General features: G+C 39.6%; 2 protein-coding genes across 3 annotated transcripts; one reads left to right on the top strand and one right to left on the bottom strand.

Annotated features, from left to right (window-relative positions):
• Positions 1-5,994: 5,994 nt before the first annotated feature.
• On the bottom strand, positions 5,995-14,705 carry LOC142384340 (vitellogenin-1-like). Its single transcript, XM_075470517.1, has 34 exons — positions 14,666-14,705; positions 14,217-14,237; positions 13,857-14,008; positions 13,514-13,765; positions 13,262-13,423; positions 13,027-13,175; positions 12,786-12,936; positions 12,535-12,692; positions 12,220-12,385; positions 12,012-12,137; positions 11,697-11,915; positions 11,392-11,609; positions 11,202-11,308; positions 10,986-11,110; positions 10,800-10,901; positions 10,594-10,713; positions 10,315-10,507; positions 10,092-10,185; positions 9,815-10,000; positions 9,565-9,709; positions 9,279-9,471; positions 8,774-9,186; positions 8,633-8,677; positions 8,455-8,523; positions 8,140-8,343; positions 7,907-8,049; positions 7,666-7,801; positions 7,455-7,581; positions 7,169-7,349; positions 6,990-7,084; positions 6,765-6,859; positions 6,437-6,602; positions 6,198-6,359; positions 5,995-6,098 (listed from the first exon to the last, which is right to left on the bottom strand). The coding sequence occupies exons 1-34, from the start codon at positions 14,703-14,705 to the stop codon at positions 5,995-5,997; spliced, it is 5,019 nt and encodes a 1,672-aa protein (XP_075326632.1).
• Positions 14,706-48,219: 33,514 nt separating this feature from the next.
• On the top strand, positions 48,220-102,078 carry LOC142384784 (solute carrier family 23 member 2). 2 transcript variants are annotated; one of them, XM_075471090.1, is made up of 12 exons: positions 48,220-48,351; positions 54,034-54,183; positions 61,836-61,993; positions 63,443-63,626; positions 71,121-71,302; positions 76,194-76,311; positions 79,367-79,523; positions 84,645-84,898; positions 90,731-90,895; positions 92,765-92,873; positions 100,608-100,703; positions 100,794-102,078. In XM_075471090.1, exons 1-12 carry the CDS (start codon positions 48,298-48,300, stop codon positions 100,976-100,978), a joined length of 1,812 nt encoding a protein of 603 aa, XP_075327205.1. In that variant the 5' UTR covers positions 48,220-48,297; the 3' UTR covers positions 100,979-102,078. The 2 variants fall into 2 exon arrangements, with proteins under 2 accessions (XP_075327205.1, XP_075327206.1); XM_075471091.1 differs by lacking the exon at positions 54,034-54,183.
• The last annotated feature ends 42,101 nt before the right edge of the window (positions 102,079-144,179 follow it).

The raw sequence follows: 144,179 nt of genomic DNA, 5'->3' as shown, positions 1-144,179 counted from the left end.
AATGAGTGCAGCTGGGGACAATGAATACAGTTGACGAGAGTGAAACTAATGAACTGAACATGGGAAGTGAGGGAAAACAATGGCAAAACTAAAACTCAACATGAACTCAAAAACCAAGACATGAAACAACCTAACACATGATAAAACATAAAACTAAAAACATGGGGAAAACCCCATGGACGTGACAGGTTTAGTGAAAACTCTGAGTTTATTAACACTGAAATGGGGGAAACTCTGAGTTTTCCGTTTCACAAAGGGAGGTAACTCAAACCAGGGAAAGAGGGGTAACTCTAGCCTGTTTCACAAAGAGAGGTAACTTAGGCTCTCGGTCAGTTACCGTAGTAACAGACTCTATGAACCTAACCGGGTCGGGACCAGGTTTTATTCAAGAAACCTCGAGTTTCTCTCTGTCTCCGCCCTCTTTCAGCCACACTCGCCATTTGATTTCCTCATTCATTCAGTCAGCAGAGCGAGTTCTTCTACTTATAGAAGTCCAGCAGAAGGCGACTTTTTTCACGAGCATGGCATGTCCTTTTGACAACGATCCCATGGATGATGGTGTAGCATTATTGCGCAGAGAATTAAATAGTTGTTGGGAGATGGTTATCAGACCGCGCATAGATGTTTTAGCATTTACAGACAATTATCTTTTTGAGCGGCACCATCAGAATTTTATTGGGACAAAAGAAAAAAAGACATAAAAGACAAATACATTTTTGAATGAATTGGCTCAAAAAGAGATATATATATATATGGGCCTATTATATTTTATTAAGGCACTTGTGTCTTGGGTGTGGACTTCCTCCAGGGATTCCCTCAGCCACTGGCCTCCCGTTAGAGGTGGCGGTGCTGGGCACCACCCGTTTTACGGGCATCTGCCTTCTTTCTGTTGGCTGAGTAGAAGTCTGTGTTAGTTTAAATAGGCTTAATTATTTAACAGAACATGATATAGATGAGAAGACATTTATGTGTGTGAAAACAGCATTATGTTGGGAATAAAATAACTGCACAGTCAAATAGCCACTTGATATTTACTTTAAAGTGTAAAACATAATCAAAATGAGGTACCTCCATGCCGAGGTCTCACCTACCATTCAAGCAGTTTCCCCTGTAATATTATTGTGATTGCAAAGGACTACATTTAAACTTACACTTTTGTAGCTCCAGCGCTGCACTTATTTCTAAAAACGTATTGAAACTCGCCGTATGAGCGCATTAAGATTTCCAATTCGAGGTTGGTGAAAAACATAGCCCTCCTCTTCCCCGTTGCCATGGTGACTCGTCAAATCGGGGCTCCATTGATGCTGGCTTTTTAAAGTTGTGGTGCACAGGCAAAACTTAAGGTGAAACTACTCAGAGTTGACTAAACTCACTCAAATCAGCGTTTCTGGAACCAAAAACTCAGAGTTTTCTATCTCAGAGTAGATCAACTGAGAGTTCAGGAAAAGACTCAGAGTTGATTGAACCTGCTTTGTGAAACGGACCCCTGGTCATTGCAACGCATAGTTGGGACAGAGCAGGCCAGAGTCATCTGCTGGTGGACAGAGAATTGGGTGGAGGTAAATCAGTACATTCATACTGAAATGGGAAAACACTGGCCAAAAGTTTTTTTGTTTGTTTGATTGTTTTGTTTTTGTATGTTGTTTGTCGGAAAAATGTTGTATGTATAGTTTTTGAAGAACACAGATGAGTTTTTAGATTTCTTACTTTACTTCAAATGGAAAATACTTTAAATTCTTACTTTAGTAACGTACTGCTTGCCATATCCACAGCTCCTGGCTTTTGTTGATTCCTCTCAGCACTTGCAAATTAGCCATAAAGCCCCACCAGATAAGCAGTCGGGATTGGTTCCTCCAATCTTCCACATATGGGCTGTCAAACCTCACCTTTCTGAGACTGAAAGTAATTGTCTGCCATAGAAACCTTGAGCTGTAGTGTTGATGGTTGAATTTGCACATGGTATGTCTTGTGAGACATAAAAAACAAAAAGATTAAAAAAAAGAATCATCTCGCCATGTTATGGACAATTCAATTCAATTCAAAATTCAAAAATACTTTATTTATCCCAGAGGGAAATTAAATGCTGATGTAACTCAATTAAATCAAGGAGTTATTATAGATGCTGATGGCTGTGGGCAGGAAAGATTTCCTGTAGCGGTCCGTTTTGCATCCAAACTGAAGAAGCCTTTGACTGAAGAGACTCTGTTTTCCGATAACAGTCTCATGGAGAGGATGTTCAGGGTTGTCCATAATTCTCTTGATTTTATGCAAAATCCTTCTTTGCATTATTGTCTCCAGAGGTTCCACAGTCGTCCCAGAACAGAACCAGCCTTCTTTATCAGGTTGTTGAGTCTTTTTAGGTCCCTGGTTCTGATGCTGCTGCCCCAACAGATGACGCAAGAGGAAATGACGCTCTCAACAACAGACTTGTAGAAGATCTGCAACATCTTGTTGCAAACCTTGAAGGACCTTAGCTTCCTCAAGAAGTACAGTCTGCTCTGTCCTTTCTTGTAGATTGCTTCACTGTTGTGTCTCCAGTTCAGTCTGTTGTCCACATGAACACCAAGGTATTTATATTCCTCAACCACCTCCACTTCTTCTCCCATGATGGAAACAGGGTTTGATCTGACCCTGTTTCTCCTGAAATCTACAATCATCTCCTTTGTTTTGTTAACATTCAAGATGAGATGATTGTTCCCACACCATGCCACAAAGCGGTCCACCAGCTCTCTGTACTCAGCTTCTTGTCCATCTCTGATACACCCGACCACTGCAGAGTCATCTGAAGTTCCAAGTATACAAGTTTACAAGTACCAGTAAACAGGTTGAAAATTAAATTTTTACACGAGGATGGCTTAAAGTTTTCCTACATCTGGAGGAAGAAGACAAAGGCTTAGAAAACAAGACAGTTAAGGAGAGCTCATGTGCTGTGATGAAATGGACAGGATGCATGTGTTGACATGTATTTTGCCACTTCAGTTTGTTACTCAGACTATAGATTGGGCTGCTGAGGCAACATTTTATTTGAATTTATTTATGTTTTGCACTCAATTTTTACAACTGTAATTCTATCAATTTTTTTTTCACCCTGCTTTACAAATTTATTTGTTGATGTTAGAGGAACCAGTAACATCTAATTTGCTCCATTCGTGAAGTCAGTGGGCCTCATGCAAGAACCGTTCGTACGCACAGATTTGTTCTTAAGTCGTGCGTACGAGTGATTTAAGAGAATTTACGCATTCACCAATCTTTTGGTATTTTACGTTTTCTTTCAGGTACGAACAGAATTTACGAGTGATCCAGACCTGTTGTAGGAGTCACGTAAAATAGTCCGCTTATTCCAATCAAGTTTGCTTGACTAATGGATTGTATATTCAATTACTTTGAAGCAAATATAATAATAACATAAAATAAACATAATAATTAATGTTTGCTAAATGCCTAAAATTGGGTCGGTCGAACACACAAAAGCCAGAGGCTATTTTAGTTGACCAATGGCTCAGTTATTCGCTGACTGAGAGTTAAGAGGTCAGAGCAGGAGTCAGGAGGTGGATGCTTTCGTCTGTAGGAGTTAAATTGATTGTTCTCATTAGTCCATGCGCTTATTTGCAACAGTATTGAGTTTTATGCATTTATAAAATGATGCAGACTGAAATTTTGTATATGCTGTTACGTACAAGAACAACAAAAGAAGAAAGCAATAACAGGAAGCAGACTGAGCTGATTTACTTAACGTGGTGCCAATGTGTTATGTGCAATTCTTTGGCGTGCGCGCGCATGTGTGCAATGTCAGAGTGGCTTATCGGGAGATTCAGATTTAAATGAGCGCCATTATCTTTTTTTTAAGCACTTTGTTCCCAAAAAGTAAAGAGCATAAGCCCACCAAAAAGAAAGGAAAAAAAGGGAGAAAAAAACTGCACCAGCTTCTTCCTTTTGAAAATTCTCAATTTCTTCTCAAGGTCCTCATGTCACCACTGTCACAATTTTTTAGATAATTTATCATTTGTCTTGACAAGTGGCTCTAAAAATCTATCCTGAGATAAACTTGTTTGATTTGTCAGACATAAATAATCACAACCAGGACAGAAAAGCCAGTTTTTAGGATCTGTAGATTGCCCAGACACTAGTGTCACTCCTGATGGTTCTTCCTTTATCAGAGTTGTGTTCATGAGAGTTTCAAACTTTTGTTGTGCTCCTCAGCCCTCTGCTGGTGCAAAACAAAAAAAGTTTGATGCGTACAGACGCATCAAACTTACATGGGGTAATTTGCAAACTGGTTTCCTGGGTGTCGTCCTCTGGCTCTAACAACAGCTCTGGGTGTGACTCCTGAAGTAATGATTTCCGGATCATTATGTGGCGAGGAAGGGAAGGAACTAAATAAAACTAGTCTTAACTAAAGAGAAAACAAGGAAAACCAACAACGCCACCCTGGAAATTTCACCCAGAGAATTAGTTACGATATTAAAAGCACACAGGTTCGTCACTCAGGCAGCATGAGACGAGGTTCAAGGTTTAAAATACAATTTTTATTAATTTATAAAAACTTGGTTAAAAAGGGATTCACAAAAAAAGTAAAACGGAATAATGCTGGGGCCAAGTGAGTGGACAAGAGCTAGTGTAAATAAGGGGGCACTCCAAAAGAAAGCAAAACCAACCAAAATCACCCATATGCCAGACACAGCAAAACAAAACGGAAAAGGGGGGGGGGGGGGGCACCACCAAGACACCAGCACCACCACCACTGGCCACCAGCAACTGCAAAAGAAAAACAAATTAGAAAATGCAAAAATAAATAAAACAAAATGAAAAAGTAATAAACCGAGTCAATAACAAAACACAAGCAACAAAAGTAAAAAAAAGAAAAGAAACTACAAACTCAGGACAAACAGTCGTCGTCGTCGTCTGATGTCCGGCCACCCGCTGGAAAGTCTCCGGCTTCTCCTCCTGCCACGCCGCCGGACGTCTGGCTGCCCGCCAGACCATCCGGCTCTTCCTGTCACGCCGCCAGACCGCCTCCGTTTCCTCCTGCCACTCGAAGCCGGAACTCTGGCCACATGCCAGATCGGCTCCTGCAGCCCCGTCGCCGGAAGTCTGGCCGCCCGCCAGACCGCCTCCGGCTTCGAGCCCCTCCTTCCCACCCACGTTTTGGGTTGTCTGGGATCCATCCCTTGAAGGGGGGCTCTGTCACTGCCCATGTTTTAGTTTTATGTTTTATCATGTTTTAGGTTATGTTTTGGTTTTCAGTTCATTTCTTATTTTTAGTCTTGTCATTGTTTTTCCCTTCACTCTGGTCATTAGTTCATTCCCATCACCTGTTCATTCCCCACCAGCTGCACCCAGTCTCCAATCACTCCCAGCCCTCTATTTAGTTTCCAGTCTCCCCTGTTCTTTTGTTCAAATCAAATCAAATCAAATCAAACTTTATTTATATAGCACCTTTCATACTAAAAAAGCAGCACAAAGTGCTTTACATAATAAAATCAGTAATCAAATCAATTCATGCATAAACTCACACACAACATCGCACCGACAACCACACTGCACACATACTACCCCCCACCAACCCCCAACATGAGCAACATCAATATCAACAACAATCAACATTAAAATCAACATTAAAATATTAGATCCTTACCCATGTTACCTTCCTACCTTGCGCCTGCTTTTCACCCCCTCATGCCATGCCACGACGTCACATTTAAGCTAAGTATTTATCCATGCTATGTCAAGTGTTTTGTTTTGTTAAGTAATTATTCCACAGTTTAGGTTTTTGAATCCGGCTCAGCCGTGCTTTTTGTTTGAACTTTGTTTTTTGTGCTTAATAAATACCAGTTTGCTTTTTTACACCTGAGTCCGCATCCGTGTCCTACCTCACCACCCACCCCATCCTGACAGAGGGAATAACTTCAAACCAACACATTTCATATTCCAATTTTTTACATTTGCAGACTTGTATACAACATAAACCAAAACTTAAGATGAATGACAACGAGATTAAGCACACTGAGCAGTGCAGCTGCAGGCAAGATGAGCCTCTGCATTTTCCCTCAGGTCCACACTGCTTTCGAAGATGCTGCTCATACTCTGAGGAGTGGAATCTGTATGAAAAAGAAGGGTAAAGAAGTTAGGAACTGAGTGGGGTTTTTTCTGCATTACTCTATCTCATGATTTATTTTTATTTTTTTCCACACACTTACCTGCAGGCAGACAGTTGAAGCCAACAGTGACAGAGGTGGTCTTCACCGGGAAGCAGCCGGGCAGACAGCGCAGCACAGGTTCAACAGAGTAGCATGTGGACTCCTCCCCGTGGATATTTATCTTCTTCTCCAGCTTCACAGATTCATGCTTCAGACGGCATTCTGTAAGAAAACAGAGTTGATAGATCAGGACGTTGTACTGTTTGCCTATAAATGGTTGCTTAATATTTGTTTCTCACCAGTGGTGTCCCTGCAGCTCTCTGCTGGCAGAATCCAGGAATGAGTGAAGCTGACTGGGTTCTTGGTCAGGCGTCCGTTGGGTGTGCGGTATTCCTGTCTGACCTCCCCATCGGCTTTTCCGCAGAGTCCAGAGGTCTTGCCTTTCATCCAGTCCACAACTTTAATCTACATTGCAAGATCAGATGAGACAATAAGGAGAAGAAACATCAAATATACCTGCCATTAATGAAAACATGCTGCGCTGCTGCCCTTTTGGTTTTACCAGTCCCAATTGAATGCTTTACATTTTTGAAGGGACAGTTAATAATGCATAGTGTTGCAATTTACCCTCCATGTGTTCTTGTCAAAGTAGACTTCATGAAGACCATGGCTGGCTGCATAAACCGAAACACCATTTCCACTTTGTCTGATATCGATTTTAGCTGTAAAACAGGTTTAATGATCAGTTCTTATTAGTAGTTTAACAGTATTTCATAAAAACAGAATTGATAGTAGCTGTAATACAAAAACAGGTACAACGTACAATTTGCATTATTAGTTTTAATGTTTCACCTTTTGGATGCTGGTAGGGCAGGCTGGTGAGGGGTATTTCCATGCTATTGACCTTCACATTCACTTCACTGTTCATGCGGTAGAGGTCAATATCTCTACAAGAAGCAAAAAACCTTTTTAGTTTAGTCAACTTTTAGATTAAAGTCAGCTATTTTTTCTAGTTTTATTTGGCTACTCACATGTCAGCAATTTTGGCATTGATGTGGTTTTGCTCCTTGGAATCCCTGTTGTGCAGAACAATGAATTTCAGCTCCTCGGTGCTGTCTTGTGCCAAAACCTGGTAGCAAGAGGGTACCATCTTGTTCTCGTATGTCCGGTTGTTGAATGTGGTCAGTGAATAATTAATGGAGAAGCATTCAGCTGGCAAGAAAAAAAAAAATAAAATAAAAAAAAAAGATTTTATTTGTGACTTGCAGGAAAAAGTCAAAACAAGTGTGTTTAATTTTAGACAACAGCAGCTATTACCTGCAAGAGCCTTGGCAAACACATAGTGGACTTTATCAGGGACATCTTCAAAGGGGGTGAGGTATGATGTGATCTCATCAAGGGGCAGAGAGATGGGAAGACTCACAGTTTTGTTGAAGACAGTATTCTGTAGGCAGAAAGAAATTGAGTTTTGTTATTCAAAAGCAGTGATTACAACTTTATTTTGAGGAAACGGCATGACTTTTCATACCACTGGTGTTATTGCAATGAAGCCAATGGTCCTTTCAGATGATGCAACAATAGTGAATGAAATCCTCTTGGTGTTGTTTGGATGCTTAGCTCGGATCAAGTCGGACAGAAATTTAGCAGGAATGTATTCATACATCCTATAAAAAACAAACAAAAAAAAAAAAGTCCAAATGTCAGATATATTTGGGACAGTCAACATTGCATGTGAGCGGGCTTTAGACAGTACACAGAAAGATTCTTACATCTTTCCAAAGCGTTTAAGATCAGATGGGAGTGTTTGCCAGGACATTCTAAGACGAGTTGCAGGGCTTGGACCAACAAGACCAGTTTCGGATGTAGCCATGATGTCGTACTGCTTGCATTCTACTCCCCAAGTCATTTTAGCCTATGAAATAAACAACAGACACAAGTATAAGACAGCTTGTTTTTATAGGATATCTTGCTATTTCTAGTAAAAGGCAGGACAGTTTCTTACTGTCACTTTGTGCTTGCTCAACAGAACTCCATCGGCACAGAGCTTCCAGTTGTTTCCACGAACCAGGGAAGCAATGACCATGTGAACTCTGGCAGTTGGTTTGTCTAAGTAGGCAGTAACTATATATCCCTGCTTCTTCTCATCAGCTCTAACAGCACGGAAGATGACGGCTAAGGCGGCGGTCCCACTGTCAGGCAATTCATTCTGTGGGGACAAGCATAAGTCATTGGTCCAAGAGCGTGCATTTAACCCATTAGGGAAAAGATTTGGAACTTTCTTCTTTTTTTAATTTTATTTCTAATAACCCAATTTCACCTGTCTGTAGATGGCTTCAAAGCTTGAGGCACTGCTATTGCTAATGGAAGCCGCTGATGAGGTGACACCCTGAAACAACAACATGTTAAGATAATGAACCACCTGGCAAAAACTGTGACGGAGGTTGGCATATTTTCATAAAGTACAATATCTATTTTGAGGGGTCATAAAACCATACCTGCTTCCTGTGATTCTTGTGGAACTTCAGGAGTGAAATCACTTGCTGTTAAGAACAAATATTATTGTCAGCTCCCACGCAGGCCATATTGATGTATAAGAATTCTTTCCTGCAAAGTTAAAAATATTTTTAGAAGTTTACCTTTGAGGCCCAAGAACTGGAGAGAGAAGAACTTAAACTGGCAATGAAGAGCGATGCAAGGCTTGATGCAGAGCTGGTCTTGGATGAACCACTGGAAGATCTTGAGGAACTGTGTTTTTTGCTGCTGCTTCTCTTACTGGTGCTGCTATTGCTGCTATTGCTGCTGCTGCTGCTGATACTGGAACTGGAACTGTAAGAGGAGGTCTTGGAAGAACGATTTGAGGCAGAGCTGCTGGAGCTAGAGGAGGATAAGGAGCGGTTTCTGTTCGAAGCCAGGATTTTGTTTAGCCTCATCAGGACTGGTGCACTATCGAGGATTTCTTCGCTCCGGTTGATCTGTGCAATGAACCTTTTGACAGCCTTTAACCCCACTTTAACCTCCATGTCCAGTCTCTCAATGCCTTGACTTTCAACTGAAACATCAGTAAATAATGTTATTAGTATCTGACTTCTATGAACAGCGCTTCTATGAAATGCTCAAAAGTGTTGTTTTCTTAGTGCTTACTTGGTGTGAGAGAGAGAGAGAGGTTGTGCCGTCCAGCCATTCTGTACAGGGCAATGTCCCGGATTGAAGCAGCATTTTCGGTGGCAACCTTGAAACAGGCTTTGATTCCAACCCCAACATTCTTAACACAGTACCTCTTGGAAAATGCACGAGCTTTAGTTTTGTTGGACTTGCAAACGTCATCCTCCAGGGTCTCTAAGGATGCTGACTATAAGGAGAAATACATGTTAATGATAAATACAGATACTATTGTAAATATCTAAAATTCTGTAGTCACCACACATACCTCAGCAGAGACGGCAGCAGAAGAAACGATCATAGATGAGATAACCTTGCTTGAGATGGACGGCAAGTCTTTCTTAGGAATGAGTGGAGTGATTCTGTCAGCAGCAGTATCCTCAATGTTTCTTGCCACAGCAAAGGTCTCGATACTGTTGAAGAGAGACATGAATGTCATCAATCAGGTTCAACGGATAAAGCTCGAGTTGACACTAAATTTTTTCAAAAGTAAACAAAGAGGCAAATGTGAGACTTACTTCACAGATGTAAGGTTTTCTGGCAGAGGAACAGGAAGGACTTCGATCTTAAAGTCGCCCTCTTTTATGTTAAGTCTTGCAGTGATTTTAGCAGGTCCAGTGTAGTTGATTCTGGCTCTTGACACCAGGGCAGCCTGAAGAATGGCAGTGTTAACTCCCATCACAGCATATGTGTTCATGGCAAAACTGGAGAACAAGGAAAATTTTATGTTCAGTTTTGTTACTTGAGACATTTCGGGTGTCAGTTCATGTCAGTCTGTTTATGTATTGAACCCACCTTGTTCTGACTTCAGTCTCAAGCTGTATGTCTGTCTCCAGCAGGCGTCCGAATTTGAAGTCTTCTGGCAAAGGTGGTGAAGTTTTGGGCTTGACTAAGAAAACAAATGAGCTCATTATTTACCCCAATGCATAATACTGCCCACATGGTATCCTTTTTTTTTTTTTCCTCCTCCAAGAGATTTGTATTTCAAATTTAATTTTTGTTTATTTTTTTGACTCACTTTTAACCACAGCTGCAGCCACAGCGGCAGTGTGCAGACTGAGCTCCATTGGAAGACCAGCAGCAGTAGGCATGATACGTCGCACCTCAGTGGCCAACACAGGCTTAGCATACTGGACGTTGACACCAGTCAGCAACAGAGCCTTGAGAGCATGTTTTCCATGTTCCAGAATAGTTCTATTACTACTGGCCAACTGTAGGTGAAGAATATTACATGCATGTTTTGTCTTGCAAAATTGTGATTTATCTTGAGGTTGATAGGTTGCTGTTTATATCATACCGCAACAGCCTGTTCAATCATGGCTTTGTCAATGTTTGCGAAGGCAATTTCTTGTCCTAAGACCTTGACACTGATAGAAGCCAGAGGCTTGCTGATGCTCATGGACCTCCACTGAGAGAGCTGTGGACAGAGAACATGTGGTGTGATCACCATGTGGGAGTGTGAAAGAGTGTATTCTTGTCTTTATGACTTTCTTGGTTGCTTACAGCTTTAATGACACGCTTCATCTTGGTGATCCTGTCAGCATTGTCAATAAATTCAGGGTTTTTCAGAAGTGCCTCTTGTAGTCCATCAGTTCTCACTCCAATCTAAGAGGAAATCAGCAATGTTAAAACAGCAACTTTCAAATGAGCTATTGAACAGCTGACCAGCTTTTCATGTCCACCATATACCTCCAGAACATCAGCAGCAGCTCCAGCAAGGAAGGCTCTGGTCTTGGCTAAAACAGACCTTGGCAGAATGGTGGCGGCGTCATTGATGTAGAAACCAGTGACAGCAGCGCCAATCATCAAGGAACCTGATGAAGTGTTTAATGAGATGCAGTTAGCTGATGCATTAGCAAAAATAAAACTCAGATAGAATTAATTTACATGTGACATGAGTCTTACTGTTGTAGGCATCCACATGGGCAGCTCTGCTGTAACGTAAACTCAGTCTGTCCAGCACACATATCTTAGGACCCATGATTTTCATGGCAACCCTGCAAGCAGCAACACTGCAATGGAAGCGTAAAAGAGATGATGCATTGTTTTGTGCAGATAGAATTGTAAATGAATTGGCATGAGACAGGGCTCTTACACTGAGGACTGGATTGTGGAGGGGCTCCTGCTCAGGGACTTCATGTGAGAATAAGTAAAGCTGGCAACCTGCAAATTTTTCTCTGTCTTCACATTGTTGGCAAGAGTTGTCACCAATCCCATTGAAGGCCTTGTTTCAAACAGGACGATGCAGGAAAGCATACGAAGCTCTGGATGAATATCTTTGTCCATGTAGAGCTGAAGAGCCAATTGCTGGACCTATTTGAGAGGAGAAATCAAACTCAGTATGGAGTTCAGGCTAAAGACCAGCCCAATTTGTAAAACTCCTTAGTGTTCAGAACTCACCATTCTTGACTCCTTCTTTGCAAAGTTCCTCAGGGCCATGATGGCTTCAGCATGGACTCTCATTGGCAGAGATGCAGCAGCAGTGCCATGAATGGGCATGATCTTTGTGATTGACTTGAGAGTAGCAGGGTGTCGCGCATTTCCCAAAACCTTTATAAGCAGGATGATCTTCTCGGTCTCACGCTTAGCAACAGCGTCATCAAGACGTTCCTGGATGGGCTGTTTTAAGGAAATGGGAAAATAGGATGTCCATTTCTTACTCATTCATTTTCCTCTATATTTGAAGCCCAATAAAAAATAACAGGGTTATTTCACCTTTATGTACTCGGTAGGACAGACGGCTAACTCAGAGCAGTTTCTGAAAATCATGGTACCATAACCAAGGAGGACAATCTCACGCAGAACAGGGCTTTCCAATACTTTTTTGTCGACTGTCAGGGTCTAGAAGAGAGCAAATATCAGAAATGTTTCATGTGTTCATTCTCCTTATTTTACAATGTAACTTACTTTGGGGTTCACCTACCTCCATGATCTTGATAGTCTCAGTGTTTGCTGACACCATGTGAACAGCTGCAATCAAAACCTGAGATTCCTCATCAAAATTCAATTCATTAGCCAGGAATTTCTCCTTGATGAATCTAAGAGCAGCAGGGGTTCCAGTGACAACGATGGCATCCAAGAGCCAGCGTCTGTAAAACAATTGTAAATGTACATATATATGCATTATTTATATATTTACATATATATATATATATATATATATATATATATATATATATATATATATAGATAGCATTTTCTCCTAATCTTATTCAAATTTCAAATCACTGTAAGCCACCTGTGGGAGGACATCTGTCTGTATTCGTCCCAGGACATTGCTAGGTCTTCATAGCGAGCTGCACGGAGAATCTGAATCAATTCCAAAAACTTCAGAGGGGCATGTGCATTGACACTCTCCACATTGTGGGTAACCAGATGGTCCAGAAGCTCTTTAATCTAAGACCACAGGATTGAAAGGGGTGTCACTAGAAATGTCCAAATTTTCATCCATGACTTCACCTACATTTCGAAGCATAGTGAAAAAAATACCTGGACCCGTAGGTCGGTGATCTTGATGAGCTGAAGAGGTGACTGAAGAAGTTCGGTGGAGAACTCAAACTTGAGAGATCCCCGATGGTGATACTCAGCGTTGGTAGATGACAACGGTTCTTTCTGAATCTCAAGGAACACCAAGGACTGCCTTTAAAGTAATGTGAAAAAAAAGGCTAAATCACAACTCCATTTAACCCAGATACGACCATTTTTACATTCTCTTCATCTTTTGACATACTTGGTCTCCATTTGAGCAGTTCCGCTGTGCTCAGAGAAAGGTGAAAACTGGATCAGCTCAATGACGTTTGCCTTCAGGATCATGACACCACTTGCAACTTCTTTCAAGGTGTAAGTGAATGATGAGGTACCTCTCAGGTTTTTGTTGTCCTGTAAATACAAACCACACAGTTGCCTGCTCATGCAATGGTATTTTTTTTCAGATGGATGCGTTGTACAAATGGACTTAAGCCTACCTGCTGGCACTTGTCACATTTCTCAGTGTATGCTAACCCAATGTCTTTCATTATCTTTTCCTGACAGTTGTTCATGTCCCTGGTCTTGGTCAGATGGATGCGTTCAGCCTTGATGTCTTCAGTGATGGAGTAGAGGGTCTTGCACACGCCCTGAGTTCCGATCTATGGAGCAAAGCACCTTTTTAGTGAGCAGATTAAATCTCTTGCATTGTGATTTATTATAAATAGGCTACTTTGGGATCTTTGACAAACCTCCTGTAAATCATACACATTGTGTGTCTTCTTGATGTTGAGCTGAAGGATATTCAGGATGCCTCTGTGGATGTTCAGCACCAAAGTTGAAATTCCTTCAGGTGCATGGATTCTTCCCACAACACCATTGGTATACTCAAACTTGATGGGGTTCTTGAGCTCAGATGCCAGCTTTTCAGTCAGCTTGGTTGCTGGGATTGGAGCATCATTTGGCCAAATGCCACTATACTCAAAGAGCTCAGGTTCCGCAAGCTAAAATATAGGAATCAGATGTAGAGCATTAGAGATTTAGTGCATTTCCAAGCTAAAATAATTGTTGCTTACTCATGACATTAAACTTTACCTTCAGCATATATGTGTTTTGGACGTCATTTCTGATCATAACTTTAGACGTGATTTTGAGTCCGGCTCTTGCCAAACCTTCCTCTGGGAGACCTCCCAGGAGGAATGCCTCATACTTGTACACATAAGTCTTACCGGCAGCAAAGTCAGGAGCTGTAGGCACAAATTTACTTAGCTACAAGGGCTCCAACTTATCTAAAAAAAAAAAAAAAACAATGCCAAAAACTTATTACTATTTCATTCATAAATTATCAGTGTTTACCATTTTACCAGAATAATTTGATTTAACTTAACATTAGCTGCAGCAAATGTTGGATAATGGTAACAGCCTTTTAAGGTTACAATAAAGTACTGGGCTTACCAAAGACAGGACTTTGTCCGGCTAAAATGGAAAAAAAGAAAACCCATTTCAACTCAGTTCAACATGTGACTGGAATCGGTTCTTATGCATTTCAACATTTTTAAATTGTAAAAAATGCGACACAAGTTGTTGGAGATTTCTTGTCTGTCAATAAGCACATGCAAGAGCATAAAAGCATACAAAGAAAGCTCTCCAACTCAGCAATTTCAGTAAATACCAATTCATGAATGTCATAAATGTCGACAAAAGTATCAAATATAGTAACAGATATTGTGTGCTATTATTGCATGAAACAATGAGCAACATTCTCTGATTATTTCTCAATAACATTGCATAAAATAAAGTAGTTTTCTTTGCTTAGATTAAGGTACTTAAAATCAGTACACTGCTCAAGATTGAAAAGAAAATCCTTATGGCAATGTCTTTCAGAAATGCAGAATCCAACTTACACACAAAGGCCAGAGCCAGGGCAAACACAACCGCTCTCATGGCTGATGAGGCTGTAACTGTGGTGACACACAGCCTTTTATATGGAAATATTTTACAGACAAAACCCACCTGTGATGCAATGCAAGTATTATATGAGCCATGGCACTTTTGACTGCTGTTCTTCATTTGATAGATAACGTATTAAACTTTTAGACCACCACAGGGAGAAAAGTTAGGGTCACCTGACATTGTCAAAAAGGCCAAATCACACTCAGATATCGTGTTTCAAAATATTTACCGTGTTTCACAATTTAGCAATTCTCACATTAATTGAAAATCCCTTTATTCTAATACATTTTAATGACAGTTGCTGTTAGTATTAGTTTTATATAGAGACTGGCTGACAGCTGGGAAAGCTGTTGCTCTTAAGCTAAAGTGGTAAAGTACTGATCCTCTTTCATTTGGAAATTTGGAGTTGGTTTGATCCCCCACTTCCCCAGTCTTCATGTGTCCTTGGGCAGAATACTGAATCCCACATTGTCTCCCAAAGTGTTCCTCACTTGTAAGTTGATTTGAATGAAAGTATTTGCTAAAATAATATGACCTAAAAAAAGGTAAACCAAGGAAAACAAAGATATAAATACAATTTGTCCAAGACAGCAGCCAAAACTCATTTGAAAGAGGATCTTTTTTGACACATAGGTTACACTTTATGACTATATGTTTTACTGTGCGATTGATGGCTTTGATTAAATGAAACAGGTATAATTTACAGAGTAGAATTTTTTCCAATTTTTTTTGGTGTATTTATATTTAACTTACTCGTGGAATCTACTGTAGGTGTATGCTTGATTAGATTTTTGTTTTTCACTAGTCATAACAGTGTCTTTAATTAATCTTGTGAAACGCTGTGAAATATCTCATCAAATAAGCTTCAAAGTTCAAACAGACAGTGTCACCTTGAGTCTGCTGTTTGCTTGCTTTGTTTGTTTTGGTAAGGGTGACCATTGAGGTTGTGACATCTTGGCAGAACTGTCGTGTGATTGATGTTAGATCTGTGGTATGGAAGTGACCATTATTATCATTCATTGACATAGCATGTTTATTCTACTCATGTCAGCTTGGCTCCAATTATTCTGTGGAAATGCACGCTTATGCTTTCCAGTTGTGATTGCTGCTTCAACTCGCTTCAAAAGAACCACTGTAGCACACTGAACATGACACGCACATTAAGCATGATATTTAGGGAAGATCAGTTTGTAAAAGTAATTTATAGCAAATTAGAAACAGAATAGCCATTCCTGTTTTTATTCTATATAACGGCTCAAACACTAATATTGAATGGCACGAACGGTATGAAGTTAAACTTACAAACAATCTGTTATGCACATCCTGATTCCATGTATTTAAAACAAATCTCATAATGATGTTAAAAAAAATGTTGTGTTCAATGTTTAAATATAACATGTTTTTACATTAACCCTTTCATGCATGAATTATGATAAACTCAGTCAGGGTTTTTTTGCGAAGTGTTTTTATACATCCTTAGGGATGTAAAACAAGGTTTGAAAAAAAATCTTTATTCTTTAAAATATATAATTCTGTATTCATCTGTCCACTCAATTGTTGTTCATGTTTCGTACTGTAAAAAATATCAATGTAATAAAGTAGTTAATGTATATGTAGTATCGATGTAGTTATGTAGGTATAGTTGGAATTTTGTTATACAGTTTTATTATGGTATTATGTTGGAATGGTGGTTCCTCCACTACCCTGTAGGCCTCTCTATTTGAGCTTTATTTATAAACTGAGTCAAGATTTTTTTTCACCAAGCTTTTTTATTTATATTTACGAATGTAAAACAAGGTTACAAAATAAAGATATATTCTCTCTGAACTGAGGATAGTGTGACACAAGTAACAGTCTCTGAACTGAATGTAGATCCTCATAGTATCTTGACTGTAACTGGTGCTTATCATATTCCTGTCTCTGAAAGTTTAAGTCTCTTAACCGAGCATCTTCTGTCCTCGTAGTATTTTATAGCATTTATCATATATTTCCTGTCAAAGCATGCTTGTTACTCCTTTTTGAGACTATTTTCTATGATATTTGCCAAAGCATCCGGGGCAAAAAGCATCGAGACACTGCATGCAGATGTACTTGGTTCTTCATGTGCATGCAGCATCTTGGCATCTGCTGGCATTTTTTGCTTTCTTGTGCTGGGACCTGTGGTTTCCGGGAGTACACTGGATCTCAGGGGGGGCCTTAGATTGGCCATTGCTCTCTGCTTTGCCAGTGGCAGAGTAGCACTAGGTCTGCCTCTGGAGTGCACCTTCACGGATCCTGCATTGATGAGAGCATGACCTGTCAATGCCTTGAAGTGCAGAAGATCCTTTGCTTCATTTGTAGACATTCTATAGAGGTGCCAGGCATTCACAGTTGTGACGTCAAGAAAGTGAAAGAACACTCTGATGTACCACATTTTGTTTCTGCATCTGTGGGGATATCATGCGACACACTGATCCATGAGATCTACTCCTCCCATATGCTGATTGTACAGCTTCATGGAAAATGGTCTTTGGACATTGAGCATCTTCTTCTCTTTCTTGCTCCATCTCTGTGCCACATCTGTTGGGGACAGGCCAGTGCAGGAAGAGGCCATGTGAATCACTAAACTATCCAACCAGCGTATGCCAGTGTTATTTTGCGCATTGGTCAGCCAAAACATTCTAGGATTATGAATTAAGAATCACATTATTGACATTGCATTGAAGTTCATGCAACAACCCTTGATATCTACAGTCAATGAAACAGCAACAAACAAAGCTGCAGAAACCAACACAATATTGATTGAAATGTAACTGTGATCAAGTTTTATTAAAGAACACTAAAGGACAGTGGGAACTGTTAAATAATGTTTTTTTTATGTCATTAAAAAGAAGTAGACTTGACTTGGATGTGAAACTCCTGGGCTGAAAATTGGTCCCCCTTGACTGTTTGTGTGCGTATATGTTCTTGGTTTGTTGACAGGGTTGACTTAGCAAAAGTATTTTCAGGCAGCTGTTTCCTCATGTGGTAGTTGATGGTAGTAAACTAATTTTCCAACTCCAAGAAAGGTAAGACAGACTGAAAACTGGACAATAACCTTAAACACAGCTAAAAAAAAAAGGTATATGGAGAAGATTTTGCCATGGTACTGTCCATCCATCCATCCATTTTCTATACCAGCTTAATCCACTTTGAGGTGGAGCCTCTTGCTATTTCTAAACTGTTTTGAAGATGTATTTAAATAAAAAACAGTGTTATTTTGTTTTTGATGTACATTGAGAACAAAAGAGAACAAAGAATTGACTGAACAAACTGCCGACATTTTAATGGGAAATCAGAATAATGCAGTAATAATTCTACAGAGCAGTGATACAACAATTTACACAGATGACTATATATACTTGGTTCTTAATTACTTAGAAAGTGAGATATATTAACTGAAACCTGAAACATGGATTATTGAAATTAGTCAGAGACTGTTACTGTAATGTTACCAATCATTCACCATACCTTCCGAAGCCCTGCTTGATGCCTCCACACCTTCTGATGCCTCCACACCTTCACCACATTCTAGCTGTCCAGCACCACCGTTTCCATCTCCTTTTCATCAAGCTCCAGCCTTTCCACGTCACCGCTGTCCATTGCATCATGTGACACTGACATACTATCTTCTCCCGAGTCCAGCTCCTCAAGGTCCTCTGCATGGCCTCTCATCTTTAAAGTGCCACGCTTCCCTTACGATGCAGAGCTACAACTTGAGAGAGCAAATGCTGCTTTCAAAGATGGTGGCACGTTGTTGGACCCTGGCACCAAACTGAAATCTTCCATTCTTAATGGTTTAATTGAGGAAATTCTGAAGTACAAAGTCTATCTTTCTGATACAGAGGTCTGTGAAGTTGCTGAAGCACTTGTGACCACACATCCTTGCCTCAAAGAGCCGGGGTCAAAGACAGGGTATGAAGGATGGAAGACAAGCTTAAAGTACAAAATGGGAAATTGCAGAACAAGGCTACGTCGGCTGGGACATCCAGAAGTTGCTGTGAATGCCCAGACCAACAAACGTGTAGAATGGAGTCCTGCCTCTGGAGTTAAGAAGGCCCGTAAAGCGGAGGTAAACTTCTGCCCGGCTCTTCCTTCTGGAGAGACGATGGACTCACAAGAATTCAAAAGAGTGGCACTTCTGTCTGAATTGGACCAGAGAAACAATGAAAGTCACGTGACTCAGTTGATGGATCAGACCTTTTCCCTGAGAAGGCAAGAAGTCATCCAGGAACCGCTGATTGCGGAGTTCAAGACAAGATGGCCGGCACTCTTCACTGTTCGTGAGGTAAGTATTAATAATTATGTTTTATTTGTACATGTCTTTCTAAACACCCAGACACCCAATTAATATTACAAAACAGCAATAAAAGGAAGGCAAATGCATAAAAGAATGGCTCTGAAAAGGGGAAGTGCGTCAATGTTTGTCAGGCTGTCGCCACCTGCATCCCATTTCATTTCAGATGGTTGCTACTACTTAAGGGGTTTAAGAGATAATCATTCTTGTTTGTTTCTTGTGGATAATGGTATTTGTGTCGTGAAAACAAAGACAAGTAGGCTACATGAATTTTGTGTTTGTGTTTTATGTTTATAGGTGTGTGCAGAGTTCAGAACAATTACAAAAGTCAACTTGGAGTCCAAGTTCTTCTCCAACCTGGATGCATACTCTCCAAAGCTGATGAAGGCTTTCAGCAGGAAAGGGGGAACTGTTGGACGAAGCCTGCAGAGAATGATGATTCCCATGACCCAGGTAATGTACAAAGAATGATATTTGAATCTTGATGCATAGTTGTAGTTCTGTTAAAATGTTTTACTTCATTCAATACACAATTCATTACAAGACACAAGATGTTTTGTTGTACTCATGAATTTCATTTAATTTTTTTTGTACTGATATAAAGTGTCCAAAAGGCTGAACAGGTTGTTGAGAGAGAAGAGATGGAGTGTTGGAAAGAGAGAGAAGAGATGGAGTGTTGGAAAGAGAGAGAAGAGATGGAGTGTTGGAAAGAGAGAAGAGATGGAGTGTTGGAAAGAGAGAAGAGATGGAGTGTTGGAAAGAGAGAAGAGATGGAGTGTTGGAAAGAGAGAAGAGATGGAGTGTTGGAAAGAGAGAAGAGATGGAGTGTTGGAAAGAGAGAGAATAGATGGAGTGTTGGAAAGAGAGAGAAGAGATGGAGTGTTGGAAAGAGAGAGAAGAGATGGAGTGTTGGAAAGAGAGAGAAGAGATGGAGTGTTGGAAAGAGAGAAGAGATGGAGTGTTGGAAAGAGAGAAGAGATGGAGTGTTGGAAAGAGAGAGAAGAGATGGAGTGTTGGAAAGAGAGAAGAGATGGAGTGTTGGAAAGAGAGAGAAGAGATGGAGTGTTGGAAAGAGAGAAGAGATGGAGTGTTGGAAAGAGAGAATAGATGGAGTGTTGGAAAGAGAGAGAAGAGATGGAGTGTTGGAAAGAGAGAGAAGAGATGGAGTGTTGGAAAGAGAGAGAAGAGATGGAGTGTTGGAAAGAGAGAAGAGATGGAGTGTTGGAAAGAGAGAGAAGAGATGGAGTGTTGGAAAGAGAGAAGAGATGGAGTGTTGGAAAGAGAGAGAAGAGATGGAGTGTTGGAAAGAGAGAGAAGAGATGGAGTGTTGGAAAGAGAGAAGAGATGGAGTGTTGGAAAGAGAGAAGAGATGGAGTGTTGGAAAGAGAGAGAAGAGATGGAGTGTTGGAAAGAGAGAAGAGATGGAGTGTTGGAAAGAGAGAGAAGAGATGGAGTGTTGGAAAGAGAGAAGAGATGGAGTGTTGGAAAGAGAGAAGAGATGGAGTGTTGGAAAGAGAGAGAAGAGATGGAGTGTTGGAAAGAGAGAGAAGAGATGGAGTGTTGGAAAGAGAGAAGAGATGGAGTGTTGGAAAGAGAGAGAAGAGATGGAGTGTTGGAAAGAGAGAGAAGAGATGGAGTGTTGGAAAGAGAGAGAAGAGATGGAGTGTTGGAAAGAGAGAAGAGATGGAGTGTTGGAAAGAGAGAAGAGATGGAGTGTTGGAAAGAGAGAGAAGAGATGGAGTGTTGGAAAGAGAGAGAAGAGATGGAGTGTTGGAAAGAGAGAAGAGATGGAGTGTTGGAGTGGGGGAAAGCGAGAGAAAAGAGTGTGGGGGGGGTGGAGTGTTGGAGATGCATACATGTGTTAAGCATTCTGTTAATGTTTTACCAAAGGTTCTGTCTTGAGTAATAATGCAGGAATGTATATTTTTGTTTATTTATTTTTTTCTCCCCATCACTCAAAGTCAGTGCACTGAGCCGATCATTGAGAGGCTGTAAAGCCCACTCCACCACTCTTAGCTTGTTTGTGTGCGCCCATATTTGTGTGCGCGAGTGTGGGAGAGAGAGAGAAAGAGATGAGCTGGAGTGTTGGAGTTGGGGAGTGAGAGAAGAGATGGAGTGTATGTGGCACTACCATCTCCCTGGTCACACTAAGTAGGGGGTTTTTGGCCTTAAAACGCACTTTTATACTCTTAATACTTTATAGTTTTACACTGTGTTTTTAATTTAAGTTATTACTTTTTATTTTATTTTATATTTTTATTTTATATATTGCTCTTAAGAGAATTTTGTCTAATTTAATTTTGTTGGGAATGTGTTAAAAAGAAAATAAAGTTATATTTCAAAAGCTAATAAAAAAAGATCTTGGTTAATATTAATGTAACAGGTTAAACGATGTTGGGATACCCAAAGCAAATAAATACCTTACTTGATAATGAGATAAGTATATTTACAGTAAAAACTCTCATGGGTGTTTATTGTCCTGATCTTACAGGTCCCGTTTCCCTTCAAACGTTTACTGACCTTCTACATGTCCACGAAGGCCTGCTATAAATATCACTGATTGGTTTGTTCATTAGTGCACATCCTTTGATTTACTGCGTCATGTTGTTGAGAAGGTGAAGAGACTAAGATGAACTTTTTTGTAAGCCAACATGTAAAATGAATTAAATAAAAAAACGTTTTCTGACACTCAGCGAGAGGACTGTCAAATCTTTGATTTGGCCGTGCCGCCATCTTCTGGCAATATAGGAGATTGCAGCCGTAATAACTAATTACTTCTTGTGACTGTATACCTGAATTAAACAATACATTTATTTTCATACTTTAGTGTACAAAATTTCAAATAAGAGTTATGGCTGTTTTGTTCAAAACTCACAAATATCATCACAATAAAGCATATAGACTTTTTAAAGGTAGAATCAATCACGATATATATGCTTTGTTTACCCTAGTTTTAGAGCACTATACATATGATCGTTAATGTGATCCAACTGATTAAAGCTTTGTTTTATTTAAAACAATCTGTAGTATTTATATCAGAAGTTGGAATATTTATCCCCATTAAAAAGAATATTAGTAAGAGCACCATACAGTATTTCCTACATTCACCTGAAGTATGTTGCAGTTGAGAGAAACTTTATGTGTTTGCCATTAAAGGCCTCGGTATGCTACTCCGTCGCTATCCGTCAATCCGACTCCGTGGTCACGCAGAGGCTATTAAACCTTTCGAAGTTCTCCGTCGGGATGTCGGATACACAAGGCAATTCACCTCCCGATCAATAGGCGTCGCTATGCTAGACGAACTAATCTCGCAACGTCCATCGTGAAAGTCGTTGATTGATTGTTTACCTTCTGGCTCCATTTCACTCCTCACAGTGAACGATGGCGATCGAGAGAGTAAGACTTTTGTTTGAGTTGGACCTTATTGATATTAAAATGTGAATAATTTTGACCAAATGTTGACCGGCACACAGTAAACTCTTTCAAAAATGGCGGTGTTGTTGTTTTGAGAGGAAGGAGCTAAACAAGAAAAGTGATTCTGGAAATTATGTTGTTAGCCGACCAATCACAACCCTTGCGGTCTCCGCGAGTCTCCGCCGCCTCGACGGATAGATAGGCATTTTGGCCAACGCACGCAAGCGACGGAGAGCGTCTCCGTCGACGGAGACGGCTCTCAGTGGCTCTCCGTAGCCTTTCCCGGACGACCATGAATCAGGCTTTAAGGAATTATCACCTTTCCCTTAGTTTACAACTAACTCATTACAGTGGTGTTGCCTTTTGCATATATTTTTTTCCACAAAACCAGCCATTTTTCCTGCCCATGAGGTGATGTTTTCATTATATTTGTGTTTGTCTGTCGGGAGGATTTTACACAACTTGCCTGGGTGACTTTTATCGTAGTTAATGGAGATGGTGAAATCTGGGAAAAGACTATTCAATGAAAATTTGCTGGCTTAAAGAGCCGGCTCTTTTCCGAGAGCCGGCTCTTTCGACTCGGCTCCCAAAGAAGAGCCGGCTCTTTCGACTCCCGAATGGCTCTTTTTTTAGGATCTTTTGTAGCCTATAATTTACCTTGACTAAAAAATCATGGTGTATGTGTTGAAAACCCTTTTGCTTTCATGAAACCTTATGATGGCCTAAGTCTAAGGACAATTTTAGAAACACCAATTAACCTTCTTGGACAGTGGGAGAAAGCCAGAGGAACTGCAGAGAATATGCAAACATCACACAGAAAGGCCCCAGCTGGGAGTTGAACTTGGAACCTTCTTGCTGTGAGGTAACAGTGCTAACCACCACGCCACCATGCAGCCCTTTTGTTCAGACAGTTTTTTTGTAAAAAGGATCAAAGATTTAAAAAGCTCCACCTGTTCATTTGAAATCTTCTGAACTTTACCTCTTTACAAAAGCTGTGAAATCTTAATTCAGCAACACACTTGTACTTGAGTCTAGTTTTAAATATTGCGTTCTTAACTGGATTTATTTTGTACATTTTATTACTTCTCATCTCTTCACTGTGATTCTTGCATTAAACAGCTTGTTTTCAGAGTATCCATGTATGTTTGTATCTCTCCCAATAAAATACATTTTAAAATAAATAAATGAGGTCATAAGAATTGCTCTCATAACATCAGGAGACTTTGTGACATCTGGTACATCATCAAGGTGTACTACAGATTGGGATGCCCCAGTGTCACACAGGAAGGTTATCTTTCCAGTTTCAACAATTAAATAGATTTCTGGTTTTACTTCTTGATTTAACATTAGGTCTACACGTAGTAAACTCAACACCTCATTTTCTTTCTCTGTGTCTTCTGTCTCTGTAGGCCTATGTGTTGTTATCTTTGTCTGACCTTTTTCTAGTCATGCAGTCCGGTCGTCGCTGCCACACTTTCTGCCATGCTCTGCTTGAAAATACAGTCTCTCCCTCCTTATCATTGAACACTAAAGCCTTGCTTTTTCTCCTCCTTTTTCTTGTTATTAAAATGACTCTCAGCATGGTTATAATGCTCTAAAACTCAAGTCAAACAACCAGTGGTCTTCCTGACCATAAATTTTTGTCCTTAATTTATTCTCTGCATTTTTAACTGAGTTACTGTGGGAGTAGCTGTCGGTTCTGGAGGAGCTGTTGGACCTGTCTGTGCTAATTGTCTTAAGTCAGGGTAGACTGGTGCTGTTTGACTTGGGTCTGGGTAAGGTGGAGGGTTCGGCATAGGTCCAAGTGGAGGGTCAGGTCTCAGCCCATATCCATGTCTCCTACCCGTTACATTGTCATCTTCTTGTCAGTCATAGTCATCATCTTTGCCTCTGTCAACCAGTTTTTTGCTTGTAAAAGACCATTGTTTTGTTTTTTCTTGAGTTTATTTTTTTTACTCTTCTTCTATTTTAAAGTAATTTATATTACCTAAATTCCACAAAACATTCCTTTTGCATCTCTGGAAAGTTAATAATTGTCTCCTTTACAAAGGCAACAACTGCAGTTGCCCATTCTTATTTTTGTTATCTTTAACTTGCGGACGGAGGTATTTATTTCTGTAGTCTTTTTGAGATTTAAGATTACTTTATTGTCATTTTACAAATGTTACGAGTCACATGAAATTACTCTCCGCATTTGACCCATCCATCCATTAGTCTTCTCACACAGACTATGAACTGATAAGGAAATATTTTTTTATTCTTTTTTAAAGTCCTTGACTTTGAATTTTTTTATAGTTGGAGAAAACTAGTAGAAATCTTTGTCCTACCTTATGAGCCAGACATCCTGGTATAGGAAAATTAATCAAAATTATTCAACGTTCGTGGATGTCGTTACCCCTCCGCAGTCCAGCAGGTCCTGGCCTCTTTTTTTCAGCAAACATCGTGCTGGAGGTCTTTCATTCAGGAGTCCCAGACTCCCCCGTCCAAAGTTGTCAGGCGCTATTAGTCTGGACAACGGAGCGGCTGTTGGAATCCGGCTCGAAGGACCAAGTTGTTAGGAAAATTGATAAAAGTACTCAGGAATACTATATGAAATTCACAAGCATCGGACATTTAATATTGTTGTAACAAGGGAGGTTGTGATACAAAGATACAAAGTTCTCAGGAAACTTGTGTGGGGTGGTGTAGACGGAGACTTGCATTTTTGCTGATACGATTCATGGGGTATCCTTTCTGCCCTTCTGGAGTAGACAGTGGTGACCTCTCCGAGTGTAGCTATTATTCTCATGCATAGGTACAATATTTGAAACATAAGGTGTTACACAGCAGTAGAAATGAAGTATATGGGCATAAAGGATAAGTATTTTCCTATCACCATCGAATCCGTGTTTAAAGCTACAGAGAAGGCCACAAAGTGGCTGTGGATAAAGAGGGCTCCATGGGCAATTGCTTTTGGTACGCAAGCTGCGGTATGATCAACCTCAGATGGGTTGCCTGGACGAGGGCGTCCGATGTCGTAAGACCCGAAACACCAAGTCACCCCAGGTTACATCACTGATGATGCGTCCCAGTGCATCCAGAGATGTATGAGTCAAGTGACTTAAACCATGTAGATGGTTTGATGGGTATCATAGAGAACAGGTAATTGATTTTTGGTAGGGCTATCATTTTAATGGTGGCAACTCTCCCCATGAGTGATATGGACAGGGAGTTCCAGCAGTTGAGATTGTCTTTAAAAGCTGAACTTAGTTGAGTTTTGTTAGCTATGAACCCCTGGGGGAAATGTTTATGCTTACTTATCGTATATTTCCAGACTGTAATGTGGTAGTGGATATATTCTGGAAATTAGAGTTAATGTACAGAACTGTGGACCAGGGATGTCCAAATCCGGTTCTCAAGGGTCACTGCCTGGAGGTTTTAGATGTTTCCCTGCTTCAACACACCTGATTCAGATGAAATAGATTTCTTCAAAAGATTGTTCAATTCTGCACAAGCCTGCTAACGATGCATTGGTTAGTAATGAAGCTTAAAAAAAAGGAAGATGGTGGAAGGATGTACGGTACAATAAAAAGCATCACTGCCTGTACTGTCCTGCGAGTTGCCATATAATGGCAACAAACTTGATGTGTAAGCACAGTACAGAACCTTCTGTGGTGAAAGCAACAGGTTTTCCTTTGAAATCCATGGAAAGGAAATTGCACTTTGACATCATCAGAAATAAAGGAAATCATGCTCGTAATAATAAGGTCCCAAAATCAGGTAGTGGAAATCTTGTCGCTCGTCAGCAAGCTTCCAAGCCAGTGGAAGCGAGTGACTACATGCACTGCATTAACTATGAGGCTTTGCTTAAAAGAAAGGCATTTTGGAGGCACATGTCCAGATGCAGGCTTTCACAAAAATACAACACACAAAAACCAGGCAAAAGTCAGATTCAATCCATCTGTTTCTTTGTAAAACCTGTCCCAGATGATGTCGGCAGAAAGGTTTGGGAACTGGTAAATGTGAAGCACCAAGATAGTATCTCAAAAATTATCAGAGAGGAGAAAACCATTCTAAGGCTTGGAGAACATTTGTATGCCAAAACATGGGCATGACAAATCAAAATATGCGTGAAATGAGAAGACTCATTGAGCATTCAAGGAAAGTTGGAAAACTGAAACATATTGAGGATTTCTTCACACCTTCCAATTTCAACTTGGTGATTGAAGCAGTGAAGGATATTGCTGGCTTTGATGAAGACAAAACTTACATCACTCCCCTTGTTTCCCTTGGATGGAGAAGTAAATTTGGACAGCTGTCTGAAACACTAATAGCACTTTGTAAACTGCTTTGTAAAAGATTTTGACTTGATTTTACAGTTTAATCTTTGATGTACGTAAAATATTTTTAATTCTTTCTCGCTTAGAAACCACAAAGCGGAGGACCTCGGGCCTCATGTAAAAAGACGGGAAAAAAGAAGAAATTCATGAAAAGCGAGATGGAGGTGCTACTTTCTGAAGTGGAGGCACGCAAAAATGTGCTCTTGGGCACGCTGTCACCGGCATAAGCAGCAAATGTAAGAGGAGTGGGTGGGAGAGCGTGTGCGAGGCTGTCAATGCTGTGGCGTCTGAGAAGCGCACACAAGCAGAGGTGAAGAAGAAGTGGTCCCACATTAAGGTGGATGTGAAGCGAAGACTGACTGACCGAAGTGTGACCAAAACAGGCGGGGGGACAGGAGAAGAGGGGCCCACCCTGTTTGAACAGAGAGTCGGCGCAACTATGGGTGGCACTGCTCTATCAGGGGTGGTGGGTTACTCTGATTACCTCCAAGGTAAATACCTATGTATTTGTGTAACTCACAACAAACATGTTCATACAGTAACCTAGCGCAAAAGTGCGCCGGGGAAAAGGTGAGGCTGATTAAGACATTTCACACTTTACGCACAGGGTTATCAACATTTGCCCACAGAGACAATCAGGGGCTTGTTAGAAAGATCTTAAGCTGTAGTTTAAACAGCAAAAAACAGCAAGAAACTAACTTTAACCACCGACTAATAATGCTGTGAAGACAGGATAGAAATTAGGGGCGCGCATGCTCAATGCACGTCACGGTGAATAATATTAGGACAATTACACAAAAAAAGTTACTCACGAAGAAGTCACTCATCCCGCACAGTGCCACCCTGTATGTCTGTTCCCAACGATGCTGTTACTCAGAATGTATGAATCGTGCATTGAACCAGGCCACCTCGCCACAATGTTAGTTAATTGCATTTGGGCATCACATATGATCTGTACATCGATCGAATGAAAATGTTTCCTGTTGACATATACAAATTTAGCATGTGAATTCACGCTTTTATAGCAATGTGTGTGCAGTCAATAGCTCCGATTACATTAGGAAAACCGTCTCTCGCTTCAAATTGCACTTTAATGTTGGCCTGTTCAACTGCATTGTATGGGAATTTGATATACCTGGCTGAGATGCGGATAATTCTGTCCCACTCAGCTGGCATGGCTCGGCTCAGGGTCAACTGACACAGTCCCAATTGGTTGGCTTCTGTGTTTTGCTCCAACGCCGGCCGCAACTCTGCGCGCAGTTCCAGGAGGATTGCCCTCCTAAAGCGGCTGATGAGCCACCATCATGTGCCAGCAAATACTCTGTCTCTGAACACACACTGTTTTCGAATTGCACCATTTGCAACGTCTTAGATTTTAGATTTATTTATTTGCACAAATATAACAAACAAACAGCTAAAATACAGCAAACCTGGGGCCCGTTGCACAAAAGTAGGATAAGGGATTAAGGCGGGATATGTTGGCTATCCTGGATCAACTTATCCGTGATCCAGTTGCACAAAAGTGGGATAGAGGGAAGTGGGATATGTTCAGACGTAAGTTACCATGGAGATTCATTCTGTGAAGCTAGCCTGCTCCAGACCAGGCTAAGTTCCAGGATCTGTTTAATCTCATTCCTTATCTCAGTCAGCGGTCGCCACAAATGGAAACCAATATTTATTCCACTGCCTAGAACATATTGTTAAAACATTTAACTATACCCACTATCATTATTGAAACATTTGTGATCATTAATTACAATCATTTTAGATAACTGATGATTTTAGATGAACCACTAGATAATTTAGTTTCCCACAGACTACACATGAAGTACATCACCATATAAATATAAATACACATTAGAGAGTACCACGATGTTCCTTTATTGAACAAGGATGAATCAAAGCAAGTAAACCATCAGCTTTCAAAACTGAAGTCACACAGTGCTCTACAAGACAAAAAGCACAGAATCAAAGCATGCAGTTTGAGACAAACTGTTTGTAAAAATGGGCTATACAAATAAAATTGCCTTGCCTATACAGCACAAAAACCTAACAAAAAATCCTCTGCCATTGCAGGCCCAACTTAAATAAACATGCAATATTAATTAAAATAATTTAACACATATTGGTCTCTGACCAGCCGACCACAGTCGTCATCCGGGAAGATGGCAGGATTGTCCCAGTCTATGAGAGCTAGGCACTCTGGGGGCCCTCTCCTTTCTCAGGCAGGCCACATTGTGGAGGACAGCACAGGCCACAAGGATATCACATGCCCTGTCTGGGCTGACTCTCAGGTGGTTCAGACACTGAAAACGTGCCTTCAGTAGGCCAAATGTCATTTCGACCCAGGCCCTTGTTCTGGCATGGGCATGGTTGTATGCCAGTTGTGCCTCCAGAGGGTCTGCAAATGGAGTGAGCAGAAAAGGCTGGCAGGCATACCCTCTGTCACCCAGCAATACACCCAGGAATTCACCTGTGAGTACAAAATGTTACCATCACAACCTCATAAGTAGTGACATTCTTAACACAGCCATTATGTTAAAAGTGGTTATCAATAGAGGTTCGGTGGCTCACCTTGTGATAGGCGCCGATAGATCTCCGAGTTCCGAAACACTCGTGAGTCGTGGACCGAACCGGGCCACTTTGCCACAACAATACTGATCAAATAGTAGGCATTGCAGACCATCTGAAATGATAAGATGTTAAACCAATGAATGCACAGTACAGGCAATGTGTGGACAGGCACATTCTTAATAAAAAGTACACTTGTTAAGTATTTGTCAGGGGACTTACCATTCTGCAGGATGTTCTTATATTTCACTTTGACTTGCTGCCATGTCTGTTTTGGCCCAGTCATGTTAAATCTACACACACACACAATGAAACAGTGGAGGAGCATGAAATTACATTTAGATAGTTTCACTCACATGCAGTCAATTTCAACTTATTCATAATCAAAGTAGGCTACAAATATCTTTTCAAATATCGTCACCTTCCTAAAATAATCGCATCAGTCATTTTTTCAGGTTTTTCAGGAAACACAAAAAACTCCCCCCAAAAGTTAAATTATAGCATAAAATAATAATTTCAGTCATTAAGTATGTATCAAAGGATGCTTGACATCATGCTTGAAAACTAAGATTAAATAAATGACTTAGGCATTTTTTGGACCACACCTTTGATGCCAAAAAATGACTTGGGCGATTATTTTAGGAAGGTGACGATATGTTAATTAACATTTTATTTGGATTGTAGCCTAATTGTGATAGTTTCAGTGGAGTGGTGAGTGTGTATTTGTGCACTACTTACGCATTCAGGCGGTCAGCAATGGTTTGCCACGCTTGCTCCCTTTGTTTTTTGACTGTGGCAGTATTTCCTTTTTGTTTTATTTTCTCCTTCACCTCTTCATAGGTTTCCATTAATAATTCTTGCTCCGCTGGGGAGAAATACGCCGCCCTTGTTGCCATGGTGAATCAGTGAATCTATGATCGATCGTGGGGTCTATTTAAGCAAGCCGTGTGCAGCACTTATCCAGGATCGGTTTCACCTGGCTTAATGAATCCGTGTCTGCTCATCCTGGCTTGGCCTTTGTGCAACCAACTAAGCCTGGGCGCCCATGTTTTGGATTCCTTGAACCTGGCTAAGTAATTCATCCTGGATGTCTAAATCCTACTTTTGTCCAACGGGCCCCAGATGTGCAGGTGAGATTAAGAAACCCAGAGAGGTTTATAAGTATATCTCACCTCATAGAAACAAAAAATTACAAGCCACAACAATAAACAAGACAAAACAAGCTATCTTAAAAGGCATAAAATCGAGAAAAAAAACAAAAAACAATATAGAACAGAGCTAAATTTAAAAGTGAGTATAAGTTAGTGTGATGCATGCTTATGTGTACGTGTGTGTGCATGTGTGTGCGTGTAAATATATGCGTGTGCATACGTGCTTGTGCATGAAGGTGTCTAGCGAACATGAAAATATGCAACTGTAGGCTACAGCTAAAGCAGCCATTGTTTTTAATGGTATGCATTGCACCACTTTGCACATGCTTTTATATCCACTCCTGTAATTGCAGACACATGGGTGTGTTAAATGTTTATCAGTATTAATTGTTCTTGTGTCCCCAATATGCACATCACAGTCTGAGGACTAATTGTTTTCACATTTATTTATTATAACAGTTTGCCAACATCACCTCTAAGTGTCACCAAAGAATCAACAGCTGTAGAAATGTGCGTATTCCACTTTTTTCTGCGTACGCACCCTTTACATGTACATGAGGCCCCTGGTCACTTGAGGAAATCCATGATGTGGAAGAGACTCTGACTCCCTACATAGAGTCCGGAAAAAATCGGACTGTCTTGCCTGCATCACAGCTTCACCTGAAGCACTTTAAAACAGACGTTGGAGGGCGGTAAAGTTCTATGTTAAAAATCGTTTTACTGCTATTCAGCTTGAAAGTGCAAAAAGAGCTTACTGAAATAGTTTCTGAAAGCTATGATACATGTGTAATTTATTTCTACATTTTTACATAAAGTCTTGTTTGCACTTTTCTTCACTGTTCATGGTTTGATTTATACATGGCTGGACCAGCATAAACAACTCCAGTGAATCTAGCAGGGATTCTGAGTCGGTATTCAAGGGCTAATGTGAGAATAATGCTTTACTTGGAAACTTGACGCTGATTCTGATCTGCCAGTTGTTCATCCTTCATAATTGATGATATACATATATCCACTTGTCTTTTAAAAAATGTGGGGAAAAAATGTTTTTTGAAAATGTAAAAGCTTCCATTATCTCACTTCTATAAAGCAAGATTGAGATCTTTGTTTCTCAACAAAAGAAGAATGTAAACTAATGACATATGTCTAATAGATAAAAAATAATCTTGCTCAGCTTTAGGCCATAATGAAAGATGTAAAAGGATGTGAAAACTGCATGAGGTTAAAGGCAGTTCTAAGAACGCAGTTTTAAGAACGCAGGTTCTATGAACGCAGGTTCTATGAACTGCCCATCCCCAGGGGAACTGTTTCATTTTGTATTTGCACATGAGTCAGGACCTTGATAGGGACTGACCTTGAGCTCAGGGTCGGCTCGACTTCCGGCTTCCAGCGACAGGAGCCAGAGGCGGTGTGGCGGGCGGCCAGACATCCGGCGACGGCAGAGCCCACCCTTCAACGGATGTATCCCAGACATCCCAAAACCTGGGTGGGAGGGAGGGGCTCGGAGCTGTGGGTCTTTGGGCTGTGGTTCTAGGGACTCTGGTCTATGGGCTCTGTGGGCTCTGGCTCTCTTTTGAGTTTTTGGTATAGCGAAATATATTGTTTGAAAAATTAATGATTTGCTTTTAAATAGTTTTAGATAAGTTGGCAGAGTTTTACAGACAATGAAAAAAATTGTTTGTTTAGTAGCGCGCCATGTTGGATTATGCCGAAAACCTCATGAGTTCTTGCGGTACTACACCATCACTTAAATACTATATTGCCAAAAGTATTCACTCATCTGCCTTTACACGCATATGAACTTAAGTGACATCCCATACTTAATCCATAAGGTTTAATATGACGGGCCCATCCTTTACAGCTATAACAGCTTCTACTCTTCTGGGTAAGCTTTCCACAAGGTTTAGGAGTGTGTTTATGGGATTTTTTGACCATTCTTCCAGAAGCGCATTTGTGAGGTCAGACACTGATGTTGGACGAGAAGGCCTGGCTCGCAGTCTCCGCTCTAGTTCATTCCAAAGGTGTTCTATCGGGTTGAGATCAGGCCAGTCAAGTTCTTCCACACCAAACTCACACACCCATGTCTTTATGGACCTTGCTTTGTGCACTGGTGTGCAGTCATGTTGGAACAGGAAGGGGCCATCCCCAAACTGTTTCCACAAAGTTTAGAAATTGTCCAAAATAATTTGGTATGCAGAAGCATTCAGAGTTCCTTTCACTGGAACTAAGGGGCCAAGCCCAGCTCCTGAAAAACAAGCCCACACCATAATCCCCCCTCCACCAAACTTTACACTTGGCACAATGCAGTCAGACAAGTACCGTTCTCCTGGCAACCGCCAAACCCAGACTCGTCCATCAGATTGCCAGATGTAGAAGCGTGATTCGTTCCTCCAGAGAACACATCTCCAGTCCTCCAGAGTCCAGTGCTTTACACCACTGCATCCGACGCCTTGCGTTGGTGTACGGCTTGGATGCAGCTGCTCGGCCATGGAAACCTATTCAATGAAGCTCTCTACGCACTGTTCTTGAACTAATCTGAAGGCAACATGAAGTTTGGAGGTTTGTAGCGATTGGCTCTGCAGAAAGTTGGCGACCTCTGCACACTATGCGCCTCAGCATCTGCTGACCCCGTCATTTTACGTCACCTACCACTTTGTGGGTGACTTGCTGTCGTTCCCAATCCGCAAATATTTGTAGAAGCAGTCTGCATGCCTAGGTGCTTGAATTTATACACCTGTGGCCATGAATTTAATTATTTTGATGGGGTAGTAAATATTTTTGGCAATATAGAGCACCTGTCTCTGTCGCTTACCTGTTACCTCCTTGCTTCCCTCGCTAATATTTTCAAGTGTTTTTCTTAGTGTTTGAGAAAAAATTCAGGGGTACAGCAAAGAATTTAAAATTTAACGTACAGTTTAATAAACCTGTTTGGTGATGGTCAGTAAAGCTCAGTTTACTTTTATTCATGTAATGAAAATTCACAACAAAATTATCTTGGGATACTTTCTATAGTTATGCATAGTAGACTCAGAAATTCTCTTTAAGAAGCTGTCTGTACTGAGAAAAACTTGACAGAATTAGACTGAGGGGGAGCAGCCATTTGAAGTATTTTTAAAAAAATGTTATAAGAAAATCTGAAATGTAGAGAAACAACAAACATCATAGCATTAAACACTGGGCAGATGGATAAACTAGCAAAAACAGGTCCACAGGCCAGTAGCACACAACTCAGGAAGCAGAGGTACCTTCAGGAGAGCACAGAGAGAAAAATCAAATGAAATGCAGGAGAAAGCACCCAAACTAACCCGAGAGGTGCTCAGTGTCTCCCATCAGCAGAGGTCTATAACAGCATGACAAAAGGATAGTTCAGGGTCACCTGATCCAGCACTAAATTCCCATGTGAACTTTTGGGAGGAGAAAGACAAGACGCTAACTCCTGTCGTAGAAAAAACCCTGACGTTCTTCCTGTGACTTTCCAAGAAGCTACCACAGCACCAAGGTACTTCCAGCTATATTGAAGTAGATTGATCAAATGCTTTTACAGAAGCACATGCTGGTCACTTGTTTGCATGAAGGTCATGGGTTGTTGTGTGAACGCCTTTTGTTTGGAGCGTCACAAGAGTTCATGGTTCATCAAAGCCTGGAACTGAAGCCATGATCCATTCTTTTCACATGTTTCATTCGTCACTGTCTACCAGGACTGTGATTGTTAGAAATGTTTCACAGTAACACATCGAAAGTACACTTTTCATTAGGTCCTACAATAAAGGTAAGTTTTATTTTACATGTGTACAATATCTTAAAGACCTGATGTCTCATGGGCTGTTGAGTAGATTTTAACCTGACAGCAACACAGTGCCACTGAGGGTAACTTCACTCAGAATGGAAACGGTCCTGCTGCTTTGGATTTCTCATGTGAAAAAGTAACTATGAGACCTTTATGTAATGTGAGTTTAGAGGCCAAATGTACAAAGAATCCTTTCAGAACGTTTAGTACCATTTCAAATCCCCTCAGACACCTGTTGTATGGACTCTTAGCAGCAACATTGTAAGAAAAATCTGCAAGTTGAGTTGCACCTACAAGTTAAGTAGGAGCCAAACATCAAAGGAAGGCTCGAGTTGAATGGTGTGTCAATGGTTATAACTCATTAGACATTTAGAATAAAACAGTTCCAGTCTATCCTGGTGACTGCAACGGTATTTATTTCTGTGGTCTTTGGACATGAACACAGAGGCGTAATGTAAAACACTATTTATAGTGACAAACACTTGGCAAACATGGACCATGACCAAGAGAGCTCTTTGTGTTGATGGTGTAGTTGAAGACTGAAATAAAAAGGAAAATCAATGCACAGCTATAAACATGAGAACATCGTTATTGCCCACAAAGATGGCTCAGAGATTCCTTTTCATGTCAAACACCATTTACAAAGACAGAAGGAACCACATGTGTCTCCAGTTCTCAGCGGTGAAGGATGCCAAACAGAATTGTACAGTTTCATCACTCAGACTTTGTCATGCCAGGTCTATGTATCCGTTCTTTGTTTCCTGCTTTATTTTGGTAGTCACTTCCTGTCACAGTCTTAGCGTTGTCATCCTAATTACTCTCATCTGTGTATCATTGTCTCCCTCTCTGTTTAGTGTATTTATACCCAAGCTTTTGTCTTGTTCGTTGCATGTTCGTCTTGTAATTTTTGTCATTCGTTCAGGCATTTATTTCAAGTCTAGCTTTCACGTTAATTGACCCCTTTGCATGTTTTTTGACCAGAGATTTTGCCAGCCAAATTTGTAACTTTTCCTTTCTACTCTTGACTACCCGTGTACCAGACCTTGGAATCTTAAACCGACACTGATTTTGGAATACTGTCTGTCTGAGTAGTGCATTTGAGTCCACCAGTTCGGAGCGTGATAGACTTGCTTTTATCAAAACAGTTTAACTCCTCTTGCCAAGCAGCCTCAGACTTATTATGGCTCTGCCTGAGAGGGATAGAAATCATCTTATGACTTATATATTTTGAATACTGTATACAAAACCAGTACAGATATGTGTTAGTTTTATGTAAAATTTTATTGTGACAAAGTATGGCATAAATTCCTTTGATTTTTCAAACTATCACAACAAACATAGTGCCTAAAACTACATTCACATCGGTTAATTTAAGCAGCTAGCACATGCAGGTCACTTGTTTGCTCATGGATCATGAGTTTCTATGTGAATGCCTGTTGTTTGGAACATCACAAGGGTTCATGGTTCATCCAAGCTTGGAAATCAGAATCAGAATCAGCTTTATTGGCCAGGTTTGACTAAACAAACATGAAATGAACCAAAGATCCATTCTTTGCACATGTTTCATTAGTTACTGCCAACCAAAACTGTCAGATTGTTGAACATATTATATTATATATTATGCTACAATGATTTAGTTACATTTTCTTTATTTTCACCTTATTAGTTATGCACAGTGAATTTTGATTTTACACCAACATAGTGACAGCAAGGCTAAATGTAAGGAAAACACTCACACCACTGTTGTGCACTCAAAAGACAAAGGTACAAAGAGTGACCAAAGGTTGCCACATCATCTTTTCTTTAGGATAAGTTAATGATTCTTCCTTACAATGTAGGCTACTAGGAGCCTATCCCAGCGGTCATCGGGTGAGAGGCGAGGTAGGCTACACCCTGGACAGGTTGCCAGTCCATCACAGGGCCACACAGAGACAAATGAAACAAACAACCACACACATGCTCACACTCACTCCTAAGGACAATTTTAGAGACACCAATTAACCTAACATGCATGTTATTTGACAGTGGGAGGAAGCCGGAGTACCCGGTGGTTATACACTGAGACTAAAAGTAAAAGAGTAGACAAAAAGAACCAAAAAAAATAAATCACAATTGTTTTTTTGTGGGGCTTGAGTGTTTGAGCTTTCCAGGAAGTGATGATGATAACTTGACAGTATTTTTTTGGGAAAGCCTGGTACATAAATTAATATACATTCAAGAAAAAGTTAACAAGATATGAGGTACTTATGAACGGGAAACCAAAAAAAACAAAACGAATAAACAAACAGAAAAATAATTTAAAGATTTTTCAGTTAAACTAAAGGCTTTTCTAAAAAGGTGAGTTTTCAGGCCTTTTTTAAAAGAATTTGAGGATGGGTGTGATTTGGTGGTACTTGCGCACCCCCATCATGATCTTGGCGGAACAGTTCTAGATATACTGCAGCTGCTGGATATTCTTGCTGGGGATCCCGATGAGGAGTCCGTTGCAGTAGTCCAGCCTGGAGGAGACCAACAAGGAGTGCCAACAAGAATGGCTTCTGTTTTTGAGCTTTTTAGTTGCAGGAAGTTTGCCGTCATCCACGCCATGATCTCCTCCAGGCAGGTGGAAACTGTGGATAGGGCTGCAGAGGTGGTTGGGTTTGTTTTAATGTAGAGTTGGGTGTCATCAGCGTAGCAGTGGAAAGATATTCCATGCCGGCTGATGACACGACCAAGGGGGAGCATGTACAGTGTGAAGAGGGTGGGGCCAAGGACGGAACCTTGAGGGACACCACAGGTAACAGAGTGCGTGTCTGATTTTGCACCTCCCAGGGATACATATTCTGTTTTGTCAGTGAGATATGATGTGAACCAAGCCAGGGTAGTGTCAGAAAGTCCGATGGAGGAGTGGAGGCGGTGTAGAAGGATGTGGTGGTCGATGGTGTCGAAAGCTCAGTGAGGTCAAGAAGGATGAGAAGTGATGGAGAGCCAGCGTCAGCTGTCAGTAGCAGGTCATTGGTAACCCTGACCAGAGCGGTTTCCGTATATCAACAATGGAGATAGAGTTTGGTTTATTCTTTGTACTCCTAAAATCCACAATCATCGTCTTTGTTTTGTTTGTGTTAAAGATGAGGGGATCGCTCCTACACCATGTCACAAAGTAAATGACAGTAAATGTAAATGAATAAATAAATATCATGGTTTGAACCAAACTTCTTGAAACTTGACTTGTCTGTCTATAGGACTCTGTTCACCTCATCCTCAGTCAAATGCAGATAGCCTTAGATGAGCCATGGCCCACTTCTGGCTTTTTCTCTTTTTTTGTTGGTGTAACAGCTTTTAGCAAATCTGATACCTGGAGCCGTTTCAAAAGAGCTGATATAGACACTATATTTGGACAAATTTTAGTCATTTTAGTCAACACTGTACATAATAGAACTTCTCCACACACTGCTTCTCTTTTTAACATGTATCACACTGTACAGAGTAAAACTTCTCCACACACTGCTTCTCTTTTTCTCTATTTTATTTATATAACACTGTGCAGAATAGAACTTCTCATCTTGGCCACCACCGGCATCGGCGGCATGATCAATCATTATCATGCAGGTTGTTTTGTTGTCCTTCGCGTTGTAAACGAAATGGCTCCATACATCCAGGCGTTGTTTTCGCCCAGCTCCAACAAACCGTATACCGGTATCCGAGCCCGACGCCATGACAGGACTGCAAAGTTGAACTAGCTATGGTTAAGTTATAGCTTGCTATGGGCTACGTTACTTGACTGATTGAGCCGCGCGAGGCACCGTGGGACAGGCGCCGTGCAGGGACAAACAGGGCAACAGCGCGTAATCTTCTGAAGTTCAAGAAACATTTATATTAACAATTACAAATTAATTATAAACAATTACATTTTTTAATGTCCATTCGTCCATTGCTTGTAAATTTTGTCTTGTCTTAGTCTCGTTAACGAAAATAATTTTTTATTCTTGTCATTTTTATTTTCTGGAAGCAATTTTGTGCGTCATCGTCTCGTCATCGTCACGGGAAAAAGGGGCGTTAACGAAATATTTTCGTCATCGTCCTAGTTGACAAAATTAACACTGCCTGAGAGCCAACACTTCTCTCTGCGTACAAGGGGCCCCTCCATGTCACATACTCTCACAGAGACAGTAGCTTTTCTGTGTTTACCTTTTTTCAGTTACATTATCACTTTTTTTTTGACTGACTGCTTTAAAGGAGTGTGGTTCATTTAGTAAAATTCTACAAAAGTTTTAAATTAATTAACTACTTAAATCCATCCATCCATCCATTTTCTATACCTGCTTAATCCAACTGTCGGCCCACGGGGGGGCTGGAGCTTATCCCAGCGGTTATTGGGCAAGAGCCCTGGACAGGTTGCCAGTCCATCACAGGGACACACGGACACAAACACACACACACACTCACTCCTAGACACAATTTTAGAGACACCAATTAACCTGACATGCATGTTTTTGGACAGTGGGAAGAAGCCGGAGTACCAGGAGAGAACCCACGCATACGTGGGGAGAACATGCAAACACCACACAGAAAGGCCCCAGCTGGGAGTTGAACCTGGAACCCTCTAGCTGTGAGGCGACAGTGCTAACCACCACCACCATACTGCTTTCCTGCATAAACTGTTAATAATTGCTGTGTTGTGTAAAAGTGCTTTAAACAATACCATACCTGTCAAGTTTTAATCATCGTCAACACTGTCGTCAGACTAAGGTCGGATATTTCTCTTTTAAAACAAGGAAAGAGCAAAAGAAAAACACTAATGTCTTGGCCAGACTTTCATCTCTGACACTTTCATCACTTATTTAAGAAAGACCAACACTCGTTGAGAGGTTTACCTCATTCCTCTGGTCCACTATATATACACACCTCACACAGTGAAAAAGAAACAGGAGCGTTTTCCCCCCACCATACTCTAATGCTGAATCTGTGATCGGCATCACTTTATGGTTTAAGTCTTGTGCTGAAATGATAAGATGATGCATGCTTTGACCTGGATATGAAGTGTCCACAGCAAACAGTAATATGAAATACTAAGACAAAGCAGATTTCCTTTCCCCTCCTTGTGGCCGATTGAACAAAGCACCAGTACTGTGAAGAGAAAATATGACAAAGACAAGCTAAATAAATCCGATATGCATTTTGAGCATCTGTCTTACAACTCTCCATTGTGATCATACCCGCCAAATGTTTCATAACTGATAAAAATGCATGAAACTTTTAATTTAATCTATCATTTGTGCAATTTAGTTCAAGCAAAGTACACCAACATTCTTCCACCTGAGCATTTGCTAGCCGAGCAAAAACTTTTCTCAATGAATCCGCCTGTCATGGTGAGTATCCCAAATATGCCATGATACCAGGGGAATTGATTGTGTCCAGTCCAGTTTTTGAGCATGCTTGATGTCAGGAAAAGGAAGTCTATGCACTTACGAGTCAAGCAACATCTCAAACATAGACAAATTTCAAAGATTGTAGACATTGACCTTCTGTTTTAGGTTTCAAAATGTTTAAAATACAGAAGGTGTTGGTTAAATCTACTTTTGTATGTCATAATTGAAATTGTGGAGTGGAGGCTTTAAGATAGCTCAATTGCCAGTCTACATGCAGAATTCTATTTGAACATTATACTGGACTCAGTGTGCTGTTTGAAGTGTGAGTGTGCGCATTATGGCAGACTGGTTTCATTGAAATAACTGAAATAGTTATAAAAAAAGAACATTTGTTTTGGTGTTTATGAACACAAATTTTATATATTTTTTGTGCACCCCAGTAGGTGACAGAAGATTTCATACTTTTTAAAGGTCAGGTCAAACTAGTTAAGTTTAATTCAACTTAAAGCAATACTATGTAATAGTGCTGGGCGGTATGACCAAAAATACATATCACGGTATTTTTTTTTCATGCATAATTAGGTGTTCACAGCATTTTCTACAGATTGAGAACAGAATTAAAAATTAAAATAAAAATTCTTCAAAATAATTCCTTCGTCAATAATTGGTCACACAGAACTTTATTGTATTAATTTTCACATCTTAATTGTAAACAAATTAAAGCATAGCTAATTACACTGGTCGGACTGTTCAGCTGTTTCAGACTGATACCTCTGGTTCAGGCTGGTCCTCATCCTCAACACGCACGTCTCTTTTTCAATCGCGGAAAACATTTTTCAATACTCATTCAGTGTAAGAGTTTAAAAAACCTACTTTATTTGATTCACAGCTGCTAGTGTTTTGACCTCGACAACCCAACTACATTTTTTTTTTTACCGCAAACTTGCGACTAGTTAACTTTATAAAGAAGGCGTAATCGCTTGTTTGCTATGGGTCGGGTCGGGACGGGACAACATTGTATTAAAAATATAAAATATTTTTCTAGGACTTTTTAATGTGTGATTTTTATAAAGTTGCATGTGATACCAACCTTTTGTGAATTTCGCCAGCCGTCTTCTTTCGGTTGAGCTAATCTAACGCGACGCTGAAGCTAGCAAGCTTCAAGGCATGATCTTGCTGATGGAGACACACGCGGTGTGCACGGAGGGGAGAGGCTGTGTGTGTGTGTGTGTGTGTGTGAGTGAGTAGGCTATGTGAGAGAGACGCATGACTGACAGAGACGGAGGGAGAGCAGGGAAATGAAATGCACCTTAACGAATACGAGTATTTTTTAAATAGCGTTAAAAATAGACAGTAAACATGCGTGTCTAGAAGCGCAACACTGAAAAGGGTCCCGTCTCAAACAATGTCGCGCGACGCAGCGTTCCCCCCGTTGTGTAATCAAATACACCGGTATGGCGGTATATTAAAAATTCATATCATAATGAAATTATAAACCGGTATTCGGTGTGAACCGGTATACCGCCCAGCACTACTATGTAACTTCTCAAAAAGCCCATTATGGAGCTCCCCCTACAGGCTTGGAGGTAATTCTTTGCAGCATGTCAGATGTCCAGAGACATCGTCGGCCTCTCTCTTTCTCTTCCTTGCTTCATCAGTCAACGTCTTCTTCTGTTTCTTCGGTGCCTCTACCATGATGATCGTACTGACAATGTTGCGCTAGCTTAGCCTTATACCTGGGAGCGTGAGAGGGGTCTATTTGTTTTTGCGGTAGGTGTGCCAGAAAGCAAGTCGAAGTACTTCCGCTCAGCTCCCGGGCCGCTACCGGGCCGGTCCAGCAAAGTTACATAGCGCAGTTTTTCCAACTCAGACCCCCGAAGGGCATAGGAGGCAGGCCAATCGTAATATTAAAACTCATTCTAGCCGCACAATTTTTTTAAAGCTGTTATTTTAAGGTAGAGATGTTACATAGTATTGCTTTAATGATTAATTAATTTAAGGAACAACATTAAAGTCCTTCTGAGGGTACTGTGTGTACTAGAGTTGCTGTCCAAAACAGACAACAGAATTATTTATTTATATAAATCAATCAATAAGTCAGTCAGATTGTATTTTAACTTTTCATAGAAATGAAATATAAGAACATGTGAAGCATAAAAGGTAAAAATAAAAAAGACAATAAAAATAATACTCCGAACCCGTCTTGCTACCTATGGCCAACTTGCTACCTCCAAGCCCAAAACACTAGAGGATTTTTTTCTGAATTAATAAACACATCAACTGAAAATCCTCAATACACAAAAACCTCAAGAATTGTTGCGCTGATGAAAGGCTATTATAATCACTTCTCATAAATCTTGTAGATTTGCAGTGAAGAAACACTAGAGGCAGATATATCCCCAATTCTGAAAAAAAGAAACATTTTACTATTTCGTGGAAAATATTAGCTCATTTTGAATTTGATACCAGCAACACATCTCTAAAAATTTGGAACACGATCATGTTTATCACTGTGTAGCATCCCCTCTTCTTTTAACAACAATCAATACATGTCTAGGAACTGAGGAGACCAGATGAGAAAACCTCTGGCAGAGGAATATTGCCCCATTCTTGTCTAATGAGAATCAGCACCTCCAAATCTGAGACTATGGTCCTCGGCCGGAAAAGGGTGGAATGCCCTCTCCGGGTCGGGAATGAGATCCTTCCCCAAGTGGAGGAGTTCAAGTATCTCGGGGTCTTGTTCACGAGTGAGGGACGAAGGGAGCAGGAGATTGACAGACGGATCGGTGCGGCGTCTGCAGTGATGCGGGCTCTGCACCGGCCCGTCGTGGTGAAGAAGGAGCTGAGCCAGAAGGCGAAGCTCTCGATTTACCGGTCAATCTATGTTCCTACCCTCACCTATGGTCACGAGCTGTGGGTAGTGACCGAAAGAACGAGATCGCGAATACAAGCGGCCGAAATGAGTTTCCTCCACAGGGTGTCTGGGCTCTCCCTTAGAGATAGGGTGAAAAGCTCGGTCATCCGGGAGGGGCGCCTTCAGGAGGCGTCCAGGCGCCTCCTGGACGCCTCCCTAGTGAGGTGTTCCAGGCCCGTCCCACTGGGAAGAGGCCCCGGGGAAGACCCAGGACACGTTGGAGAGACTATGTTTCTCGGCTGGCCTGGGAACGCCTCGGGGTCCCCCCAGAAGAGCTGGAGGAAGTGGCCGGGGACAGGGACGTCTGGGTTTCTCTGCTCAAGCTGCTGCCCCCGCAACGCGATCCCCGGACAAGCGGCAGATAATGGATGGATGGATGGATGTATCTTGTCTAATATAAAATTGTAGCTGCTCAACAGTCCTGGTTCTTCTTTTTTTTTGTATGTTGTATTTCATTATATTCATTTGTGAAAGAAATATTGGTTTATGTTTTTACTTAGTTTATACACAGAGGCTCAACTTTTTGGAACCTGGGTTTTATGAGTAGAGCAAATAAATAACTTCAACTTGTTAATGCCTTACAACTGATCTAAAAGCATTCACCAGTATTAACCATGAATAGAGCCTGTAAATTCTGTAAAGTTCTGGAACGCATCCGCTAAACCAGAAACTGAAACATGTAGGTCAAGGGTCAGTGTCAGTGTACATGACAATGTTCCTGTGACTAAAGGTATGTTTCATGTAACTGTGGAGCCAACCTTTGTTTTCTTTTGTTTAAGTATATTTTGGGGGATTTTTATGCCTTTAATGGACAGGACAATTGAAGAGAGACAGGAAGCAAGGGGCCATCCGATGCAGGACTCAAACTGGGGCCAACTGGAGCAAGGACTGTAGCCTCTATACCAGAGGTCTTCAACAGGGGTCCGCGACCCCCAGGGGGTCCGCGGAGGTACTGCAGACTGCAGGGGGGTCGCGAAATCTTTGGTTAATTAGAAGATTTTTTTTTTAAAAATAAACATTTAAATTTTTTTTTTTTTTTTTTTTTTTTTTTTTTTTCAAACAGTTTTTTCTCACAAATTGTGTGCAAACATGTGCCATCCACAGATGGTTTGAGGATTCATTGTCCCATCTACATGCAAACACTCTGGAGTCTAAAACCCGCCGGCGGGATTTTTTTACACATCTCCAAAAACACATCTGTAACTCTGTGAGTTTTTGTCATTGAAACATATAAGTGACACCATTAAAAACCTTGAAACTTCTAGTTTTCAAATATATATATATTAAAATAAATTATATAGGTGGCCCTTTTTAAAGAGAGTGAACAGAAATCTTTGGATTTTCTGTAGTCTCAGACTGCAGCAGCCTCCTAGGCCACACCTATCGCTATTCACATGTAAAGTACCAGGTGATTGAGTGGCTATTCACAGGTGAGAACACGCCCCATTCAGCCCATAGACATATTATAGGTAGACGCCCCTTTCGCCTCTGGGTCGCGTTAAATGTCGCCGCCATCTTGCTAGGGAGTAAGTTGCGTCAAGATCGCCGGTCTGTATCGAGGCAAGCTGTCAGTGTGTCGGTAAAAGAGCAGTTTGTCCGGGTTGAAATTGGCTCAGATGATGTGTTTCTGCTCAAGGAGCACATTCAGGACACACAGTTTGGTATAGACAACCACCACTTTTCACTGTTGTCATTGTGTCCACATTTCACAAACTCAGGCTGCACCACATAGCCAAACTCAGTACACTGGAATTACAGAGTGGCAACAGCCGAAAAAGGCTTAGCAAAACTATACTTTTTAAAGGGTTCTAGCTCCAAGATACAAGCCTAGACACAAGCTTATATATACAAATATATACATACATATTATTATGTATGTATGTATTATTATTATATTATATTTTATATTACTATATGTGTATTAGAATTAAACTATTGAAATATTATGGTATTTATTTATAAAAGCAGCAGGTGTTTTGATGTTTGTTTACATTTGTCTTCTGTATCAGAAGTTTTTGTTTGGGAAATTAATTTTTATTGTCAATTGCACTGTTGCTTAGATGTGAAAATCTTATGAGCATGATTGTATGTATATATATATATATATATATATATATATATACATATGTTATTCCATCACACATAATACTGAGTCATTATATTATAATATATATTATGGTATTTATATTAGACTATTTAAATATTTTGAGATATGCATACTTTACTGCTATAGAAATATAGAAAGCTGCAGCTGTTTTGATGTTTGTTCACCATTATCTTTTTTTGTAATGTTGGTTTGTCAAATTACTGTTTATTGTCAATTGCACTGTTCAAGGTGGTTTCTCAATGCACATATTTGAAACGCAACTATAAAAAACAGACTGACTGCCAGTGTCTCACTATTTGATTTGTAGGCTATTTCTCTTAATGATGGTCAATACGTAGTAGCTAAAGAAGCACCATTTTGATAGTCTAGATTTGTGCACGAGCTGTGGGAGTACACGAAAAGTGAGCGTCTATCAGCGATTATTATAGACATATGCACATGTGTCTACTATGGAGGTTAGAGCCTAATTGGCGAGATTCAAAGATTCAAACATTGAGACAAATCTTTTGGGGGATACTCCGCGTAGATCATACACCCTTGAATGTAAAAACGACTCAGTAAAATCGGTTGCAAAATGTAAGACAATCGTGATTTTTATCCAGAAAAAACGATGCTCCCGGTAACTTGCGCTTGTTTGACAGACCTCTGGTCCAAATGAGCCCCCAAGCAATATGGCGGCGACGTTTTACGTCACGGCAACGGGCTGAAGCAGTCAATGGGGCGTCTACCTATATTATGTCTATGATTCAGCCAGCATGTGGGGGAAGGCAGCAATGTCCTGCCAGTGACAGACAATTATCACATGGAGAGTGACAGGGGGGTGGGGGGGAATCAGGGGTGTTACACACCCATCTAATTTGTATTCAACTCTCAGAGACAATGCCTGGAGTCAGAATTACTTTTTTACAGTTTGTGTGAAAACAAAAAAACATTTCTGACTGCACTTTTTACTTTTATGCAGCCAACACTTTTGTTTACAAGGTTCAACCTTCAAAAGTCTTGGCTAGATATATTTATAGTGTGTTTTCTTGCACTGTTTGAAGACCTCTAAAACTTGTTTTTTTGTACAGTTGTGTTTCCCCTCAATTTAAATAAAACTTGTTTGTATTACATTCACTTCACTCTCATATTGTTTTTTGTTAGGCTTTTCCGAATACAACCATATGTGTCACTTTTGCATAGATGTTTACAGTTAGTTGAAATACTTGAAAATGTCAAGGTGGTGACAACTGCCTCAAAGTCTCTGAAAAGGCCTTAGACTCCAGGGGGTTAACCCCCTGGAGTATTTGAATAGCTCAGTGTTGTATGCAAGATGTTTGTTTATAAAAGGCAGTGGCACGGCCACCCTGTACCTTGCACATGTTTAAAATAAAAACATGAATATATCAACCTGTGTATTATTTGAATAGCTTAGTATTGAATGTACAATAACAGAGGACCTATGTTTATACACGGCACTAGGCCCCGTTAAATATAAAACACAATTGTATGCCATATAAATAGTAGGGGGGTCCCTGCTCCAACACTCCATCAGTTTGGGGGTCCCTGGCCTGTAAAACGTTGAAGACCCCTGCTCTATACAATGGGGTGCCTGCACAACCACTACACCACCGACCACCCACAACCTACATTTTATCCTCTCTTGAAACCTGAAACCCTAAAATGACGGACATGATCTGACTTTCCCTCATCTGGCAAAACAAAAGCTCTCTCGTATGAATTGCTTAGAAAGTGCCAAACAAACATTTGCTTTAGCACAGCACAGCTGTTTTTTTTGTCAAGTGTAACATACTCAGATAAGAAAACCCATTTTGCCTCCTGCCACGTCATCGGATGTCCGGCCGCCCGCCGGACAGTCTCCGGCCGCCACGTCACAGGAAGTCGGGCCGCCCACCAGACCACCGCCTCCTGCTGCCGCTTCTGAGGCCGGGGCTCTGGCCGCATGCCGGATTGGCTCCTGCAGCCGCGTCTCCGGAGGTCTGGCCGCCCGCTGGACCGCCTTCTGCTTCGAGCCCCTCCATCCCACCCACAGATTTTTGGGATGTCTGTGATCCATCCCTTGAGGGGGGATCCCAGACATCTCATCGCTCATCTCATACTCATCGCTTTGTGAGTACAGACCATATTTGTACTACTGTAGAAGTTTGGTGTCATGGCATGTGATTTTAGTGTGGTAAATTTGGAGATACGGACCAGGTTCCATTAACCCTTGTACGAAGCTATTCGGGATAACTCAGTAACTCAGCTGATGTTCAGCCAATATCGAAAAAACTTCGGGTGGGCTACTTGGCTGGATGTCACGGTTCAAATGACCCCAGGTCGAATCTACTCCGGACTATCACTTTAAATAGCTGCACTGAGGTCTGTTAAGGTAAGGTCAGCATCTAGTGCTTTGAAGATACGAAAGACTTTGGTTTCCAGCCCCAGAGAGTTTTGTACGCTTTTGATGGCGTCTTTTGTGGCCTCTTCAACATCACAACAAATTCTTATGGATGCATATTTGCAGGGCTCACACAGAGATCAGTTTTGAAGACAGCGGTGTTACACCTCACAACTGTATGGGTAGCAAAAGAGAAAATACTATCCTGAATCATCTAGTGTTAACTTCACAAACTGGACAAATTGCTGTTTGAGGGCTTTTTCCACTTTCTACCTTGCACTGTAATCATCAATCTGCAGTTTGTGCAGTAACACATTTCGAGCACCCTTCATTGGAAAAAAGTAAACATTAATAGTGTAGCAGTTATGGTTCTCATCAAAACAAACTTGGAACATCAAGTGAATTCCATGCAACCACAGTTTTTGTTGCGTATAACAAGCAGACTTGGATTCACATCCTGAAGGCTGGTCAAGTAAATTCATTCTTATCAAACAGAACGAAACCAGAAAAAAACATATGTTCACATTTAACAAATAAACAGATAACAAATGAAGAAATAAATATATAAGCCACAAGGAATGATAATGAAAAATCCAAGGTGATAGAAAGTTGAAAAAGTTATTGACGTTAAGAAACTGAGTTTTATGAAAGGTGACGAGGTTGGGAGCTGAATTCAGCATGACGGAAGTCTTTAGTCCTGAAGGAAGAGATGGTTAATTTGAGTTAATGTGAGTCAGTGAAACACAATTATCTGTTCGTAATAGTAAGAAGTGCAACAGATATTAATCCCGGTCTCATTTTACACAAATATTAAGTATCATAATTTGACAAGCGGTAACTTGATGTCTGCTGTTCAAAAGAGTGCAGGAGAATAAACAACCTGTGTCTTAAAATATCACTTACTGTAGAATGTTCTTAACTCCAAATTTATGATAAGAATGATTGAGTATGACAAATTCATGTGACAAACGTGCTTCTATCCTTGTTAGATCCATCGTCACACATCAGTAGACACATGACTGCAAGTCAGAGTAACTAAAGCTTGCATTTTCTTACGAGCACGGCAGAGACGTTTCAGAGTGGGAGAGGAGATTAGAAAATAACTGAGCCACTCTCTTTTCAGCTGGGCTACTACGTTTCCCTGGTGATGTGAGGCGGTTTGTTCACGGGTCCCTCTTACATCTGCGGTCAGTCAGTCTTACTCCCACTGTGTGCATCTCTGTATTTGTGAGCGGGCCACTGGAGCAACTATACACCACCTTGCCTCATTTACCAGAATGCATCTCACTACAGAGGAGAAGATAGAGCTTGGATTCAATCCTGCATTTTCAGTAAGTGAAGTCCTTCTAAGTCTAAGTTTTAAGTGAATTTTTCAGTCAGGTTCAGGGTAAATAAATGTAAGTGGCACATAGATAAAAATGAGTAATCTGGATTTTTTTAAATGGTTTACAAGTGGAAAGTGGGATAAGTGAGTACAGTGCAGTTTGAGCTCTTTAGAGTACAGCAGTAGGAACTAAATGTAAGCCACTATGGAATGTGAAGTGACCAAAGTGTGCATGTGTTCTACAAACCACGAGTTATTTCGGTGTAATCGATTGCGTGGCTTCAGAATGCATGGCGAAGATTTCTGTTGATTGTAACTTAGAGACTTACAAAAGCTCTCGACTACAAAACCTCAACTTCTAAACCGAATCTGAATAAATACGTCAGAGCAGGCCGGTGGAGTGTATGTGTGTGTGTGGACTTGCAGCTGTTTTACACAGTCACATTACAGGAAACTTGTCTCCATCATGGTAACAAAAGGCAGTCCTAATAACATCAATCAACACATTCAGGGGGGGGAAGTCATGTGTCAGGGTCAGGTTGAAATTATGATAATGGTTAGAGGTTTAGCAAGTAGAAGTTATGGTTAAAAGTAAGAGCTAGTCTTCAGGAAATCAATTTAAGTCAGTGTGATGTCATTTGAAGTGTCCTGTGTGTGTGTGTGTGTGTGTGTGTGTGTGTGTGTGTGTGTGTGTGTTTGTGTGTGTGTGTGCGCGCGTGTGGTAAAAATACTGGACTGCATGGGGTTTGCAAGTGTTCACAGCTGCCTCCATGGTTGTGTTTTTCTCCCTGCGTTAACTAACTTTGAAAATTTTTAAAAAACTGGGAACATAAAACAAACTGCAGATGGGTGAGCAGGTCAGTCTTTCATCATATGTACATGTGAAGGCATGAGGGCTCATTTATCATTCTTAGTCCTGTATTGTATCGCACTTCACACTTGGATAGAGAGGCCCAGAAAACTTTCTGTAGTAAATACAGAGATGTTGAATTAGTGATTACAGATTTCATTCATTTCTTTTGCATTTAGATTAAGTTTTCATAATTCCTTAGTCAACATATTTCGCAAAAACGTTTTTTTTTTAATAACAAGCCCTTTCTTTTTTTTTTTTCCCAGCATGTTGTGAATGACCTACATCTGAAAATAAGTAAACTTTTTCTCAACTGTCGGCATCTGTTTAAACTAAGTTGGGACAGAAGCATCCAGATTAAAATCCAGAGTTGTACTGCATATTCAGGCATTAACTAGTGTGTTTTAAAACTACAGTGTTTTCCTTGAATATATATTTTTTTTCTGTCGAAGAAATTCACAATAAAATGTCATTTCAAGCAGGTATTATTTTCTTAAGTAAGATTGGAGCTAAAAAAAAAACCAAAACACAATCTGTAAATCCCAGATTATAACCAATTCAAACTGTGAGAAAAATAGAAGTTTAACTCTGTAACAATTGGACTAAACAATTCTGGAGAAAAAAAAATCTCTTTTATTAACTTAAGATATAAGGTTGATGAATATAAATCAGTTTAGCAATGACACGCAAAGCCTCTTCTCTTGTTCAGTATGCTGTAAATTGACCCTGAGCTTTTTTTTTTTGGCAATTTAAACAAGAAAGCTTTTGTTTGCCAGTCTAGGGAAGTCAGGTCGTGCCAGTCCATTTATGGTTTCAGATATCAAGAAATGATAGGGTCTAAACTCCCAAAACAATGGCTGGCTTCACATTTAAATGAAATTGCTTACCTTCAGTCTCAGGAACATTGTCATGGTATGTAAACTCTGACCCTTGAACCTGATGATGCTGTTAATGTAAGGTACAACCTTAAAAAAGATGTAAGGTTTGTTTTTGGAGTTTAGCCTGTGTGTTGCTGAACTGAAGTGATGCAAGAAGATATCTTGAAGTTGATAATAGCTAATGTTAGGGAAATATGGCACGTACTTGTTTGTGTGCAAATTAGAAAGCTCAGTCAGCCACCTGCTGATCTCCAGCACAATTCCATTTGCTCCTAAAAACAGGTGTCAGGCTGGTTTAAATTTTATTCAAAAATAAAAACATATGGCACAAGCACCTCTGTTGTTATACACTGGATACGTACGTCATACCAACCACTCCAGCGATCATGTTCAGGCTAGAAGAGAAGCTTGAGCAACATCAGTGGCACAGCTGAGTGTTCAGGTTCAGTGAACTTGTTAAGTATACAGCACACTTTCTTCACGTAACTTCTACTGCAAATATGCAGAGTGTTTTCTTTTCAAACGCTTCATCATTCATTGATATCCTGGAAGCTCTGCAAACTAGGGAGGTGAAGTGGTTCATCGATCATCTGCGAACAATAACCCAGTACTTGCTAGTAACTGGCTCTACGTTTCTCTTCTGTGGGCTGACGAGAGACGCCTCTTAAACAACATTGAATGGAACTAGATTGTCTTCTCACGCCAAACTTACCCATTCATATGGTGATGCTGTAAAGCAGAAAGCAAACAGCTCAGCACATGATGCCGTGCACAGAACAATCATGCAGGCCAGATTTAGTGATGATTAGCCTCACATTATCTGTTTTCCGTCCATCCATCTTTAACTTACAGTACAAGTATTTTAAATAGGGTGACAAAACCCATATTCAGTGGATTTTTTATTTAAAAATGTTTTGCTATCAAACGATGTGTTGGCCAGGTCGGTCAGAAGCTGGCACACAGTAAAGATGTGACAGAACATAAGTGTTCATGGTTTGTCTCTGAGATTTTTGGAAATAATTATCTTTGTGATCCAATGTTGGGAGCACACTATCCATAATTAAGAAAAGAAAAGAAAACAAATTGAGTCCAAATAAAAGGCAAGATCTTAAAACTCCCACAGTTCACAGAGATGATAGACTTTTTGCTTTCTCTCTTGGCTGCAGTGAAGGCAGATAGCCACTAGATAGAGGCAAACACTCATGCAATCTCCAAAGCCAGTGCCTGCTGGGATCTTGTAATATGATGTCGAGCATATGTGTCCACAGTTCTGCGGTCTGTCTCAGTCATTTGGCAACGATAAGATTCACAAAATAAAGTGCCGTCTTTTATGTAGAGTGCAAAGTGGTTTCCATTCTCACCCTGGAGATGTTGCCTGAAATATGCATTATGCAATACTTTCAGAGAAAGTTGTTGCAATCGCCTGGAGCCTGTAATTTATTACTGAAACTGTTGACTTAGAAAACAAAAGATAAGTGGTCTAAAATTTAGTTTCTTGACTTCAAAAGCAGCATTGAAAGTAACCTTGTGTTTAAACAAGATTAAGGCCTTCAAAAATAAAACATTGTTATTGTCATCATCTGCTTTCCCTTTCACTGTTTCCACGTCCGTGTACATGCCCGTGAAACAGATTAACTTGTTTCACAATCTCTGGTGGAGAACATTGCAAACAGGTTCACGGAAGATTTCATTGACTTTCACGATGTTATTCACTACAAAAAATAACTTGACTGTTTTACGTCAATAGGGTAAATTAAAAAAAATACTTTAAATTTTTCTGTTCCATCAGGTCATCCACTTACTCTGTTCAATGAATATTACTGAAGTCTGTCCACTAGTTACCAACTTAGTTACCAACTTAGCAAATGGTATGTGTAAGAGTTAACCACAAAAAGGGGGACACATGTTACATGAACTACCTGTACACAAGCAGCAAGATAGACAAGATAAAAGAAAAGGTTGCGTGACTGTCACTAGATGAGAAGTGGATCTTAAAAATTATAGAATTACTACTTATCATTAACATATATAGATATATATGTATGTGTATATATAAGCACATCAAGCCATTGCAAGTTCCTGTAGAACAGTAATAATCATAGTTCTCATTAGTATAGTGATATAGTGCATTTACTGTTAAGATGTAAACAGAGACTTGAAAACCAAAAATGGCATTTGCAGTGCACAGAGCAAAAAACAACCAATCATTCTTCTTCTTTAATAATTTCTTCATTGGTTATGAGCAGGTGTTGTGGATTCCTGACACTAATTAAACAGAGGAGGTGTGTTAAGCTCAACTTCACTGATATGGACACATTTCTGTCCTCAGATCTTCAGGCCTTTTATTCTCTATGGCTTCCTCTCCCAAAGAAATGTAATGTATCTGATGTCCCTTTCTGGCAGCTCATCTTCTGTGCAGTACATATCAGGCACAGTACATTCATTTTTTAACCTCGTGTTTTGATTTTCCGATGCAGCTCTCTTAAAAGTTCAAAGAGTTAGAGTTACTGCACAATACAATGCTTTTAGGACTTTTTTTTTACATTCTTTTTACCCTTCCTGTAATGCATTTCTAAAGTATCTTAAAAATATATTCTAAAAGGAAGCATTCTTCTTAAACATGTTGCTCTAGCTGGTATTCCCAGGAGATCAGCCAATGTTATGAGCTCCCTCACACTAAAGAAAACGAGACAAACCCTGACAACAGAAATGTAAAAAAATAACAGTTTTTAATCTTACTCATTTATTCAACTTAACAGCCTTGGTCACTTTGTCTTTGTGTTGACTTCTCATATGTCAGTACTGTCCAATCTGTGAAAGATTTTAAAAACTCCCACCAACACCTCTGTCACATTTCAAACACTGCTGTCATCCTTTTATTTGTTCACTTCAAAGAGACACATCCTCAAGAGAGTTTGTCCAAACCCTTTGGAAAGAGATGTGTCCCCATGGACTGTGATAAGAGGGAGTTGACCTCTTTGCATTTGAAGGCAGCTTGTGAGTCAAACGGGCCATTCCCTAACATGTTGTTAATGTAATTTTATAAAGTCATGTGAAAAGAAACTAGGCGCTCTTTGATTTCTAAGGTTTCACTTTTGAGGACTTTAAAAAAAAAAAATCATACAAAAAAGCATCTGGTCTTCAGATGAACGACAATATATAGCATATAAAACAATTGATTTATTGATTAATAATTCAGCAAAAACTAAAAAAAAACATTCACAAGCATGTGAAAGTACATCCCATGATGTGCTTGTAGAACCAGTTTTTGCAGCAATAACTTCGAGTAATAATTTTCTGTATGATGTCATCAGTCTCACATCATTGAGGAATTTTGGCCCAATCTTCTCTATAAAGTTGTTCCAGCTCTCCTAAGTTCCCACCACAGCATTTAATCAGGTTGAGGTCTGGACTTTGACTGGACCATGAAACACCTTGATTCTTCTTTTTTTTTAGCAGTTCTGTTGTAGATTTGCTGTTGTGTTTGGAATCATCATCCTCTTGAATGATTTAATTTAAGCCAAGCTTTTCTGTCAGACAGATGGCTTCACATTTGACTTTAGAATACTTTGGTATACAGAGGAGTTCCTGTTTGACTCATCGACTGCGAGGTGCCCAGATCCTGTGGCTGCAAAACAACACAATAAGCTCTTTATAACTTTTTTTTACTGTGGAAGAAGCAAAATGCAACACCTGCAAATCAACAGAAATGTGTAAAATTGGTGGGATGGAAAGCTTTCCTATCCACAATTTTGAATTCAAAGAAAAATAAACACTCCCTACACTGGGAGACTGGTTTAACATAAGCATCTTCTTGTTAGACAGTTCTGAACTTTGAGTTGGTGTCCAAACAATTTTGGAAAGCAAAAAAATATTTTAGCAAATATTGATCTTGTTTGCTTTGGAAAAATGAATCTTCTGGATTGATGATTTATTCACCTCTCTTGTGCTTGTCTCCAAGGGCAGTGATGAACAGCCACACTTGAGTGTTGAAATTGTGGAGGCACACAATGAGGAGGCTCTGGAGGAGACCGGGGACAAAGGTGCAGATTTGGTTTACTCCCTTAATGACAGGCCACCGTGGTACCTCTGTATTCTGCTTGGCTTCCAGGTAAATTAATCTTGTGACTTATTTGGCCCTATGTCTTAAAACAGGCAGTATCTATCTAGACCATGATAAAATATTCTCCTTTAGTTTACTTTTACCTATCAGCTTTGGTTAGCATCATCGCTGCTGAGTATGCTATATTTGTATGTGTACTATAAAGTTGCATAGACAAAACAACTAATTGCCAATTTAAACCTCAAGCAGCGACAAGGTAAGATTAGCAGTTGGTAGTCATTGCTTACATTCATCAGGTGGAAAGAGGTACAACATTTGCAGTCCTTGAATGGACCCAAATAACTCCCTTGGCTTATCAACTTTCCTGCTAGATATTTAATTATCAGCCAGCTAATTGCTAATTTTGTCTGCAGTTCGATGTTCCTATCCAACTGGAAGGTGCCGGGGAATTGTGTCCATGTGTAAAATGTTTGCTGAAAACAGTGGTCCTCTACCACTGGAGATGAAAGAATAGTGAAACTGAAGGAGACCAATATAATGAAACAAAAGTATCAGCATGTTGGTACTAATGTCTAAAGATTTTTCAAAGTCATTCCAGTCAACATTACATGCTGTTAGCTTCGGCTAACACAAGATATGAGGGGGTCTATAAGCAGGGTCAAAGATCACTCTGGACAAGCAATATAACATTTACCTGCCTTTACCGAGGAGGGAAACACTGTTAAGAGCTCTTATGCCATAGCAAAAAACATTTTTATGTGTATACAATATGCAGCAAGTCATCATCTTACAAACTATACCCAAGAACAAGCAACAACAGCTACCTATATAGTTCTGGTTTTGCTGTCCCAACATGACTGAAACACCAAATAACTAAATAACATGAGCATGGAAACATTAACTTTACAAATGCTACACTATGTATGTGGGGCCTATATGGGTAATAAAAGGAGTGACAAATAAACCCAATATGAGATTTTCCACACATTCTATATTAGCCCAATGCTAATTGCCTTTGTGGGTTGGATGCAGCTAAGGGCTTGTACAGTGCTTGTAACTGCATGTGCTTCTAAATTAATCTGTTAAGACCCAACAAGCCTAATTTGTGTCACCAATTTTCAGCCCATGCACACATTTCTCATTACAGATTGAGCTAGGATTCTTAGTGAGCCCCCAAAGATTCGCTAATGTGGTTGAAGCAAATGAACCGCAAATGAGGTGCTCATTTTGGGGCACCATGCCCATTCAGAAGCAATGATTACAAATATAACCAATTTCGACAATTAACATTAGGCCAAAGTGGAACCCACTTACAATCCAAACATGAGTCCCATTCATTACTTACAGAAACAAATCTTGGCTGGGATAAATAACATGCCTACACCACGCTCAAGACAATCCAGACTCTTTTCTTGTGTTGTCCACGATGGTGGAATGACCTACCGAGCACTGCAAGAACATCTATCTACAAGAAACTCTAGAAGACCCAGCTCTTCAGAGAGCATTTCCTACCCTAGCACTTACCCTGAACTTCCCCACCCCCTCGTCTGCACTTTCTCTTTCTGTACGTCCCTCTATGCCTGCACTCTATGTCTACACTGTCACCCCGTCACCTCTGACAGAGCCTGACTCGTGGTTTTCCTTCTTTATAGCTTATTGTTAGCTTTGATGTTAGCTGTAATGTTATATCCTCATTTGTAAATCGCTTTGGATGAGGCGTCTGTTAAATGCATAAACATAAATTGGAAAAACAAAGTGACTGTCACTTGATAATTATGGTACATGATTAATTGTGCATAAAAGTTAAAGAAAATGTCCAAATGACTTTAAAAATCTAGAACAGTAATATAATGCATATGCAGTGTAATTTACCAAAATTCTATTAGCTTTTAAGGAAAAAATACTTAAAAAAAATACTGAAAACTTTGCATTTTTCTCTTAAACAGCAATAAAATATATTCATGTTGGTGTATGATACACCCAGAGGCTTCTTCCTGTTTTGTGAATGTAAGAAATCAGAAAACAGATTTTTCCAAGGCCCTCCCACTGGCTCTAAAAGTGAGAGAATAAAGGCTCCAGCATGTCTGTGTACTGAGCAGATCGGTAAATGTGTGTTAAGTCACGTGAGCTGGATTCAGGTTTTTCCTGAAACTGGAGTGGGCCTCCTGCAATTGCAAGACTGCTTCTGTGGAAGAATGAAACTGATTCGACACGCTCCTATTAAAATGTTTAATTATTTATTTATTTAACAATCAATTTTCTAAGTCCAAAGGTTTATTGTTCAGGCTTACAAAACATCACAGCACTTTGATTTTTTTTATGGTAACTCCCATCTATTTCATTATCAAATCAAATCTAGCAAGGTTTGATGTGAAGTCCAGCTGAACATGTACCAAATCTCATAATGTAGAACAGAACTTGCTTCAAAGTTCTTGTATATCTGATATTCAGGGTTAGTGTGAGAATGAGATTAAACCTGACATTGTTGGATGTCAGGTTTAATGTACTCACACTTCCAAATCTCAAAGAGACATCTGATATAGAAGGAAAGGGTTAAGGTACACTGAAAATGGCACGATAAATAGTAATGCCCCATTACATGAAAGAACCAGAGGGTCATGAGTTAAATTTCAACGGTAAGAAACTATGACATTTGAATCATGCAGTAAGATTGATTACAAGGAAAGCACAGCAAAATGGAGGCCTTTGGTTGAACCACAGTAAAGAGACAAGCAGTGATAGATATAGTCAAATGTTAAGGTCCTTTGTTAAGTAAAAAAAAAAAAGTATGACCAAATTAGGCAGCAACTTCTGATTTTTAAAGTGTTAGGTAAGTACAAGGAAAAGGTACTCACTGTGTGATTTAGAAAAATAAAGTATTCAATGCTGATCAATGCAGAGTTCCCCATTTAAGTGTTATACTGTTATGCATCACATAATGTGATTTGTTGCTGCACGTGCAGTAAAATATGGACTTTATTGCTATGGGATGTAGAGCAGGGGTCTTCAACGTTTTTCAGGCCAGGGACCCCCAAACTGATGGAGAGTTGGAGCAGGGACCCCCCTACTATTTATATGGCATACAATTGTGTTTTATATTTAACGGGGCCTAGTACCGTGTGTAAATATAGCTACTCTGTTATTGTACAATCAATACTAAGCTATACAAATAATACACAGGTTAATATATTCATGTTTTTATTTTAAACATGTGCAAGGTACAGGGTGGCCGTGCCACTGCCTTTTATAAACAAACATCTTGCATACAACACTGAGCTATTCAAATAATCCACAGATTTTAACTTTAAACATGCATGTAGATGGGACAATGAATCCTCAAACCATCTGTGGATAGCACACGTTTGCACACAATTTGTGAGAAAAAACTGTTTGAAAAAAATTAAAAATTAAAAAATTAAAAATCGTCTAATCAACCAAAGATTTTGCGACCCCCCTGCAGTACCTCCGCGAAACCCCTGGGGGTCGCGGACCCCCTGTTGAAGACCTCTGATGTAGAGGAAGGAATTTGACGCCTTTTTTATCAAACTGCAACAGATAGAAATTCCTTGATTTGTAAAAAATGCCTAAAATAAGCAGAATTACCATCATAATTACTCAGTGTCCAACATGACACCTTTAGAATGCTTCACAATGACCAATAGTCCATTCCTCATAGTGATTTAAAATTAATTTACCTAATTAAGATTAGTTTCTGTAAAATGGTGAGGTTCAGAGTAAAATTCCAACAACAGACAAACAATATATTTGTCTGTAGTTTGTGAAAATGTTTGTGAAATGTACAATCAAGCTGAAGTTGAAGAGAATGCCAAAAAGATGGAAAAAGAGATCTAAAATTGAGGAAATTTTTGTGTGGAACTGAGAAATAGGTTTCAGGTGCTTGAGGAAGAATGCCAAAAAAAAGCATGCTTCACAACGACCAATAGTCCATTCCTCGTAGTGATTTAAAATGAGTTTATCTAATTAAGATTAGTTTCTGTTAGATGATGTGGTGTAGAGTAAAATTTCAGCAACAGACAAACAATATGTTTGCCTCTAGTTTGTAAAAAAATGTTTGTTGAGGAGAATGCCAAAAAGATGGAAAAAGAGATCTAAAAATGATAAATGTTCTGTGTGGAACTGAGAAATAGGTTTCAGGTGCTTGAGGAAGAATGCCAAAAAACAAACAACATGATTGAGGAAATATGATTATGTAAAAATACATTAAGACAGCCAAATACTGGCACTGAGGAAGGTGAAATGCATAAGCCGAGAACAGGACAGAAAATCTGACCGGGGAAAAAATGTATCAAAATCAAAATGTGTGGCCTGGATGTTTGGACTGGAGTAAAGTTAGGGAAGCTAAGAGAGAGGTAAAGGTGGTATTTGCACCTAGCCCTTTTGTGTATAGGTTTCCCTATCACAGTGCTTGTGTGCTTAATTACTGCTGCAAAAACAGCGTGTTAAATGTTGTACCTTTTGTTGTTGCTGCACCAAGGCATAGCTGTTGCACAACATCAGTGGTAGGAGAGTGCATGTCAGGAAAGAGATTTTCCTTAAGTATGAATTTAATGAGAATTCCAGAACAAGATGTTATCAGAACATGCTATTGACTGCCTGGTCCTGTCATTCTTAAGAGAGTGGAATGAGTGAAATATGATCTCTTATCTCTGAAAGGAAGGAGTCATGCAACACCCGCTGCACCATTTTTTCATGTTTTTCTTTTGCATTTTCTGCCAGCAGACTCCCTTGACTTACTGAAGCCTGTGTACGAACAATAAAACTCCAAGTGTCAAGTGAGGTGGCAGTTAAAAGTTAAAAAGGCTGGCTTTAATTTCAAATCCCCAGAATGTTCACATGCTAGCTAGATTTATAGTAGTGAAAACATCAAAGATTAAGCATAAATGTTGGCTCATTGGAAATATTGCAGCACAAATCTGGTGGAGATCTTTGAAAAAAACAATTTTTTTTAGCTAAAGATTTCATTGAATCGGAGCTTTGGGGTCCTTCTAAGACACATTTTATGTCTGTCAAGGACTAAATGAATCAAGGACGGCATAAAGTACAAGCATATCAAATGTTTAAAGTGAGACATTTCATAAAAAATATTGCCTCTCCCTGAATATGATACCAATGACAGGTGTAACTGAAGCAACAAAAGGTTGTTAAAGTAAGTGGTACTGAAAAAAACAAAAAAAAGAAGGAACACGTTACAACAAACCAGGTGATTTCCAGAGGTTAGGCAATATGCAAAAAACTGCTTCACCCAATAGTGGAGCAATGTCTGAATATTGTTCCTCATCATAAAATTAAAAAGCCTTTGGATTTTATATTTCATCATCTACTGTACTTAACGTCATCAAAAGGTTTAGAGAATCAGGACACATATCTGTGTGCAATGGACACTGTTGAAAATCAATATTGGATGTCTTTGTGATATTTTGGCCCTCAGTGGGTACATCATTAAAAATAAAATTCTTGCTGGAAATCCCCTCACTGGCTCAATATCACTTACAGAAATCATTGCCTGTGATCACTGTCCAGTGTGACATCCCCCAAAACAAGTTAAAGCGCTATCATGCAAAGAAGTCCTATTTGAATATGAGCCAGGAACGCTGCTGTCTTCTCTGGACCAAAGCGCATTTAAAATGGTCTGAGGCAAAGTGAAAAACAGTTCTGTGGTCAGAAGAATGGAAATATTATTTTTGGAAATCTCAGCACTCAGCACCCGTCTCTCAAAGTAGGGGGTGTATCAGTGCTTATGGAACTGTCAACTTGCAAATCTAGAAAGGCACCATCAATGTTGAAAGGTACAGTATATACAGTTTTTTTATTACAGTCAGTGAGCCAGCCAGCTAGCCAGTCAGTGATTTCCATTTATTTTAATCCTTATCCTATCTCGGCAGCGCCTTTTGCTTTATTCTTGTTAAAGTGCTATTAGTGATTGAATTTCACCTTGCTCCTGTCTGCTATCTGCATTTGGGTCCACCTTCTTCATGAATCCTGAATATGACTGGCCTGCCTACAGTCCAGATCTTTCACCAGCTGAAAACATTTGGTGCATCATGAAACACAAAGATGAGCCAGGTCTGCTGAGCAGCTAAAATCCTATATGAGAATGGGACGATTCCTCTCTAAGGTCCAAAGTATGGTCTCCTCAGTTCCCAGATGATTACAGATGTTGTTAGAAAAATAACAGCTGCTTTTCAGTGGTACCCTGACCCTGGTGACCCTGGACATGTTGCTGGCATCACATTTAAGCAAAGCTTACATTTTTCTTTAAATAGTGAAATGTCTCACTTTCAACACTGATATGTTTTCTATGTTCTGTTGTAAATTAAAATTGCAGATCATTGCATCCCGTTTTTATGTTTTTTTATATTTTTTAACATTTTACACTCTCCCGGCCTCTTTGGAATTGGGGTCCTAATTTAGTTATTATTCTTTTTCTCAGTACTGTTAGTTTCTCCTAAAACTTGAGAGATCTTAGGCACTGCATGAGAATGATACATAAAATCCATTCGTGCAATGTCAGTTGAAACAGTTTTGATAGTCAGTCACAGACATCCAGTGTTGATTTCAGGCTTTACCCCTTGCACTGTCAGGATTAGAGGAGGAAGCAGAACCAAATACAGGACGGAGAAGAGGGAAGCGTAGCCGGCAGATGATCTTTAAGACGTATTAATAAACAACTGAAAATCTCAGGTTGAAATAACTCAAGCATAAAAAGATACTACAAGAAAAAGTTAGACAATGACCAACTGAAAACCAGGAATTTAATTTTAGTTTATTGCAGATTGTTAAACCTTTGTTCTTCCTTACTTTTGGGAGACTTATCTGAGCTGCTCTTTTTAGTCATGTGACTGACTTGCTATCGATTAAGCTGGTGCAATATGTTCCTCCAGCTGTTTCTTTTTAGTACCACTTACTTTTCCAGCTTTTTTTTGCCCCCATCCCAACTTTATTGAGATTTGAGCTAATACATTTTCCAAACTATTAGATTGTCCCACTTTAAACATTTGATTGGCTTTTTATGTTCTATTGTTAACCTTGTAGCACCCACAGTTGCAGATATGCAACAAGCTTTTTATTTATTTACACATTTTTATTTATATTTTTATTTACATTACATTAGATTTTAAATTTACATACATTATTTACATTTATGTGTAATATTTTTTTACATTTTATGTAAAAATGGGTGGGAATAAATTAATATTTTTGGTTTATTGGCAGTTGCATATCTGCAACTGTGGGTGCTACAAGGTTAAAACAATGCCGGTTAATGAGATTTGCAAACCATTGCATCCTATTTTCAAAATTTTCATTTTACACAGTTTCCCAACTTTCAAGAGTCTCAGGAGCTGTTAATATGTTAAAAAAAAAACATTTAATTTTAACTTCAATAATTTCAATAAAAAGTGTAGCCAGTAAAAAAAGACAGAAGGCCAGATTTCCATTGAACTCTTTGAACTACCATTCTGTATGTTTTCCTGCAAAGGGAAATTTATGCTTTACGTAAGGAATAGGGAAACTTTACGATGAAAGGTTTAAACGAAAAATGTTTTTGGAAAGCAATAATAATAAATATGAATATTACAAAAAATAAGGCTTAGAATAATTAAAGTCACTGCAGTCATTTCAGTTTAAAGGTAATGTTTTTCGCCCTATTCAGATTCCTTGTTTTTGTCTTCTGTCCACAGCATTACATCCTTGCATTCGGTGGCATCATTGCAATCCCACTGATCCTTGCCGAGCCTCTATGCATAAAGGACAACAACGTTGCCAAAAGTCAGCTTATTTCCACCATATTCTTTGTGTCAGGGTTATGCACACTGCTGCAGACAGCTGTCGGAATCAGGTAACACACCTTTGATGACTCACAGCGTCAGTGAACTGGCTTTCCGGTGACCTGTACACACAGAGTTTACCCACAAACACGCTCACAAAGACAGACTGGCAATAATTTTCATGCATGTTTTAACTTCTCAGGTAGTTGACACTTCTAACTTCGTGGGTACTGCCATCCACTGTGGAATGGTATTTGTCACTGTGTGTGTTTATGTTTCTGGTATGACATTTATCACTTTTTTTTTTTTTTTACATGAACAGCAGATACAAACTGAGGGAATTTCCCACTTCAGTGTTTCCTCTATGCTCGACCTCTATACCAGCCTTTTCACCTTTTCACTGAGTGGTTGCTCGTATAGAGGAAGCATTTAAAGTTAAATTTACTGAAGATTATTTAGTTGTAAATCTCCTTCCTCCCACATGCAGTGTATTGTAGGGGTCCTCTGTGAGTGAGCTTAAATGTCAAAAGTTAGGGGAAGACTTTCCTTTTCAGAATAATTTATGAGCTCTGCTATAGAGGGCTCACATTTGTGCCATCACTCCTGTTGTACTGATGTGAAATCCAGGTAGCTGTTTGATTACGTTAATCTCTGTCTGGAGATCGATGCAGTGATCTTTATCTTTTTTTTAATTTTTTTTATTTCATACCTCTGTGGGAAACTGTGCAGCAAACAGTACACAACGTGTACACTTGTCTGCACTGTACAAATAGCAAAAGCTTTTGTTTGAGGTCTCGACCTAAAATTTTTTGGAAAAAGCTTTCGAGGTCAAAAACAAGATCCAAGAAAACAAATGATTGAATGACATTGAATGTTGAGTAGGTTAATCTTTATTTTTAATGCACAGTTTCGAATAATTGTGTGCAGTGATTTGTGTTCATAAGACTAACAGCTCAATCACATTCAGACAAAAGTACACAAAGATGTGCATGTGTGTTACAATGCAACAAAGGCACAGAAAATATCACAGTGTACGTGTACAGGCACAGTTCACATTTTTTTAATGCAAAGCTACAGTGAGAGTATGAATCCTTGTATGTTTTAAAGAGCTTAAGCAAAAAATTTGCAACCAACTCAGCAGGGCCGCTGACAGGTTTGGCTGGGCCTGGGACAAAATTCTCTGAATGTAAATACTCCACTGTTGAATGGGTGCAGAAAAAAGTCACCAAACATGGGGTTATTTTCTGTAGTACAAGGAAATAAATGTGTGAATTACTGCTGTCACTATAGCAACAGAGAGACCAGAAACATCTTGCTGTCTCCAGCAAATTCCACCAGCTCCTCTTTGCTAAAATAAGTTTGATAAATCATAAGCTTTTGTAACAGGTTTCAGGTTTTGAGACCAAAATGTTTTTTAAAAGATTGATAGATATTACCCTCAATGAGAAAAAAAAACTAATTTCTACCAATTCAGAGTTACTTTGAATTGAATCTGGTCTGATGGCCTTGCTGACTTTCAGGTTACCAATCCTCCAGGGTGGGACATTCAGTTTCATCACTCCGACTCTGGCCATCCTTGCCCTGCCAAAGTGGCAGTGCCCAGGCCCAAATGCCCCTGCGATGCTATCCGTGCAGCAGCAGAATGGCACCAACCCCCTGCAAGTGGACAATTCTGATGAGGTCTGGATGTCACGAATGCGTGAGGTAAAATATTCAGTTAAGCGAGAAGATGAGTCTTGGTACACTAAGCAAAAAATATTAAATGAAAACAATTATTTTGTGACATTTTGTCTAAAAGCTAAACCTGGAACATTTCTGCACAGAATTAAAAAACGTTGTTAAAACCAAAATGACTGTTCAAAGTTAGGTTAGCCCTTAAATTTTGAGTGATTTAGAGATTAAGTTGTTCCAGGCTAAAACATGAACAGCTTAACAATTGTTAGATTCATAATTTTTAATTTTCATCATGATAATGCAGGATATAACCAAATTTATTATTATAATATTGCTTTCAAATATCTGGTTTCAGCTAGATTTACCCAGGTCTCTGAAATGACAGCCTTGTATGTCATGACTTACTCATTTCCACCCTTATATATTTCCTGACATATGTTACACAAGATACAACATACAGTGAGTCACAGATCTTCCAGAAGTAAGATCTTTAACATTTACTTTAATAGTTACCACATCTTTGCATACCTTTCAGACGGAGAGGCTGATATATCGATGGAACTCTACTGTCCTCTTTGTAGGCTGTGATTTACTACCTTTGTTTGATACTCTTTCATGTAAAAGTCTGTTTGGCCAAGATTACAACTATGTAGTAATAACTATATGAGACTCAAATAGCCGGTTTTGAATCATAAATCCATCAGCTACGGTGAATTTATGAAACTACCAGCAGAGTAAAAGAGTTCAGGTCATACCTTAAGCTCTTTACTTTCCATTCTTTTGTTTAACTGAAATTATGCCATGCATGCTTTTTAGCCACTGATGTCTTTGTTTACTCATCCACAAAAACATAAATAAATTCTGCTGAATGGGGATCTAAATGTATATCTAGCTATTAAAGATATGATTTTATTTTAACCATCCATCAGGCCATGTTAAATGTTGACTTTGCAAAGTTGTGATTGGTATTTTTATAGACTAACGCAGGGGTCGGGAACCTATGGCTCGCGAGCCAGGTGTGGCTCTTTTGATGATTGCATCCGGCTCGCAGATTTCAGCTTTTCAGATAAAACATAAAATATTATCACTTGTTTTAATCCATCCATCAATTTTCCACTGCTCATGTCCTGTTCAGTTGGCTGCAGGAGCAATTGTCCATTATTTTAATTGGATGATAATAGCCTATGTTGACCGTTGCTGGGTAAACAGGTAAACGCGCCCTTTTGAATCAGTCTGCTCAGTCATTAGCTCAAAGCTAACCCTTCGACGAAGAAGATGGCGAAAAGAAAAAAAGATGATGATTATCGTACATTTCAGGACGAATGGACTGAAGAATTCACCTTTGTGGAAAGAGCAGGTTCTGCAGTGTGCCTAATTTGCAATGACAAAATTGCATCGATGAAACGGTCGAATGTAAAGCGGCACTTCGACAGACGGCATGCTACCTTTGCATCAAAATACCCTGCGGGAGACAGCAGGAAGAAAGCGTGCCAAGAGCTACTGAGCAACTCCGTGTATGGACCCAGCAAGGTGACTATAATTCCGCTGGTTTTGCTGGATCTTTAGCAATAGTGAGGAAAGGAATGGCGAGTATGCTAAAACGTTCATGCTGGATGAAGCCAATTAACTTTTTGATGATCTTCCGAACAAAGACACGATACTCAAACGGATACAAGACATGCCTCTGTTGGCAAGAACAGTTCATGATCGTACCATCATGATGGCAAACCAAGTGAAGGACATAAATCCAGCGCCGTTCTTTTCCCTGGCTTTGGATGAGTCAACAGACGTAAGTCATTTGTCGCAATTCAGTGTGATCGCAAGATATGCTGCTTGTGACACACTGCACAAAGAAAGTCTTGCTGTTCTGCCAATAAAAGGGTGCACAAGAGGTGAAGATTTCTTTCATGGAGTTCGCTCATGAAAAAAAATCTACCGATGGATAAACTTCTCTCAGTATGTACTGATGGTGCTCCGTGTATGGTGGGGAAAAACAAAGGATTTGTGGCACGTCTCCGTGAACATGAAAATAGACCCATCCTAAGTTTCCATTGCATTCTACACCAGGAGGCACTTTGTGCTCAGATGTGTGACGGGCAGCTTGGCGAAGTGATGTCGCTGGCCATTCGTTTGATCAACTTTATTGTTGGCCGAGCCTTAAATGATTGCCAGTTTAAAACACTGCTGGATGAAGTTGGAAATAACTATCACGGTCTGATTTTGCACAGCAATGTGCGTTGGTTGTCAAGAGGGAAGGTGCTCAGCCGTTTTGCGGCTTGCCTGAACGAAATCCGGACTTTCTTTGAAATGAAAGGCATCGAGCATCCTGAGCTAGCCGAAACTGAGTGGCTCCTCAAGTTTTACTATCTCGTGGATATGATTGAACATCTGAACCAGCTCAACGTGAAAATGCAAGGCATTGGAAATACAGTGTTATTCCTTCAACACGCCATGTTTGCTTTTGAAAACAAGCTGGAGCTCTTCATCATGGATCTTAAAACAGATCGTTTACTACATTTTGAAAAACTGAGACAATTTAAAGACAGCCGACCTGAGTTACATTCCTCTACCTCAGAGATTTTGAAGCAGAAGTGGCTGACCTGAAGGCCTCAGACATGTGGGTGAATTAGTTCAAGTCACTGAATGAAGATTTGTACAGGCGATGTACAAGCACACAGCTGGGGGGCAATAAGTATGCCCAAAACTGTTCTGCGCCTCTCAGCACGGGCAACTCCAGAGTGGAAGAGAGTCCAACCCCTCTCAAGGAGTCTGGTTCCGGAGCCCAAGCCATGCGTCCAGGTGAGTCCGAATATATCGAGCCGGAACCGCTCAGCCTCGCGCACCAGCTCAGGCTCCTTCCCCAACAGAGAGGTGACGTTCCACGTCCCAAGAGCCAGCTTCAGTAGCCGAGGATCAGACCGCCAAGTTCTCCGCCTTCGGCTGCCACCCAGCTCACAATGCACCCGACCCTATTGGCCCCTCCCACGGGTGGAGAGCTTGTCGGAAGGGGGACCCACGTAATTTTTTTGGGCTGTGCCCGACCGAGCCCCAGGGGCACAGACCCGGCCACCAGGCGCTCACTGCCAGGCCCCACCCCTGGGCCTGGCTCCAGGGTGAGGCCCCGGTGACCCGCGTCCGGGCAAAGGAACGTGTTTTCCAATAATTTTGTGCATCTGCAATGAATCCAAATGTGACACCAACTGACAAAGAACAAGTTTATTGATAAAGGATGGTGTGGGAAGGTGGGGCTCTGGGCCAAGGGGGTACGGGCTGGAGAGGGGGTCCAGGGGGAAATAGCTGCAGGTATGAGGTTTGAGGGAATAGCTGGGCTGGCAGGCGAGCTGGCAGGCTGGATGGCAAACAGGCTGGCAGGCAGACTGGCGGGCTGACAGGCAGGTACACAGGTAGATCCGGAAACTGAACAAAACAGATTTATATTAGCAACAGATATAGTACTAGACTGTGCTTGGCTAGAAGTCACTTCGACAAACCGTGAGACAGAATGACGATCCGGCAGAGACTGAAGGTAGGACAGGAACTAAATACAGACTGGGTGATGAGTTGATGGGAACCAGGTGGCTTGATTGAAGTAGCAGGGCAGGTGTGGAGTGGCAGGTTGGCAGATCCAGAGGTGACAGAGTGCAAGGGGGAGGAAAAGGTAACAAACATACAAACAAGAGACAAAGACAAAACAGAAAACAGTACAAACAAGCACAAAAACTGTCACAACGCTGTCCTTGTGACAATAGGGGGTTTTATGAGCTGTTCTTTGTCTGGTCCCTCATCAAGGATCTTTTTGCCTTGGGTGACCCTACCAGGGGCTTAAAGCCCCGGGCAACATAGCTCCCAGACTCATTGGTGCACGCAAAACCCCCACCACGGTAAGGTGACAGCTCATGGGGGAGTCGTTATTATCGCGTTAACTAATTATTTATTTAACGCCGATAATTATTTTATCGCGCGTTAGCGCAGGTTTTATTATTTATTTTATTATTGTAAAAGTCTGTTGCTCTCAGGCTTTTATTTTGTAAAACACTAAATATTTAAAAATATAAATATTTTATTTAACTGCCAACAACATAAAAATGCTGATGTTAAGTGTGTTTGCACAACAAATGTTATGGCACTTTCATTTATATGGCAGTACATTTAAAATAAAAGTAAATGCTAAAAGCTTTACACTACTTTTGAATTTATTTTGGGATTTTGTGTACAAATGCAATTAATCGTGATTAATCAGGGAAATCATGTGATTAATTAGATTAAACATTTTAATCGTTGCCCAGCCCTAATTATTTGATAATTAACATAGTTCCTTGTAGGTTTAAGTCTTTCTTTTACATTTGACTTATTTTATCATAATGTGCAGTATTTGCAAATGTAACCCCGTTCTTTCCTCTAGGTCTTGGCGACCACACAGATGCAGGGTCAGACCCAGAGGCCGGGACCCCACTAAACTTATCTATCCTTCTCTCTCCACTCGTGTTGAGCAAGTGGTGGCAGGGGGGAACTGCCAGTCTGCTGTGCAGAAGGCTGAGTTTATCTCAGGCTATGCATCCATGCTCTCCCTTAACTTTCTTGCTCTAACAGAGACCTGGATCACCCCAGAAAACACTGCCACGCCCACAACTTTGTCTGATGCGTACTCTTTCTCTCACACTCCCAGAGCTGCGAGGCGGGGCGGTGGTACTGGCCTGCTAATTTCCAGGGACTGGAAATACTCTCTTTATTCCCTCTCGCAATTCTCTCCCCCCTTTGAATTTCATGCTGTCACTGTCTCTCACCCGGTCAAGCTCACCATCGCTGTAGTTTATCGCCCACCAGGCCCTATTGGGGACTTCCTGGAGGAGCTAGACACTCTTGTCTCTCACTTCCCTGATGATGGCTCCGGCCTCATCCTTCTCTGTGACTTATACATCCAGACAGAGAAGCTTCACCCTCTTGTTTCTTTTCTCTCCTCCTTTGACCTAGCTCTCTCCCCATCTCCTCCTACCCCTCCAAACTGCTCGAGCTAACTCTCTCTCCTCTGTCCTGATTCTCCTGGACCTGTCTGCAGCATTTGACACAGTGAACCACCACATCCTTCTCTCTACCCTGGAGGGAATGGGTGTCTCTGGCTCTGCACTCTCCATGTTCTCATCCTACCTGACAGGTCGCTCCTACCAGGTAACACTGAGAGGGTCTGTGTCGAAGCCACATAGGCTCACCACTGGGGTTCCGCAAGGTTCAGTCTTGGGTCCTCTTCTTTTCTCCCTCTACACATCATCACTTGGTTCTATCATCCACTCTCATAACTTTTCCTACCACTGCTATGCAGATGACACCCAGCTGATTCTGTCTTTTCCCCCTCCTGACACCCAAGTGGAGGCACACATTGCTGCGTGCCTGGCAGACATCTCGGGGTGGATGTCGATGCACCACCTTAAGCTCAACCTGGGCAAGACTGAGCTGGTGTTTCTCCCGGGGAAGGGCTGCCCATTCCGAGACCTGGCCTTCACCATGGATGACTCCGTGGTGACGTCAACTCGGACTGCGAGGAATCGGCAAACATCGCATCAGTGACCTGTTCCTGCCGATTCCTCCTCTACAACATCTGGAGGATTTGCCCCTTCCTCACCGACAAGGCCAAGGTGCTCATCCAGGCTCTTGTCATCTCCCGCCTGGACTACTGCAACCCGGCTTCTGCCATCAGACCTCTGGAGCTGGTTCAGAAAGTTGCTGCTCGTCTGGTGTTCAATCTCCCCAAGTTCTCCCACACGACTCCCCTTCTCCGCTCTCTACACTGGCTCCCAGTAGCTGCTCACATCCAGTTCAAGACTCTGGTGCTCGCCTACAGGACAGTGGAAGGAACAGCTCCTTCATACCTCCAGGCTATGGTCGAGCCCTACACCCCCGCCCGACCACTTCGCTCTGCGGGCTCTAGGTGGCTGGCTGCCCTGTCACTCAGCGGTCCCTGCGCACGATCACGGCTTTTCTCTGTTCTGGCACCCCGATGGTGGAACGACCTCCCGACTGATGTCAGGACAGCTGAGTCGCTGCCCATCTTTCGCCACAGGCTGAAAACCCATCTCTTCAGGAAACACTACCCTGATCCGCCCTCTTAGGACATCACCTGTTTCGTCCTAGCTTCTTACGCACTGATTTGTTTCCTAAATTGTCTTTGTTTTCTAAATTGTCTTCCCATTTGTCTAGGTACCTAACTTACTGCACTTACTCTAGCACTAGTTATGCTCTTAGCTGTTTGGTTTTGGAAGGAAATGCACTTATGATTTCTTGTGACCTGAAGTTCTTTTGCCTACCGATGTGGAACACACTTATTGTAAGTCGCTTTGGATAAAAGCGTCTGCAAAATGACCGTAATGTAATGTATCTCGAAATAACGTGCTCTGCCACTGTAACCCCAGCATGTTGGAGTACTGAGATTCACACGTATGCCTTTACAGCCCAGTCTAACCGGAAAACGTGTAATACATATGGTTGTCCACCTCTATAAAATGCAATAGTTTCACAATTTAAGTTTAATATTGTGAGATGACAGTTGTTTTGTAGGGCTGCATTGTGTTACATAACAGGAACCATGACTAGTTAGTATTAAACCATGTAGGCAATGTATACATGTATATTCCTAACACTAACCATGTATTTTTTCCTTGTTAGCCTAATTATGGATTATAATTATAATTATGGATGATAATTAATAATTATATTCTTACTATAACAATGTACTTTTAACTCCTAACCTTAACAATTTGAGGGTGAACATGAGGTATAAAAACAAGTTGTAGCAAGTGATAAGAAAAATGATAGGTCTGTAGGAAATTTAGTGCAGGAAGGGTTTTGAAGTTTTCTCGCTTAAAAGTTGGGGATTTAACGCCACCCTAATAAGTTATTTTTGTTATAGTCAATAGTGTTGGTTGTCGGCATAGCGCTGTCAAAGGTGTTTCCAGCATCAAATTCATATTTTTGTGGCAAGAGAGAAAACGTCATCTGCAGCGCGACGAGAACTGTGTGGCAGTAAAGAATAACAAAGTTTATTTCAATTCAATTTATCCATCTATCCATCCATTTTCTATACCAGCTGAATCCGTCGGTCGGGTCGCGGGGGGACTGGAGCTTATCCCAGCGGTCAATGGGCGAGAGGCAGGGTACATCCTGGACAGGCCGCTAGTCCATCACAGGGCCCAGTTTTATTTATACAACACCAAATCACAACGTCATCTTGAGGCACTTTAGATACAGTCCAACTGAAGCCAATTAGAATCTGAAAGCAAAGTAATGTGCTATGGGCTAACATAACTTTTCCGTGCTCTGTCATGGGATCTCTCATTAGCATTTCAGGCTTTAGTTCTCCTACTTTTCATTAATTTTGAAAGTTATCTTGCTTTGCAAAGTTTAATTCTGGATTTGTTGCTTATCTTTGCCTTGTTTTGCAAGTTTACGGTACATCATGTTTAACTTTATGTATCAGAAAGTTGGGTCCCAAGGATTTGAATTGAAATTAAGTCCCTTTTGTCCCTTTTACAGATCCAGGGAGCCATCCTGGTGTCCTCTCTCGTCCAGATTGTCCTGGGCTTCTCTGGGCTGGTGGGCCTTGTTCTCAAATTCATTGGCCCCCTGGCTATTGCTCCTACTATCAATCTCATTGGCCTGTCTCTGTTCATTGAAGCTGGAAAGAAATGTGGAGGTCACTGGGGAATAGCTGCTCTGTGAGTGTCTCCAGAATAGTTTCTTCATTGAGTATAAGTTTGAAGAACCCTGCAAACTACATCAAAGTTCCAAAGTGCGAGGCCTCTCTCATCTGTTTTTTTTTTATTTCGAATTAAAATTCAAATTAGATTTTTATTCTGGCATTGTACCAAAATCTTTTACATATGTCTAATTGGATTAAAATCTGGGATCTGTACAGGCCTTAGTTTGTTACTCAGCACACACTATGTAGGAGCCAGTCAAACACAGTCTTTCAACTTATTTTGGTTTTATGTTTTACCTGTCTGTGTACATGCAGCTAACACTTAATCAGGAACACAATTATAGGACAAGTGTGTCTTTTCCTTTAAAACAACAGAAATTTAAGCCAAATTCAGTGCTAAAAATCAGCATGACCCAACCCCATTGAGCAAGATAAAGAGAAAACACATCAATACATGGAAAATTAATTATTGTTCCTGAGAAAGAAATCCTATACCCTGTACCCTTCTCTGTTAGCACAAACTAAATTGCCACGTCTCTATTCAGCCAATTCATTAAGCATTTTTTTGCCTATTTTCCACTAATTTATTCTGTATTAAAGCAGTAACGTCCCCTTATTTACACAACTACTGCCACAATAACTCAATGTTCCACAAAATCAGTTATTTATCTCAGCTACTGCACTGACCAGCCCCATGAAATCTGTCCTCATTTACTGCCGCCATCCTCTGATATTGCAGAACTATGTCTATACTTTGAGTAATCCTTGTGGTTTTTAAAAGGTTCAGCACACCAACCTCTTAATGTGAAACCAGGACAGCAATCAGTCACATCCATCTTAATGTCAGTGTTCCACCCCCACCTGCTCTACTCTCGCTGGAGACTCAGAATAAGATATCATGCAGCTTGCAAGAGCAGTTTGCAACTCAAAGGTTATCAAAAATGATCAGAAAAGACAAGGTTATGAGGGAATAATGTTAACTGTTCACTCCCGATGCCATAAGTCAGCACAAGGTCAAGGGTATGAAGACAGTGAGTAGGTCTGTGAACACTTTAAGAACATCCAATAGAACCTAATATAGAATTAAAGCTAATATTAAGGCTGTCATTTTCAACATCTACATGGATATTAAAGTCACCCACTACAATGACTTTATCGGTACTCTAACTGGGATAAAAAACCTTTGAATTCAGACAGAAACTCAAAATAAGAGCCAAGATGACGATACACATTAACTCATTCAATGCCTTCGACGGTTGCTTCCGTCAATTGCGTTTTTAACAGAGCGGGCTGGGGAACAATCTAGCGGAGTTTGTCACTAAATCTTAGGCTTGTAAACACTAAACAGAGAATATACTGGCAAAATTACCCGCAAGGTGGCAGCAGTGCCACTTTGCGCAAAAAAAAAGCTTGTTTTCTCAATTTTTTGGTCAAAAACAGCTGTTTTTGATGAAACCAACCTATGTTCTACTGTCTATTACTAAAGGACTGAAAATGGTAGAAACAAACTTTTTTTCCTGATGAAAGAAGAGAGTCAACTCTTTCTTTTGGTAATTTCGGTGTGTACATAGTCATAAGACACACTTTTCTGTGGGTCTTGGAAAATCAGCCAAAATACTGTAAAACACTTGGCAGTATGGGTCTCTCTGCACTGAAAATGGCTGGCAGCCAATGAGTTAACAAGTAAAAGAGGTTTTTGTGATTTCCACTTTGGGTGGGAAAAACTGAAAATCAGAGATTCAAAAGAGCTAAAACTAATCTAGGGTCGAGGACTGATTTTACCCTGATCTGAAGATAGCTGCCACTCCTCCTCCTCTGCCTGTGGTTCAAAGTATGTGAACATTTAAACAGTCAGAGGGAGTTGATTCATTAATGCTAACATGATCCTCCTGCTGCAGCCAGGTTTCTGTAAGACAAAATATATCAATATGATGATCACAAATCAACTCATTCACTAACAGAGACTTGGAAAGGAGATATCTAATATTCAGCAAAGCACATTTAATAGTTTTATGTTTTTGTTCAGTTAAATATTTTGTCTTAACTTTTTTTTTTTTAGATTTTCTGGATTTACTAGGTCTCTCATTTTCTTGAGGCACAACGACAAAAATCAAAGTACTGAGCAAGTAATTGGCAACAAAGGACCTAACACATGTTGATCTGTATAGCAGGTCCAAAAAGGGATCAAAGCAAAAACAGGATTGTTATGTAAGTGCATCATAATAATGTAATGACTTTTTCAAAACTTGAAGCAGACTCTATTTCATCACCCAAATGAAATGTATCTTATTAGAAACATCACAAATTATTTATTAAACTATAAGTAGCGGAATTTCCCCACTATGCAGAAATGCTCTTTCTTTTATAAAAAGCATATATAGGTTTTCTGGGGGGGGGGGGGGGGGGCTGCAGAGAAGTGTGTAAGTTACAACTCTGCATCCTGGTCTCAACCCTGGGTTGTCATGTTTTTTGATGACTAATAAATTTGTTCATATATCTAGAAATGCAAGCTGCCCCGTCCAAAGTGGGATGGATGCTATCTATCCTAATCAGACCAGGCTTTCCCCAGAAAGATTTCCAATTATCTATCTAGCCCACATTGTTTGCTGGACACCATCTAGACAACCAGCGGTTGAAGGATGACATGCAGCTACCATGTCATCACTGGTCACAGTTGGCAGGGGTCCAGAGAAAACTACGGAGTTCGACATTGTTTTGGCAAAATCACACACCGATGTAACATTAATTTTGGTGACCTCCGATTGGCGTAACCTGGTGTCATTACTGGCAATGTGAATAATTTTTTACTGTATTTACCTTCATCCTTAGCCAGCAGTGTCAAATAGTATTCTACGTCACCCGCTCTGGCCCCTTGAATACATTTGACTAAGGTCAAATATGATATGATTACTCTCTTTTCTGCTCTCTTAAAAATCTAAAAGATCTAAAAGATGGACTCATCAGAACAAATTATGGATATCCATTTATGTAATGTCTATTCTTTGCATTTCTTTCTTTTAGCTTGCAACAAAATAATACACGTTATTTAATCGCTTGGCTAAGTTTGAATGTCCCAGCTCTGGGTAACTTGGACCAGGACCCTTCTCATTCTCCACTCCAGCCTGCATATCTACCTTCTTTGGCCATTCTTCCATTTGCTCTTTATTCTGCATTTTGTATGACAGAGACAAGCCCCTGGTATAAGTGAGTTCTGTGATTTGTTTATTCATCAACTAAGGAGTCTAGGGCTTCCCAAAACCTTGTGAGGAAAGCAACTCTACTGCTTTGTGGTCTGCCTCTCAGAGCACCATATAAATGTTTTAAAAAGCATGAAATTTGATTTTAGTTTTTTTCCAGATCTGGTTTAGAATGGGGAAAAAAAGAGAAGATAATGAAATTATTTTAAAAATAAACCCTTTAACAATGTCAGTGACATGTTGGAAAGGAAACAAGTCCTACCAACGCTGATAAAAGAGGCCTTTTTAAAAAAAAAGAACTTATTTTGACTTGTTCGTGTTTGACATCATAGCTCAGAGGCTCTCTGAAGAAAACATTGCAGGAGAAAGTGTGAGAAGACACAGAGTTTAAGATTCTCATAGTTGTAATAGTTGTGAAGAGATCATACTTATCACATTTCTCTTCTATCTTGACCTTAACAAAACCCTCTAGCTAGACTACTGGTCTATAATATATTTTGAAGCACTTTAAAAAAAAATCCAAACATTTAACTACATCTTTAGCTAGATTTTTGCCGCTCCTGTGGTCATGGGTTTAAGAGGAATCAATAGTGAAGCTAGAGAGTAAATGTTTAAATTGGATTTCAGCACATATTTGGAGAACACTGAAGCTGAGAAAAGAAAAGATTTCTTTGAAGTAAGATGAGCTCTTTATTATTTCTTTAACAGCAGTTAAACAGCAGAGTCCATTAATTTCCAGCACAGCATGAAGTCCATCATATACAGCACAAGGTCCATCATAAACAGCGTGAAATGCCAGTCAACAGCTGGGACTGATTATTTTATGTTCGAATGTCCGTGTTCTCTGATGTCACTTTTTGACATGCTTTTACTGTTTCAGACCCACAACCATTTCCTATATTGTACTCTAGGCACACATGCTGTGCAAATTGACGTCTTCTCAGTAGTTCTGGCTTCCCTCTTACTGTGATAGTAACTGTGAGTAGGAGCCAGAGTAACTGTAAGGCACTTTTCAGGGCAGGTATTATGTCAAGTGGCCACTGTCAAGCCAAATTGTTATTGGGTTTTTACTAGAGAAAAAATAACTAAAGTCTAAAATGAAAGAAAAGCCATATAGAAACGAGTATGGTGAGTTATATTAGCGAGAGTGATGATCTTCTGCAAGACCATGCTTTATACCAACAATGATAATAATAATATAGATATATAATAAATGATAATAAAAACTATACCTAGGGAGGACATTGACTGTGTTTACATGCAGAGCCATATTATTACTAATGACCTTAATCTTAATTCAGTTATTGCTTACTCTGAATATGACCTTATCCGGTAGAATTTGATCAGAAAATGCTGTGTACTTATTCAGTTCTGTTTGATTTAGTCTAATTATTGAACTGAATCAAATTATGTTTATTTATACAACAGTGATCTACACACCAGTCCTCTAAAGGTACTTTACATGGAAAATAGACAAGTGGTATTCAAGTCCAATGCAAAACAGCTCCCTTAATTCCCTTTGTGATACTATTCAATGCATTTAGTTCCAATTCAATCATACTAATTCCTGTTCAGTTCAATACAATCCACATGAGTATTGTAGCGTTTAACCTCAGTGAATCCTTTGTGAATCCATACCTGTGGATTAGTTGTATTGTTACCTGGTGTTAATAGTACCTGTGTGATATATTTTGTCCTATTTTTCTACAGCACAGTCTGCCTGATCATCCTCTTCTCCCAATATCTCAGCAAAGTTGATGTTCCAATGATCACGTACAAGGATAAGAAGTGGAAGGTTTTCCAGTATCCACTCTTCAAGCTATTTTCTGTGAGTTGCCAAAATGATCAAGGTTTCATAAGTTTTGTATGTCTTCTTTGTAGTCAAGGATCTTGTCTTGCAACAAAACCGCATGTTTGTATTAAATTTCAAATACTTGTTGTTTTATGTTGTCTTAAAAGCAATACTTTTAAAAAGTAGAAACGGGTCATACAGCAAATTCAACTCACCATACTCTTTCCAAACTGTTTTTAATGCAAATACATCACCCGAATCAGGGTGTGTCATTGGTTACCCTAACTGATGTAGAGGTGGGTGAATGTGAAATATTATGTCATGCTTTGTAGAGCCAGAAGTTAAGAGGTATTGTGCTTGCAAACCATTTATAACAAGAATCATCTTTTTTATAAGTTCTGGTTTGAAAATATCCGAATAGCCAGTTTTGTCAGATGGAGATAGGATCACCAAAGACTCTGCCAGAGATCGCTGTCCAACCCAAAAGCACTGGATCTTTAAAGCACTTCCTGCAGGTGGTGGACCCACCATCTGGTTGATGAGACAGGCAGGGGGACCTAGGCAATGTCTGCAGCGATGCAGTTGCTGTACGATCTGTAATGGTGAAGAGATAAGTCATACGAAGGTTTAAGCTGTCGATTTGTATTTGCCAACTTACATTGTAGTCATTCTACTTTCAAATCTCATCTATGGTCACAAGGTCTTGGTAATAACTGGAAGAGCATAATGATGAATATAAGCAGCTGAAATGAGATTCCTCTGAAGGATGTCTGGGCTAACCCTTGGGGATATGATGAGGAGCTCAGTCATTAGGTAGAGGCCAAGAGTAGCCACTGTTCCTCTGAATCAAAAGGTACACACTCACTGGACAGATAATGGACCACATTTAAAGGTACAGAAAAGTTTATATGTAGTTACAAATCAGAACGATAGGGGTGTCCAGTTTGGTGGGTGACATTCTAAAACTGCATTGATCTACAAACGTAGGCACAACAAACTGATTTCAATAATGGCCTAAACAGTCACCAACAGTCTGTGAGCAGTGCAAATTACCGCAGAGTCACAAGCAAGGCGATCTGGTAATAATCAGTTCACCAACAACTAAGATGCATCTTTTTTCTTGTTACAGTAAAAGCATGAACCTGACTGCCTGTTCAGATAAAATGGGCCCTTTGGCTCAGATCAAATAATCATAAAATGAATGGAATGAATTGAAAAATACTTTATTCATTCCAAGGGGAATTTATATAACTATGTGATAATTATCAGGCTTGCTTTGACAAATAAAGTCCTGCATGAGTGGCCATCAACTTTTTTTTTTACATAATTTTGCTGTGCTGTGAATATATCTGGAGTCTTTATCTTCTTAAGTGATGCAACTATTTCTGATATTCAGATCTGATTGTTAGCACTTTGCTACAAATTAAGAGATCTACTCACTCTGCATATTTTATCACTGATTATAATTTGTCAAGGAATGGAATGTACATGTTTGATGCATATTGTCAGCATGTGTTGAATAGCTTGTACATAAAAAAAAAAGGTTGTTCAATGATATATCATTTTTGGCATTTCACAGTAGACAACATCCTCTCGTCCAGGCAGCTTTAAACAATTTCAGTTTAGTAGAAATAGTTATATAGAAGCTTGGACTCAGAGCAAACGTTTTCTTGAGGTACAACGAGAAAAATAAAAATACTGAGCAAGTAATTGGCAACAAAGGACCTAACACATGTTGATCTGTATAGCAGGTCCAAAAAGGGATCAAAGCAAAAACAGGATTATGTAAGTGCATTATAATAATGTAATGACTTTTTCAAAACTTGAAGCAGACTCTATTTCATCACCCAACTGGAAATGTATCTTATTAGAAACATCACAAATTATTTATTAAACTATAAGTAGCGGAATTTTCCTACTAAGCAGAAATGCTCTTTCTTTTATATAAAGCATATAAATGTACCAACTATGTCACGGGTTTAACCTTAGAGAGAAGAAGTTTAATAGAAAGATGAAAATATCAAACTAGAGGCAGAAAACCCTCTAGAAAATAAATGGCCTTTGAGTTAGTTGGAATTCAAGCCTCAGTACTTTGAATGACACACACGTATGCATGGCAACTCCACACATTGTGGTAGAATGACTCTGGAAACTGGCAACGCCTAATATGGCAACAAAAAACAAAGCCCCATCAGTCCCTTGGTCCGAAAGGAACAATAATTTCTTTATAGCTGTCAGTCAGTATTTTTTTTACTTTTTGTTGATTTATGCTCTAAAAACCATAAAAAGTTTGCTTCAATATGTGAGAGAATAAAGCCAGGCATTATAGGATCAAATAATCAGACCGCATTCTGTATGTGGTTTGTCGGCACTCACCACAGTTTGTTGTAAAATCTTGTTCATCTTTAAGAATCCATATGATGTATCACATTGTTTGCACTTAAATGAAAATGGATTAATCTTTGGATTCCAAGCAAATGTGATAAACACACTTTACACTTAGTATCTTGGGACTGTTGTTAAACCATGCAGTTTATTATATCTTGAAATCAAATATTGTCTTCCATATAATGCAAAACAATTTACAATGCAATCTGAATTACATGCTGTTTCCTTTGGCATTTTGTGGCCATACACATACACACTCATATGTGAGTGTAAAGCATCACAGCACATGAGAGTACACTTAAAATCCACATCCAATAGTGTTATGTAATCATTAAAAAACATAAAGTTGATGAAGGATGTTGGAGTTTCTTTACTGGAACATATGCTTCAGATGATTCTTATATGCAGCTGTGATTGCAGCTGCATATAAGCTTGCAGTCAGAGGTGTCTGTATTAATGAATTTATCTGGACTGTCTCTTGATTTGATTAAAATCAAGTATCTGACAGGAAATGTTTGCAATGTAGACAGGAAGGGGCTGGGCATGTGTGAAGGTTTTATGTTATTCAATATCTTCAATGTTTGTTCTCTAAAAGGAATGCAACCTCTCCAGACCCTGATGGGGATTCTCAAAAGAATTTCAGAAGTGGTTAAAATGAAGTGAACCTGTACCAAGATACTCTATTTCTTTGGATGTATTCTAGGCTTTGTTCGGGATGTGTGGTGGCTGGCTGGTCTGCTTCTTACTGACCATCTTTGACGTCTTGCCTTCAAAATCTGATCAGTATGGTTTCTCAGCTAGGACTGACATAAGCTTGGATGCCGTGACGAACTCCCCATGGTTTCATGTGCCTTACCCAGGTGAGTGCAGAGAAACTTTACTTTTAAATCATCATTTCAATTCTATATGCAGAATATTTACAGGATTCTCTATACAGCACCAATTCATGATATAAGTAATCTCCAGCCACTGTAAACTGAGAATAAATAAATTTCATATTAAGTCCAATTCAATACCATGCATTATAATCCAATTCAATCCGAATCAGCCCAATTCATTATTGTTGTATTTTATATTTAGGAATGAAGCTTGGTTATGAAGAACTTTATATATGAGAAGATTTTTTTTTATTATATCCTAGATTTTACAAATAGCAACTTAATTGAAGCGAGATCAGGAGAAATGTGATCTACCTGCTAAATCTCATCAGAACCTTTGCTTTAGCATTTGGAGAATGATCCTAATTTTGGCGTTATGGGAGATGCTCAAAACTTTCATATTTGAGGTAAAGGGCGTTTCTAGGTCAAAAATAACTACACGGTTCCTCATGGTAACACTGGAGGTCAGGAATACCATCAAGAGTAAGGACATAGCTAATCAGTGTCCTCCTGAAGCACTCTGGTCCAAAGATCTGAAGCCTTGGATGCGAGACCCTTGGAAAAAGTTTAAAGTAAAGAGTTTTCACAAACTCCAACACTAATGAACATTTTGGCTTCCACTTGAACAGAGCATTTAAAGTAGATGACAACCTTCTATAAAGAAACTGATGTTTTACCCCAGATTCATCTCTACATTCCTGTGTGTTCTTATGAGTCATTCAAAATACATGCACGAAATTTGATATGAACTGTAATTGTGGATGTGAGAGTAGCTGCATGTGCAGTGAAAAATGGCCACCATGAAGGTGCAGTTGCATTGTAAAAAGATTGTATTTTAGTCCATATCATAATGTTTTGTAGTTTTGATTTCAAACCCTCACCAAGTAGAATCATTAGTTAAATCCAACCAGAATGTAACAAAGTTTTGTCATAACACATTTGTTTGCCTATGTAAAATGGCAACCACGAGCGAGACAGTTGTAAAAAGAATATATTATATTATTATATTATAGTATTTTTCTAACCTTAACCTAATAATGTTATGGTTTAAAAAATCACAACATGACAAAGGTGTTTTCATAAAGTGTTGTTTTGTTATTAACTAGACAGAAGTCAAAACTGAAAAACCCATTGAACACTTTCATATGAGTCATATTACAACTACTAGCTTGCACCAGTTCACAGCAAAAGTCATCTCAGGACATTTGACAAAGGAAAAGAAACCAAGTATGACCCAAATATATTTGAATATAGTCTAGTTCAATCCAATAAAAATAATTTTCTGTCCAGTTCATTATAACCCAGTTCAGTTCAGTTAAATTTAATCAGAGTCAGTCCATTTCAGTGTAACCAAACAAACCTGACAACTCATGTGGCAGACTATCCTCCAACTTGCTTCACTCTTTTCAGTATTTGTTTTGCTCAGTTGCACAAATTCCATGTGTGTTCTGTACAACTGAATGGGAAAACTACAGAAATAGCATTTACTATCAAGGGATAGTCTGTATATAAAAAAAGAATTCATACTTGGGGGCTTAAAATGGATGCTTATCATAATAATTTTTCCATTTTTATATATCACTTTTATTTAACCAATTATATGTAATAATCATTCTGTTTCTCACATTATGTTGTTGTAAAAGTGACATATAATTTCCCCACACTGGTGCCCGTTGACTCACTCACCCTGAACCACTTCTAATCAGCCCTTTTTGCCGTTACATACACTATGGTACCTTAAAAGCTTTAAAAGAGTTAACGCTTGTTACTTAGCCTGTGTATTTCAGCAGTAAAATCTGGCCACATTTAAACCATAAAAACATTTGTTTTATGTTGGTGCGACATTAGAAGTTTGCCAAATAAATATCAACTAGAAAGTAGGAAAGTTAATTCTTCAACAGGATGGTGTCTATAGTTTTACATGAATTCATCATTGAAATTAATATATTCAATAATTTGTTATGTGCACATGTATTTGAGAACACAATTTTATTGTAAAATCCCATTTCTAAAGGTTCAACTTGAACAGTGGGCTGAGGGAATTCAGTGAGGGATGGGATTGCCTTAGCCTGGGCGAAAGCCGAGTGTTGACTCTGTCAAACAGTCTGGGAAAACCCAAGAGGAATCCATTTCCATGGAGGGCGGGACCTTACCCAGCAACTTAAATTCATTAGAGTAACGGAGTTCCCTTAACCAATCATAATGTTTAGAAAGGACGTAGGTTATGCGCCGAGGTTCATGCTTCCTCTCGCGAGGCTCTAGCTCGCGAATCACGCTTCCCACATCCGCTTTCATTATACCGGTACCATTTGATAAATCAAACTTTTCCCAAAGCCAGTTGGAAGGAGAGCTACGACATCCTTGCCACTAACAAAATTGACAAGGCATTCCTCTTGCTCTCGTTTTAATTGTGTAATGATCTCCAGAGTTGAGACAACTTCATGGATAGCTTCTAGCGTTCTTCCGTCGCCATGTTTATTTCCGCTGCGGTTGAACTACAATTATATGGACTACAATGGACTCCGCACGTGAGTTCTGCCTATCTGAGGCATTAAACTTTCTTATATAAGTGGTTACCATGTGCAACCTGATTGCATACACAGACAGGGCTTATAAGCAGAGAGAAGTTATAAACTTTGATCCTAGATTTTATTTTACTTGTCTGCCAGTCCCCCTTATTTTGGTATTTGACAAACTTTAAAACAGAGTACAAACCAAGGCCATTCTGTACCTTAACTTAGGGTTGCACAACTTATTTTTGGTAATCTGCCAAAATGTTGCTGTACAGAAAATTACCCAGCATTACTTAAAGTATATTTGCTACTGACAGCCTACAATGCACTAATTGTGATAAATTTACTCAACTGCAGATTTTCGTAATTTTGTTGGGACAAGAGACCTGAGAGCAGACAGTTGACTTTGGCTGGCAACAAGTCATGGGGTATTTGCATGTGGAGAGGTGTTCCATTGGTTCAAAGAACATATGCTGTTTTAAGAAAATCCAATAACTTTGGGAGCGTTTCATTTTCAAAACTAATCATGGTCATCATTTTAGAGGGTTGGGGTTCTTATCTTGTGAAGTGAAGTGAAATTTATTTATATAGCTCTTTTCAGCAACAAGGTGATCCAAAGTGCTTGTAATAATGATATGGGTATGGTGTGTCAGTAAAAGTTTCTTTTCATATATATATATATAAAATTATTGAACACATATGCCTGTCAAAACTATCTATGGATTTGTAAAGTTTCGAAAACTCACTTGCCGGGTCAGTTTGATGTCAGTTTTCTATTCTCTAAAGTATGACTCTTTGATTATTTGCACATGTCACCTTGACCCCATAATCCACATTTGAGCCAAATATCAGGCCCACATTATAACTGGAAATATCAGGACAATTAAACCAATAAAGTGTATGATAACAGGCCAAAACACTCCTTACTTACTTGATTACTGTATGCAATGGGTTTTACTGTGCATGAATGGTTTCAAATGAAGTACATTTATAACTAAAACAACTGAGTGAACCCCAATGATCTGTTGGTTTAAGCAGAGAAAAATGTTAGAAAGAAAAAGAGATTAACTCTCTAAGGACCGTCATTGTGCGGATGAAATGTTACATATATCAGATAGTTATTTATGATCAGTCTTTTTAAGATGTTCAAAAAATTTAACTGCACAACACAGCGCACGTAATGTTGCAAGAGCTTAGATTACAAAAGTCATAAAAGGATTTTACTAATCTATCCCCGAAGTTGAAGCACATGTTTGTAATTTTCAGACAAGGCAAATACATCCCATGATATTTCTGAATGATTTTTTGAAAAAGGAACAACCTGTCTTTTGTTTTTTTAACTTGTTGTGTTAGCACATGTCCTTTCTTCTTTGGAATATGCTGATTTCAAGCAATGGATGCCATACCCAAGTATTTGTGTCATCATGATACAGAAACTCAGGGTATTGGAATGCCCAGAGAACTGAGATGCTGACATCAAGAGATGCCGTCATGTTGAACATTATCCCGTTTGAAAATTCTTACATCTGTTTATGCCTATTTTAAAGTTCATGCTGGCTCTATGTTAACAGCTTGGTTGTCAGATAGTTGTCACTTAAGATTAGAGAAAAACATTAAAGTTTTTTTTTCCAAAGGGCAGAATTTCCATGCTGCAATGTGCATAAAAACAAGTACTTTCACCCTGGAGTGTAAAGATGATCATTCTCTTGTATTCATGCATGAAACAATATGTATACATGGATGAAACTAGGGCTGTAATTATAGTTGACATAACATGACAATGATAAATGTTTCCCATGCGAGATATATAATTAAAAAAACACATGACAAAGACTTCTGTTTAGGACATGATTCCTGGCTGATTCCTTGCCCACTCACACTGAGCTGGACGAATTGTGTGTGCCCACCCGCAGATGCTTAGACTTTTCAACCAGCAGAACAGCATAAATGCACTGTGGAGAAAAACTGTGAACTCCTTCATTTTCACACTGGCAAACCTATTCATATCTAAATCAGATCTTGACGCTCCCTTGGACAGTCACTGAAGGATAATACGAAAAGAAGCATAGAGAGCATCTGCTGATTAAAATTAGATTAAAGGGCGACCTCTCACAGTCACCTTTTTAGTTAAGATTATTTTGCTGTGGCTGCTGGGATGGGTTCATGACGTGAGTGTCTTACAATATGTCTGAAATGTTTTAAAAATAAAATTGCAGCATGATATGTGTGATATATTCAGATGTCCGTAGAACAGATTCAGTAAAGCCAGCATGGTGGAGGTTGTGTACAGATATCTATGGTTTATGCAATACATGCACCTCTAATATTTCACCAATCAGCCCTCTTTGACTCTTTGATCACATGGTAGTAGCCTGCCAAGCCAAATGCCAAAATGAAATATGGAGCATCCTATTACTCTCCAACTGAGAGCAGTCTATAAGGTAAACACAAGAAACTTGTGCCAAAGAAAAAAGAGAGACCAGACTCAGTGAATAATTCCCTATGATCAGTCATTCAGTCATTATAAGTCTAAAGTCTTAAGTAGGTTTTATGAAAAATAAATTAAGCTTAAACTTTGCTCTCTCCACAGGTCAATGGGGTTTACCCACAGTGAGTTTGTCCTCAGTGTTGGGTATGATGGCAGGTGTCTTGGCATCTACCATGGAATCCATTGGTGACTACTATGCTTGTGCTCGTTTGTCCGGCGCGCCTCCACCACCCACTCACGCGATCAACAGAGGTATCGCTGTGGAGGGCATTGGCTGCATCCTGGCTGCACTGTGGGGAACGGGGAACGGCACCACGTCCTACAGCCAGAACATTGCTGCACTTGGAATTACCAAGGTACAAAGTGCCACATGGAGGCAGAAGCATTCTGTGAAAATCTGACAGCCCTGAGGTCCGTTTCACAAAGCAGGTTTAGTGAAAACTCTGAGTTTATTAACACTGAAATGGGGGAAACTCTGAGTTTTCCGTTTCACAAAGGGAGGTACCTCAAACCAGAGAAAGAGCAGTAACTCTAGCCTGTTTCACAAAGAGAGGTAACTTAAGCTCTCGGTCAGTTACCGTATTAACAGACTCTATGAACCTAACCTGGTCGGGACCAGGAGTTTCTTTCTGTCTCTGCCTTCTTTCAGCCACACATGACATTTCATTTCCTCATTCTTTCAGTCAGCAGATCGAGTTCTTCTACTTCTAGAAGTCCATTAGGCATAGTAGGAGATGACTTTTTTCACTAACATGGCATGTCCTTTTGACAACGATCCCATGGATGAAGGTGCAGCATTATTGCGCAGAGAATTAAATATTCGTCGCATTTACAGACAATTATCTTTTTGAGCGGTACCATCAGATTTTTTTTAGGACCAAAATAAAAAGATCTAAAAGACAAATAAATATTTGTATGAATAGGCTTAAAAAAGATATATATAGGCCTATTATATTTTATAAAGGCACTTGTGTCATGGGGGTGGACTCCCTCCAGGGATTCCCTCAGCCACTGACCATCCGTTAGAGGTGGCGGTGCTGGGCACCACCCGTTTTACGGGCATCTGCCTTCTTTCTGTTGGCTCAGTAGAAGTCTGTGTTAGTTTAAATAGGCTTAATTATTTAACAGAACGTGATATAGATGAGAAGACATTTATGTGTGTGAAAACAGCATTATGTTGGGAATAAAACAACTGCACAGTCAAATAGCCACTTAATATTTATTTTACAGTGTAAAACACGATCCAAATGAGGTACCTCCATGCCGAGGTCTCACCTGTTTGAACAATGTTTTTATATTTCATCTTAAACTGCTGCCAACTGCGCTTCTCCCCCCGCGGGATTGCACCTAAATGAAACAAATGAATGGGCTACCATTCAAGTAGTTTTCCCCTCTAATATTATTATGATTGCAAAGGACTACATTTAAACTTACACTTTTGCTGCTGCAGCGGTGTTGCACTTATTTCTAAAAACGTGTTGAAACTCGCCGTATGAGCGCGTTAAGATTTCTAATTCGAGGTTGATGAAAAACGTAGTCCGTCTCTTCCCCGTTGCCATGGTGACTTGACGAATCGTGGCTCCATTAAGGCTGGCTTTTTAAAGTTGTGGTGCACGCGCAAAACTCAAGGTGAAACTACACTGAGTTGATTAAACTCACTCAAATCAGCGTTTCTGGAACAGAAATCTCAGAGTTTTCTATCTCTGAGTCTAATCCTGAACTCTGAGTTGATCTACTCTGAGTTTGTTGAACCTGCTTTGTGAAACGGACCCCAGGTAAACCATCAGCTTATTATGGCTAACAAGTTACTGAGATTTTGTCAACACATTCAGGACACACAGACCATTAATTCCAAACACACAATTAATGGAGGTCTAATACTTTTCACTCATTTTCTTTAGTCTCCAACATCACCATCTGGCTCATTTAACTTTCTTCACCATCTGCCAACTTTGCTATTGTTTGCCACTGTTGAGGTTGTGCACACTGGGTGCGTCCAAACTTGTTTTGCAACTAACCACTTTGAAGGACAAATATTCTCTTTGCTTTTTCTGGGCACTTGACACATTCCTGAGAAGGCTAGATAAAAATCAGATCTGGCAGAAGAGAGGTTAACTGTTCCCTGTTACTTCAAATCAAATCAAATTTATTTGTATAGCACATTTCATGTACAAAACAATTCAAAGTGTTTTGCATAAAATAAAAGCATTGCGGCAGGGAGTGGAAGAAGCATTAAACATACATAAAAGAACATAAAGAGAAACAAATAAAATAATTTAAATTAATTTAAAAACAAGCAACAGTCCAGATAAATTAAAAGATATTGTGCAGATTTCATGCATAGACACATGAGAAAAGAAATGTTTTTAACCTGGATTTAAAAATGTCTCCATTTGGTGAAAGTTTAATTTCCACTGGCAGTTTGTTCCACTTATTTTCAGCATAACAGCTAAATGCTGCTTCTCCATGTTTAGTCTGGACTCTGGACTGGACCAGCTGACCTGAGTCCTTGGATCTAAAAGCTCTGCTGGCTTTATATTCTCTGAACATATCACAGATGTATTTTGGGCCTAAACCGTTCTGGGATTTGTAAACCATCAGCAGGCTTTTAAAATCTATTCTGTGACTTCACCCTGAAGGAATTCAACCTGCTGTCTTTAAAGTAGTCCTGGTATTTAACAAACCTGCAAGTGCATACAGCTCTTTAAAGGCCTGGTTAGAAACATGCAAGAGTCACTTCCTGTAGAAAATGCAGTGTGCCCTTCCATCATCAGTTCCACCACGTTAATGTTATAGAAGATCTAATGAGTAATGTTGTTTTTCTCCTTAAGGCCCTTTCGCACTGTTGCGTATGAGAGAAGCATATGAGTTGCGTATGAAAATTATCACTCATACGCTGGTATACGCTGACATACGCCAGGGGAACGTTAGGCATAGGTTGTATACGTTTCAAGCACGCTGGCATACGTTGGCATACGCTGAGGCAGAAATAAATTTTTGAACATGCTCAAAACTTTTGTGCGTATGGTTAATACGCTAAGCATACGCTGAATACGCTAGAGGTACGATATAGGTACGTTACTGATAGGTCGAGAACGCTGGACATAAATTGCCATATGTTGGCATGAAGGTGTACCGTACAGCTAGCGTGTTTATAGCCTCCGCCCGTCTGCCGCCTCCATCTCCGCAAGACAGGCGGAGATGGAGGCGGCAGGCAACCGACGATTCACAGGAGCGGTCAGGAGGAGGAGTTGGGGATCTTGATCGCTCAGAACCATGTAACTCATCAGCCGCAGGTGCATCAGGCATTTCAGCAGGTTTGGGTGAGAATGATTCTTGTGTTTTTTTGCCTTTTCCTCGGCCCAGGGCCCGGGCAAACGACGATTGCTTCTTGGGAGGCATGATCGAGATGAATGTCTCGAGAGATGTTGAAAGCGCATCGTCTACTGCAATAATGGAGCAATGTGGAAAGGCTGATATAGGCGCGTTGAAACGTACGCTGGGCATGCGCAGTTCATGCTACTCATACGCTAGTCATTCTTTATTTTCAAGGACTTTTTGTGCGTATGAAAATTATATTATTAATTTTCATGCGCACCTCATACGCTTCTCTCATACGCAACAGTGTGACAGGGCCTTTACTCTTTTGTGTAGTATGAATTACAACTATTTTACAATAAATGTCAGCTTAAATTGACTTGAAAAAGTTAAATATTACACATTGCCTGCCTTTCAAGTCTCATATGATAGAGATTGATAAAGTCATTTTTTTTAAGTATAAATAAGGAGGTAAGCTCAGGTCATGGCCTCAGCAGATAGGTTTCTCCTTAGGTCTGTCACACTGACAGTGAAGGCCACCTCATGTGACTCAAATCATTTTCACACTCATCAAATGTTTCAGTGTCTCCTTTCACCATATAAAAAGGGAACATCTTTAGTTTGGAAGTGACCATTCAAATCAATATAGAACTGTTTCGACATAGATCGAAGGTTATATCACCAAAAGCAACTTTGTATCGATTTACAGTAACCCTTTCCTCGAAGGTGACAAGCCAAATGTCATTAACTACAATACACAGCCACCAGATTCACTCACTCTAAGGGTCAAGGGTTTTTCTTTTAATTTGTCACTGGTCTGTATATCCAGCAACTGGTCAGCAGCATATCCCACAACAATTAAAACTTTATATTTCAGGAACCAAAATATAAAAAGTGCATTATTCAAAGTAAAAACTATTAAAATGGTTGGATTCCAAAGTTCTCATGATCTTTGAATGTAGGGTTTTTCTGTAATATAAGTCTGCTGCTAGGTAATCCAAGACCTGTGCGAGAAAAGAAAAGTTATCAAGAGAGCTTTCTGAGTACCAAGAAGAATTGAATATGTTCACACCAATGTACCGACTGAGTTCGTAAGGGCTTGAATCATCTTCAGCTCTCTTCGTTTTAGTGGACAGGGATGTGTATTGCATTTTCCTTCCAGGCAGAGACAATACACAGAGTCAGTAGTGTCAGATATCATTTTTCTCGCTGTCTTGATTTTGGTCTTGTGATATAAATTAATAAGGAAAAGCCAGTAGTAACAGATAATTAATTGATTTATTGATTTTACCTTCTGTTTGTTGTTCTCCAACTGTCTGAGCCACTGACGAGGCTGAGTTTAGATGATCGTTAAATACCACTGGAGCTTTTTATGGCTTTTGTTGGCACATGGCCTGATGTAGATACACAGAGATAGTAGGTATTGCACCGTTAGACATTATATTAGAAAATCTTACTTTGTGCAACGTTATACAAAATCCACACGCTTTTGTTCTATTACCCCATGAAATAGATAATGTACACCATACTGTGGTGAATATATCAAAGCTGGAAGACACCCCTCACTGTCAGCTATCATTAGTATGGCTTTATCTGTTGATTATTAGTAATAGTAACAGAAAGAAGAGACATCACTGCTTCACATGCAAGCTTCCATTATATATACTCATTGTTTTTTCAGCATATTTTCTTCACATTTTGGCAGGGCTGAACAACAGACTTTCCAAATATCTGGAATAGCAATTGAGGAAAAAAACGAACAACATGTTTAAAAATACGTCTCTGTGTATTGGGTAGCACTGCCAGCAATAAAGAAAGAGGGACTTAAGAGGGACTTTACATTTTAAGGTGTTTATATTCCACTACATTAATATGTTATAAAAAACAAGATGGATATATAAATGTGTTAGCTGTATAGTGGGGCCAACAATTTTAACTCTTTCTCCAACCACTCCTGAACATTTTTTTCTGTGTCGCACCACCTTCAGCAGTTATTAATGCCATCCATGATGGCGTACATGTGGTCTGCAGCAATGTTCAAGTAGCTAGTACAGGTCAAAGATAACATTCACATGAATGTCATGAAGTCACAAAGTAGCAGATTTACTATATCGACAATCAAGTGTGTGCTTGTAAATCATAAATTGTGCCAATGGTTGCATTCAGTTCTGTGGGGGAGCTCCTCGAACTGCAGATTTGCAAATCTAGGTGCAACCAGCTCATTTAAATAATGACAAAAGCAGTCTAACTAGAACAAATCAGCATAGAGATGCAAACAATCAGACCTGTTTATGAACATGAGCCTGTAGTTCACCCATAACTCAGACCCATCTTGTGTCTTGTTGCTGCAACGCAGGCCATACAAGCATTAATTGGTCAGGTCAGTTGAAATACTGCTATATTGCAAAGGTACATGGTAGAATATGCATATTGCAAATGTTATTAAATGACAGAATAGTTATTAATATCATTGACAGTATTACTATTATTATATGACATATACAGTGGCTGTAGTGCAGACGTTTTTCCAGGATTGGAAGCACAAAAGTGACAAGGGTGACTCCTGCTTCTGTCTCTTCTACAGATAAATACACACATTCAGCTGTTCTCATGATGGAAAATAAAACTTTTTTAATCAGTCATTCATCCAGTACTTCATAGTCCTGTATGTAATTATTTTTTATGTTGTGGCTGATTGATGAAGATTGACTCAAAGTCAGAACCGGTGTGATTCAACGTGTCCATAATGAAACTTATTCCTAACCACTTGTTTCCCTCTATACAGTCCTGGTGAAAATAACTATCGCCTGGTGAGAAATATTTTTTTTTTATCAACTTTCTTACAAGCTCCTATGCTCATTTCACACCAGGTTGGCAGTAGACTGGTCCTCCAGACGACTGGAATTCTGATGATTATCCTGGGGATCTTTGGGAAGTTTGGAGCAGTTTTTATTACCATTCCAGACCCCGTCATCGGAGGAATGTTCCTTGTTATGTTTGGAATGATTGCAGCCGTGGGGATATCTAATCTTCAGGTAAACACATGAAGAAAAACCAAAGAAACCAAAAGTTAGCACAACCTATGATGAGAATTTATGTGGGAGCTAATTGGGGCTAGCGGCTGCTCCCCAAACCAAGTGAGCAGACACCGGATGCTTGCTGCTAGCTACCAGCCAAGGGCCTGGTTTAAGTTAGTGGCCACAAGCCACTATTCTCTGAGACCCAAGAAAAAAGCCACAAGCCCCCACTAGCCCCTTGCCAACTTCTCCTTGTAGCTTGCACTAACTTCTCATTTCATGGCAGATGTAGATGTAAATAGGCAAGATTAGCATATGCATAGATCCTCAGTCACTGACAAAGGACAAACGTGCATCCATTTCCAAAGCCATTTTAGTTCATGCAAGATTTTTTAATGTCAGTCACATCAAAATGTAAAGTTGGGATTTACTGAGTTGAGTTTTTAGTGAATTATTAACTGCTGCAGTGGATGGATGTAATTTAAAGTTGCATATCAGGTTAGTCTTAAATGGCACTTAGTATTTATATTTAAACTGTCTCATCAACTTGTCTGCATGGAAGTTGCTACAAATACATTTTAAGATTAATGCAAAAGGCACAATGCATTTAGCAAATATTTAGTATGGTATTTGCTAGCCCTCAATAGGTGGGATTTGAAATACCATCAGTGCTCTATGAAATATTGAAATTTACTTTGATTTAACCATGTTTTTAGGAAACAACAGGCTATCAAGTGAGACATAATCCATCCACAAGATGTTTTGATTAACGATCAGTATTAGAATATATTGTTACGCTGTTGATATTGTCCTTGCTTTGCTAAACAAAACTTAAGTGATTTATTGATCTTGACAGAAGGCTTCCAAAGTAAGTCCCAGATAGTCAGCCTTTCCTTCACCACAAAAAACACATTAGAATGAGAGCTGAAAAATGAATTGAAACTGGAGAATATTGTTTTCCAATATCCAATAATAACTACTGATAACTTTTAGCAAGATTTATTTGCCCAGGAATGGACCCGTTTGGCTGTTGTGTAAAGGACTCATGCTGCTTTTTTTTATGTGGACAAAAACACAGAGCAGGGAGCATTTGCTAGAAAGTAAATCTTGTACAACACTGAATTCAATGATTCATTAGGGTGGGGAGTCCCATCTCTACAAGGTATTTTTCCTTTAAAGAGCAACTTCTATCAGTTTTTGTAGAAGTTGAAACGTTATACTGTTTTTTTCCCATCGTATTCTAACAACTATTATGTTTCCACTGAACAAACACAACTCCCTTGAGTCTCAGTCAGTCAAAAATCTTGAGGGAGTTACAGTTTAGTCCATACTACGTAGTACAAAGCTGAAATGACAAAGTGCTCAAACTTAGTGTGTGGACAGAAAATTCCAGTATTATGTTTCAGTTTTTCATAGAAACCGATGGAAAAATACACAAGAGCTTAAAGCAAATGGAACAGACACAAAGTCAAAAGTGGGACAAGTTTTAGTGTGTGTGTGTGTGTGTGTGTGGGTGTGTGTGTGTGTGTGTGTGTTAGTGTGTAACTGCATATGCATGTATATATTCTCATCCGATATATAGAATCTTGGCCATTTTGTGTAGAGAGGCAGAAAAAAAAATCGTGCTTTTTTGCAATTCGATCAACCTCTTAGAACCCATCAATAGCCTGGCTTGACCCCACACTGGCCTTTATAAAACCGTCATGATCAAATTAATGTGGATCTTTTTTTTAATTTCCAGATTATTTCTAATCACATTTAAATAAGTTCCAAAACAGAGATGGCAACCAGTTGAGACAGATCAACAAATTAATGTCTGGCATCTGAGAGTCAATAAACCAATTTCAACAATTTCTATCACATCTCTGTCCTCTTCTCTCTCTCCAGTATGTTGATCTTAACTCTTCTCGCAACCTCCTCATCCTCGGCTTCTCCACCTTCAGTGGTCTTGTATTACCTTCATGGTTTCACTCCAACCCTGGCATCATTGACACAGGTGATTTTAATACGGACACTCATCATTAGGTCTTTTATATAAATGTACATAAATGAAGGTATTTATCAGTGCTCTCTGACCTATAAGTTGTCTCCTATGCATGTTACAAATTTGAACAAAATCAAATGTTTCTAAAGAAATAACCCCCTTAAATTGTTCAACTCATTTGTCATCCTTTCGGAATTTGTCCATCTCTGTGTTGCTATGTATGAAGACTACGAAATCTGTTAAGCTATTTGATTGGTGCCCTCTGTGGCATTACAGATGGTATCACAATAGTAATACAGTGACAGGTCTCTTTGAAATGACAGCTGAATTGACAAATCATGGAACAGAAGACTGGCAAACTAGCTTGTTGCTCATTGTGACGGCAGACATTGAGTCAAGTCAAATTTATTTGCATAGCACATTTTATGTACAAAACAATTCAAATTGCTCTGCATAGAATAAAAGCATTGCAGCAGGGAGTGGAAGAAGCATTAACAATACATGAAAAATATAAAAAGGAATAAAGAAAATAATTAAAATGAAATTAAAATGATTAAAAACAAGCAACAGTCTTGATAAATTAAAAGATAACGTGCAGATTTCATGCATAGACACATGAGAAAATAAATGTCTTTAACCTTGATTTAAAAATGTCTACATTTGGTGAAAGTTTAATCTCCACTGGCAGTTTGTTCCACTTGTTTGCAGCATAGCAGCTAAATGCTGCTTCTATGTGTTTACTCTGGACTCCGGACTGGACCAGCTGACCTGAATCCTGGGATCTAAGAGCTCTGCTAGGTTTATATTCTCTGAACATATCACAGATGTATTTTGGCTCTAAACCGTTCTGGGATTTGTAAACCATCAGCAGGCTTTTAAAATCTATTCTGTGACTGACTGGAAGAGTAGTTTCACCTTGAGTTTTGCGTGTGCGCCACAACTTTAAAAAGCCAGCATCAATGGAGCCTCGATTCGACGAGTCACCATGGCAACGGGGAAGAGGAGGGGCTACGTTTTTCACCAACCTCGAATTGGAAATCTTAATGCGCTCATACGACGAGTTTCAATACGTTTTTAGAAATAAGTGCAACACCGCTGCAGCAGCAAAAGTGTAAGTTTAAATGTAGTCCTTTGCAATCACAATAATATTACAGGGGAAACTGCTTGAATGGTAGCCCATTTATTTATTTCATTTAGGTGCAATCCCGCGGGGGAGAAGTAACCTGGCTGACGCGTCCACAATCTCGATGAGATGGTGGTCTGGGAACTAGGTGTGCATTTTCTCGTATTTGAGGCGTGGTTTACGAATGCCTAGAGCCGTTTATTGGGCGCTACGAATGTCTATCAAATGACGTCAGGTTCTCCCCATGCTGCTTTGCGCGCGATTCATAGCCAATTGTATCACTTATACCAGATGACGACAGAAATTCGACGAGGAAGAAGAAAAAAAATGGAAAATAAAAGTAAACTTGCGCTCTAAGCTACATAAATTGACAACAAAGTAGGCCTATATGCTATATTCTACATGAATTTTTATGTTGTAGAGTTGTGAATTTATTTTAATAATGGAGAAATTGAGCAGCCTTGCTTTGTTGTCTACAGTAGTAGATCAACCCTCATCTTACTTTGAAGCTCCCAGCTCCCAGAAGTGACGTCGACGCACTTGGCATCAGTTTAAGATGAAATATAAAAACATTGTTCAAACAGGTGAGACCTCGGCATGGAGGTACCTCATTTTGATCGTGTTTTACACTGTAAAGTAAATATTAAGTGGCTATTTGACTGTGCAGTTATTTTATCGCCAACATAATGCTGTTTTCACACACATAAATGTATTCTCATCTTTATCACGTTCTGTTAAATAATCAAGCCTATTTACACTAACACAGACTTCTACTCAGCCAACAGAAAGAAGGCAGATGCCCGTAAAACGGGTGGTGCCCAGCACCGCCACCTCTAAAGGAAGGCCAGTGGCTGAGGGAATCCCTGGAGGGAGTCCACCCCCAAGAAACGAGTGCCTTTATAAAATATAATAGGCCTATATATATCTTTTTTAAGCCTATTCATACAAATATTTATTCGTCTTTTTTTACTTTTGTCCCAATAAAATTCTGATGGTGCCGCTCAAAAAGATAATTGTCTGTAAATGCAAAAACATCTATTCGCAGTCTGATAAACATCTCCCAACGAATATTTATTTCTCTGCGCAATAATGCTGCACCTTCATCCATGGGATCGTTGTCAAAAGGACAAGTCATGTTCGTGAAAAAAGTCGCCTCCTCCTGTGCCTAATGGACTTCTAGAAGTAGAAGAACTCGATCTGCTCACTGAAAGAATGAGGAAATGAAATTGCGTGTGTGGCTGAAAGAGGGAGGAGACGGAGAGAAACTCGAGGTTTCTTGAACCTAACCTGGTCCCGACCAGGTTAGGTTCATAGAGTATGTTACTACGGTAATTGACCGAGAGGTTAAGTTACCTCTCTTTGTGAAACAGGCTAGAGTTACCCCTCTTTCTCTGATTTGAGTTACCTCCCTTTGTGAAACGGAAAACTCAGAGTTTCCCCCATTTCAGTGTTAATAAACTCAGAGTTTTCACTAAACCTGCTTCGTGAAACGGACCTCTGGAATCTATGTATTACATAACATGGTATGTCCTTTGAGCTACTGTTTGTTTTTATAGTTATTAAACACACGCAATGGTAACACGTATAAGCTTTTCAGGATACAGAACTTTTTTTTTTTAATCATGCATCAGTGAGCGCAAACTGACAAGTAGAAAATTGGTAAGAGTGGCTCTCTGGGAGAGTACACTGATTGTACTGAAATATGATTTGTTTATCACCTGTTCCCACATCAGGTCTTATAGTGTAGCTTTATTCTTTATGACATATTGTATGATTTTATCTAGCAGCAGTCAAGACTGGGATGCCTGAATGACATTTATAGGGGTCCAATTATTAGGATATGTCTCCCATGACATTTTCGTGCCTGATGCACCGAAGAACCCTCACCTTTGCTTTTGATGAATCAAAGATAGAATCGGTGAATTATATCAGAAAGGTGTGAAGCTGTGTGGTCCTGCAGTGCTTCCACCTGCAGATTATGCCTGAGAAGTTGGCAGCAGTTTTGCCAGCATAAGCTCCTAAGAACAAGGTGTTCCCAAATCCCTCAAGCCCAGATGGCAAACACTTTACCTTCAGTCTTTAGCCTAGATTTTTAAGTGGCAAGGACAGTTTTTTTTAATTGTCTTACCTGATCAAGTCAGATTTTTTTGTTTGTTCGATTGTTTGTTTTCTTTCCTCTTCCAAGGACAGAAAATGGCATTCAATTTGAAGCTCAGTTGGTTGTGCCAAGTCATCTGGGTTGATGTAGGAAGCAGTTCAGCCTGCAGGAGGAACTGTTGGGGCTCTTCCATTCTTGAGAATTTCTTAAATGCTTGGAGGACGAGGTGTGTTAGCATGGGTCTGTGTGGGGGGGTGGGGATGGAGGCATAGACGCAATAAAACACACACGAATATGTGTTTGAGTATGTGTTTTTTTTTCTTTCTATTTCTTTTTGTTTTAATCACAAGATAAAGAAGAATTTTTACTGTTTATGTTTTTTCTTCATTTTGTATGAAGAAATGTATGAGCAGAAGTTCATCTGACTCATAACTCGTTTGCTTTTTGTATGTTTTGTATTCACAAACTGGCCTGCTATGCAGTATGAATATCTGCAGTATTGTGAAACCATCAACTGCATGCCACATAGAGTAAAAAGGGGCAACATTGTAACCAATGCATATGATTGAATCCAGGCTAAATCCTGGTTTACTTGTACCTCTGGGTTGTTTATGTGTACCAGTGTGTAAAATTGGCTGCAGTTGTGGACTCACTTGTGTCACTGCTGTTTGGTCGGATAGCGAGAACAGGAAAGTGGAAGAATGAATTTTAGTGAAAGAAAATGGAACGGTATTTACATGCTAAAGTGAAGTACTTGAAATGATCTCCTACTTTACATAAACATAATACATTTATGCATTCATGCACAACAGGTAGGACCCAATTACACTAATCCAATCATGAAAAATTAATCCAGTGAGTGAAACTACACAATCTAAATCGAGTAGGATCGATCAGAGATCAATGACAGGCCCTCAGCTGATGGTTCTCTTCTTTTGATGACACTTTAGCTGCAGAGATTCTTTGTGGCCGCCTCCCATGAAGGCACCATCAAAAGAGCAATCCTCACGATTAAACAGCTCTTCTCTGTAGACATAAGACCATGATCCTATAAGTCATGTGATGCTAGTGTCTCCCAGGAAAGTTCTAATCCATAGTTCAACACTGGGCATCAGGGCTTGTCTGGTTTCCTCAGGTCTAGGCTGCTTACCTCCAATCCTCTTGGCTTGCCCCCATGTCAGTGGCTGTAATCTGCCCAGATCAGATAAAGCACTCCTGCCCCAGAGTCTTTCTCCAGCCTCAACACTCAGCTGATATCTCCAGACAAGAGCATGCCTATCAGCGCTCTTTGTAAACAAACTGTGGCTCATCCAGACATTCTTACATGTACAGGCTGTTGGACTTATTGTCAGCTTATGGGTACCTTGAACTTTTGACTGCTGCCTCTTTGGGGAGGAAATGCATGTGTGTGTGTGTGTGTGTGTGTGTGTGTGTGTGTGTGTGTGTGTAGGGATGGGTCATTTGAACAAAAGTGTGTTCAGAGTAAAACTACGTCAGTGCTGTTTGCAGTTCTTGATTCAATTCAATACAACTTCATTAGGCAGTTTATTGCCTGAGGAGCATTATGAAAGCAGGGCATCGGACATGCAGGCATTCACATATTCAATGGCTCTCTGTCTTCACCCATGTGCTGGTGGTCACACACGCCACATGAAAGGCCAACTCTGGCTTTGGAAATTGGCGTCACAGTGGTGTGGTGATTACAAATGGTGCTGCTCTGCCACTAAGCAACCTTCATGTTTGTAATGTTTGACTCCAGTGGTCCTATAGTAGCCTGGCGACGCCATCCTACGTACTTCCGCCCAAAGATTTTGGCTCCGCACATAGTCTGGCCAAATCCCAATTGCCAATCAGCAAACAGTTGCGAGTGGTGACGCAGAACTCACGCGCGGAGTCCATTGTAGTCCATATAATTGTAGTTCAACCGCAGCGGAAATAAACATGGCGACGGAAGAACGCTAGAAGCTATCCATGAAGTTGTCTCAACTCTGGAGAGCATTGCACAATTAAAACAAGAGCAAGAGGAATACCTCGTCAATTTTGTTAGTGGCAAGGATGTCGTAGCTCTCCTTCCAACTGGCTTTGGGAAAAGTTTGATTTATCAAATGGTACCGGTATAATGAAAGCGGATGTGGGAAGCGTGATTCGTGGGCTAGAGCCTCGCGAGAGTAAGCATGAACCTCGGCGCATAACCTACGTCCTTTCTAAACATTACTGATTGGTTAAGGGAACTCCAATGAATTTAAGTTGCTGAGTAAGGTCCCACCCTCCATGGAAACGGATTCCTCTTGGGGTTTTCCAGACTGTTTGACGGAGTCAACAGTCGGCTTTCGCCCAGGCTAGACCTATAGATACCTTCAGGACAACTATCACAACTTTCCCATTTCTGTCATTTGATTCTCCACATAGCTAAATGAAAACCCCCGGCATAGTTGGCTCTTGTATGCTACCCTTATCCTTTCCAATCATCCACTTCCTGTATAAAATGTTTCGTGAACAACTATATTGTAGCATGAGGAAGACTAAAGGTTCAAACTTCAGTTCATCCAAGATACAAAGAACTTTCTTACCTCACTTTCTTCTGGTTTTATTTATCCATGGAGCTGGATTTAGTTGTTTTCACAAGGCCTGAGACATGCGTCTTCGAGATTAATGCCTGCGCCAATACTATGGAAATGAATTGAATTTTGTTTGTGGCCCTTTCTGAATTGAAAAATTACCTTTAATTTTTACCATTACCTAAAATTCCTGTTCCAATAAAAACCTCTCCCTGTGAGGTTTGCAATTTGTTCCATGCAATTGAGATACATTTTCCAAAAGGGTCATCATTGCTTTAAACATCAACTGGGTTAAAATCCTCATAAATTAAATCCCTACTGACAATTCTGCCAGAAAGTAAAATCCCTTAAGGTCATGGAGCTTTAACATTTTTTTTTAAAACCTTAAAGTGGAACTCTTTAGATATTTTACATATCTATGTCCATTGGATAACTAGTTCACTAAAATCAAGTTCTTAAGTTCCAGAAGCAATAATTAAATCTAATTACATGTAATGATAGCAAAGTTTATTAAATAGAGCCAATTATAACATTTTAATGAATAAAAGACACACTGTTTTTCCTGCATTTCTCTTGGCTAGGTCCAGAAACTTTGAATCTGTATACCGCACCAAATACTCCACCAAATTTACTTACATTTACTTTCTTATATAAAAATATTTCCTCATTTGAAAAGTATTTAGACATGTCCTAGACATGTCCACACAGTTCATCACAAGATCGATAAACAGTTAAATAAAGTGATCACATTACATTACTTAAAGTAACTAAAGGAGTACGTAAATTAAGGAATTTCCTTTGCTCTTTGGCTTCTCCTCCAGATGTGTTATGGAATACCAATTTCATAAAAACTCATTTTTATGTGAGCCCTGCGCATGTACAAATATGAATTTGTTGTCATGTTGAAGAGGTCACAAAGATGCCATTAAAAGCCCATAAAAATGTCAACTGATTGTAACTGACAGTGTGGTGCCGGGCGAGAAACCAAAGTTATGAAAATGAATGATGTGCAAAATAAAGGACACTTTACTTCAAAACAAGTGAAGAGAACATATTTTTAAGGTGCACAAACTTCAAACCTCTAGGGTTACTTTAATTCATCATCAACAAACCTCATGTTATACAAGCTAACTAGCTTGTAGCTAACTATAACTAGATTTGCTCTCCACCAACGTTTCGAGATGTGGAAGAAATTTCCTTTCTATTGCATTTGTTAGATAATCCACAGACAACTGCAAAAGGATGCCTATGGCCTAGTTGTAGTGAGGTAGCACTTAGTGGCAATGGAAAATAATTAAAGCTGTTGTATATGGGTATATAGCTCTAAAATTTAAGAAATATTCATCTATATGCTAATTTAGTTATAAAGATTATGTAGCACATATAAGATCATAATATCGGCAACTGATATTGCATCTGTTTTGATATATAAAAGGGCCCAAGGTTGTTAACCAGTGGCAACGCGGGCCCCATGCTTTCTCTTCACATTACCAGTATCTGAACCAACAAAACCCGCATCAATGCACCACAAAGAAACATTTTAGCTGCCAGCCAGGATATACATTCTATACCTGCGCAAGATGACATATCGTTCATGAAAAAGGGACCATAGTACAATATGTACATTACACAAAAAGGGAAACCGAAAAACTAGGTCGATTTAAAGAAAAAACAATAAGGACTAAAGTTTGACACGGCAAAAATACAAGCGGGACAGACATTCCCACAGGGTTTGACAAACAGAGCTCTGGGTCAACCAGAAAAAAAAGCACAGGTATGAGATCAGTCCCACAAACGCATGGCTGCTATATTGTTTAACGTGATTAACAGTCAGTCATTAACCAATTGCTGTTGCTTGTCAGTGAGACTATATTTCTTTTCTCTTCACTCTTTCACTTGTTTTAATGTAGTTTCACAATCTGCTTAAGGGTAACAATTTACTTTATTATTTTGTTCTCCGGTTGAAGGAATAAAAGAGCTGGATCAAGTGATTGTTGTGCTCTTCACCACCCATATGTTCATCGGTGGATTTTTTGGATTCATCCTGGATAACACCATTCCAGGTATGAAAAAGGTCAATCAAATAAAAGCAGTGAGTTATATAAGTTATTATCAGCCAAATAAAAAAAAAATGTATTCTTTTTAATTTTCAGGTACTGACAAAGAGAGGGGCATCAAGAGCTGGCAGGATAAGGTGCAAGTGCAAAGCAAAAGCTCATGTGACCTATCCTGTTATGATATCCCATTCTGCAACGGTTTCTTAAAAAGATTTAAATGTTTCCAATATCTGCCCTTCCTCCCTTCTTACAAGACCACAAAGGAGGGGGCATCCAAGTAATAAGGTGGTAACTTCCTGGGTAACATTGATGCTAGCTTGAAAGCCTAAAACACTGAGCCTTAAAGAGAAAGAAAATTAATTTCAGAAATTGGCATTTATTCAAAGGTAAACACATTTCACATAAACATGAACAGTGCACAGTGTTATTCTATTGCTTTTACATTGTTTTTAATCATGAAACCTTCGGTAGTTGTGTTTTCTACCACAATCTCATACATGCAGGTTTTATAAAACAAAATCTAAACCATTTAATTTCTGTTTATGATGATTAAAGCGTTAGCTTAAACCTGTCAGTGTAAATCAAAACTAGGGATGCAGATGTGGGACTGGTCAGACCCTCTGTGTAATTTGTAATATAAAACTTGTAAGGAATAAAAAATAAAGACACTCATATATTCATATAAAAGATCTAAATTTGTATTGAATGTATAAATGTATGTGTTTTGTTCATAGTAAAAGATTAAACTCTGAACAAAGTTAAGCTGCTCTTTCTGCAATAACCCTCTCCACATGCTCTACTTTACTTACTGGAGCAAGCAAGGAGCAGAAACATCAGTCATGAATAAGAGCTCAAGAGTAGTGATGCTGACTTATGAAAAAGGTTTTCAAGATGATCCATGTCAGTTTGAACTAAACGTATTCTTTCTTTATATTTTACTTCTGTTTAAAATGGCCACTTTTTGGGGTCTTTAACCATTTACCTTTTATGTAGAAATGAAACGTGTCTTTATCAAAATCCATTAACCTTTCAGGTGTTAAGAGTGTAACCCATCCATTTGCTTTGGGATCATCACTACCTCATCAACAACAGTAACTTGTAGAAGAGGACGATTAACCGTTTTTATTAAACCAATATGTTTAATCTAAAACTTTTATCTAAAACTGAATGTTGTCATTAATGTTTTAAATGTTCTTCATGTAGTATGCTTCACCTTGTCTTGTGTCATCACTGTATGGATGTAAAGACTAGACAATTTGAAAACTGTTTTTACTTTTAAAAATGTATATTGTGTTATTTTACTTTTTTTTCTGTACCATTCCTTAACAGTCCTAAACTGTCCTAAATAGAAAATAAATTCTGAATTTATTTAAGGATTTTATCAATTGTCCCAAACTCATTTTAACTTGAGGCGTAACACTTTACAATAAGATATATATGATAGCCAGGTAACTAAATTTTATCTATGAGCTAATGATTTGTTAATGTTTTGATATTATACAGTAAATAATGATAACAGTTGTAAGAAGTCACATGTTAATGATTGTGACTCATGAATATTTTTAAATCAACCATGATCACTTTCGTCATGAACAGTTCCTGCTTATGTGTGACCCAGCAGCTGAATGGCACAAAATCAGTTAAAACTCATCCATCACTAATTATTCAAAACGAAATGACTGCTTTTGTGCATCTAAATCGAAATATATAATTCTGAATGTCACTCATTACTTCATAATTAACTTTATGAAATGATTTTACAAGGATGTCAAAATCTGCATGACTGAATATGATACAATAATAATACTGTACTGCCCATCCTTTACATAACATGGTGATCAAAGAACGAAGTGTGTTCAGTCAGAGGCTTCTTTCGCTCTGCTGCAACAAAGAAAGTTACGCAGAAAACGAATGACTTTTTTATTTTTTACAGTGACTAATGACTAGTATCTGTCGATTATGCAAAAATTATGAAGCAAAATGATTTACATTTTAATGATTTATGAAATTTTTAATTAAATCTGATTAAATTCAGTTCAGTTACTTGGCATTTTTGTCCTCAAGATAAATAGTGCATCACATTTAATGATTGCTGATTACCTTATCATCATTTCTTTGGCACCAGTCCCTCAGTCCTCACATCTTCCTTTCCTCACTTTGAGTAGTGCACCATCCTAACTGAAAAAATTTACCCACGCTTAAAAAGTGATTATTTCATTATTAACTATTTTCCAATCTTTACTGACAAAATTTCTACCAGTAATCTATCATAATGATGTGTATACATAAATTGAAAGTGTATGTATTACTGCGGTACATTATAACTGCATGAGTAGAAAATTAACAAGATCATCATAAATACAGCTCTTTTTTTATTATACCTGCATATATCTGTTAATATCAGTTTCTGGTAATCAATCATTAGAAGTCCAAGCACCATGACCATGCCCCTCAATTTTAAATGCTCACTTTTAGGGAATACAAAAGAGCCAGAGGTGCGAGGAGGGGTCTTCCCGCACCCCTGTTGCCTGGTTGCTGCCTGGGGCGGGGGGGGCCAAGAGGAGGAGTTGTCCTGCTGGTTCGGGGTCTGTGGTGGCTGGGGGGATGGATGCATGTGCTGTGCGAGTGTGGGTGGATGTGTTATTTTATTTTTATTTATTTATTTATTTACTCTTTTTTATTATTAACTTTTTTTGTTGTGTTTTTTTTCTTTCTTATATGATTTATGGGGTGACTGGGTCTGGGTCTTGCTGTCCTCTCCCCGCAGCTCGCGGCCTCACCCACCTGTGGGCGCGTCTTGACTCCCGGGGCGCTTGCCCAGGGGCACTGGGGCGTGCGCTGGCCCACTGCGCTTGGCTGTCTGGGCGCCTGGGGCGCCAAATGCGCCTGACTCACGGCCCATGACTGGGTGGCGGGGCTTGTATGCTGCCACCTCTGGTCGCCGGGGGGCCTCTGCCCGATGCTTGTGGGGGCTCTGTCCAGGGGCTTCCTCTGCTGTCTTCTGGGGGGATGCGTGGTTGTCCTTATGGTGGGCTTCTCGGGTTCTTTGCTCCTTGGGGGCTGTTGGTGGCCTGGGTCTGGGGGCCCTCTCGGCCTGCTTCTGATTGATGGGGGGGGGGGATTGTGGCCCTATACACTGATATTTAAGCATGGTTATTATGTGGGACCATCTATGTGTATTGCATGTTCATGCACACACACACACTCTCTCACACACACACACACACTCATTAGCTCAGTAACATGCTTGCTAAGCAGTTGTTGTGCTGTTCTGTGTTTTATGGTCATCTGTATCCACAGTTGTATTATGTGAGATTGCTGCTGCTTGTGTTTTTTTGTTTGTTTGTTTGTGTGTTTGTTCTCTGCTTGTCTGCTTACAGGTGCTCCTGGTGCCTCTAAGGCTGGATTCCCCACAAAAGCCGTGGATTGTCTTCAGTTTTGTTTTTACAGGTGTAGCAGCTGGTTGTTTAATTTTTCATTGTTTTCTATGTTTTCTCTTCATATTTCTGTTCCTTTTTTTCCCCTTTCTTCGCTCTCCCTCTCTCTCTGTCCCCCGGTCCGGTTCGGCACTATCACATGTTAAGTATTGTAACAAAAATAAATAAATAAAAATTAGGAGTTGATGGACATCAAGGGGAGCTTTACATTCATAAAGCTTCCCTTGGCATAGCAAATGTGTTTGGCATAAACGGTATTCAGATTACAATTCTGCTGCTATAATGCTGGACAGGACAAGGGGTTAAAACAAAAAAAAAGAAGTCCAAGCATCAAAGCTGCAGGATATCTGCTACTTTTATTCTGATCTACTTTTGCTACTTTTTTTTTCTCCCCTGAAAGAGTTTGAATGGCAAAAATCATAACACCTTGTTACATAACACCAACACCAAGATGTAAAAATGTTTATGTCTCCGCATTTATCTAAAAAATGGCTTAGCCAAGAGTTGTTTTTGTCTGTGTTTTTTTGGTTTTTAATCTTTAAAATCATCTTTTAGCAGTTATAATAACTTAAATCCTTTATTAATTACATGTGAAAAAAGTCATTTTAAAAACATTTGCACTAATTCAGGAAAATGCTGAGATATTGGCCTGATATTCAAAACACAAGGTTAATTGGCATGTGTAATAATAATAATACCGATACTACTACTAATAATAATGATGATGTTGTCGATTTGGAATTATTACATCATCATGAATCTAGAGTGTGTATATCTTAGCACATCATAATTTGAATTTCTCTCTCTCATCTTTTAGTTATGCTAAACTTTTTTAGGAGAAGTAGCCAATGTTTATCAGTAGTCAACATCCTGACTCATTTTGTAAAGGGCATATAATTTCACTGCAGTAATATAATGCCATAATATACTCTGGCTGAATTCAACTGATCTGATCACCCTTCAAAACTGTATTGAAAAAAAAATGTAACACCCCAGATTCCTGCCCAATGTGGTAAAGTAAAATAAACGTGAGGGTGCTTCACATTTTTGTAAGGCCAAATACTCCTGGGGGTACAAAACATTCTCAATTAATCATTCTGGTATTAGATAAACCTACATATTAAGTGTGGTTCACTTATTTACTGTTAGTTTCTGTGATTGCACATTAAAAGGGGTGGTTCTGTGGAACACTTTATGAAAAAAAATAATAATTCAGTTTGCAACTGTGCTTTTGATGATTCTTTTTGGCAAATATAAAAATGTTTTAAATTTACTGAGAAAGAAATGTGTTTAGCAGAGGTACAGTATGTGTAATTCTGAGTGCCACACATTGTGCTCTCCTGTTTTACACTCTGGATAATGACTGAGGGGAAGGTTAATTGGGTTAACGTAAATGCTAAGATTAGGTTTCTTGTGGAAGTGGTTAAGGTGAGGTTTAGGCATTGGAGCTAAGCGAGCTTCACAACAGGAGGGTGGATATCCCACTGTATATGTGGTTTCTATGCTACACAGGTATATGTATGCCTGCTTGTTTTGACATAAAAAGAACAACTTTGAAGTCAACATTTGATTGGTGTTTTGTCTTCACCTCTCACTGATATAAATATTTTTTCAAACCTATTCCTTTAGATTAAGATCTACAGTTCATCCTTTTATCCTACAATCAAGATTAGCTTCTCTGTACTTTTTCAAATGCCTTAACCCCTTCAGACCTGGTGTCCATTAGGATAGACAAAAAGACAGGGACGTCTGGGTTTCTCTGCTCAAGCTGCTGCCCCCGCGACCCGATCCTCGGAGAAGCGGTAGATAATGGATGGATGGCTAAAAAATATGTGAATAATGCTTCTTACTGATTGGTTCTTGATTGTCCAATCACAATGCAGTTATGACTTTTAACTTGATCTGAGAGAGCTCAGACATTAGACAAGACAAGCTCCTAAGCTCGAGAGAGGTACATTTTTCCTTAAAAAAATATTAATTTATATGTATGCTAGCCAAGTACAGTTGATCTCAGAATTATTTTACAAGGTCAAGTAGTAGTTTTTCAAGTTATTTTGAAAATATCTCACATCATTCAATTATAAGATTTTTTTCAAAGTTTAATGTCCATCCCAATGGACATCAGGAGTAAGGAGATATTAGCTACCATTCAATTACGCAGCATCACCATACAATAAACAAAAGACTTTTTATGCGTATCATTACTAAACCATGATTTCACAATTAATTTATTTCATGTATATAACTTGATTTTTGTTTTACACAATGTCCTTTTAGAGTATAAAGTCATAGACTTCCTTGAGCATCATAAAGACTAACCACAAGTTGTATTTTGACAGTTATTGTTAAAATAGCTCAAATACTTACAAAAACATGAGTTAGCAAAAATGTCTTATTTCTATGTTGGAAAAGAGTCAAATTCAGCTAAGAAGACTCTTATGATAAGGCACATCATGAAGGTCAAAAGTTTAAATCTCATTTGGTATTTATGGAAGTCTTTCTAATGTGTCTTGTTTTTATGAGATTAAACCAAGTTTAAACCAAAAACCAAAAGTTTGTGAGTTTGAGGTCCACATCTTGACAGCTTTAACAGAGCTTGTTGCTCATTGTGTAAATTATGGATCCATAAAGTAGAAAGTAAATAAATGGTGAATTCCCCATACTTAAAGCAATACAATGTAACTTCTCAAAAAGCCCACTATGAAGCTCCCCATACAGGCTTGGAGGTAATGTACGGTTACACTGTCGTAAATACAACACCCTTTCCCTTTCACGTTTCACGTTTGTTGATGAACCAGCGAGGAGTCAGAAGGTGCAAGCTATGTCGACCGAGAAGGTAAGAGTAATCAAATGTACCTGGGAGCGTGAGAGGGGTCTATTTGTTTTTGCGGTAGGTGTGCCAGAAAGCAAGTCGAAGTACTTCCGCTCAGCTCCCGGGCCGGTCCAGCAAAGTTACATAGCGCAGTTTTTCCAACTCAGACCCCCGAAGGGCATAGGAGATATTAAAACTCATTCTAGCCGCACAATTATTTTCAAGCTGTTATTTTACGGTAGAAATGTTACATAGTATTGCTTTAATTAGCACCTTTTTAATCCTGTCTAGGTCCTACAATCAACTTTGCATACGTTTCTCATTCACACAGACACTCGTACAGCACCTTTTTTCCTGAAATGACAACTGGACGAATTCACTCCATCGTACTCAAAGTCATTGTAGATTTTGTCAAAATCTGATCAACATTCTGCCCTGCTGCACAAACCAAGCAGTAGCAAACTCTGCGTGAAGATAGCCAACCATCACCGAGCACAGAGTAAATAAGCTGTGCAGCAGTGGCGCGCGTCAATGACGTCATCCCACTAGACGCGGGGAAAAAAAAAAACCCGATAGCCCCCCAACTAGTGATCTGCGACAAAAATGCAACCAGAAAAAGCCCTTGATTCCGAGATTCCCAGTCCTCATAACCCTCAGAGAGCCTTATACATGTTTGTGTCAAATGTCCCTTCAGCTTTTCCCTTGTATAGAAAACTTTGGACCCTAACAAACTTTCATTGAACACATAAAGGCCTCATGTTTGGGACAGTGTTATTGTTCCAGGGTCCATAGGATTTTATTTTTGCCAACTATGTGTACACTTACACTGCTCTTGCAACAACTGTTACATTTAGTCTAACATATGCTACCGACAGCTTCAGTGACATAGTAAGTAAAAATGGGGCCACACACACAGAGTACCATATGTAAAAGCCATGTGGCTGGGGTAAATGCCAAATCCGACAAAAAGACTGTTACCTGGTCAAATAACAGACCATTTGCAAAGATAAAAATTGATGACACAAATCTAACAGGATTACTAAATGCTAATCTGGATTGAGTTGTATCGACATATGTGAGTTCATTAAGTGAAGGGGCACCTTCAGCCACAATGCTCCAAACGTGACGTATTAGAGAAAGGCTGTCAGAGCATTACCTGCCAGGATTTATCATCTTTTGGAAACATGACTTAGATTTGGTGCCTGCCATGACTGGACTGAAAGTTTCTGATTTGTTGATGGAAAAGTAAAAGGTGACAATTACTAAATCAAGCCTGTTAGCACAGATCAAATCAGTAATTAATCCAGAAAAGCTTCAGCTTCTTCTGAATCATTGTGGGTAAAAAAAAACAAAAAAAAAAACATGTTGATCTTAGAAATATTCCTACTACAATTAGAAAAAATACCAGTTTGAATTGACCAAACAAGAGACATCTTTAATTTGTGCGTTTTGATGCCCAAGGATACCCAAATGTCTCACAAAGACTGACAGACAGAGTACAAAGGCACTTGTATTATTTTAGTGTACTGTTAGGGATTGTAAATTCATCAGAACGAGTCAGAGAAATACATTTCCAAATGTAACTAAGACCAACGGATTAGAGCACAAAATGGAGCAGGTTAGTTTCTTCCTGGTTAAGCTACTTTATGCAGCTTTGCTCTAAGGTACACTGCAATGAACTAATCCATGGAGCCCAGAGAGCTGGAAGCTGTCATTTATATGTTTCATATGGGTCACAATGACTTTGGAAAGTCTACAAAATAAACAGTACCATAAGTGTTATCAGGGTAATTGCTTTCTCTTCATCTGTAAATCAAAAAGTCTACAACAGCCTTTTAACGATGTGTCATGAACAGTGTTTGGGGAGTCCAGTTGGACCCAAAAAAATGCAAAAGATACATTTGTCCACATGCTCAAACTGTAGTTGTCTCAATCCATGGTTGTTAATTTTGAAATGGCAATTTATACCTCAGATGTTGTTTTTGGTAGGAAGGCACTCTTTCTAAAACTTAACAGCTCATAGGCTTTGGTTACTGTTGAATACTGATTGACTGAAAAGTTTGCTGGAGCTTGCAGGAGCTGACAACAGATTTTATAACAAAGGGGATGGAGAACCTGAAACAATAAATCGAAAAGCACAGGTGAAAAGCTCAGATAAAAGCTGTTCTGGACAATATTCATTACTTTACACTTAGTTTCAGTATATCAAAAAGCAGATCTTTGTCCACTATGACTTCTGTCTTTTCCAAAGTAGAGCAAATCTAAAGTGCCAACAACATGACCAACACAAGTCAGTGCAGCTCACAGCTCAGATTGTTCCACATATTTCTCACACTGCATTATAACAGCAGAAAAATCCTGTAACATGTAAATGTGCTTTCACTAAGCCCCACTGCAAAAAAATCATGCTCAAATCATAGCGCTAAGCATTTGCGAGTGAGACTGGGACAGAAAAGAAAGGGAAGTGGGAAGGAAGTACAAAAGTGCAAGGACAAGTCTCAGGCAAGAAATCTTTAGCATAAAAATCAGTGGATATACGGCTCCCACCATCCCCTTTTTCCTTCTTATAAGCATTTGCAGCCAAATAAATACTTGGCAAGTTGTGGACGGTGGACAATATCATGCAGAAACACACATAGAGACAGTGGCCCTCATTTATCAAGCCGTCGTAGAAAGCATCGTATATATGAGCGGAGAACTCGTCGTACGCAGAGGCTCAAGTGAGATTTACAGAACATGCGTACCACACCAATCCCATCGTAAAACCGAGCGGCTGTTGATAAATCCGGCGGCTGAAATCCATCGTAATGATCCTAACCACGCCTTCTACAAAAGGGGGCTGAGAGGCCGCACCTCTAGAATTTGCGACATGGATAGACGAAAGGCGGCAAAGAAACGCTGTCAACGCTGTTGACAGCTGGGACGGCTGTCAACAGCGTTGGTGATGTAAATCGCAGACCGGACAAGTTAGGTATTATGTATATTTTCCCCTACTGTGATGGTCAATAAAATGTGATAAACTCCAGATTAAATGAAATCTAAAATTGAACGATGTTTTACTTTTTCTCCAATAAGATCAGGAAGAAGTGGTCCGATATGAAATTGGCCAAAAAAAGAAGGTCGCAGCTCTCCGACGCAGCATGTCACAAACGGGGGGGGGTCCGATCCAGGTTTGGATTTGAGTGCCTTGGAGGAGAGGGTGGCTGGCGTGATCGGAGCTACGTCCTCATCGGGCGTGCCAGGGAAACTTGACACTGATGCGCCCATGCTAGAGCTCGAGAATGGTAAGAATGACTGCACACCCAAGACGTTTAAATAAAACAGTTGCTTTAATATTCAACACAAATGAGGTTCCTAATCAAACTAATAGTTTTCATTCACAGATGAATCCGAAGTGGCATCCGGGCAACCTGACCCGCGCAACGAATACGCGGCCCCGTCAACATCCGAAGCCTCTGCCTCTGCCCCCCGGTCTGCCTCGTCACACCGGCCAGCTGTGTTAACCACAGAGGTCCTAGAAAGACAAGCAGAGATCGTGAAGTGGATGATGGCTTGCACACCATGCAATCTATCGACAGTACATTGAAAGACATAAATGAAACACTGAAGTCACAGAATAAATGCTGAAAGAAATCCTTGTTCTCCTTTCTTTTTTCCTTGAATAACAGAATGTTTACCAAAAGTCAGAATAGCTGAATACGTCCCTCTCTCCTCCTGAGCGCTCTTGGCTGTGCAGGCAGGTGGAAGGGATCTCTGGGTGCGGGGTCCTCTGGATGTACATCTGGAAATGGCACTCCATTCTTTTGGGCAATGTTATGGAGATCCCCGCATGCAATAATAATATTGCATACCTTTTCGGGCGTATAGGGTTCCCCCCGCAGCCGAGAGACAGATCCAGCTTTAGGAGCCCTATACACCTCTCCACAGTGGCACGCGTGCGTGTATGCGCAGTGTTAAAGCGTCTCTCCTGTTCGGTGTGAGGGTGCGCGGTTGAAAAATGAGCCATCACTCTTCCAATTACAGAGTTGTACTTGTTTAATTTAATTTGCGTTTATGTTTATATTTATGTTGAAGTCAAGTAAAACATGGGCCTTCTTTAAAGTGATAAGTCTGTAATTTTAACCTAGGGATTTGTTGCGACTCCTGAGCACGCACTAGTGACGCTGCTGTATTGCAGTCACCGCAAGTCAAAATGGAAAAGTGCGTACACCGGCCTCAGACTTGTCGTGGCGATTTCATCTTTCCTGCGTTCACGATGGATTTGATAAATGCCAACCTTTGCGCAGAAAAGAACGTACACACGACCTACGCACGTTTTTCGTCTTACGCAAGTTTGATAAATGAGGGCCATTGAACATTAAAATGCTGACAAATCTGCATCTGTGTAGGACACAGGCATACATCCATCCCTGCTTTATTAAGCCTATCCTTGCTGTCACCAGGCGAGAGGCAAGGTACACTCTGGACAGGTCGCGGGTCCGTAAGAGGACTGTGTGTGTGTGTGTATATAAAATCAGAATAAGTGGTATTGGTGGCAAAATATTATAATTACAGTTACTTTCCAAATTGTTATTTAAGTACTTAGAAGCAACATCCAAATATATTCTCTTTAATGAAAACTCCTAGATTGAATAAGATATAATTCACTCTGTTTTTTGGGAATGCTGAATGACCTCTTTTTGCATATTTTTGGAAAGAGACAGCAAAGCGACAAATTAAAAAGCTAGAGTCCCTGAAAAAAAAAAAACCCATACCAGCACATGGAGAACATGCAAATTTTACATTGAAAAGTATCTGCCAAAATGTGAACTGTGAACCTCAGGTGACAGTCCTAACCACAATACCTCCATGCACAGATGGACAGAATTAACCCTGCCACTGAAAGCAAAATAAGATTTAAAAAAAAATAAAATAAATAAATAAATAAAATCAGTGTAAATACTTGTTGTTCGGTGTTTTCTTTCTGTTATCTTGATTTTTGTGTCCTAAACAGCTGCTTTGAATATTTTGTTTCCTTTGCTTTATGTCTGATCTTAATCAAAGGCATTCATCCATCCATTTAACCATATACCCACTTAATCCAACTCAGGGTCGTGGGGGGGCTGGATCTTATCCCAGCTGTCACTGGGCGAGAGGCAGGGTACACCCTGTACAGTTCGCCAGTCCAACCAAAGGCATTCAGTCACCAATCAAACTGTTGTTTTCAAAGCAGACAGTCGGCTCAAGGCAATTCAAATTATATTAGAAACTTTGAATTATATCCAGTTCTTAAACATTACAGGAATGAGGAGTAGCTTCCCAATTCTCAAGAAATTTCTTTTCATGGGTTCAGATCACCAAGTGTCTTGATATGTCCAGTGGAAGTAGGATGTAGAGGATTTGTTGCAAAGTCTGTTGTCTCATTTTTGAGGGAGCTGGGCATAAATGGACAGAGTGTGAGGAAAATAGTGAAGAAAGTGTCAGATGAGGCAGTAAAGTCCAGTCAGTGGATTTGGATTAGAAGAAGCAATAGTAGCTGGGGGCCCAGCAGGGGGAGCACTTAGGGTAAACAGACTCTTAAGAAGCAAAGAAGAAATTCAAGATATTTAAGTGAAGGGTGTGGCCCATGTGATCCTTTTGAAATCAGGCGGCCATTTTAGTATAGTTGGCCTGTATGGCTTTGTTTTTGCTGGCATTTTTATTGATTGTAGGACTGTTTAGGTGAGTTTGTCTGCTGAATATGCTAGTGTGTCTTGACTTGCTTCCACCTCTGGCACCCTCTATAATTTCATTACACCCTACCCGAACCAGGGTTTGAATCCCATTCCTACTTATCTTTACCTCTTCTATTTCTACCCCCTACCCAAACCAGGGTTGGTATCCCCACCCCGCTGTGACTGGTGTGCAGTTGGCGAGAGGCTGAGGTAGCTTGTGGTTGTGGAAAAAAAGATGGTTGTTGTGGTGTGAGGAGCAGTGTTGGCTGGCATTAGGGGGGTGACTCTGGGACGCCAGTGATCGCTGTCTAGCCTCCTGGAGGTGTCGTGGGCCCAACTAGACGAAACCCGGATGAAAGGAGGTTCCCACCTGATGACCCCAATGATATGTTGGTCAGCACTAATCACTGGTCTATATAGGGATTAAAGGGATTTATTCACTGAGTCTAGTCCATTTTTTCTTTAGCACAAGTTTCTTTTGTTTACCTTAAATGTTGTGCCATGAATGGTTTCTAAGGTATAACTTTTTATTGTACATATTTATACAGAGTTGATACAGTCCTGTTTGAATGGAACAAGCGTTAACCCCACGGTGTGAAGGGTTAAAACAGGAAATGGACTGAGTTGAGTGTTGTGAGAAACTACTACATGATTACAGGAAGAGTCAAAACAGGTGGAATGAAGCCTATAGTGGAAAATTACCGGACACAGAGCGATAGGGAGGAGTTTTCCAACACAGGGAGTAGACATCTGACTGGAGCAGAGATGGGGTACGAGGCTGATATCAGACCAAGGAATCAAGGAAAGCCAAGTCTAAACCACGGCTTCTCCCCAACTTTTATACCAATAATATTTACATCATGTTTGTATGGCAATATCTAAGTTTACTTTGCAAAAGAGTCTGATCAGACTGTCTGGCAGAGAGAGGTTCACAGCGCTGTGTAACTTGAACCTTTTAATAAATTCTGAGCTAGGCTTGGAGTTTGTATATCTTCTCTCAGACAAACGAACACAATACTACTTGCTGGATCCAAGAATATACTAACATGCCTGTGTTACTCTCTTAGTGTAACCTGACAAGCATGTTATTAAAATATCCCCAGGTCTTCGAATAATCACACTTGACTGTGTTATTGATGTTTCACCATTATAGTAATTAGCTTTAATGTTAAGGGTGAGAAAGTTTTCATTATTATTTCTTGATGACACCTAACATGCTTAAGTGTAAGGTGCTGGGTATTTTTTTTCCTAAACATTATCTTATAAATGATCTCATTATTCTATATATACATTATATTCCCTTTTAATTCATTTGTGTGCACTAATCAATTATTTTATTCATACAGTTAATTTGTGCACAGAGTCAGTGCAAACGAAACAACCTTCACCCTGAAATTCTCCAGAACAGTTCAGCCTTCAGCCAGAGTCAGCCTTCTTTGTTAGTTTTTTTCAGTTTCTTTATGTCACCAGCTCTGATGCTGGTTGTCCAACAGATGGCTGCAAAGCAGATTGGGGTCTTGTATATGCCTATATAAGCTGTTAAACACATAATATTGCATTCTCATTATTCCTGCTCTTCCCTCATGAGCACTCCAAGTCCATTATATTTGCTAGTGATATCATTTGAGAACAGATGACCAACACATAAGATCTATTATGTAATAGATGCACAATTTTTATCTTTGTGTTACTTTATGCCCTTTTGAATTTTTCACTACTGCCTAATTTGCTTAATTACTGAAACAGTTATTGGTTCATTGTAAAGGAATCCACAGCAAAATAATTACTTCAAACATTTTCCTGGAACAGGATCCGTATCTGATATCTTGCAGTCAGTCTGCAGACAAACAACCATGTGATTCACATGAAAATGGTAGGTAAATCAAAGGCATTATAAGCATTTCAGTTCTCTGGAGCCAGGAGTGATTAGATAAAGTGATTCGTTGTAAAAATCTGCAGGACACTTCATTGGAGCAAGAATTGGATAATAATGATTAATGGATCTTCATTCACCATTAATAGTGAGTCTAGTCTTTACCCAACAAAGTAAAAACTGTTTTAATCAAAATTACATGATTGATACATTACATGGAAAATTTGCTTTGACTTCAAGACTTACACATTAGCATTTCAAACAACCTGACTAAACTTAATTTTGTGAGCATCTGTTTATCAGATACGACACATTCCTCAAATTTGTTGCAATATTAGCCTTTTTGACTGTACAAAATAGTAGCTCAAAAGCTACCTGCACTGTACACGGCAATATAACATCATATACACAATGACGTCACTCTGGTGTATTTAAGTTTAGCTTCTTACTCATTTCATCTTTCCATTCCATTGACTTCATGGAAGAGATTTGTACCATTGATTTCTGTCATTCTGCAAACTATTGCTCTTTTGTTGGAACAGTTTATGCTCTGAGGAGCTTAACAGTACAACATACCGTAACTAATAAGCAAGATCTTGAAAGGTCACCACAATCCAAACAGTCATTATTAAATTTCTTAAATTTTCACGTTGAAGTTTACATGATAATTACAGTCACACAGATTTACTTCAACTCTGTTGGCATATTTACTGATTTTGAAGCTTCCACAGGATTGCCTGGAATTTTCTGCAAAACTTCAGTAGTGAAAATAATGCCATGACCAAGTCTGAACAGCTACAGTCTTCAGTTAGATGGTGGACATGAAAGCAGAGCTAAATGAGTGTGGACCATGTACTTCAATCTTATCACATTGGCAAAATAAATGATAGAAAACATGTCACATGTGTTTTTATACGTGTTTTAGCTGGCATTGTTATAGAAAAAAGGCTACGTCATGGCAGCTGGGGAGAAGAAAATAAGAACTTTTTGTTGCTCAAGTAATAGATTGAATCAAAACAGATAAATATAAACTCATGGTTAAATCCAGTTTCAACCAAGATTAGTTTTAAAGCTGGAAGACATGGTTTTCATCAGAAGCCTGTTATTACCTACACTGAAGATATTATTGGTTTTGGGCCCATATGTCCCATAAATCAAGTAACATAGTTAAATTTTTACACCTTAAACACACAGTGACAACCTTAAAAGATTCTCACAAACCAACATTTTCAGCTTAATTGAGCAAATAATTTATGATTTAATGTCACAAGCCACAAACAGAATGACATATTTGAAATGTTAAAGGTCTTGCAAATGAACAAACTGAAGTATCTCTCTACCACTGTGAGATCTGTCTGATCAGTACCAGGTCAGGGATCAAGTACTGGGATAGGCAGCTTGGACAAGATGATCCCTTGTTGAAAGCTGTCCAACTGTGGGGCATTGAGTTCGCTACTCATGGAAAATAGAAAGTGATCTAATCCTGGCCTTCACCTGGCCCTTTGAGATTGGGTGCACCAGCAGTGGTTGTGAACTAGAAGTCAAAAACTGCATTTTAACCACAGGAACCTTTACTAGGAACTGTGTATTTTCCTAGGAACTTTTCCATCTTAAAGAAGAATTCCGGCATTTTTATAAACATATCCGATCTGTTGGATACCAAGGAAAGTTTTCCAAAGGGAAAAACGCGAGAAATTTTCATGCCCGCTGCGCAAAATTGTCCAATTGCGCTGATTTCCATGAAAGCGGGCTCTATCGGGCAAGCTTTTAACCTTTCCTGAGGCTCTTAACGTGTATCAAAATACTTTTTACCGAATTGGCCGTGGTGTCAGTAGCAATACAATTCAACCCAGGGGCTAACCATACCATTAGCTAGCACAGACATTATACATTTTGAGATTTCAAAAACAGCTTACCTACCTTTCTCAGCTTCCGTGTTCCACAGGCGTGCGCACAAATTGATCACCGAAATAGAGCCCGCTTTCATGGAAATCAGCGCAATTGGACAATTTTGCGCAGCGGGCATGAAAATTTCTCGCGGTTTTCCCTTTGGCAAACTTTCCTTGGTCTCTAACAGATGGGATATGTTTGTAAAAATGCCGGAATTCTCCTTTAACACCATCAACCAGAAGCAAACCGAAGTCTTAGAGGAGATATTTTATTAATCCATCAATTTATTTAATTCAAAATTAGTCCAATTCATACATACATACAGAGGTAATTAAAAAACAATTTCCCGTCCTGAGCATGCATGAGGTGACTGTGGGGAGAAACGACTCCCTTTTAATAGGAAGAAACTTCTGCCAGTACCAGACCAGACACCAGAAAGGGTAGCCATCTGTATTGACCAGCTGGGGTTTGAGTGGACAGAAAAGAGGGGGTCAACAAACACTATAACACAATTCAAAGGATACCTGTTGAGACAGGGAAACACAAGGTAATGACAACAATAATGCCAAATGTACATAATGTAATATGAGAAGTTAAAAGGGGGACACAGAGAGCTGTGCTGAGTTGTCATCCCCCATGAACTGTCACCTTATCGTGGTGGAGGGGTTTGCGTGTCCCAATGATTCTGGGAGATTTTGTCTGGGGCTTTAAGCCCATAGGGTCACCCAAAGCAACCAGATCCTAGATGAGACCAGACAGAAGAGCTCACAAGATCCCCATGATGAAGACATGTGGAACATGTTTTTCCTTGCCCGGACGCGGGTCACCGGTGCCCTCCCCTCTAGCCAGGCCTGGGGCAGGGCCCGGCAGTGAGAGCCTGGTGGCCGGGGCTCGTGGCCAAATATATGACGTGGGTCCCCTTCCCGATGGGCTCACCACCCTTGAGTATGTCCTGGACATTTCTGGCCATGGAAAAGTGGACCAGCTCTACACCCTCAACAGGGTCCTAGAGGGTGCATGGGAGTTTGCCCAACCAGACTAGAGGGGTTTTGTGGACTTGGAAAAGACGATCAACTGTGTCCTTTGGGGAGTCCTTCGGGGAGTCCTGTAGGGGGAGCTCTGGGACTATGGCATGCCAGACCCCTTGATAGGGGCTCTGTATGAGCGGTGCCAGACTTTGGTCCGCATTGCTGGCAGTAAGATATGTTTCCGGTTAGGGTTGCACTCTGCCAGGGCTGCCCTTTGTCACAGATTCTGTTTATAGTTTTCATAGACAGAATTTCTAGATGCAGCCAGGGCGTTGAGGGGGTCCGGTTTGGTGACAGGCACTCAACATTACCTGTTGTAGTCAAAATTGGTAAAGCATCTCAGAATCTCCAAGCACTTTTCCTTGTATGTAGCTTATTGTTAGCTTTGATGTTAGCTGTAATGTTATATCCTCATTTGTAAGTCCTGAAACATAAACACTAGTTGACTCCGGTGCAGAAGAGAACCTACTAGATACTATCTTGGCTAACTGGGTCAACATCTCTTTTAAGTCTTTAATCCCCCCATCTCTGTTACTGCTTTGAATGGACAAGCCCTTACCACCATCACCCACACAACCCAGGCTGTATCTCTGGTAGTTTCAAGCAACCACCATGAATCAATTGAGTTTTACATCCTTGTTCCAAACACCCTGCTCATCTTAGGTTACCCCTGACTAGAGTTGCATAATCCCCACATGAATTGGTCAGATAGGAGAGTGAAGCTGGAGTCTTTTCTGTCTTTCAGTCTCAAGTCAGCCATCCCATCTACCAGTTAAAGCCGTCTTATTTGTCCCGAAATAGCCCCAGATCTTTCCTCTGTTCCGAGTGTATATCATGACCTCCAAACGGTATTCAGTAAAGACAAGGCTCTTTCCCTTCCACCTCAACCATCAGCTGTTCCATAGACCTTCTCCCCGAGGCACCGCTTCCCACCAGCAGACTTTAAAATCTTTGTCATCCTGAGAGGCACGCAATGGAGAAATATATTCAGGAGTCCTCATCTGCCAGCATCATTCTCCCTTCCTCCTCCGCAGACTCTCAGACCCTGCATTGATTTACATGAACTCAACCAAATCACCATAAAAATAAGTACCTCTTTACCACTTATCTCATCTGCTTGTGAGCCCATCCAAGGGTCCACGATATTTTTTAAATTGGATCTACGTAACACCTATCACCAAGTCAGATTTAGAAAGGGAGGCGAGTGAAAAACGGCATTTAACACTCTTCTGGGTCATTTCAAATAGCTACCGAAACTACAGTCAGGTAGCCTCACCACTTACTATATTCACATCTGTTAAAATTCCTTTCTCCTGGTCCACAGAAAATTAATCCACATTTAGACAACTTAAGGAGAGATTTATCTCGGCCCCCATACTTGTTCAACCGGATCGAGACAGAAAGTTCATTGTTGAAATAGATGCTTCGGATTTCTGGTAGATGCTGGTTCTCGTAATGTTAAACCTGATGCTTTCTCTACATTACTTCACTGATAACGAAACCTCTAGACTGGACAATATTTTGCCACCGACCTGCTCCATTGGAAGCATTACCTGGAAAATTGAGTACCAGATCCAGTGGTCCCTGCATTCTGAACTCAACCCTGGTCAACCTGACTGTCGATATGTTCCCTCAACAATATGTTCCACTGTTCTCCATTGGTTACATAGCGCTAGATTCACCTGCCACCTAGGTATCCATAGAACCATTTTTGTTTTTACGCTTTTTTTGGTGGCCTTCATTAGACGGAGAAGTGAGAGTGTATGTTTTTACTTGTACTATTTGCTCATGTATTAAGAGTAGCTGTAGACCCTCTTCTGGGCTATTGCAACCTTTAGAAATGCCTGGTAGGCCCTGGTCTCACATTTCAGTAAATTCTGCGATTAGACTCAAATTCCGTACATCGATGAAGATTCACTCAACTTTCCATGATTCTCAATTAAAATCAGTCTCGTCCATCTTGCGTGGGCTCTCACAAGCTGTTCCTATTGTTTTTGGTGTGTTTTGACAAGAGTATGGTGGCATGTATCTTTAAGACGTGTACACCAATAAACAAATATACAGGTTCTTTGACAAGGTTGTTAGGTGCTTTGAGTGTGTATTTTAATGTAAACTGTGCAGACCGAAGAGCAGACCGAGCACTCCCTAGCCACCTAGCGATAGCTGCACCTGTTACGGTGTTTACTGCTCGGAAGCAGGGGAGTGCTCGGTCTGCTCTTCGGTCTGCAGAGTTTACATTGATATCAAGGGAGGCAAAAATAGCGCCAAGCGAAGTGAGGTCTGACTTTTTCCATCGAGAACGATTTTGTGATGCAAATGTATTACTCTTTGATAAATAGATGAGATAATAATAACTTTAATTAATATATCACCTTTCAAAGGACCCAAAGTTGCTTGCTAAATGACTTCATTGAATTTCCTTTAGGGATAGGTAAAGTTTCTCTTTTCTTATGTTTGCTCTACGTGTGTGTGGTGTAGATTAAACATTACCGGGCCAAAATGGACTTGGCAGCAAGTCAAAAATCATATACAAGAACATTCTGCAGAATGGTAAGGGGCCTGACTAATATTTAACAATGCACATGCGTATATTGTACCCAGAAGGTGCCTGCTCACACATTGTCTGTACTGTTTTAGCAGTGAAAAAGAAAACCCACAGACAAGGCACGGGTGGTGGGTCACCAAAAGCTGTGGTGGTCAATGGTCGGCTCGTCAGGGACCAATATGTGTTAAATTATTTTAGTTAATATGCATGCTTTGAATTTAAGTTAAATATGTCCTGCAGTGGCAGAGGAATTTGTGTTTTTTTTTAATTATTATTATTCAATTTAAATTAATGTGGCCTCTTATGATGTTTGTGCTGTATACAAGCTTGCAGGGAGGCTACTGCATCCATTAATTTGTCTGTTAATTTGATGTGTATGGATTTGTCCTGCATTTATTTCAGTGTGCAGACATGCGGGGTGTATTATATACAGACCTTTGAACGTGTAGTTATCCTTGTGTTGTATAATATCCTTTGATTCTGTGCTTTCTATCTTGTAGAGTCTCTGTGTGACTTCAGTTTTTAAAGGAGCTGATGGTTTACCTGTTTTGATTCATCCTCATTCAATAAAGGAACATAATGTTACACTTTGATTTGTATTTATATATATATGGGATTTTTATTTTATACGACAAAGTATTAGGGTCACACTGAGGAAGAAAAAAAAAGTCGTACATTTCTGCAGAAAAGATGCATTTTCTTTTAAAAGTCCTGATACTTATGACAATGTGATGCTGATGTGCCAAAAGATTAAGTATCTCCTTGTTTGTGAAACCTATAGGCTACTAAAGTACAATTCCACAAAATGCTCCACGGTCCTCATTTCAACAACTCTCCTCCTCTGACTTTATTCTCGTAAATTTATGACTTTAAGTCTGTGAATTATTTTTTTTTCTCTGTGGCCCTAATATTCCGTCATTTTATATATAGCCTTATAGGAAACTGTAAATTATCAAATGATTGCAACATCTAAAATCATCATTTATCCAAAATGATTCAAATTAATGATCACAAACGTTTAAATAAGTTATGTGATAACAATGTGCAGCGGAATAACTATTGGTCTCTGTTTGTGATGACTGCTGACTGAGATAAGGGATGAGATTAAATAGATCCTGGAACTTAGCCTGGTCTGGAGCAGGCTAGCTCCACAGAATAAATCTCCGCAGTAACCATTACATATCCTACTGTCCCCTATCCCGCTTTTGTGCAACTGGATCACGGATTAATTGAGCCAGGATAACCAAGTTAACCCGGCTTAATCCCTTATCCTAGTTTTGTGCAACGGGCCCCAGCTTGCTTGTTTTGTGTTGTCATTCATTTTGTTTGGATCTATCAGTAAATTTGTCAACGTGTGGGTTATAATCGTGAAAAGATTACAATCATTTCAACAACATCTAAGCTGATGTTTCGAAAATCTCAAACTTATCCTGGAATCTCTGCAGATATTTCAGCAGTTATGTTGAAATCTCCAATCAGATCAACGTCAGTAAGACTCAAGAAATATTTGTCCTTGTAAGAAGCTCTGCAGCTTTTTGGAAAGATCCCCTTTCTCATATGAAAGAAATAAGAAAATGGTTAGGAAACTTATTTTCAGCCGTAACTATGTAGGTTTGGGAAGGTTTGTGTCTAAATTGCTGAGTCAAAATGACCTGAGTACAATTAAAGAGTTGTAAAATGTATATTTCTGTAGAAATGTTGGGACATAAAATGTCAAGACAAAAATGATGCTTTATTTCAGATTTGTTTTTCTTTTATTACTGAACAAGGGTAAATTTAATATTAACATGATACAACACACTTCAGTACCATAACAATACAATGTCTTTTTGAGCTAGATGCTATTAAAGGTGGGGTATGAGATGTTTTCTGGAGCATTTATCAAATTGTCTGAAAACCTCCTCACGACCCCATTGCACCCACTAAAATAGAATGTTTGGAAAAAAATTTTTATCTTTTACTCCATTGTAGAGGGTGTAGCAAGAGTAAATGTCTGACCAATGATGACAGTTACTTCTATTGGATTCTGACATGCCAATCAACCGTCAGCCCCCCTCCCCCCTGCACGTTTATAGAGCTTGAAAGTCCCGCCCCCTTTTTTGCTTCTTCTTCCTACTTCCGTCGTCCCCATGGGACCTCATGCCTGGATCTATTGACATGGGCAGGATGATGTCTTCTGTTCCCAGTCATTATATGCCTTTTTACAGTACACGCATGATGTTCTGGGGTTAAATATGGATGAGTTCATGCAAAAACATTGGCGATTTGTCGTAGGAGTGCCTGGTTAAACGTTGTAAAAAAAAAGTTAGGGTAAAAAGACTACATTGCGTCGCATATGCTACGTCACTGATCCCACATTAACTGTATACCGGCGGTCTCGCTGGCTGGCATGGACGAAGCCAGACATATCACCACCAGCATAGCAGAAGCTCTCCACGTGCCCCGACTGGTAGTGGTTCTCTCCTCGGCTCACAAATTTTCGTTCGCCCTCGAAAAACTGAGTGAAACTGGCCAACGACAGCGCCATTCTTCCACTCCTCCGCGCGCCCAAACGTGATGACGTTTATTTTCCGTGCCAAACGCTACATGCTGTAGTTCGAGAAATGCTCAGAAAAATAACTTAACAATGAAGCACTTATGCCCGCTAAACTGTTACACTACTGGTATGAAAAAATATTAAAAAATGTCCTACACAACATATGTGAAATGCAAGACTCAAATCCATCAAGCGCAAAAAATAGTTTTATTCCGTCTTGGCTCCGTCATTGATTTGAATTGCAAATTATTACACTTCCGTGGTCCCGAGGGGAGGAAGTTGAATGACGTCAAGGAGGCGGGACTTTCAAGCTCTATAGACTCGTTCATGTGTTTTGAAGGCGTGGTTTCGAGGGGTGGGCTGAAGGGAGAGGCAAGATTGTGTTTTTTCAAAAATATAGCTTGCAAGAACCGTTTTTCAAAGATCTCATATCCCTCCTTTAACTCAAACTATTTTTAGGAAATACAATGATTTGAGTTTTAATGGTGACTTTTAAATAATCAAAGTACAAATCTGCATTTCATGGGTTGAAAAAGACTGGACACATCAGTGTTTCAAAGAACTTTCAAAGCTAAAATGACACAAAGCACTGCAGTCTCTTAAAGGGATACGCCACCCCCAAGCCAAATTAAGTGTACAGTGAACTCTCGTTTTTCGCGGGGGTTACGTTCCAAAAAGAACCCGCGATAGGCGAAATACATGAAGTAGAAACCTTTTTTTTTATTACAATTATTATACAATGAAATACTGCATAATGCATTGAAACCAAAGAACAAAACCGTTTTACCCAAGCATTTGTTTAACAAATAAAAGTACTGTATAAACGTTTTTTTTTTTTTTTTTACAAATAACTACTGTACTGTAAAATGATAATTTTAATCATCAATACGAACTGAAGGCTTCAAATTGCGAAGATCAGTACCGCCCCACCGCGACCCGAGTCATTGGATTAGAACGGGAGAAAATGAAAAATGATTTTGAAAAAAAATACAAAGTACAGTGGGACAAATAGTGACTAACGTGTATTTCACTGCTCTTCTGACTGAGCCGCTGCATCCTGACTCCGCTCTGTAGCGTTTTTTTCTTCTAAAGCCCGCGGTGCAGGTGTGTTTTTTCGAGAGAAGAACATAGTTATCGGTAGTTGTTGTCGCTCTTTTTTCTTCTGGGCAAAAAGATTTATATATACCGACATGCCACCATCGATTATGTTTGAGAACTGTAATGAACGTGTACGTGTATATTTTGAACCGCAACGTTATTGACACACAGGTAGAGAAGCAGAGAGACTGTTTAGCCAATCAGAATGCAGAACACAATGCACGGTGCAAATCCGTGAAGCAGCGAGACCGTGAAAGTTGAACCGCGTTATAGCGAGGTTTCACTGTATCCCTGCATTCCCGAGACATAAGTGTGTGGGAGCGTTTTCCTGGCGACCCAGGCATTGTCCGAATCTCACAGCACTGACCACTGCTTGGTTGCGCGTTATACATACATGCTAGCGTCGCCACTCGAAATATTTCGCCCAACGTGAATTAATTTACTTGATTTACCTTCTAATTACTGTGTGAGTGGTGTACTTTCACATCGAGTGCAAATGACTGTAAATCAACACAGAAGGCTTGCTTTGCTCATGTCGGTTTGGGAACTAGTTTCCAGTGCGGAAAACACAGCCGAAGCACTCCCCGCTACGTCTTTGGGAATCCCCACCCCCGCTTTTTTCAAACAAACCAGCGTGAAGCAGCCACAAGTATCTTTCTGAGGGACACTTCTGTCTTTATTTAGGCGACTCTGCTCCATCATTGTCATGAATGCGTTGAGAACAGGGGGAGCATTATTTGACAGGGTGTTATTGGACTATCAAAATATGCTACCCTCTTAAATAAATCAATTTTATTACACTTTTTATAATTACACACGAGACAAAAAAAATATTTCCAAATTGACCCCGTACAGTTGCATTGGCTGCGTTTCTAACAAAACACTTCAAAAAAGCCAACTTCGGAATGCCGTGGTCTTTCGGAGAAAGGCTCATCACCCATATAAATTATGTGGCATGACCTTGTGATGCTCAAATTATCATTATGGGCTGCTGTATATGCAAAGTGCTTACTCCAGTTATCCCCCTCTCTCTGCCTCCCTTCTGTTCCCGTACTAAATGTAAAAGCAAACCAAACACCAATAGAAAATAATCATCAAAAATACCCTCTTCAGCTCTTGAAGTGCTTGCTTGCTCCTGCTGCAGGTCCACCATATCAGTGTCAAGGTCCCCTTCAGCTCCCCTTGCACCTTGTTGCTGACTGCCATCTATAGAAAACAATGAACAACTCTGTTTCATATGAGGAGTTCAGATGAAAAGCCCTCTAAAAGCTATGACAAAAAAATAGGCCAATGTAAAGTTTCATTTTTAAGCATTTTCATCTATGACAATCAAAAATGTTACTATCAAGTACAGCAAGTCAAGCCCAAACAAAATGAGATGAACTGATTTTTAAGTGTAGGCCTATAGAAATATAGCCTGTTTTGTAAACTCATCACATGCACTAAAGGTTTTTGCATCTGACATATCGCAGTAACAGTGTAGTAGATAATGTAATTACCAATGCCTAAGTACAGATACATCTCCCCATCCATGCATACCATGGAGATAGCATGGTTCTGGCTAGTAAATAAAGTTTAGTTTATGATAGATAAATTACTTAATCCAGACAGCCACTGTACATATCATCATGTAGACCATATACAGACAGGTATGGCGATTAGGAGTTATTCCCAAAGAAAAATCCCAGATAAACAAACGTCCAGAATTTTAAACTAAGTAGGCAAACGTGGATCAGAGTAGCTAGCTTGCTAGTATTGAGAGAAGAACGAAAGCTAGACTACAGCATGACTAGCCTGTGTTATTACCGTGTTATGTCCACAAATTAAACAACCTAGAAGGGTAACTTGGTAGCAATACTAGTCTCATAAAAAGCGTGAATGATGTTTTTGACTCTTAACTTACCTTCGGAAACGTCAGGTCGGGCAAACTTATTTAAAAAGTTCCTAAGGTCTTGCTGTCCCTTGCGCCTGGCCATGATCCTCGTCGTCCCCAACTAAAAACCTGGAACGCTGCTGCTTTGTTTAACCTGGCAGCTCGCGGTCGGCTACCTAGCGAAATTCACTGGCATGTTTTCATCACGCATTGAGGCTTTTCAAATAATGATCATCATCATAAATGTTCACGAAAGTTAGACAACGTGTTAATAAATCACTACCATACCTGTCAACAGCCATGGAAAAGTGTGCCCTGGAAATGCAAACTCTCGGGTTGATATGATAATTCCATAATCCGATCAGAATGGTGAGAACATATCGTATCAGCCCATTTCAGATGTACAATGACTTTTTGTAGAAGCCTCGACTTTACAAAGTGGTATGTAGGTACCACTAAGCACCTACGTACGCACCCCATGCTAGATTTTTGTTTTGGCTGACAGCGAGACATAAAAACCGCGTCTGATTGGTTGGTTGCAATGGAAAAATATATATATATAGAGAGAGAGAGTTGATGAAACGTGGCTGTGCAATTCTAAATAATGAAAAACGAATTTTAAGTGGGTATACTGAGCATTTTAGGTGGGTATACGGAAATTCCCCCAAAAAAGAGGTGGGTATACGCCGTATACCTGCGTTCAACGTAGACTACACCACTGAGCAAAGCTGGCTCTAGTTTAGCTTCCTGCCAAGCTTCTGGGCACGTAATTCATTCACGAAGAAGGGTACGCGCACAGGGGGAAGGAGGAGCAGATTGCAGTTTGATAGATGGCATCAGAATCCAATCATCGTTAACGGTCCATTCAGTATGATTGGATAGTGTTTTTCCTAGATTTGTTCTAGAGGCCACTAAAACTTTTAATTTTTGTGTCAAAACTTTTAATTAATTGGTTGCAATTGGGGTGTGAAGAGTATTTCAAGCAATATGTAAAAAAAATGCTCCAGAAAAGAACCCCTACCCCACCTTTAAATGCGTTTCTTTTAGCTGTAAACAAAACCACATGATTACATTGTTATGAAACATGTAGATTTTTTTCCCCCAACCTTTACTATAAAATAATCTCATTGAGAGACTGAAACTCATTCTCAAAGACATGTACATTCAATTAACCAGTTGGTTACAAACAAATGTAAATATCAATACAATACATAAAATGCTTAAATAAAAATTAAAAAAAAAAAAAAAAAAAAAAAAAAACACCAAATCAAAACACAAGTACTAAAAACAGGAGGAAGCTTCCAAGGATGCCTTCTCTATTTGTTTTGGGGGTTTTTTGTTAACCAAAAGTTTAAAATTCCTTAATGGGATCCAACCAATTAAGGGGGTTAGTGCTCAAACCAGACAACTTATGTTCTAAGAAAAAAAAGTGCCTTTTTGCCATGCTCTGTACACAATTAGGGACCACTGTAACAAAGGACACTGAGTAAAGGCTTTGACTGCTCCGTCTTTCTTGAGATGTTTATATGGACCTTAAAAGAGAGATTTTCATCAATCCAGATGCCTAGATGTTTATAAGAAACCTTTATAGAGGGTATGTGTTTACGTCAATTCTGTCCCGCGGCACGCCCCCCTCATTCGGACTGTGTGGCAAAACAAACTCACAACATGGCGAAAGATAGCGGTCGACACAGCGAAACGGAATAAAAATGGATCATCAAAACAAATTGAGATCAGTTGGACTCGACAGTGATCCAGACCAGCTCCCCAAAACCATCTGGTCCACCGATGTGGTCAGAAATCGGGTATCTGAACTATTATATGTACGTGATTTCAAGGCCAGGTAAATTCACACTGCAAAGCCTAAAGGCATACAAAAGCCTTGACACTTGGTCATTTATTAAGGCGGGATTTGTTGGAGAGATTAAAGTGATGAGAACATTGATGGATATTCTGGTGGTCTGTGGACAGGTTTTAAAAGCTAGATAGATCACTTTATTCATCCCCAAAGGGAAATTAGGTTGTCATAGCGGTCCGGTATTTGGATACGATAAAAATAAAATACAATAAGATACTGAGGTAGACAAAATATAAAAGAAAAGTACATCCAACATCAGATACTTTGAGACTTTTACCCAAGGACTATTTATTTAGGTGACTTTCACTGTTACCAAAGTAATACTTTAACACGATAATAAAACGTATGACAATTTGTTTGTGCCTCATTATTTAACATATTACTCATGTGACCTCCAAGACCAAAAGTCAGTAATGAACATTACAATCTGCATAGGTTGAAAAATACTGAACACACCATATACTGTTACAAATTTAACTGAAACCTTTTAAAGCTAATACTGATATAGAGACATCTGGTTAGGACTTTTTTTTTTATATATATACATATATATATATAAAAAATTCAAAAGAACCTCAGAGCTAAATGCTGATGAGATTCTTTATTTGTTAGATTTTGATCTTTTCGCCTTTAATTTAGGCTTTACTGTTAGTCGTTCTCACATGAGCTTTTGACAGTGGTCTCTAACCAACATTACACTCAATTAGTGACTGTCTACTCTTGCCTCAGCTCCAACTTAAGGCACTGCTGCTTGTTGAGACAAGCTCTTTAAGGGATTGAAGATTGTTTCATTCTCATACAGACTTTTGATCATTCAATAAATATGCAATGATTTTATACATGTACAAATCTAATTTTGACTAACTCTGTGCAGGGAAAACCTTGAACATTTCTGTAAATTTTTGGCACCAACATAGAGGGACATCGGATGTAGGAACCACCATCTTACAATGCTGTGTCTCTGTCTTTATTTGCTGCTCCGAGCACCAAACACATTTTTTCTTCCTTTTTTTGTAAGAATCATCTGGGAAATTGTATTCAGAAACTTTCTGGAAAAGGTTAGGAACTTTAAAACCAGGCTGCACGGTGGTGTGGTGGTTAGCACCGTCGCCTCACAGCAAGAAGGTTCCAGGTTCAACACCCAGCTGGGGCCTTTCTGTGTGGAGTTTGCATGTTCTCCCCGTGTATGCGTGGGTTCTCTCCGGGTACTCCGGCTTCCTCCCACTGTCCAAAAATTATGCATGTTAGGTTGATTGGCATCTCTAAATTGTCCTTAGGAGTGAGTGTGAGCGTGCATGGTTGTTTGTTTCCATGTGGCCCTGCGATGGACTGGCGGCCTGTCCAGGGTGTACCCCGCCTCTCGCCCATTGACTGCTGGGATAGGCTCCAGCCCGCCCGCGACCCGATCGACGGATTCAGCGGTATAGATAATGGATGGATGGACTTTAAAACCAAATGCTTAGCAGGTGTTTGGACGAAGCATCTGTCGGTCACCTTCATGCTTAAACTAATCGGGTCAAGGAATTGACGCGTCGAAAGGCGAGTCGACGCGCCAGCCCGGGTCGGCAGTGTGAACGCAACAGCGGACACGCTAAATTCGCGGGTTATTCCTCAGTGTGAAAGGGCCTCTTGACAGAACACTTTTTAGCAAATTTTGAAATCACACTTTGAATAGAGAAAGGTTCAGCACTATGGTTTAAGTTTAACATTTTGCATGTGCATTGCCCCATGAAATTTTCACCTCAAAAGTTCTGTTGTGAAAGAGTCATATGCAGAGGGTTGATGGCTACCATTTCTTTACTTTGTGGTTCAAGCTAATCCCACTCCATCTTTGTTGGGTTTGCGTTGGACATAAGATTTGGTAGACTTCAATCTATTCCTTGTTCATAATCGTTATGGCTTCAGCAACATCACGCTTTCTGCTTTGTGTTTCATGATGGAAAAGACAGTGACCTAATCAGATAAGAAGTTATTAAATGAAAGTTCAGGTTTTCACACTTTTTTTCCTTCAACAATAAACTGACATTTTTATATCTCTAAATATTTTGCCAATTTATTTTAAACACCATTGTCCGTCGATTCATGAACTGGGGGAACTAGTTTTAGCTAGATGTGTTCACAAGACAGCTGTAAACTATAGACAAACAATTTTTTTTTTTTCTTTCTATAATTTGGTTGTCATAGACTATTCAGATGGCTGTTCTTTAGATTTATGCCCTTTATTAGGGTCACAAGTTGTGTCTGCATTTTCATTTTTCAGAAAAAAAAAAAAAAAACTCCTTGGGGACCATGTGAGTGGTCTTACCACAAAGAAACAAGGGATCTCTTCTGTATCACTGAGGCCCTTCATCTCTGTTATTTAAGACCATCTTTGAACTTGAGAAGATAACACTTTTCTCCTCAAAACACATGAGCTCAACTCCATATGTCATGTTGATCTCATTAAAATAGGCATGGGTTTACTAAGTAAAACTACTGTTCTTAATTCATGTAATATACTCTCATTCTTCTTCTTGATATAGGCCAGTGTATAGTATGTTTTGGTCTTTGGATTTTAAAAATCAATTAGATGGTTATTTTTTAACTTTCATTCTGAAAAGTTGAACGTAAAAACTGAACTAAATCGTGTTTTTCCCTTTTGGCATGGGTGAAGCAATAAATGGCTTTATTCTAGTTTTGTCAAAAATAAATCAATCACTCAGCACAAGAGGCCTTTTATCTATTTATTTTTCTTATTCTAAATCCAGGGGCCAGGTGCATAAATGAGGCACACAGAAATCATATACATGAATTTTACTGCTAAAATTTGGGCATTTATAGAGGAAGAATAGGCACACCTCATGCATTCTTTCAACCATGAGTATGCTTATATCTATTGCAATGTGATCTTGATGGGACAAACAGAAAAAGAGTTCACATGATTCAACATTAAACAATTTCATGGAGCTTCCTCTGTATGATAGTGGGTTTTCATTTCAGATTTTGCATCTTAATGTAAGTGTCCATTATGTACTCTTATTTGCAGCAATTGTGGGAGCTATAATGATTTACAGCCATGACACATGAAACTTTTAAACAGAAACGAGCATTTAGAGATTGTTCCGATTTTCTGGCACAAGATTGTGTCACAGGCTTCCAGATGTCTGTTAATGAAATCATACCATGAGCCATTTGTACATCTGTGTCTCCTGAACAGGTTGCGTAATCATCCCCTGCAGATAAAACAGGAGTTGTCGGTCCTCTGCAAGCTTTAACCCTGATGTGATTTGTGAGCCGAGGCGCATTTCAGCCATAGGTTTATAATCCAATCATTCCTTTTTTCCCCTCTGCAGGGTCCTTTGCTCTCAACTTACAGTGCTGATCACTTGTCAGTGAAGATTCTCAGTCATTTGTCTTCAGGTGAAAACTCTTTAAGAATGAAGACAAAGTCCAGTTGCTTTTCCAGGTGCCAATAAAGCTGATTGTTGTTGGCATTTTAATTCAGTATTTATTTTATAAATTCTGTTTGTGATTGAAGAATTGAGATCACCAAATAAAACCAATTTCCTTTTGCACAGACAAGTGTCTTAGTTTTATATCTGTACTCCTCAACTCTTGCATTTCATGCCTTTCAGTGTCATGCCAAAAATATCATTATGTAATAATATGCAAGTGGCAAAATAGGGGAGTGTTGGCATCCATCAATGATTAAAAGTTGGAGGCTCAGGACTATGCATGTGCATATATTTTCATAACTAAGATTTATACAAAGGACCATATGTAAGAATGGCTTCATTAATCAGGCAAAAAACAATGCATGTACACGTCTTTCCTCCCTTTGTATATACGCACAGTATTAGTCATGAGTCCATGCACAGTTATATGCTTCTGGTTGCAGATGGGATCATTTACAAGGCAAGAACATCAATGGGAACAATGTTTAAAAACAGTACATTTTCAACTAGTCTGAGGTTTTAATTTGTTTAGTGGTTTATATTGTGGTCAGAGCCTCATCTAAATCGGAATTATGAATGAACACAAGTTTGAAAACAGGTCAAACAGTAACATTTTCTGGGAATTGCTGGGCTAATGACATTCAAAGGCATTTGGAAGAAGGAATTAGGGAACTTTGTTAAAGTTGCAGTCTGCAACTCTTTTTCAAGCATAATGCCTGGAACTGTCCGGGGATTCTGAAAGTAGTACATTAAATACCCCAATACAAAAAAAAAAAAAAAAAGTTCTCTAGGTCCCCTATATGTCCCGCTAGGTCCCTCCAAAGCCAGCAGGTTTGTTTACAAAATTGCAGACCGGAAAGGTAACCAATCAGGTTACGAGCTGGGCTCTGCTGCCTGTCAATCACCGATTGTGCACGCGCGATACAAGGTAGGCTCGTCCCCACGCTTATTTATCTGGACTATTGAACTTCATTACGGGCTAGTCTACTTACTGTGTCTTCCATGATCGCAAATGACAGGTGAGTTGATGAATGAGGAGTCGTGTACGCAGCGCCGGCGCCACGGGGGGGCACTCGCGGGCATTGCCCCCCCATCCACGCCGGTGTGCCCCCCCTGTTGCCCGGTGGGCCGGTCCACATCTGGGCCGGTGGCCTCCGATTTTTTATTTTATTTTTTTTAATATACGATTTTTAAATGTATTTATCTAGTCTACATTTGCTAGCAGCCCGTTAATGGCCATGTGGCTCGTAATGTATTGTATATATTTTTTTTGGGGGGGTGCACAGACCTTGCCTCTTCAGGACAAGTTCTGAAGCAGGTGCATGTTACGATTGCGCCCCCTGCCCCCATCCCTCAAATGGATCTGTTCATGCTGCCATTACAGGATCTCCGCGGATCCTTAAAAAGTCTTAAATAAAAAATACGTTTTTTAAGGTCTTAAAATGTCTTCAATTTCGCCGATTTTCGAAGAGTGGCATTAAATTTCATCTGGGCGGAATGAAAGAAAGATATGTCTGGAGAGAGCTTTTGTGTGTGCGCCAGTACTTCCGGTGAAAACTTCCGGTGATTGACAGCTAGCGCGTCAGGTTAGGGCCAGTGGCCGTAAACAAAGGTTATAGCCGAGAAGAAAGATGATAATATAATGTAACTAAAAAGACTAGCTTTCTTCAGTAGCCTAATGCTTACCGATTTAGCAAGCCTAGCAGCTTCGTTGCTAATGCTAGCCGCAGTAACGTTACCAACAATACCCGACGTCAAGGAGTTGGCTGAGCAGGGGCAAGATTATGGAGGGGCTGGCAGAGTTAACTTCATAATGGGTGAGTGCAGGTTTCATTCACTTGTTTTCAGTCTTTCACAGGATTGATTCACTTCATTGGTTTATCCGATTACTGGCCGCCGAGCCATTATGTTTCTGGGTTTGTGTAGGTTACTGATCATGGTTGTTAGCCGATAGTCAGGTTGTGTGCGTATTTTTTTCTATGGGTACATGCCATTGACTGAGCGGTCTGTGCTCGTTTTTTATTTAATTAGATTGGAGATACTAATTAATACTGAGGGGAGGGGGGCTGGTCCCGGGGAAAATTGCCAGGGCCGATTTTTTTTTTTTCCCAGTCCGACCCTGAACTACATGTTCAAATGCGTTCTGATGTCGGCTCAACCCCAGTCTGAATTCACTGTGGCCGTGCGTGGGCGTTGCTGTTGTTGCGCTCCTGTTTGCTCGTTGTGTGTATTAGTATTAATGGCGACTAGAAAGGGGCAAACGTGATCTGGGCTTTGCGTTCAATTTATGCACCGATGATTATACAGAGTGGATGAAACTGTGCAGGCTATTCGAGATGTCTCCGAATGCCTACTTTAAAGGAAGCGTGATGTGTTTGCCAGGGCTGCCTAAACGAGTTGCCAACCGTCCCTTAAAATAATGGAATCGTCACGTATTTAGTAACAAAAGGACAGTTCCTTATTGGGCTGAAACGGGGCCCACAATTCGGTTAAAATGCAGAAAATTGCATCTAAGAAATACCAAATTTTCTGGGGGAGGACCCCCAGACCCCCCCGCTAGGGGGCCCCCCCTACTCATTTAAATGCCCGTCCAATAGCTTGTGTACGCGCATCTGGCGTGCACGAGTTCTCATGTGTTTTTATGGGTCGGGACAGGAAGTTGAATACCTTTTTATTTTCCGGTTAAAAAATAAGCATTTCGCGACTACGGAGGTCACCGTTTTCAACTTCAAGCATTCTGATAGATCATGTAAACTCTTAAAATGCCAAAAAGTAGGACTTTACGTATGACAACAACAAATCCTGCAGACTGCAGCTTTAAAACGACTGCAGAAAGACTAGGCAATATGACTAACAAGAAGCATTTGTTTTAATTAACTGTAAACTGATGGCATCATCGTCTCGTAAGAATCAAGATCATCGCGTTGTGAAAGGAATGGAAATTGGTAAAAAGAAAAAAAAATTCCTTCTGGTATTACTCATTCCCAGTTACTTTTTTAAGTGGGGGGGGACAACAAAAAAAAAAAAAAAAATAAAATAAATCTGGATTCATAGCAAATCAATCATTACAAGAATATGTAAAGATGTATTTGTTTAAGTCGCTCAAACTAATTAAATTACACCAACGTTAATGGTTAACGGATTGAAACTTTTCACCAGTTTAGAGGAATTGTAACGCACTTTCATGCTTGACGGCAACATTCTGGGGACAAACCAAAGATTTGCACACAAATGCTGAGATTAACCTGCTGCCATCCTGAGTGTAGTGTGGTTTATTTTTGTGCAGTTAATCCTGCTGCTCATCTACAATTGGCCACATGAGCAGTTCCACTTCCTGTTGACTAGAGAAAGGAGTTTATAATAGGGCATAATTCTAGACACTTCTACATGGAATTTACCTGTTTTACTTTAAGCCTTGTTTTCAAAAGGGCACTTTTTTATATTATGAATAATTCGCAAAAATATACATTAACAATTAAATTTTTCACTTATGTAAAACTTAAATAACTTGAACCCTTTGTGGATTGGAAGACTTAAGCTATAAATGATTACCAATATTATTACTGCTGGTTTCCATTTTAATGATTTGTTTGGAAGATTTTTTACAATGCAAGTTTTTTTTTTTCTTTCAATCTCAAATAACAGAGTCCACTTTTTATATCATAACTCCAACACCTGCAAAGTTATATCATTCTTTAAATTTTTTCCATTTGTCTGATCCATAGAAGGCTCAAAACTCTGCATCTTTGAATGAGCTTTAATGTAAAGATGAATGTTAGGTTCTTTCTCCCAGAGGCAGCGAACAGTGGCTAAGCTATCAAATCATCTGCTGCTTTTGAGGTTAACAAAATCCTGATTGGTCAGATTCGACAGGAGTCTGCAGCTTCAGTATTAGTGTGAGAAATTCCTCCTGTTTTACAAGTTGATGACTAAGAGTTTTCATCTTGGAATTTAGAAATATTTCAGAGTTTTATAATTACATAAACACATACAAAGCACTATGTCTGTGTGGCAAGTTCTTTTGTCAGAAACGAGATTCACTGCTAATTATGTTCTGCACTGATACAGGATGAATCATCCTACTTACATGTACCATCAAGCTGAAGTAGTCCACTAAACTGGCCCAGTGTTTTGACATAGTGTAGTGATGCTTAAATGCTAACTTGTGGCCGATATCATCAATACTTTAATGGGCAAAATTCTTCCATCCTTTGAATAAATTAGCTCTGGTTCTCGATCCAACTCTGTTTCGGTTTTTAGAAACATTAGTGAACCTGCTCGTATTTCCAGCAGTTTCATGCAGTTTTGGTCACGGCTTGAACCCAAGCCGTCAGGAATAGTGACTCCAATGCAGTCCAGAAGGAATTAAAGGTAAAATGTTTATTAAACAGAGGAATGCTTTGAACGGTCGTCCGTTCCAAGTGAATAGTAAATTGTCCTTACTTTGTGTACTGGCTGTGTCGGTTGGAGTCCAAACAGAGGCTAGGCGGGAAGGCAGATGCAGATTTGTGGCTGGCGGAGATATCCAGACTACGGAGAGAGCCAATTTGGTACCAGGGTGTAGGAACAACTGGTCGAGGCAGGCAGAAGCTGAGAAGACAAGAAATAGTCAAAACCACTAGTAGAACACAATGACAGAACATAGAGTGAGCCTCTTTACCACTAAGTTAGCGAGACAATCTGGCAAAGACTGGTTGCTCATGCAGTTCCTATAAGGCTGTCTTAATGAGGAATGATGAGGAGCAGGTGTGGTAGCAGGAGCAAACCAGGCTCTGCCCAAGACTCTCAGGAACACCTGCTCAGCCCACCTAAAGGCCGGCGCACACCTTTATGATTCATGTACGATTTTGTCGGCCCGATGACTTTGCATGGGAATCGTAAAGGTGTGCGGTAGCAGCCGACAAACGTTTCATCGGATCAAATCAAACATGTTTGATATTTCCGTACAGATTTTCCTTGTGCCGAATACAATCGTATGTGTGTGCGGTCTCTGTTCCGATGTCATCGCGCAGGATTATTTAAACAGCCAATGGGAATAGCGCACTTAGTCACGTTGGACGACTACGACACAAACATGGCTGCCTCCAGTTTGAAAGTCACGGGATTTGTGGCTTCCTATTTCGGTCATGTGATAATATTCTGTCAAAAAACTCGTAGGTTCGCAAGTGTGTGCGGTGGACGTGCGAGCGTGTCAAATACGGTCCGAATTGTTATGCCGATCACCCGACAAACGATGCAACGATGACATCGTAAAGGTGTGCGCCGGCGTTTAGACTCGGACCTAAAACACATCACAGCCATTCATTATTGTGACAGTTTTGAGGAAACAAATTGTGATCATCAGTGGAGGGCCGTTTTCAACCCACAGAGTGACATTATTTCGCCAGTCACCATGATTCAACAATGAACAATTATAATATTGTATTTAGTCAGAATCCTCAGAAAGCTTAAGAACCGGTGCACAAACTGGAACAAAGCCATTCCAAGTCAGTTGAAAAGGATACTGCAACAAAGAGTGTGGATGGCAGTGGTATGAAACATCAAAAGAAGAGGCAGTTCATCATTATCTCCCAGAAATGTGTGCTTCAGGTCAAAATACTAAGGCAAGTTAATGAATTAGTTCAGTACTGTAGGGGTCTAATTATAGGATTTCAGAACTAATATCTATGACATGCTGTTCCAAACAGCCTCACTGGAAGGTAAAATAGCTGCAGTGCCTTCCATCATGGCAGATGAAATTTCCAGGGATACATTACATAATGTTGCATTTAGTGTACACATGAAAAGAGCCAAACCTCTTCATTTTGTCATCACTGTGCTGTTCAGCTGTGAAGCAACCCCAGCTCAAATATATAGGGTGTTTGTAAAACTGTAGCTGGACTGAAAATAAGACAGAGATAAACTATTAGAGCAGTTTGTATAAAAAACAGCATGTCCCATAAAGTTGTGAATTATGCACATTGAAGCCAGATGTTTTGTTAGCCAGCACCTATTCCTACCCTTAGTATTTTTGCACATGTAAGAACCTCCATATTGGATTTACTTTCCAAACCTGTAAGTTACATCCACCTTTTATATGCAGTCCGTGCTTCCTGTGTGTTCTATGAAACAACCCACAGTGTAAACTTTTTTTGAGTTCAGTTCAGGGGGGCTTACCTTTATTTTGCATGAATCACTCGATCAGATTTTCAACTTGGAGAAAAATTTGTGGATTGAATGTTATTCACTATATCTCAAACAGAACTGATTTGTCTCTGTTGGATCTTCAATGGGCATCAGATGGTTGAATGTGTTAATGTAAAATGTGGGTATGAATGTTAAGGTGAGGTATTTTGTTTTGTACTTTTGTATTACAGTGATGAAAATCTAAGCTCAGAAATTCACCTTATAGCCTAATTTGGCAGAGGTTGTCGCTAACATACCAGTATCATGCAATAACCCCTGTTGAATCAAATTCATCTTCAGTCACTGAAGTTGGTCTGGTAAAAGACAGGAAACCTCGGAAACAAACTTCCTCTGAAGACAAGACCATAATTCTTACTCTTCAAATGCAGGGTCCTTACTCTGCAAAGGGAAACCAGTCTACACAGAAAAAAAAATACATTCAAAACATAAAAAATAACACCAGTTCGCTTGGAACAAATATAACTGAGTTCTGTGAGTTGGTTCTGTGCAAAATGATTTATTTATTTATTTCATAACAAAGGCTTTAAGAATTTTGAAATGTGATATTATGACTTTCTTTAATTTCCCTCTTTTTCCAGTGTGTTTTAATGCCTTCAGGATATCATTTCACAGTATTCATGTTTCCCAAATCATGCAGTCTGTGAATTGTTTCATCTGCTATATATCTAATCCACCGCTATTCCATCCCCACTTCTCCCCAAGAACATTATAGACTTTTTTCACCCTTGTATTAAAAAAAAACTCGGTACCATATTTGGAATCTAAATTTCCATTAATCACAGTATCATAAAAAAAACCCATGATGTACCTTATTGTCCCATGGGGTAACTCGTCTCAGGGTCTAAATTACTGCCTCACTGAACCTTTGTCGACAGACGCATGATACCCAGCAGAATCCTCAAATCAATCAATGCACTGGTGCCGAAATTCGAATTGAGCAGACGTTAAAACCTTCAGCAAACCCCCTTGAAGGAAATCACCCGAAATCCTGCAGTCAGAGACCATGGTTACATCAGGATAAACAATTAAAATTTTCCCTACAAAAGACAGAGGATCTGGGGGGGGTTAGACCAAACAGGGGCTATACAGCCAGTGGTAATATTTCTTGAATGGCATCAACAAAACTGATAAGGCTAACCAGAAGGTAATAAGGACATTCAAAAACTATACTAAAGAGCAATATTCAGATTGTTCCAATCAGAGTCGACATGCAACCTTTTTCTGTTGCATAATAAATTAAATTATTTCTGCCTAGCAATTGTATCATGTGAAAAAAGCAAAATTATAAAAAAACAACAAAACTTTAAAATAAAAGCATGAAAAGAACCAATGCTGCTGTATAGAGTTATTTGATAATTGAGATATACTCATATAAATTATGCAATTATCATGCAGGAATACTAATAAGTGTGATTAGGAGGAAAGGTGTGCAAAAAATACAAGCTCCTCCAACAGTTCATTTCACAGTCTATCACTGATAATGATACAGCATTTTTAATCATATTGTACTCATGTTCAGGACCAGCACATCAAAACGTACAGCTTTTCCACTTCTTAGATACATTCAATTAATAACATAATAACATTTTACTAAAACTCTATTTTTTACTTAATTCAATTAAATTCTTTTTATTTATATGGAATCAAATCGTGTCATCTCAAGGCACTTCAAAGATGCAGTCCAATTAAAACAAATGACATTCCAATTCATTTCAACACAATCATAATCCAATTAAATTAAGTTGATCAAAATACAAATCAGTTGAATTCATACAAAGCCAATTCAGAAGAAGTAGCCTAGCAAAGGAAACCAACAGATTTTAACAGGAAGAAACCTCTGGCAGAACCAGACGAAGGATGGGCAATCATCAGCCTCGACAGGTTGGGGTTCCTTGTCGGCTTCAGACAATAACATTCATTAACAAAAAAAAAAACATGGTTAGGGTTGAAACATATTCTTTTTGCAATGCGATAGTCATCCTAATGGACATGCCTTAACTGGTTGCCTTCGTTACATGTAAACACAACCTGTTATTATGAAACTTTGTCACTTCCTGGTTGAGTTTAGCCAATAACTTCACCTAATTTAGATTAGAAATTGATTAGAGTTAGAAAATGATTGTTAGGGCTATAACACATTACTTTTAAAATGTGACCAGATGAATGCTATTTTTGAAATTCACATGTAATTCATCTCATGACCACTGTAATTCTAATAGTCTTCAAACATTCATATAAGTTGTTTTAGCCTGCATGAACATTCTTCCAATTGGGACATGAGTCATTAACTAGTGATCTCTTCTGTGGATTGTTCATTTTCAGGCATTCCCACCTTCCCTCCTTACAAGCACACCAAGACATGGAGACATGGAAAGATGATGTGTATGAAGTCAAAGGAGATGACACACACCAGATCAGTGGGAGAAGGTCTTAAGGAATTTGTTTAAATTATGTTATGATTGTTCTTTCATTTCAGTGAGTTTTCCTCATGTCTATTCTCTAGAAGCAGAAAGAAGAAATCCTTTTTATTCTTTAATTTTAAATTTAGTTTTGTTTATTTGTTCTCTTTCCATCAGCTGTCTGTCATCATGACTTCAAAATTAACATCTAATAAATACTTTATGGAATAACAACTATTGGTTTGAAACCCAAAATATACAATTAGGCATCAAGTTGTTGACATAAAGTAAGGTGGAATTACAGCACACATCTTAGAAAGATTGGAAATAACAGCATGCAGCCAGATATTAATTATCAAGAGTAGTTTTTTTTTTTACTCACAAATAAGTCATTTTGAATCATTTTCCACAATAAATAAGGAAAATAATGTATCGCATCCATATCTTCTTCTTCTTTCAGCCTCTCCTCTTATCAGGGGTCGCCACATCGAGTCGATCTCGCTTCATCGATTTGGCACATGTTTTACACTGGATGCCCTTCCTAACACAACCCTCACAATTTATCTGGGCTTGGGACCGGCACTAGAAATACACTGGCTCGTGCTCGAGCTCCCCATTGACTGGGCGCTCACACTCACACCTAGGGACAATTTCAAGGCCCCAGCTGGGAATTGAACCTGGAGCCCTCTTGCTGTGACGTGATGGCTAACCACCAGCTCATATATCACATTCATATAATTTGCCTAATTTGGTTATATTTAATTCAAATGCTTGTGGGAAAATCTGATTACGATTCTGTTTTTTTTTCTTTGCATAAATATAGAACATTTATAGGGCTTCATAAACTTAAAAGCAGAATGGTAATTGCTGGTTCAGGCACAGCAGCTCTATAAGACAGTGTTTTGTTAGGACTGTGCAGTTTATCTGTTTTTTTGCTTTTTTTCCCTTGGCCTCTGGTGGCCCAAAACTTGAAACAGCCTCCAGATTTTCCAGACATTCCACAGGAGACTTCCAATATAAGTACAGGAAATCCCACGTCTTACAATCTGGAGCACATCCATCGATTCGTGCAGTCGTAGTATTTCACAGACAGATTTGCAGAACAAGCACATTATGCAATTATGCCTCCCAGACAGCCGCTTTGTGTGACTGAGTTTTTCAGTTTAGGCAGTGTCATTCAGTAAACAGCTCTAATTGTTAATCCTATTATCTCTTTGAAATCAAGCCATGGTCTTATGAAAATTCTGGACCACAAAAGCTTTTGAAATGTGTGCACGTCACCTGCACTGAGTCACCTCACACTCTTTACCTCTACTGATATCCTGACAAGCAGGCGGTGAGTCAACCTTGTTAGAGGCTTTTACATGTTACAAATTCAAAGTAACTACATACCACATAAGTCTTTCATTTTCCCTAAAGGCAATGAAATACACCTCTGCCAGAGGTTTTTGTTAGGAATCAAGGAATTAGGCTGTTTTTCCTGAGAAACATTGGCCTCCTCGAAGGAGACATTCAAATCTTGTTCTTCCATCCATCAAAACATCCCTCTTACAACTCTGGCTGTTCTGTGAAAATATCCACCATGGTTAGAATGAGTGGGAAATATTACAATGGACCGCTGCCTGTTATCAGCATTAAAAAAAAAATCACATTTGCAGATGACAGAGCAGATGGGACAAATGGCAGCATTATTGCAAAAAATACATCATAGAGAAAATAATCAGGCAGAAAAGTATTTACACGCCACATACATGGGACTTTTGACATCCATCCATTCACCAGATAGTAATGGGATCCTCCAGACTGCATCCTTTTAAACCCGTCTCCAACCCTTTAAAGCATAGTATCTTTTTGACAGCTTGCATAGGAACATTTCAAAGCACTCTCTTCCATCAATTAAAGGCGTCTGCATATATTGTAAAGTACATATCATCAACATTTTAATATAAGTGCTTCAAAATTATAAGAATTTCAGCCTTTGCTCTTGGATGGGATTCACCCTACCTAACATAATGAGGGGGAGTCCCACATTCACACAGGTTTGTTATTAAACTAAAATAAAAGAAGTCCAAAGGTCAACATTCAGACTACCACAGAGGCATTTGATTATTAACAGTTTTCATGACATACGAGCGTATCCAAAATATACTTGTTTTAAAAACTATTTGTATTTAGGAAGTACCTCTTAGTACAAAAAAATCAGATCAAAACTCACTTTAATTTCAAAGAAAGAAAGAAACTGGCTTATGTTGTTCAAAGTTATGAGTTATGTTACATGACTGAATTAATCTTTTTTAAAGCTGTTGGTTTCTGGTTTTTGGGAACAAAAAATTTGCAGATTTTTTAACTTGAATAGAAAACTATTCCAAACCGTCTGACTCACACCTGACTCATTCAGATACTGAGCCAACATATGCTCTCACAAATGTGGGATGTATGTTCAGTACTTTCCTAAATCCCCATTGGATGCATTTTCAGTTTACGTTTGTCTGTATGGCTGATCAGAATAGATGCATAATTCGAATAAACTCATATGTTGTCTGATTTCTTACAGGGAACATATTATGGAAGAATCACTTTTCCATGTTCATTAGAGCATATTTTTCGGTGTCAGAAGTCACCGACAAGTTAAAAACTCCACACAAAAACCATAACCTTGGCCTTCTTTTTTAATTCCCCTTTGATTGAACGTTCCTAGTTAAAGGAGATTTCCGGCCATTTTACAAACATATGCCATCTGTTGGAGACCCAGGAAAGTTGGCCAAAGGGAAAACCGCAAGAAATTTTCATGCCCGCTGCGCAAAGTTGTCCAATTGCGCTGATTTCCATGAAAGCGGGCTCTATCGGGCAAGCTTTTAACCTTTCCTGAGGCTCTTAACGTGTATCAAAATACTTTTGACCGAATTGGCCGTGGTGTCAGTAGCAATACAATTCAACCCAGCGGCTAACCATACCATTAGCTAGCACAGACATGATACATTTTGAGATTTCAAAAACAGCGCACCTACCTCTCTCAGCTTCCGTGTTCCACAGGCGTGCGCACAAATTGATCACCGAAGTCATACACTATAGTATTCCAAAATTGTCTTTTATGGTTAGCCCCTGGGTTGAATTGTATTGCTACTGACACCACGGCCAATTCGGTCAAAAGTATTTTGATACACGTTAAGAGCCTCAGAAAAGGTTAAACGCTTGCCCGATAGAGCCCGCTTTCATGGAAATCAGCGCAATTGGACAACTTTGCGCAGCAGGCATGAAAATTTCTCGCGGTTTTCCCTTTGGCAAACTTTCCTTGGTCTCCAACAGATGGGATATGTTTGTAAAATGGCCGGAATTCTCCTTTAAACAAGATGTTTTCATTTTGTATTTAGAATTGAAGTCACTCTTTAATTTCACTATGGCACCTCTGCTAAGCCTCGACCTCTGAGACCTGCCCTCACATCCATCCTGAAATGTTCTGGTGTCAGCTGTACCGACTAGCATGGATCTTACATCTACCACCAGCCTCGGAGTATAAGAGCCCAGTGGATAAACTTTATTTGAGGGTAATGTTCCAGCAAAAGTTAGCTAAAGACATGTGTACGTGTGTGTGTGGTAATCACTTTTCATCTGACTATTTTAACAACTTGGTCCAGTTTAACATTAGAGTTGCAATAAAATGTGCCACAAATTGGGATCAGTTCCAACTTTCAGTTTTTATTAATTTTTTTTTTCCATTTAGCAAAAACTAATGCTACTGTCTTAAGTAATGATGATAATGTTAACCAACCTCTAAGGAGTTTTTGCTGTTACTTTTTGAAAGTTTAACATTAATGTGACATCACTTTGTCAACTGAATGCTTGATAGCTGAAGGGTTACATTCTTTGATTTAGAAAACCTGCAGCTGTGTGGATAAGGTGTTTTTTTCCAGCCCAACACCTGTCCTCTCCTTACCCTCATTGCTGCGTTGAACACCACGTGTGAAAACATGACATTATGAATGTGTTACTGATAAAATTGTAGTTCTCCATGTACAATTATTTAATTATATTAATGAATACAAAATGTTTAAACAGTACATAACTATGCATACACTACTGCTACATGGCTAAACAATGTCCCTCTCAGATCAATAGAGAATCGATCTGTATCTGTTTTTAGCCTTAGTGTTGTTGGTGTGACTAAAGGAATGTGTTTTTTTTGCTTTTTTCTGCATTTGAACACTTGCTCACTCTCAGCCCCTCCAACGAGACTGTTCTCAGAGATGTGTTAAAATAAGGGTCAGTGAAGGGTTACTGTGCTTAAATCTACAGGTGTGATGACCAAATCCTGGCTCACACATCTCAATAAGACATTTGAAAATTGTGTCAATATATTTAAAAAAAAAGGTCATACAATTTCACCTTTGAAACAAACTATCCATTTGCAAAAAATCTGAAGCACTGTCATGAGATACTGAAGTAGTAATGTGCTGTAGTATCTAGTGATTGTGCTTCAGATTTCTTGTTTGCAATTTTTTTTATCGTATTAGTAATATAGTCCTAACTTGGTCAGTCGAAATACAATATCTATTATAAGCAAATATGTATTTGTTTGTGATATTAAAAGATGAATGTTGTGCTTAATGCATTCTGTGAGTTATGCAGGAAAATGTGAAACGTGTTACTGCTCTGCCTGATAGGTGATGTCATTCTGTGACATATTTCAGAAAGAAAGAAAGAAACTGGTATTGCTGTACAAAGTGAGTCAGGTCACACGACTCACTGGATATTTCTGAATGCTTTGGTTTCTGGTTGCTGAGAACAAAAAATATTGGTTTTCTTCTTTGTTTGTTTTTTTT

The sequence above is a fragment of the Odontesthes bonariensis genome, chromosome 7, assembly GCF_027942865.1.
Source record: "Odontesthes bonariensis isolate fOdoBon6 chromosome 7, fOdoBon6.hap1, whole genome shotgun sequence".
NCBI lineage: Eukaryota > Metazoa > Chordata > Actinopteri > Atheriniformes > Atherinopsidae > Odontesthes > Odontesthes bonariensis.
This window is presented reverse-complemented; position numbering and strand designations above follow the sequence as displayed.

Excerpts from the sequence above, each read along its gene's own strand:
- LOC142384340 (XM_075470517.1), bottom strand. The coding sequence starts at position 14,705 with ATGAGAGCGGTTGTGTTTGCCCTGGCTCTGGCCTTTGTGT. Across the intron at positions 11,111-11,201 it reads CCATGTGGATGCCTACAACA|GTTCCTTGATGATTGGCGCT; the intron begins GTAAGACTCATG and ends ACACTTCATCAG. Across the intron at positions 6,099-6,197 it reads CTTCAACTGTCTGCCTGCAG|ATTCCACTCCTCAGAGTATG; the intron begins GTAAGTGTGTGG and ends TTTTTCATACAG.
- LOC142384784 (XM_075471090.1), top strand. The coding sequence starts at position 48,298 with ATGCATCTCACTACAGAGGAGAAGATAGAGCTTGGATTCAATCCTGCA. Across the intron at positions 71,303-76,193 it reads CACTGGGGAATAGCTGCTCT|CACAGTCTGCCTGATCATCC; the intron begins GTGAGTGTCTCC and ends ATTTTTCTACAG. Across the intron at positions 79,524-84,644 it reads GTTTCATGTGCCTTACCCAG|GTCAATGGGGTTTACCCACA; the intron begins GTGAGTGCAGAG and ends CTCTCTCCACAG.